We start from the raw sequence: 133,839 nt of genomic DNA on the forward strand, positions 1-133,839 counted from the left end.
TGTGCCCCCCCCCCACACACCCCTCGGGTTCTGCGCGTGTCCCAGACGCCTGGGTTCTCTCAGTCTCTATACGTGTGTGTGCGCGTGTGTGTATGGGGGGTGAGCACACGGCCCAGACGCCTGGGCTCCCCGCGTGGTGGGGGCCAGGGGAAGGGAAGTCACGCCAACGGCCGGCACTGGTTTCCTCCTGGTTGTTTTTTGCTAGGCCCGGAGGCCCGGGTCCTTCCCCTCCCCCCACCTAGCACCCAGGCGGGGGCAGGGCAGGAAGTGGTTTTGGGGTAAAAAGCCTCAAGAAATGCAAATCCTCGAAGGCCCAATACCGGGAACTGGGCCCCGCCCCCTGTGGGGCAGGGGTGAGGCCAGGGCTGCTTTAGCTGCCCCTAGGGCCCTACCCACCCTACCACTGCGGGAGGGGGGGCGGGGTGTGCGACACCTGGATTGTTTGTTTCTGCATCAAGGATGCCTGGGGAGGGGTCACTGACACCTGGGTTTTGTGTGTGCATCTGTCTTGGATGCCTGGGTCCTGGATGCCTTGTGCGTGTGTGTGTGTGTGTGCGTGCGCATATGAGTGTGCGTGCACCTTCGTTGTCATGTGCATGTGGGTGGGAGGGGTGTTTGTATGTATGTGTGTGTCCTGGATGCTGTGCATGTGTCAGACACCTGGGTTGTATGCGTGTCCATGTGTCCTGGATGCTGTGTGTGTGTGTGTGTGTCTTGGATGCCTGGGTTGTGTATGGGCGTGTCCCTGACACCTGGGTTTTAGGCCTGCTGTCCTGGATGCGTGTGTGTGTGTGTCCGAGGAGGTGGTGTGTGGGCAGCTGCACCTGCCCTTGAGGGTGGAGGGGGGGCTGTGGTTTCTGCTTCTGCTGCTGTGGCAGTTGCACAGCCCCGGGCAGTGGGGGCATGGTGTGGCAGTGGGGGTAGTGGTTAGCGCAGCAGGGCTGGGAGCCCGGACGCCTGGGTTCCAGGCTCTGCCCTTGTGCAATGCAGCGGCTCTTACCCAAGGCCGAGGGATTGCAACAGTCCTCCATTGCACAATCTGCTGGGTGTGTGGGTGCGGCCCGGATGTCTGGGCTCTGTGAGCTGGGGACAGAAGGAGGATGCTGCCTCCTGCTGGGACGTGTGTGCGTGCGTGTGTGTGTGCGCGTGTTGTGTGAACAGGCTTGAATGCAGCTACACAACATCAGCATGCAGTATGCATTGGCGGGGTGGGCCTGGATTGTGGGGTGTTGCTCTGAACTTTAAGAAAACAAAGCAAAAAAGCCCCCAAATTCAGGCCGTTTTGGGTATGTTCAATACCCACAATGCACCAGGCCAACGGCCCTTGCTTCCTTAGGCCTCTCGGCTTGTTAGAGGCGGCCGGGCTCCCCACTTCCCCCTGCCCAGAGCTGGGGTGACCCCAGGCATCTGGGCTCCCAGATCCCTTCAACATGCCCCCCAGGGCCCCACTTTTCATTCCCCCAGCACCCCCACAAAGCTGGAGGGAGCCCAGGTGTCCAGTCCCCTGCTCTTACCTCCCCCCCATGCTGGAGAACCCGGGGGGCCAGCTCCTGCTTTTACCCCCAGGACCCCCCCCCCCCCCCACTTCCTGGAGAGATCCCGGGCATCTGGCCCCTGCTGTTACCCCCCCCCCCCGACCCCTCCCATGCTGGACAGAAACAAGGGGTCCAGGCCTATACCTCCCTGAATACCACCCAACAGCCCTGCCTTCTGTGGGGGGGGGTGTCATTCGGACCCCTGGTGCACCCCCCACATCACCTGCTGGCTCCTCCCGAGGGTGCTTTTGGTGGGGGGGAGGAAGGCAGGAGCCTGGGTCCCCACCCCCATTTGAGGGAGCTACCTGCAGCTCCCCCCCCACGTTGTGTGGCCCCCTCTGGCGGCCCCTGCCAGGGGTGCAGGCCCCGTCATATCCTGCGGGGGGCGGCCCTGGGAGCCCAGCGGTCCCGTTGGAAGTGGGGGAGTCTGTGTGTCAGGGTTGCGGGGGAAGGCACCTGGGTCTTTACCAGGCATTGATGGGGGGGAGCAAGTTGTGTGTGCCTTCAGTGCTGGGCTTTAGGGAGGAGCAGGGGTAACTCTGGTACTCCCCCCTCCCCACCGAGAAAAAAATCCCCATCCCAAACTTGGAGAGACCCCAGGAGTCCTGCCCCCTATCCCCATACAAAGCAAGACTGAGACCTCCAAAGGCTTCTCAGTACAAGATTTTATTTGTTTTGAGGCTCCTCACCATGCTAATCCCCCCCCTCAAAGAGACCCTGGGTGTCCAGACCCCCGCCCCCACCCCCACCCCCTCTAACCCCCTACCCCCAAAGTAAAGCCAGATCCCAGGCCCCACCAGGAGAGACCCGAGGCGCCAGGGCTCAGAGCACTAGGTGCGCAATGCCCAGGGCCAACAGCAGGGGGCAGAAGGGGAGGCCAGGGGGGGCGCCACCAGCCTGGGGCCCCTTGGTGGGGGACTGCTGCTGCTTCCCAGGGTCCATGGGGTGTCGGGCAGGCCTGGTGGAGGGGAAGGGGTAGGTGCTGGTTTGGGTTACCCCCTTATGGGGGGGCCTGCCGTCCTCAGGCCTCTTGTAGAGGCCCTTGGAGTCGGTGGCACCCAGGGGTGCCAGGGTGACCCAGCCGGGGTTCCCTTTCCTGTCCCGCTCTTGGGTGACTGGGTGGAAGCCTGGGGTTGCCGTGGTGACCAAGCCGGGGTTCCCTTCCCCCACTTTGGGGGCTAAGCTGGCGCTGAACAAGGCGGGGGTGCCCTTAGGGCCCACGACTTCCTTGACGACGTGGGACTCGTTGCGCCTCTCCTGGGTCGCCATGGTCCCCGTGCAGAAGCTGCCATTGCAGCAGGCACCCTCCTGGGTGATGAGCAGGGGGCCGAGGTGGTGGCGGACAGGGGCCGCGGCGCAGGGCCAGGGCTGGCAGCTCCACACGAACAGGGGCACTGACAGCTCTCCTGTGGGGGGCATGAGATGGGGGACATCAGGGGTGTGGGGAGACAGCACACATCCCATAATGTGTCCAGTGGCTGGGTCCCCAGCATGTCCTGGATGCCTGATTTCCGTGTGTGTGTGTGTGTGTGTGTGTGTGTGTCCCACAAATGCCTGGACTGTTTGTGTGTGCGTGTGCATGTTCCCAGTGCCCGGGGTCTCTGCCGTGTGCGTCCTGGATGCCTGGTTCCATTTGTGCGCATGTCCGTTTGTGCATGTGTGTCCCGGACACCTGGGATCTGTGTTTGTGTGTGCACGCACACTAGATACCTGCTTCTTGTGCATGTGGGTCCCAGACATCTGGGTCCTGTCCGTCCCCCCCCAAGCCCTGAGGACCCCCCTCACCCTACTCACCTGCCACAATGGTGCCAGAGCTGTGGTAACACTGGGCCTCCCCGGGGCAGGTCACCCGCTCCAGGATCCCTGGCTCTGGCTTGGAGCTCAGGCCCGACAGGCACTGGGTGGCATCGTGGGGAGCTGGGCCTAGAAGAGGGGTTGTGGGGGGGCTCTGGTCAGACCTGGGCCCCCCCAAGCTGGTTGGTGCCCCCCAAATCCGACCCCCCATTTTACCTTCATTGGACCAGAGGGACATGGGGTCATCGAGAGGTACAGGGTCCTCGTAGAGGTCATGGTTGCAGAGGTCAGAGTGGCACAGTTGGACGTGGTGCTGGAGGGGGGTGGCCTCGGGGGGCAGCTTGGTCCTGGGGGGCAGCATGGTCCCGGTGACCCTCTCGCTGCACCCCCAGAAGGTCGCTGTCACCCACATGGCCCCTGGAGGGGGGAAGCAGGAGGAGGCATGGTGGAGTTGGAGTTGGGGGGCACAGCCACACCCTATGAGGCCAGCAACCCTGGGGCTGGGCCTTGGTGGGGGAGAGAAGCTGGGGGCTGGGGTACACACTTATGCACGCACGTACAGGTTAAAGGCATGGGGGACAGGTACAGAGTCCAGGCATTTAGGATGGACCCCTCCCCCCCCAGTATCCAGGTCTCTCTCTCACACACACACTAGGTGTCTGGGGCACACACACACTCACACCCTGTACCCCCCCCACTTACCCATCTACCCACACCCATATCCTGGCCCCACAGCCCCGCCCCACCCTCCTCCTTGTCCCCCACTTTCAGCCCTGCCCCCTGCCCAGGGTGGAGGGGTGGGCCAAACTAACCTGTGCGTAGCGTGGCACTGGTGGTGAGGCAGGCGGGGGTGTCTGGGGGGCAGCTCTGGTTGGTCTTGGGGGTCACGATGGCATCTAACACGTGGTCTCTGGGGCCGTAGAACAGCACCGAGCTGGCCCGGTGGCACATCAGCGCCCGGGAACCTGCGGACACAGGGAGTGTGGTAAGAATGTGTGTGTGGGTGTGTGTGTGTGCATGCACATACATGCGTGTGCGTGTTCTGGCCTGGATGCCTAGGTTCTGTGTGTGTGCCTGCGCGTGTGCATCTTTGTGTGTATGCGTCTCATCAGAACACCTAGGTTCTCTGTGTTGTGCCTGGCTCAGATGCTGTGTGTGTGTGTCCTAGATGCCTGAGTTCTGCGTGTGGACACACACACACACACAGAGACACAACCCAACGTCTGTATGCTGGGTGCCTTGAGTGAGTGACTCCAAAACCTTTGGCAGTCGTTGTGCGTCCCTCCTGAGAGACGGATCCCAGGTGTGCGGGCTCCCAGTCTCCCCACACAAACCCCCTTCCCATGGCCCCCCACCTGCCGCCCCCCGCTTACCAGGGCCTCACACCCCCATCCCACGGCCCCCCCCACCCGCCTGCCGCCTCCCAACCAGGACCTCACACCCCCTTCCCACAGGATCCAAGTCTCACCCCTCAGGCCTCACTCCCCTCCCAGAGAGCCCGGGCCCCTCCACTTCCTGCTGTGCCCACTACCCCCACCTCCTCCCAGGGAGCCCAGACATGGGGGTACCTGGGGCCAACATGGCCAGGGCCCCCAGCAGGGTGGCCATCCACGTCCCAGCGACCATCATGAGTGCGAGGCCCTGATGTTGCACGCGCGTGTGAGCGGCCAGGCACTATCGGGTTTTATACCCCTGCCCCCCCTCCTTTCCTGCCCCTACCCTCTTGCGCCAGGCACCAACTTCCTCTGGGCCAACGGGCCCGTTACACAATTGCCCCCCCCCCCCACACACACACACAACGGTCTGATGGGGGCAGGCCTGGGAACACACACACACACAACCCAGGTGTGCAGGACACACAGAACCCAGGTGTCTGAGGCGCACAGACACACAGGCGCACATACACACAGAACCAAGGGTTTGGGGACACACATACAAACACAACCCAGGTATGTGGGACACCCTCCCAGGCACCCAGGACACACACACAGACCCCAGGTATTTGGGGCACACAAATACCCTCTCCTCCAGGCATCCAGAACATACACACACACAACCTGGGTATTCAGGATAAACACACACCCAGCATCCGGGACCCCCCTCCACCCCACCTTGTGCAAGAAGGACTGGGACATCCCAGGAACTTCTTCCTAGTCCTGGCTTGGGGGGAGGTGGCAGGACACCTGGGTTCCCCCCAATCCATGCCTGTTTCCCCATCTGTATAATGGGCCATGGCCTGAGGGGGGCAGCTCCTGGGGTGCAGGAACCCCTCCATCCCCAGCCTGCTCCCGGGGGTCATCTACCAGTACGAGAGAGCCCAGATGTCCAGGTCACCCCCCCACCGCCACCACCCTTGTTTATGCCCACAGGCAGAAGGTGTTGCACCCTCCTTGCCTCACAGCCCCTTTCCCAACTGGGTGCTGCAATCTGGTGTCCCAACCATCCCCCCCCCCGGGGTGCAGAAAAAGCTTGGCCCCAACATGCCTTGGAGGGCAGCACTGGGCTGGATCTAACAGGGCCCCTGAGAGGTACCCAGCTCTGGGGTGGGAGTCACACCTGGGTATAATTGGGCCCTGAGATGCAGCTGGCTCTGGGGTGGGCATCTTGTCTAGGTAGAGCAAGGCCCTGCAATGTGCCCAGCTGTGGGATGGGTGTCATGGATGGGTAGAACCAGGCCCCAAAATGCACCCACATCTAGGGGTAGGTCATCATGGCTGGGTAGAAAGGGCCATGTGATTCACCCAGCTCTGAGATGAGCATCACGGCTGGGTGCAACAGGGCCCTGAGAGGCACCCACTTCCAGGATGGGGAATTAGAGCTGAGTAGAACGGGGCCCTGAGATGCAGCTGGCTCTGGGGTGGGCGCCATGGCTGTGTAGAATGGGCCCCCTGAGATGCGTCCAGCTCTGGGGTAGAGCAGGGAAAACCTTGCCCACAGGACCCAGAGGCCCTGTCCCCCCGGATTTGAGCAAGCCGCACAAAAAACAGAGATATTGTAAAATAAACCTTTATTTGCTCAAAATCCATGGGCTATAAATAAGACTAAAAATACAATAAACAAGGATAAGGAAGTGGGGTGGGTTGCCCCCCCCCAATCTGGGACAAAATGACAGAGTACTTAGTACCAGGGGGCAATAAATAGTGGGGGCCCAGGTCAGAGGTGGGGGGGCTCAGGTCCCCTCCCTGCCTGAGGAAGGCAGTGGGAAGCCAGGCATCCAGGCTCAAGCCCCAACACCCCTGTCCAAGCTGGGGGAGGAACCCAGGCGTCCGGAGGGGGTGTTCTCCCAGACTCTCGTGAAGGGCCCAGGTGTCCGGGCGGGGGCTATGGCAGCCAGATGAGGAGCAGGCCAAGGGGGGCCAGCAGCGCGGTGGCAGGGGGCCAGGGGGGGGCGGCCCCCCGGTTGCAGCGCTCACCGTGGCAGCAGTGTGCCCGGGCCCCCTGAAGCCGCTTGTAGATGGCCGTGTAGGGGCTGTCGCACCAGGCCGGCGAGGCACAGCCCCGCACCCTCCAGCCTGGGCCCTCGACCTCTGCAGGAAGAGGGGCAGTCAGCACCCCTGAGGCACCCCCCAGCCATGCCCTCCCCCCCAGCCCAGGCTTTGTCCTAGCCCTGCCTCCCCAACCCAGCCCCCCTGCCTGTCCAGGATCCCCCCACGCCCAGGCTTTAGCCTACCACAGCCCCCCCCGGTCTCCGCAACCCAGTCCCATGGCTTATCCATCATCCCCAGACCCAGGTTCAGCCTACTTGGGCCCTCCCATGCAGGCCCCCCAAAGCTCAGACTTGAGCCTAGCCTGCTCCCCCCCCCGGGCTTCTGCCTACCCGGCCCCCAGCCCCTCACCCTGACCAAGCCCCTCCAGACCCAGGGTTCAGTCCAGCGCCCCGGGACCCCCAACGCCGCGGCGCGGGCCTACCGTGGGTGCCCTCGGCCTCCAGGCAGCGTGTCATGGGCCCGCGGCAGCGCAGCTCGGCCAGCGCGTGCGGGGCGCAGCCGTGCGTGCGGTTCCCCTCGCAGCTGTAGCACGTCACGCTGTTGGGGGGCAGCAGGGCGACCTCCACGTCTGTGGGGGGGGCGGGGGTGGTCAGGCCCGCGGGGCCCCCGCTCTCCCGGCCCGCGGCCCCGCCCTCCCGGCCCCGCCCACCCACCGTGCGGGTCGTCGTTGCAGAGGCTGCGGTTGCAGCAGCGCAGCAGGAAGAGGCTCCGCGCGTTGTGGAAGCCCAGGGGCGCCCCGCACCCCCCGACCCGACCGCAGCCCTTCAGGCGCCGCTCGTCCGGCGCGTCTGCGGGGCGAAAGGGCGGGGTCAGCGCGAGCCACGCCCCCACACGCCCCACCCCTTCTTCCAAATAAAGCCCCGAGCCCTACCCTGGCTCCAGCAAGCCACGCCCCTCGTCCCTTTACCCCAGCCCCCTTTCTGCCTCTAACCCCACCCCTTCTCGCTTTACTCCCCGTCTGGCCCAGCCCCTTCATTCCGTTGGCTCCACCCGCTTCCGTCGCCTGGTCCCGCCCCTTCCTCCCATTAGCCCACCCCGCTGCCATTCTATCCCCGCCCCTTTCCCTTAGCTCCGCCCCGTCCCTACCGTGGGGCCCGCCGAGGGTCGCGATATCCACGCACTGGTCGCGGGGGTCGGCGCAAGGCAGCGGGGCCCGATCCCGGCCCGGGCACGAGCCCTCGGAGGCGGCGCAGGACACGCAGCGCAGGGGGGTGCCGCGGGGGTGCGGGAGGTCGGGGCCTGCGGGGGGGGCGGGTCAGTGCGGGGCCCGATCCGGATCGTGGAGGGCCCCCTGCCCCGTCCTGGGAGGGAAGGGCGAAGAGGGACCCGATCCTGCCCCCCTCAGTTACCCCCTGCCCGGGGAGGGGCTCAAGGGGCCCCGATCCTGAGCCCAACATCCGCCCCACCCCGGGAAGGCGGGCAGGATCCTCATCGTCCTCCCCAGCCCCCGCCCACACGGAGGGGCCCGATCCCGAGCCCAGCGTCCCCCGGCCCATGCCTCATGGAGGGGGCAGGGGGTTAAGAGGGGCCCCGATCCCGCCCGCCCCCCCCAGGTAGACGAGGCCGAAAGGTCCCGATCCGGGCTCTAGTCTGGGGTCGGCTCCTGCTGCTGACACTAGTGGGGGGGGCCCGGTCCTGGCCCCTCCTGACAGCGGCTGTAGCAGGCGCGGACCCGGGCACTGACCTCGGGGGTCCTCGCGGTTGCAGAGCTCGGAGGCGCAGAAGTGCTCGGAGAGGAAGAGGACGGAGCCGGCGGTGGAGGCAAAAGACAGGGAGTTGTTGGGCTTCCCGGCGACGTCGCAGCCGCGGCTGGTGCGGACCCACTGCGTCGTGCCTGGCGGGGGAGGCGGCGGGGCAGGGCGGGGTGAGGGGCTGGCGCGGGACACCACGCGGGTGGGGAAGGGCTGCGCGGCGGGAGCGGGGGGCCCGCGGGCCGGACTCACGGGTGACGGGCCAGAGGCTGGCCAGGGCCGTGGCCCGGCACCGGTCCTGCCCCGGGGCGCAGTCCAGCTGCGGGCACGCCGCCGCCTCCTCATCCTCGCACGAGTAGCAGCGCAGGGCGGTGGCTGGGGGCGGGGCGGGGTCAGGGCGGGGCCGGCACCCCGACGTGCGGCTCCCGGCCCCGCCCCGGACGGAGCGCACGTGTCCGAGCCCCCCCGCCCCGCCCCCACCCCCGCGCGGGTACTTCTGCTTCGTGGCAGCCGCGATCCGCACCCGCCGTGGGGAAGTGAGCTCACGGCCCCCGCGGGGCACCATCATATCCTGGCCTGACTCAGCCCCGGCACAGGTGGGGGCGGCCGGGCCCCCCCCCAGCCCTGACCCCCCCCCCCCCACGAGCTCCCAGGCGGCCGGGCCCCCCCCAGCCCTGACCCCGCCCCCCGAGCTCCCAGGCGGCCGGGCCCCCCCAGCCCTGACCCCCCCCCCGAGCTCCCAGGCGGCCGGGCCCCCCCCCAGCCCTGACCCCCCCCCCCGGAGCTCCCAGGCGGCCGGGCCCCCCCAGCCCTGACCCCCCCCCCCCGAGCTCCCAGGCGGCCGGGCCCCCCCCAGCCCTGACCCCCCCCCCGGAGCTCCCAGGCGGCCGGGCCCCCCCCAGCCCTGACCCCCCCCCCGAGCTCCCAGGCGGCCGGGCCCCCCCCAGCCCTGACCCCCCCAGAGCTCCCAGGCGGCCGGGCCCCCCCCAGCCCTGACCCCCCCCCCCCGGAGCTCCCAGGCGGCCGGGCCCCCCCAGCCCTGACCCCCCCCCCCCCCCGGAGCTCCCAGGCGGCCGGGCCCCCCCAGCCCTGACCCCCCCCCCCCCCGGAGCTCCCAGGCGGCCGGGCCCCCCCAGCCCTGACCCCCCCCCCCCGAGCTCCCAGGCGGCCGGGCCCCCCCCAGCCCTGACCCCCCCCCCGGAGCTCCCAGGCGGCCGGGCCCCCCCCAGCCCTGACCCCCCCCCGAGCTCCCAGGCGGCCGGGCCCCCCCCAGCCCTGACCCCCCCAGAGCTCCCAGGCGGCCGGGCCCCCCCCAGCCCTGACCCCCCCCCCCCCAGGGCGGCCGGAGCTCCCAGGCGGCCGGGCCCCTCCCAGCCCTGACCCCCCCCCCGAGCTCCCAGGCGGCCGGGCCCCCCCCAGCCCTGACCTCCCCCCCCCCCCCCAGAGCTCCCAGGTGGCCGGGCCCCCCCCCCCAGCCCTGACCCCCCCAGAGCTCCCAGGCGGCCGGGCCCCACCCAGCCCTGTCCCCCCCACCCAGCCCTGTCCCCCCCCAGGCGACCAGCCTCCCCCAAGCCCTAGTCCTGACCCCTCACCAGAGATGCCCCTCCCCCCAGCTCTGCCCCCAACCCAACCAGAGACCCCAGTGCCGGGGCCAAAGGACCCAGGCGTCCAAGCCGGTACCTGTCCCCAGGGCCACGAGCAGGAAGAGCCGGAGCCGGATCCAGAGGCCCCCCATGATGGGCACGATTTTGCCCCTCCGGCACTGGCCCTGCTCTGAGCCGCCCCGTCCCTGTGGTGCCTTTAAGAGCTCCCGCCCCTGCCCCCCCGCCCCTCCCTGCTGACTCAAGGCCGGGTCAAGCCGCCACAAATGAGGGAAGAACGCAGGAATCCAGGACCACCCAGCACTACACACACGCACACGCATGCAGGCGCACACACGACCCAGGTGTCCGGGACACATTTACAGGAGATGGCACCTGGGTGTCTATGCCCTGCCCCTTGGTTCCCGCCCCTGCCCCAAGCCCCCCCCCAGAACCCAGGCATCAGGGCCTCAGTCCAGTCTTCCAGGTGGGTAAACTGAGGCAGGGGAGGAGCAGGCAGAGAACCCAGGTGTGGCAGCCCCAGGCGGTGGCTCGGGGTTGCCCGCACGCCTGGGTACTCTCCAGCCGGGCAGGGGGCAGAGTGGCAGCCTGGGCTCTCTGGGCAGCCAGAGGAAGTTGTAGTGAGGAAATTGTCACCAGGCGCAGGTGATGTGGGAGGGGAGAGGGTGTGAGTGTGGGTGGCTGGGCGTGTCACGGTGCCAGGATCCTCTAGCAACCACTGCCCTGCCTGCCCCTCACGCACCCCTGGGGTGCCCAGGGCTGACACAGAGAATCCAGGACACAGGCACAGACCCCCCCCTCCCCCCACATGAACCAGGCAGGGCCACACTTCCAGGCTCTGTCTCTTTATTCTCCCCCCCGCCCAGCAAGAGGCGCTGCGCAACTGCCCCCTCCCACATCCCCCGGCTAACAAAGGGCAATAAATAACAAGGGGGAGGAAGATCTGCCCCGGTTGAGGATCCCAGACTCCTGGGTTCCCTCTGGGGGAGGCAGGAGGAGTGGGGACGGGGCAGGGGCTGATGGTGGGGTGGTGCCCAGATGCCTGGCCCCCAGGAGGGGCAGGGGAGTGGGGAAGGGGAGCAGGGGTTGACGGGCCCAGAAGCCTGGGTCCCCTCCAGCTCTAGGTGAGGGGTCAGGATGGGACGGTCCCGGGCACCTGGGTCCCCGGCGGGCTCAGAACAGCAGGGCCCCCAGCAGGGCAGCGATGCCCAGGAGGCAGAGGCGGGGGGTGGGGCCAGGCCCCCCGCTGGGCAGGGGGGGGTTGGGCTTGCCTAGGCCAGGCTCATGGGCCCAGGTCTCATTCCTGCCCCACTCCTGCAGGCCTGGCCGGGATTGGCCGGGGGAGCTGGTCGCTGCTGTGATGTTGCGGACGTTGACGGGAAACGTGTGGGTCGAAGAGGAGGCAGAGCCCTGGGCACCCCCAACCTCCCGGGCAACCATGGGACCCTCGCTTGGGGGGCGCCTGCGGCATGGACGCCGGGTGCCAGGCTTGACTGTAGCTCCGCCCCCTGCTCCAGAGGCTCCACCCTCCATCTGCCGTGGGAAGAGGTAGGGAACAGGCAAGATGGCTGCCAAGGGGTCCTGAGGCTGCACTGGGTGTGGGGAGGGCGATGCCGTGACCTCTGACCCCACGGGAGCCTGGACCCCTGCAGCCCGGGAGACGGACGCAGTGCCCTTAGCATCATCCGCACACTCCTGCTTTGCCACCATGGCTGGTGCAACGCTGCCTGATGCTTCCTGGTCTGGCTGGCCGTGTCCGACTGTCACCGTTACGGTATTGCTGCTGGAGTAGAAGCCACCAGCGTCCAACACCCGGTCCTGGGAGCCATCAGAGCCCTGGGGAGATGCGGTGATGTGGTTGCCTGACCCTTCCCAGCCCGGCTGGTTATGTTTGCCTGTCGCCGTTACAGTTTTGCCATCAGAGTCGACCCTGCTGGCATCCAACACCTGGTCCCGGGAGTTATCCGTGCCCTGGGGTGATGCAGTGATGTAGCTGTCCAACACCTCCCGCCCTGGCTGGTTGTGACTGCCTATAGCTGTCACAGTGTTGCCATCAGAGTAGAACCCACCAGCATTCAAGACCCGGTCCCGGGAGCCATCTGCGTCCTGGGATGACATAGTGACATAGTTGCCTGATGCCTCCCAGCCTGGCTGGTCATGTCCACCTGTTGCCATCATGGTGTTGCCATCAGAGTAGAAGTCACCAACATCCAACACCTGGTCCTGGGAGTTATCTGTACCCTGAGGAGATGTGGTGATGTGGTTGCCTGAAACCTCCTGGCCTGGCTGGCTGTGTCCACCTGTTGCTGTCACAGTGTTGCCATTGGAGTAGAAGCCACCAGCATCCAACACCCGGTCCCTGGAGTTATCTGTGCCTTGAGGAGATGCGGTGATGTGGTTGCCTGACACCTCCCGGCCTGGCTGGCCATGTCCGACTGTTGCCGTCATGGTGTTGCCACCAGAGTAGACCCCACCGGTATTCAATACCTGGTCCCAGGAGGGGTCTGCGCCCTGGGAAGTTGTAGTGATGTGGTTGCCTGATGCCTCCCAGCCCTGTCTGCTTGTAGCTATCATGGTGTTGTCATGAGAGTAGACCCCGCCAGCATTCAACACCCGATCCCAGGAGCTACCTGCACCCTGGAATGATGTGGTGACGTGATTGCCTGACACCTCCCAGCCTGGCTGATTCAGTCCACCTGTAGATGTCACAGTATTGCTGTTGGAGTAGAAGTCACCAGCATCCAACACCCAGTCCCGGGAGCTGCCTGTCCCTTGGGGTGCCACAGTAACATCGTTACCTGCAGCCTCCCAGGCCGGGTGCCCTTGTTCATCTGCCGTCCTCGCAGTACTGTCATCGGTGTAGAACCCGCCGGGCAGCAACATCCGGTCCCAGGAGGTCTCGGTGCCTGGAGGTGATGTGGCACCGTGTCCGCCCATCGTCGCAGCAATGCCTGGTCTGGGTCTGGTGTGGTCATTGTCCTCCAGGATGCAGTCGGGCTTGGGGATGGGGGACAGGGTGGGGGTGCATGGCACGGAACTGGGGACCCCCGTTGGCTGGGGGGCAGTGGGGGCAGCGGCAAGGACCCCCCCGGCCAGGTGGCGGTTGCAGAGGGAGCTGTTGCAGCACAGGACCTGGGTGTCATCCAGCTCCTGCACCAGTGCCAGCAGCGAGCTCTGGCACATGGCTGGGGTTGCGCAGCCCTTGAAGGTCACCAGGGTCCTGTCAGGGGTCCCTGCAGGCGGGTGGAGAAGTGGTAAGGATGAGGGAGGGGGTCCCAGATTGGGGCCCAATTCTTATGCCCCCCCCCAGGATCGGGGCCCAAACCTTATGTCCCCCTCCCCCCCCCCCAAGCAACATCAGGGCCCAACATTTATGCCCCCCATCAGGCCAGGATTGGGGCCCAGCCCCTTATGGCACTCCTCCCAGCCCAGGATTGGGGCCCATTCCTTATGCCTCCCCCTCCCTGGCCAGGATTGGGCCTTCGGGCTCACCACGGCGGATGCGACCCATGCCCTCCAGGCAGACGGTGTGGGCTCCAGTGCACTGGACAGTGGCGCCGGCGTCGGTCTCCGTGGGGCAGCCAGAGCCATCTTGATCCAGGCAGGACAGGCAGTGCAGCCCGTTGGGGGCCTCAGCCTCCAGATACAGGCCTAAGGGGCAGGGGGGAGGTATATCCCACGAGGCTCAGAGAGCCCCAGGATGGGGTCCTCCCCTCCCTCCCTGGCTGGGATCAGGTCCTTCTCTCCCAGGATCAGGGCCCCACAGACATATTACCTCCATCTTCCCTGCTCAGGACTGGGTCCTTCTCTCCCAGGATTGGGGCTGCACAGCCACCCCCCCACCCTCCCTTCCTTGCCCAGGATTGGGCCTTTCTATCCCAGGATTGGGACCTCACACACATAATCACAGCCCCCAGCTGCTGTTCCCTGCCCAAGATCGGGCCCTTTTATCCCAGAATACGGGCCCCACAGATGTAATATCCCCCACTTTCCTGCTCAGTAAAGGCCCTTTTCTCCCAGGGTCAGGGTGTCACAGACACAATCACCCCCCCCATTCCCCCTTCCCTGCGCAGGATCAGGACCTCTCCCAAGGATGCGAGCAGTTCCCCCAGATACCTGAGTCCTGGTGGTTGCAGAAGGGGGTGTCGCAGCACTGGGCCCGCAGCGCACCCGACCCTGAGTCGAAGCCGAGGGCACCGCGGTCACAGCCAGGCAAGAGGGCACAGCCCTTCAGCCGCATGTCCGAGAAGGAGCCTGGGGCGGGGACAGGGGAGTCAGGATAGGCCCCTCCTCTGCCCCTCACCCTGCCCCAGGTACCCTATACCCTGCCTACACATCCCATTCAGCGTGCAGCCCTACCCCCTGCACCCAGCTCCAGCCCACAGCCCCCAGTTCAGCGATCCTGTCCCTCCTTACTAGCCCCACCCCTACCCTATAGCCCCGCCCACTTCCCTAACCCTGCCCACAAGCCCTCATCCCAGCAACAAGCCCTGCCCCTAACCTTTAGCCCCACCCCAGCTCCAAAGCCCTGCCCCTTCCAAGGAATCGCCCCACCCTGCTCCCCCTTCCCCAGTCCTGCCTCTACCCTCTAGCCCCACCTCTATCTCCTAACCCTGCCCATTCCAACCAGTCGCCCTGCCCCCTTCTTCCCAGGCCCATCCCTTACTCTCTAGACCTGCCCCTCTGTCCTAAGACCCGCCCCCACCCAATCTTCCCACCCCCTATGCCCTCCTGGGACCACTTCACTGCCTGCCCCCTCTCTCAAGCCCCACTCCCACCCCTGCCCCACTCACCCAGGACACCACGCAGCGCCAGGTCGAAGCAGCGGTCCTGGGCGCCGGTGCAGCTGAGGTGGGCCCGGGCAGTCGGGGGGCACCATGGCCCGTGGATGCTGCACGAGTGACAGTGCAGCGCATTGGGGGCAGCTGGGGGCGCGGCTGTGGGCACAGGGGGCCGGGGTCAGTGGGGGTGGGGCTAAAAGGGGCTGGAGTGGGACTAGGATAGGGGAGGCGGGAACCCAAGAGTTAAAGGGCTGGAGGTGGTGGTGGCTGGGCTAAAGGGGGCAGGAGGCAGTCCTCGGGCAGGGGAGGTGGGATTAGGCTGTTGGGGAGAGGCTTGCTGGAGTGAATTAGGCTGGGGTGGGGCTAAATGGGCTGGGGGTGGGGCTCAGGCAGGGGAGGTGGGATTAGGTGCAGAGTGGCAGGGGTGGGGCTGTTGGGGAGGGGGTTAAAGGGGCTGGGGGAGCTGGGACCCCCTTGAAGTTGGTGTGGGAGGAGCTGAGGGGCTTGGGGCAGGGCCAGGTGTGGCCTGGGGGCAGGACTCACCCAGCAGGACCTCGTCATTGCAGTGGTTGTGGGCGCAGTGCCGGGTGCGGGTTGCCAGGGCAAAGAGGTGTCCACGCAGCTCCAGTGCCTCCTCAGGCCTGGCTCCACCCTGGGTGCAGCCCTTCGTCACCGTCTGGAATTGCATGAAGGCTGCAGGGGAGGAGCCAAGGAAAAGCGGGTGGACTCATGGCTTCATAGCCCTGCCCTCTGCTTTCCAAACCGGCCCAGGCCCTCCTTTGCCCCCAGCAGGCCCTGTGCCCACCTGCAGGCTCTGCCTCCTGCCTGTCACCTTAAGCCCCGCCCCTACCCAGCACACACCCCTCTTCCAGCTCCACCCATTTGACAAAATCCCACCCCCTATCCTGTCCCCCCATAGACCCCATTGCACTAGGCGACGCTCCTTTCCCTTCATAGACCCCACCCATGACCTTAGGCCCTACCTCCCACCCTCATTAGGCCCCACCCCATGAACAGCCCCTGTCCATCACTCTAGGCACTGCCCCTATCTACAGGCCCCTCACATGGCCCCTTCCCCTTAGCAGGCCCCACCAACCCCCCCAAGCTCCGCCCCCTCAGACTGAGCCTCCTCACTGGGCCCAAATTTAACCCTCCCCCGGCCCTTGTGTAAGGGACTCACACACGGCGGCCGTGCGCACAGCCGTGAGACACGCGTTCTCGCCGGGTCCGCACACCACCTCGCTCTCCGTGTCGCACCCAAACTCGCCGTGGCACTGCTTGCACGACAGGCTCCAGGCTGGGGCAGGGGGTCAAGGGTCAGAGGTCAAGGGACCCAGGCTTCTGGCCTCCTACTCTCACCCATCTCCCATGGAGCCCAGGCGTCCAGCCTAGGGGGGCTAGAAGCCTGTCATCCAGGCTCCTAATCCCACTTGTCCCCACCCCAATTGAACCTAGGCGTCCTGGCTCCCAGCCCTGCGCCGGCGCCCTCCCACACACTGAGAACCGAGGCGTCTGGGCCAGAGGCGGGGGTGAGGCTGCTTCTTGCCTCTCCCGGTTTCAAGGAGGGGGGGCAAGGCCCAGTGTTTTACTTGGGGTTGGGTAACACCTGCCCCCCCGCCCTGACTCCGCCCCGGACTCCTGGGTTCTCTGAAGGGGGAGAGGACACCTGGGTTTTCTCGCATTCCTGATGGGGAAACTGAGGCTCAGAGAATCCCCACCCCGCCTGTGAACCCTGTGCACAGTGGTGAGTTGGACCCAAGTGTCTGGGGTCCCCCGCTGTTCTCACCCCCCAGCCCCCACTCCCCTCCCAGAGAGCCCAGGCGTCCGGGGCCCCACCCCTCCATCCTAGAGAACTCATCCCCCCATCCCCCCCGTCCCAGGGAACCCAGGTGTCCAGGCTTCTGCCCCGAAAACCAAGGTGTCCCAGCCCCCACCTCCATTACATGCCATCCCACTGGCACAGGAGGGAGAGGGAGCCAAGGCGTCCGGGTTTCTAGGCCCCTTCTGCTCCCCCCCCAAGAACCCAGGTGTCCGGGCGCGCCCTACCTGGCACCATCAGGGCACCCAGCAGTGCCAGGCCTCGGATCAGGGCCCTCATGGTGCCCCCCATCTCGTCTCTGCCAAAGGCTGCCCGGGGCTGCCAGGACCTGGATAAATACCCCGGCTGGGGCCGCCCCACCCCAGCAGGAGGGGAGTGGGTGATGGGGGCAATTAGCCTGGCATGCAAATGGGGGCGGGAATGCAGCCAGGGGTGGGGAACCCAGGTGTCTGAGCCCCACCCAGCCCCGCACACCTGCTGCAAGCCCTGGACCCCGCTCTCCTCCCAGAGCCAAAAAGAGCCCAGGCATCTGGGATCCCCCTGACTCCCCCCTCAGAGAACCCAGGTGTCTGGGCTTCCCCTCCCCCCCTGGTCCTGATCTCCCAGACCCTTCCCCCCTGAACCCAGGTGTCTGGGCTCCCCCCCCACCCCAACCTCCCAGACCACCCCCCCTCCCAAACCCAGGTGTCTGGGCTCCCAGCTGCAAGTCTTGATGGGGAGCACTGGTATATGGTGCTTGGCCTGGATGCCTAGGTTCTTTGGGAGGGGAGGGGAGGGGGCAGGGGAGGTTTCTGTGGGGGGGGGTGAGCCCGGACTCCTGGGTTCTTTGGGGTGGGAGGCGGAGGTTGAGGGGGATGGACACCTGGGTTGTCTGCAGTGGGAGGGAGAGGTCTGGTGGGGGGGAGCTGGGAGTCCTAACGCCTGGGTGCTCCCAGCTCCTGGCTGGGAGGGAGGCTCGATACAGGGCAGGGTGGGGTGCCCATATGCCTGGGTTCCCCAGCTTTCCCAGGGCCTGACATGTGTGGGTGCGAGGTGTGCACTGGGCGTGTCCTGCCACACGCTCAAATACCCGGCTCTGTCACGTGGGCACCCACGGCCACCCGGACACCTGGGTTCCCTCCAGGTCATGGGTGAGAGTGGGGCAGCCCAGAGGCGTGGGTTCCCTGGGAGGGAACTGGGGTCTAGGGGAGTTAGGAGCCTGGGCACCTGGGGTCCCTCCAGCTTGGGGGGAGTGGGGGCGGGGGTGCTGGGCTCCCTCCCTGCTGGTGCAGGGGGAACAGGGTAGATAGGCCTGCCCATAAGGAAAAGAAAGGCCAATATTTGGATGGAAAAAGCTCATTTTTTTGCCCTAAAAAAGCACTGTTTTGGGTCAATGCAGCCAAAAATACCATGGCGGGGGCGGCTGTGCCAGCAAATACCCCCTCGGGTGTGGGGCAGGTAGGAAGGAAACAGGGGCAAATAAACAGCCAATTATTCATTTCCTGGCCCAGGCCCCAGAGGAAACAACAGCCATTAGCCTAATGAGGGAGCAGGGCATCCTGGGAAGGAGGAGGACCATGGAGGGGGGAACGGGAGGGGAAATGGGGGGGTTGTGTGGGGAAAAATCAGTTTTCTGATGGGAAAAATAAGCCAATGATGAGAACAAGAGTGAGATGTGGAGGGACAAAGCAGGTTCATGTTGGGAAAACTGGGTTTTTTGAGGGGAAAAATGGTGAAAACAAAGAGGTTTGGTGGGGAAGTGAGGGGAAATGGGAGTTTAGTGTTGGGAAAATTGAGTTTTTTGAGGGAAAAATAGGTGAATGATGGAAAGAAGTGAGATTTTGGTGGAGAGCGGAGGGAAAGTGGGATTTAGTGCTAGAAAAAGTTCAATTTTGGGAGGGAAATATAGGTGAACAATTGAGAAGGAAAAGTGAGATTTTTGGTGGAAAAATGCAAGATTTTGGTGGAAAAGAGAGGAAATGGGGTATGTTAGGAAAAGTGGAATTTTTGGAGGGGAAAATAGATGAATGATGGAAACAATGACATGTTGGTGGAAAACTGAGGGAAAATGGGGTTCAGTATTATGAAAAGTGGAATTTTTGAGGGGAAAAATAGGCAAATGGGGGAAAAGAGTGAGATTGATGGAAAATGGGGTTTACTGTGGGGGGGGTTCCCACTTGTGAAAAAAATGATCTGGAGACATGAAGAAAGGGAAAAATAGGAATTGTTTTTGAGAAAAATCCAGTATAAAAATCAGTTTTCAGTTATTTTAAAAGACCCTTTTTCACCAGGGGGGAAAAAAAGAAGGAATGTTATTTAAAAGTTTTCCTTTGACCTACATGGATGCCAGACACCAACACTGAAACATTAATTTTCAAGATGCCGCCTTGATTATTATAATTACATTGCTATAATTATTAAGGTCATTCCTGTGGACCGTCCCCATCAGCATAACACCAGCCAAACCCAGAGGCTTAGTTACACGTGAGACCAGAAAACAAATCATCCTTAAAAGCCTCTTCCTTTCAAGAGTTTTTCTCCCTGAAAAACAACAAATTTTTATTAAACCCCTGCAAAATCAATGTTGTAGTGGGAAGATATTGATAAAAATAGGAGGAAAAGGAAAAGAAAACTAATTTCTATCTATGACCCCCCCACCCCAAACTGATGTTCTTGTGGGGAATAAAATGATACAACCAGGAGGAGAAATAAAAATAATTTCTAGTAACCACCCCCAAACAATGTGCTTGCAGGAAAAATGGATAAAAAGAGGAGAAGGAAAGAAAAAGAATTTCTGTTAACCCCCAGCCCCCAGTTACGTTCTCATGGGGAAAATGGATAAAATCAGGAGAAGAAAGGGCTCCCCCCAAAAACAGTGTCCTCGTGAGAAAAAAATAGCTACAATGAGGAGGAAAAAGAAAAGCAAAAGAATTTCTATTTAACACCCCTCCCAATGTTTTTGCAGGGATAAAAAAGGTATAAAACCAGGAGGAGAAGGAAAAGAAAAATAATTTATATTAACCTCCCCCCACCCAATGTTATTCTTGTGGGGGAAATGGATAAAACTAGGAGGAGAAAGAAAAGAAAAAATAATTGTTGTTACCTCCCCCCAATGTTCTTGTGGGGAAAATAGATTTGAAAATGGGAGGAGAAAGAAAAGAAAAAGAATTTCTGTGACCCCCCTCTCCCACCCCCTATGGTGTTCTCATGGGGAAAATGGATAAAGACCGGAGGAAAAAGAAAAGAAAAAAATAATTGGTATTAAACCCCCCCCCAAAAACGATGATTTTATGGGAAAAGATAGATAAAAATAAGATGAGAAAGAAAAGAAAAATTACTTCTATTTAAAAACCCCCAAAACACTGTTCTCATGGGGAAAAATGGATAAAAACAGGAGGAGAAAAGATTATTTATATTTAAAAAAACCCAGAAAATGATGCTCTTGTGGGAAAAAAGGGATAAAAACACTGTTCTTTCACCTGTTTTTAGCCATTTCCCCACCCCCCTCCACACATGAACATCATTTCCTCTGTTTTTTTAAATAGAAATTCTCTTCCTTTTCTTTCTTCTTGTGTTTTTATCCATTTCTTTCCCACAAGAACATCACTTTCTGGGTTTTTTAATAGGAATTATTGTTCTTTTCTTTCTACCCTTGTTCTTAGCCATTTTCCCCACAAGAACATTGCTTTTGGGGGTGGGGAGGGGGTAGAAATTCTGCAATGTCTAGAATGTATATAACACATCCTTCAAAATGCTGTTCTTCTGGGGGCCCCCAGATAAAAACAGGTGTGGGTGGGTGGGTGTGGTGGGGGGGTGATAGAAATTCTGGAGGAAAAAGAAAAGAAAAAGAATTTATATTAAAAAAACTCTCCAAAAATGAAGTTTTCTTGGGACAAAAACAGGAGGAAAATGGGGGAAAAAAAGCCTACAATTCAATTTTCAACCAGGTTTTGAGACTCTTGACTGTAAAACTTTCATTTAGCAGTATGAAGGGGCGGGGTGGTGGAAATAACTAGCATGGGCCACCGGAAGTTAAAATAATTGGCATTGGGGGGCAGGAGAGGTTTTTTTACAAGAGTAAAAAGAGCGCTCCCAAGAGAAAAAGTTCTCTGTGGTTGAAGCTTCCTGAAGGAGGACATGAGGTCATTCTGTTGGATTCAGAAGGAAAATTTAGATGGTTGAGAGGATAATATGGATTATTCAGAGGTAAATATAGATCATTTAGATTATTCAAAGGGGAAAATGTAGATTATTCAGAGGGAAATACAGACAATTCCAATGGAAGTATCAATTATGTAGATAATTAAGAGGGATTATAGATTATATAGATGATTCAAAGGGAATTATAGACTATATAGCTGACTCAGAGGGTAATATAGATTATTCAGAAGAAAATATAGGTTATATGGATTATTCAGAGAGGAATATAGATTATATAGATCACTCAGAGGGGAATAGAGATGATTCAGATGGAAATATAGACTATATAGATAATTAAGAGGGAAAATGTAGATTATTCAGAGGGAAACACAGATTACATAAATTATCCAGAGGGAAAATATAGACTATTCAGTGGAGGGAAATATTGATTAATCAGACAGAAAATATAGAATATTCAGAGGAATTCCAGGTTATTCAGAGGAATAGCATAATTTATGCAGAAAGGGTTTGATTTAAATCAAACCAAAACCTGGGCTTATGAATGGAAATACTGCTTCATTAATGCCCCGGCCTCCATCCCACCCCCTCAAAACGTGATTTATGAATGAACCATGACCCGTCATTTATTGGTTGAACTAAAAATCCCAGGAAGACCCCAGTGCAACTGAGTTCAGAGCTGCACATCGATTCAACTAAACTCTTGCATTTAAAATCAAATTTAAAAAATCAAATTAAAAAAATCAAATCAAAGTGATGTGTACAAGCGCCCTAAGAGGTGAAATCGGGTGAAACAAAGCTGAAACATCAAGAAGTATATTTGGGGAAAATCAGCTCATTTCAGGCCAGGAAAATCACCCACTGGGTTTATAAAGAAGTCAGACCAAAGTGGCAGGGGGATGGAGGGGAGGTGGGGTGGGGTATAACTCCACATTTATTTAAAAAAATGCAGATTTCGGTCAAATAAAATCTGCCACGCTAGAAGGAAAAAAAAAATTATAATTACCTCTTCATGGGAACTCAGTGATCATTTTTTCCAGCCCATTTGCTTCATTCAGCACTTTTTTTTAGCTGCGTCAGGCCCACAGTCCACAAGTAAAAGCTGCTGATTTTAAGGGGAAACAGGGAAAAAAAAGGTCTATTTTGGAAAAAAGAGGTCAAAATTCAAATCCTCGGCAGAGTCGGGGGGTAGGGACCAAGTCAAGAAAAATAACCAGTGAAATAATCAGTGAAACCAGTGGAACAACTGGAAAAATAGTGAAAAATAGAGGCCCTGGGATTGTGGGGCAGGGGGACCACTGAATTGGTAGAAAAAAGTGGAGTTTTGGTAAGATAAGTGGAGTTTTTAGGCCTGCTTTGGGAAGGGAGCTCAGACACCTGGGTTCTCCCCCTGCTCTGGGCAGTGCCAGGGGATTCCTGGAAAAGTCGTTCCCCCCCCAACCCCGAGTAGGCTGAGACCTTGTACAACTCACGTCCACACCGGGCAGGAGGTCTGTGGAAGTGGCCCCGAACCATTACAGCAGATCCTCCCCACCAACCTCGGGGGCTGCTTTAGCTTCCTCCCCCAGGACTCAGGGGCTCTCTGGACCTGCCCCTCCGGAGCAGAGCCAGGACCGCCCCCCGCCCATCACCAAGGACTCCTGGGTTTCCTGTTCAGACAGAGGAGAGAACCCAGGTGTCCAAGCCCCCTGCTCTGATCTCTCTGACCCATTTCCCTTCCCAGAGTGGTTGGGGGTGGGGGCAGACCTTGCCCCCTGAGGCCTGCCACTGGTGGTCCTCACTCCCAACCTGCAGCCCCCTGCCCCTCCTCAGCCCGGTTGGTGCCCCTCCTGACTCTCAGCCTCCTGCCTCCTCTTGCCCAGTCAATGCCCCTCATTCCCAATCTGCAGCCCCTGCCCCACCCTGCCCCTCACTCCTGACCCGCAGCCCAGGGTGATCACAAGCTGGAGTCCCTTGAGTTCCAAGCTGGTGCTGCCCCAGAGGTAGGGGAGGGGCCGGGCAAAGAAAGATGCAAGGGCTTCTGTTTAAAGAACTTTAATGGCAACATCAGGAAAGACCAAGAGAGAAGAAGGGTTAATAGAACCAACCCTGCAGGAATAGATCCCAGGCGTCCGGGCTCCCAGCACCCCCTGCTTTCACACCCAAGACCCCACTCCCCTCCCACAACAAGAGAATCTAGGTGTCTGGGCTTCCAGTTGGCCCTGCTCTACCCAGAATTCAAGAGCCCCAGCTGTGGATGCCAGAAAGGGGCACACAGCAGTGATGTCAGGGAGCTGCCCCCCTTACCTCTACAGACCCAGGACCCCCAGCAGTGCCAGGATGGTACCAAGGGGCAGGGTGGGGGCAGGCAGGATTGCGTCACTGGGACCCTGGGCCTCAGGATTGTCCATGGGGGGTCTCTGTTCTGGTGCTGGGGCTCGAGGCCTGAGGGTTGGCCATGGGGTGCTCCATCCCAGCACGATTGCACAGGCTGTGGCCGCAGCAGGAGTCCACAGTGATTGTCATGGTGACATGGTTGTCACTCAGATCAAGGCGGTGACCACAGCTCAGGGCCTGGCAAGTGCTGATGGAGAAGGACTGGGAGTAGGACCCTGGTGGGTGGCGGAGAGAAACAGAGGTGGGCAGGGGTTGATGGCCTGACCGGTGCCCCAGCGCAGCCCTCTTTGCTTGCCATCATCCACCCATCCAAATACACACTTGACAGCCACCCACCCAATTACTTACACAGTCATCCATCCATCCATCCATAAATGGAAAATAGAGGGGTCCAGGCCACCCCATCTCCAACCCTGCACAAGCTGCCCCTACCAATGGCAGTGGTGACTGTCCCAGAGGAGCAATGGGTGTCATGGAGTCTGCACGTGGTGTCCTCAGCCCTGCCCAGGTAGCAGCTCTCAGGGGCTGGCCCGATGCAGCTGTAGCACTGCAGGGTCCCTGAGACGTTGGCTGGAGGGTCTGGGCAGGGGGGAAGAAAGGCAGGGGTAGGGAAGAGGTTGGGAAAATCATGGAGGTCCTGTTCTCAACTCTTAAGACCCCAAATGGGACAGGAAAATCTGCCTCATCCTATGCCCCAGGATTGGGACCAGGTCAAGTCTCTTTTTGTAGCTGGACAGCCATTTTCAAGGCCTGATAATGACTACACGTGTGACTGGTCTCAATTTATTGGGGTCAAGATGCTAAGGCTGCGGTTGAGGTAGTGCTGGTTGCAGAGCCGGGACTGACAGAACTGGACATCAGTGAAGGTACGAAGGACTCCTTGTACCAGGGACCCCTGGATCCATAACCCACTCCCTGTGGTAGAGCCAAGCCATACCAGCCAGGCTGGCCGCCCACCCACTGTTGACAGGATGATGAGAGGGAAGGATCCCAGATCAGACCCCAGGATCAGGGCCACTCTCCCTCACTTGGATTGGCTCCCCATAGCCCAGTGACCTCAGGATCGGAGCACCCCAGAATTGGGACTCTTCCCTGCTCCAGCTTGTATCCCCTGGATCAGAGCCCTTCCCTGCCCCATATTGCCTCCTTCTTGCCCTGGATCCTTCCCACTCCTCCCTTGACCCAGCTCCCCCAGGACCATATTCCTGGGCCCAGTGACCCCAGAATCAGGCCCCTCTGGCCCAGTGACTCAAGGATTGGGCCTCCTGAGGCCAGTAACCTCCAGGATTGGGTCCCTCCTGGGGTCCAGTGACTGCAGGATTGTCCCCCACCCTAAGGCTGAGTGACACCAAAATCAGGCCCTTCCAAAACCTGGGCCCCTTCCCAACCTAAGTTTGGGCCCCCCTGGGGCCTCTGGTCCAGCCCAGGATCCAGGACCAAGGGATCCTGTCTCTCTACTGACTTGCAGGGCCACTGTACTCTGGATGCAGAGAGTCTCCTCTGGATGACAGGGGACTGAGCCTGTGTCTCTCAGCTCTGCCTGCCCATACAAGGTCCCTTCAAAGCTGTAGCACTCCAGGCCAGTGGCTGCTGCCAGAGGATGAGAAGAGAACCCAGGTGTCTGGGCTCCCAGTCCCCCTCATGCTCACCCCCCAACCCCAACCTTTACTCTGCTCCCAGAGCAGGGTTAGAACCCATGCATTTGGGCTCCCAGCATCCCTCTTCCCCCACAGCTCTAACCCCTGCCCCAGACCCCCTTCCAGTCCCAGATTTAAGAAAAACCCAGGCGTCTGGGCTCCTCCTGCCCATACTGTGTAGCAGGACACAGAGCAGCACCCCAATCAGGGCCCTGCTGGGATACATTTTCCTAGGACAATGCAATTCCCTGGAGGAGAACAGTCATGAGTTGTTTCACCCCAGGGCAGATTGGGAACCCATGCATCTGGGCTCCCAGCTCCACTCCACCCTCCCCTTCTCCCCGGGGATGGGGCAGGAAGAAGGCAACATCGGGAAACAGGAAACTGGGCATGGGTTGGCACAGGCTTTGGCATGGGGTGAACGACTGGGTTGAGTGGGAACTGGGCACAGGGGCTCTGGCCATGTCCTGTGGGGGGAAGGGTGCAGGGGAGGGAAGGAAAGGGCGCATCAGGAGATGTGTGGATGGGTGGATAGAAGGCCCAGGACCCTTCCTTCTGACCCCACCCTCATTCCGACTGACCCCTGACCTCCTGACCCCAGCCTATGGGTGCCTTGAAGATCTGGGGCCCCCTGAACCCCAGTCTTCTCCCCTACTAGTAGCTCAAATAACCCATATCAGGACCCCTCACATCTCCCTGATGTGGAGACTGGAGAGGAAACCTCGCTTGTGTTGGACTCTGCTTGTCTCTCCTGATTGGCCAAGAGTGACACCATGCCAGACAGCCCAATCTGTCTGTAGTCCCTGCCCCATATTCAAATGCAATCTGGGTAGAAACCAGCTATAAAGTTGCTACACATTTTCAAGCACTGACTTTGTAGCTGGTTGGCTCTTTTTGTAGCTGGATGGCTATTTTGATGGCCTGACAATGACTCTACATGTGTGACTGAGCTCAATTTATTGCACTGTTGACCCATAAATTGCATGATAAATGTTACATGTGACAGAGGCCTGTGTGTCCCTCCTCCCACGCCACCCATGTCCTTGCCCCTCCGTTGCACCCAGATGGCAAGAACGGCTCCCACTCAACACTGTTGTTTGCCCAAGGTGGGGATGTGTTGTAATCAGGGTTGGTGTTTCCTGGTTTGCAGATGTGGGATTGGGCTCGGAAGAGGGTTTGGGACATAAGGGGTAGAGGGGACACACACAGTGGTTTGTGTTTAGGTACTTGGGCACTGGTGAGGGGTAGATGGATGGATGGATGGGGGATAGGTGGGCTGATTGATGGAGGAAGAGTGGGTGGGATGGATAGAAGCACATGGGGATGGATAGATGGATAGAGGGATCGAGGGGTGGGTGAAGGGAGCTACGGATGGGTGAAGGCTGTGGAGATGGATGGAGGGATGTATGGACAAAGGGATCTAGGGGTGGATGAAGGGATCTAGGGATGGAGGGATGGATGAGAGTTGTGAAGGTGGATGGATGGAGGGAGGGAGGGAGAAATGGGGAACATAGAGATGGATGGAGGAGTGTAGCTGGAGAGAGGTAACTTTGAACTGGGAAGATGAAGGGGAATGTGGAAGTGAGGGAAGGTGGGGTGGATTGATGGAGTTATTGGCTTCTGATGCCTCATGGTTACGGCCTGTTAGAGGCTGCTGGGGGTGGGTGACCTGTGGCCAGATCCAGCCCAGGCCCTATCAAGATCCCATCTAGAGGTGCTGAGAATTGGCCATGAATGCAGGCCCAGTGATGTCATGGTGTGTCATCACCACCTAGTGGGGAGCATTGATCACTGCAGCTGCCTATCCCCATTGAGCTGGTTGCCGCCAGGCCCTGGGGTGGTTTGTCATGGGGAATCACAGGGTGATGTGTGTCCTGGAGCCAGGGACAGGGGTGGGGCAGTGGGGCAGAAAGGAAGGGAAAGGAAAGGGGTCTTTAGCACAGAATCCAAGAGTCCTGAGCTGTATCTCAGCTGCTGCCCTAACCCACTAGACTCTACCCCTCACTCAGAGCTAGGGAGAGAACCCAGGTGTTCGGGTTCCCAGCCCTCCTTCCCCCGCTCCAACCTTCCCTCGCTGAGCTGGAGAGAACCCAGGCATCCGGGCTTCCAGCCCCCACACTTTTCCCCAAGCTAAGGGAGAACCCAAGAGTCTCCTGGTGGGTATGGCGGGCTAGAAGCTAGGGAGGTGGGTTGGGCAGCAGTTCCTAGGGTTGTTCAGAGGTAGTGCCTGCTCTTCTGTCTGTCCAGTCATCCGTCCATCTATCTACCCACCCAATCCATCCGCCAGTTAGTCTTTTGGTCCATCCATCCATCCATCCATGCTTTCATCCGTCCCTCTGTCTGACCGAGCTTCCATCCATCAGTCTATCTACCTCTCCAGCTCCCTGTCCACCCCCCTGCCCATCTCTGTCTGTCTCTCTGTCCTCCCATCTGTGCGTGTGTCTGTGTATTAATCTGTTCACCTATCCACAACCCCCATCTATCTATCTATCTATCTATCTATCGGGCTGTATTTCCATCCTGCCATCTGTCCATCTCCTGATGTGCCCTTCCCTCCCCCCATCCCATCCCCCACCGCCGCGGGGTCATGCCCGCAGCCCCCATACCCAGTTCCCACTCAGCCCAGCCACTCACCCCACGCCAAAGCCTTTGCCAACCCATTCCTGGCTTCCTGTTGCCCAATGCTGCCTCCTTCCTGCCCCAGCCCTGTGGAGAAGGGGAGGGCAGGGAGGAGCTGGAAGTCCAGATGCCTGGGTTCCTGATCTGCCCTGGGGTGAAACAACTCATGACTGTTCTCCTCCAGGGAATTGCATCGTCCTAAGAAAATGTGTCCTAGCAGGGCCCTGATGTGGGTGCTTCTCTGCTTCCTCTTACAAGGTATGAGGAGGAGGGAGCCGGGATGCCTGGGTTCTTCTCAAATCTGGGATTGGGGGGTAGAGCTGTGGGGAGCTGTGGGGAGGGATGCTGAAAGCCCAGCTGCCTGGGCTCTAACCTTGCTGTCGGAGGGGACTGGGGGCTGGGGGGGTGAGATTGAGAGGGACTGGGAACCTGGGTTCTCTCCTTATCCTCTCCTAGCAACCACTGGCCTGGAGTGCTACAGCTTTGAGGGGACCTTCTACATAGATGGGACCCCTAGGGCCCTGATTTTAGGCAGGGCCTGAGGCCCAATATTGCATTGGGAAGGGGCCACAATCCTGGGGTCACTGGGTTCTGGGGAGAGCCTGATCCTGGTATCACTCAGCCGGGGGGGTGGGGGGAGGCTCTGATGCTCTGGTGTCCCACTACCCCACCTCCCACGAGCTCCCAGATCAAGCCCGGATTGGGACGGGCTCCCCCTGGAAGGGGGAATGCCACCATGTCCTGACGTTGGCCTGTAGAGGCTGTGAACCCAGGCATCCAGGCTGCCCTGCCTTTGGCTCTAGGCGTGTCCATGGCAATGGTGTGAGAGGTGAAGTCTGGACAAGAAGCAGTAAAGTTAGGGCTCTGGGTCTGGGGGCGGTCCTGGCTGGGGTTGTTTGAGATTGGCCCCCAGAGCCCTGTGGGTTGTAGGGGGTCAGTGTAGGAGGATGGGGAAAAGCCGAATCCCCTCCCAGGGCTAGAGAGCACTCAGGCATCCAAGCTCCCAGCCCCATTTTACTTTCACCTCCCAGCCCCTTTCCCTCCCAGAGAACCTCCTTGAACTGGGAGACTGGGAGTCCCGGATGCCTGGGTTCCCTCCTTAGCTCTCAGATGGAAGTGGGTCACATGAGTAGGGGGAGGTTGGCTCAGGACTCCTGGGTTCTTGTTGATGCCCCACCTGCCCCCCCCCCGCAACTCTAGCTCCCACCCCAGCCCTGCAGTGGCCAACTGCAACCTCCAGAGGGTGATGGGAGACTGAGGCCAGGGAAGCTGGCACCTCCTGGGAACCTCCTGTACCCTTTGGGGGCACTGGGCCAAGGGGCTGGGACCCCCCGTAACCTCCCCAAGACTGGCTGCAATCCAGCAGCTGCCTCTTCCCACCCTTAGAGTCTCTTACACACACATACACACACACACACACACACACCATCCAGGCCTAAGGGGGATGGGAGGGTGACCCACGTGTCCGGGCTCCTTGATCTGCACCCCTCCCACAAATGCCAACTTGCCTCCCAGAGAACCCAGCAGTCCCAGCTCCCAGCCCTAATACTCTCACCCCCCACTCCCCTCCCAGGGCTGGAGGGAGCCCAGGCGTGCGGGCATCTCCCAACAATGGTCCCTACTCCCCTCCCAAAGCTGGGAGAGGACCCAGGCATCCTAGTCCCATGCCCCAGCCCCCTCGGGGAAAGAACCCAGGAGTCCTGGCCTTCCAGCTCTGTCCCTGAAGCCACCGCCCTCCCCTCCCAGAGCTGGAGAGAACCCAGGCATCCTTGTTCCCAGTTCTTCCCCCACAATTGTCTCCACTTCCCTCCCAGAGCTGGAAAAGGACCCAGTTCTTCCCCCACCCCTCTCCCCCCAATAGCTCCCAGCCCCACCTTACCCTTCCAGCACTGGAAAAAGACCCAGGCGTCAGGGCTGCTGTCATGGCTCCACCCCTGTGACCACACTTGTTGGTGGCATGGCCCTGGAGGCTGGGAGCCCGGATACCTGGGTTCTCTGTTGGGGCACAGGAAGCTGGTGAGAACCCAATCCTGGCCTATAGGGCAAAGCTGGGGGGAAGCCCTGCCCTGCCCCCCCACAAACCAGCCAGGCCGGTCCCGGGCGCGTCGGGGTGGGGCCCAGGACTGACTAATGCCCCCCCCCACAGCAAGTCTGGGGCGGGGGAGAGGTGGGGCTTACTCCAGTGCCCTACAAAGACCCAAACCAGGGCCCTGGCACCTCAGAGACCCCAGGACTGTCGCCATGGCAACTGCCCCATGCCTGGTGCTGCTGGGGGCAGCTCTGCTCCTACCAGGTAGGACCCCCCCTGGGGGGATAAGAAGCTGGTTGGGGGGCAAATCTACCCCTTTGGAGGGCAATGGGGCGGGGGGCTGGCAGGCAGTGTAGGGGGCAATTCTAGCCCCTCTATTGGATTGGGAGGAGACTTTGGGTATAATTTTACCCCCCTGGGTGGTAAATAGTGGGGAAGTGGAAGATAGGAGGGTACAAGGAGCAATTCTAACCCCCCCCGGGCAGAAAGGGGCTGAAGGGGATGACTGTGCCCCCTGACTGGGGCAGATGGGGGATGCAGAGAGCTATTCTGCCTCCCCTTCACAGCAGGAAGGGGCTGAGGGGTAATTCTACCCCCCTAGGGGCAATAGCAGAGGAGGCAGATTCTGGAGGGTGCAGGGGGGCAATTCTAGCCTCTCCTCTGGGGCAGGAAAGGGCTGGAAGGGGTAATTGTACCCCCTGGAGTAACAATAGTATGGAAGGGGATGGTTCTGCCCTCCCTAGGGCAGATAAGGAGTGCAGGGGGCAACTCTTGTTCCCCCCAGAGGCCCCCGGGGCAGAAGAGGCTGGGGGGGCTGAGCAGAGGGAGTCAGATCCTGTCTCTTTTGAGTGGGGCAGGGCACAATTTTCCCAGCCCCCAGGGTAGGAAGGGGCTGGGGGGAGCACTTCTACACCCCCTGGGGGGCATTAGAGTGGAGGGGAACTGATCCTGCCCCAAGGAAGCAGGGGTGGGGTTGGGCCTGGCAAATTTCACGCCCCCTAGTCATCCTTGCATGGTGGGGGTGGGGGGGTGCGTAAGTTGCTCATGTGAGGCAGGGGAGAAGGGCCATGCCAGCGCAGTCATTAAAGAAGCACGTGGAGAATGACATGGGAATAGTGAAAACTCCCTGCCAAAAAAGGCCCCGGGGGAGGGGGGGAGGAGTTGAAAAGCCAGGTGGATTATCACATGGGAATAGTGAAAAACCACATGGAGCCACGAAAGGTCATGGGGAGGCAGATATAGGAATCGTGAAAAACCCCACATGAAAAAGATCAAAGGGACAGTGAAAACCCACATGAATCATCGCACAGGGATAGTGAAAAACCAGGTGCAAACAGACAGGTTGTGAAAGTGTCATATGGAGACGTACACTGGAATCATGAAAAACCCTTGTGAAAAAATGCGCCCTGCCAAGGAAAGTGAAAGTCCAGGTGGATTTTCACACAGGAATAGTGACTAATCAAAATGAAAGAGGATGGGATTGTGGAAAAGATGGACAGTGATATAGGAATAGTGAAAAACTATGTGAAAAATGTCCCAGGGAGGGCGAAAAGCTACATGGGACCGTGAAAGGATCATGTGAAGCCTGATGTAGGAACAGTGAAAACCCATGTGAAAAGCAGCCCAGGGAGAGTGAAAAACCCATGTGAGAAAGGCCCCAGGTAGCGTGAAAAGCCACATGGATAATCACAAGGGACTAGTGAGAAATCAAGGTGAAAAAGGACATGGGACTATGCAAAAGTCAGGCAGAAAAGGCTCAGAACAGTGAAAACTCCATGTGAAAAAGGCCCCAGAGAGAGTAAAAATCCCTGTTGATGATCAGCCAGGGAGGGTGGAAAACGACCAAGAGAAATGTGGACATAGCAAGAGATGATGGCACAGGGACATGTGTGATCTCATGGGGGAGATGCCCAAGCTGCAAGGACACATGAGAATTCATGGTTATGAGGGGAGGGGAATCCCCCACTGGAAAAAAAAAAGTGAAAGGGAAGCAATTGTATTTGTGCAAATCAGGGAAGGTGAACCTGCCTCGGATGAGGAAGGTGTGAAGATTTGCACGAAGAGGGGTATTCAAGGGGGGTAGGGGGCAGGATTTGGGCCTCTTCCATGCAAAGTCACTCCACCCTAGAGGGAAATATAAGCACAGAGAAACGGGTGTGAGGCACTGGGCATGGGATCTGTGCGAGGGTGTGCAACAGGACCTGTGCATGAGACACTGGCTGCATGCAAAGAGGAAGGCAGAGGGACATGGGGAGAGGACTTGGGGTGGGAATGGGAGAGAGGAAGGGAAGGAGAGATGAGTCTCACTAGGGGCAGGGGCACAGCCATCGTGCGAGGAGGCCCTTGTGAGTTCACGAGGACACTCCCCTGTACCCTCAGGCGTGGCGGCGCTGCAGTGCCTGAGCTGTGTGGAACAGGGGGATGGCGGCTGCAGCCCTGAGCGGGTCCAGAACGTGACGTGTCCCAAGGGCACCAGCGTGTGCATGGAGGCCGCAGCCGGTGTGCAATGGAGTGAGTCACGAAGAGAACCTGGACCCCTGGGTTCTCTCTCCAGCTGTGGGAGGGGAGTGGGGGGCTGAAGCCTGGACGCCCGGGTCCTCACCTTGCCTCCCCACCCTGGTTCCTCACAGGCCATGGGCAGTTCGTGCTGGGAGAGCGTGGGTGCGGCGCAGGCATGGCAGGCACCAACGACAAGGGTGTGGATGTGCGAGGGATTGTGGCCTTCGGGCAGCTGCGCCAGTGCAACCACAGCCACTGCAACGGGCTCCTCCCTCTGGAGGATCTAGCCCTCAGGCCTCCTGGTGAGCCTACAGACACCTGGGTCCCACGGAGGGGGGAAGTGGGGGAGGCAGACACCTGGGTTTTCTCCCTAGACTGTGATGGGAATGGGGTCTGGGGGGGTCAGATGGGGGGGCTGAGACTCAGGTACCTGGGTTTTTTGCTCACTGTGTGGGCTATGGATCTGGGAGCCCAGATGCCTGGGGTCTACCCAGCTGTGGGAGGGAAGCGGGGTCTGGGCCAGGGCCCCCCACCAGTGTCTAACCCACTGTCCCCCCACCCCCAGTTAACGTGAGTGCCCAGGAGCCCAACGGGGTGGAGTGCTACGGCTGCCCAGATCAGGGCTCCTGCGATGAGGCCAATGCCAGCGCGGTGGTGCGGTGCTATGGTGGCTGGCACGGCTGCTTCCATGGCAATGTCACCATCAAAGTTGGTGAGTATGTGGAGGGGGGCAGGGGAACCCAGGCATCTGGCACACACAGACACAGACACACAGCACCCAGGTGTCTGACACACAGATGCACACACACACACAGAACTGAGGCACCTGGGCCACACATGCACGCACACATACACACGGAACCAAGGTGTGTGGGACATGTGCGCACACACATACCACCCAGGTGTCTCACACACACACATACACACACACACACACACACACAGAGAACCCAGGTTTGTGGAACATGTGCTCACACACACAGCACCCAGGAGTCTGACACACACACAGGGAACCCAGGCATCCGGGACACACACACACACACACACACAAAACCGGGGTGTGTGTGTGGAATGTGTGCGTACACACCCAGATGTCTTACACACACACACACACACACACACACAGAGGGAACCCAGGTGTCCAGGACACACACACACACAACCCAGGTGTGTGGGACGTGCACACATAGACATGGTACCCAGGTGTTCAACACACACACACACACATAGACACACGCACACATACACACAGAGGGAACCCAGATATCTGGAATACACACACGCACACACAACACAGGACTTTGGGACATGGACACACATACACAGAACCCAGGTGTGCGGGACATGTGCGCGCGCACACACACACACACACAGAGCACCCAGGTGTCCCACACACTCACACACAGGGAATCCAGATGTCCTGGACACACAGACACACACACACACACAGACACACACACACGCACACACACACACACACACACACACGGCACCCAGGAGTCTGACATACACTCAGGGAACCCAGGCATTCCACACACACACACACACACACACACTGCTGTCTGCTGTGAGCTCTCCTGCCTCCTGGGTTCCCAATGTGTGGGGTGCCAGGGCGCAGCCTGCCCCGACCTGCCCGGCTCTGGGGTGTGGGCCCAGGCAGGAAGCGTGGGTGGTCCCCAGGCGGTCCCGAGAAGCCGGGTGAGGCCTGGACGCCTGGGTCCCCACCCAGGGCTTCTGAGTCACTGCAGCAGCAGGGGTGGCACCCACCCAACACCCTTGTGCCTCCGGCGCCCTCTAGGGGGTGGGGGAAGGAGGGGGGCAGGTTCCCCAACCCCTGGGTTCTCTGGGCTCACAGCACCCATGGGGGGGTGGGGGGGTCCCGGGCTCCTGGGCTCTGGTGCCCCTTGTGGGTGTGGGGGTGGGGCAGGTTCTCTGAGTGCTTCAGGCCACTCCTGCCATGCCTCATGTCTACTCGCACATGTCCCCCGACCCGCAGGCAACATGTCCCTGTGGCGGACGGTGCGGGGCTGTGCCAAGGACGGCGACTGCACGCGGGAGGTCAAGGGCAGCCCCAACGTGGTCCTCCAGGGCTCCTGCTGCTCTGGGCACCTCTGCAACGGGGACCTGAGCAACAAGACCTTCTTCGCCCCCGACCTGCCCCGCCTGGAGATCCTGCCCCAGCCCCGGCCCACCACCACGGCCTCCCCCAACACCCTGCCGGCCTCCACCAGGGCGCCCACCACGGCTTCCACAGGGGCCCCCACCATGGCCTCCAAGGCCTCCCTGGCCCCCACGTCAACAGCACCTCTGCATCACGGCCCCCACCATGAGGAGAAGGAGGAGGAGGAGGTGGAGGAAGAGGAGAACGCAGACCCCCAGGACGGGGGGACAGTCAACAGCGAGGGCCGGAGCTACCCGGGGGCCAAGCAGCCGGGGGGTGGGAAAGGGGCCGCCGTGGGGCTGGGGGGCCCGGCTTGGCTGGCTTTGGGGATCATGGCCGCCCTGCTGCTCTGAGAAGGCAGGGGTTAAAAGGGTTGTTAAGGCCTTAATGACTGGGGCCTTAATGACTGGGGCCTCTTTTTACCCCATCCACCAATGAGCCCCCTCCATGAGGCAGGAGTGTTCGGCTCACAGGCAGGCTTCGGCCTAGTGGCGGTAGCTATCTTTTCCCCCTCCCGCACCCTGGTGTCTCCTGGTCCGAGACTCGACTGCTCAACTCCCAGGCAGGATTTGGCCTAGTCGTGGTGGCCCTCTTGGCCCCCCACCCCTGCTACCCTCCTGTCTCCCAGCTTGAGACCCAAGTGCTCAACTCCTAGGTAGGCTTCAGCCTACACGCAGCGGCCATCTCGTCCCTCATGTCTCCCGGCCCGAGTCCTAAATGCTTCATTCCCAGAAAGGCTTTGACCTAGCTGTGGTGACTATTTCCCCTGCCAGGCACCACTCCACCCTTGAGTCTTGCAGTCTGAGACCTGAGTTTCAGGTTGGCTTCATCCCCAGGCAGGCTTTGGCCTAGTCATGACACCCATCTTGTCCTCCCCAAACCCTTACATCTCCCAGCCCTGGTCCCCTCCACTCAACTCCCAGGCAGGCTTTGGCCTATACTTGATGGCCATCTTGTTCCCCTTCAACCTGAGACCCAACTCCTGGGTCCTCTTCCCCAACAACCCCAAGGGGCATGGCACCTCCTGGGTTGGACATGGCAATGGGAGGGTGTGGATGCCTTACCCCCTACCCTTCCACCTCTACACCTTGAGGTTTTGGGGGTCCCTGAGATCACATCTACCCCATGGAGCATCAAGCCGTCCCACTCCAGCTGTTGGGGCAGATGGATTCTCCTCTCTCCCCAGTGCCCCCCCTTGAGCCCAGCCTGCTCCCGCACAATGCCTTCAAGACACCCTACAATTGTTTTACACCCCCCTGGCGTAGGTAGTTGCTGGGGGTGGGAAAATAAAGCCCGCCAAGAGCAGGTGTTTCTCTGTACGTGAGGGTGTTTTATTGCCAATGGTGGATGCGTGGGTGAAGAGGGGTTCTGGACACCTGGGTTTCCTGTAGGCGGCTTGGTGTCTCCCAGTGGGCAGGGGCGGAGGGCGCCCCTGGACACCGGGGATCTCTTGTTCCACCTAGTACCCTCTCCACCCTGCTCCCTGTGCCCCAGCCCCAGAGGGGCTCCAGCCAGTGGCAAATCCACCTCAGCCTCAGGCAGGATGAGACCCAGCCCAGATGAGTCCAGCCCCCTGCTCCCCTCCCAGAGCTGGAGAGAGCCCAGGTGTCCAGGCTCCCAAACCCACTTGGCTGTAGCTCTTCTGTCTTGTGTCAGGAGGCGGTTGGAAGGCAGAGGTAGGAGGGGGGTGGGAGCCTGGGCACCGGAGCTCTGTACATTTTGGGGCATAGGGGATGGATCGGAGCAGGGGAAACTGGGAGTTTGGACACCTGAATTCTTCCACATGTTGGGGGGTGGTGAGGGCAAGGACCTCTGGACACCTGGGTTCTCTCCAGCTCTGGCAGGGCCCCCAACTGGCTCACCATCCCTTGGCCTCGTCTCACGGGTGCTGATACCGCTGTGGTTGTCAAGGGAGTAAGTTGTCCATGTCCCCACCAAGCCACTAGCCACGCCAAGTATGGGAACAGGCTTGGGGGTCATCTTCACCCAGGCAGTGTCCTGGGGGGCAGCCCTCTTAGGCCTTACAATGGCCGCCTTGGCCCAGGTGGCGACCATCATGGCCTGGGGGCCAAGCATTTTGGTCAAGGGGCTGCAGGTCAGGAGTGAGGTGCACTACTGGGGCTAGGAACGGGGTGCGGGCTGAGTGAGCAGGGAGTGAGTGGGGGGTGGCAGGAAGTGGAATAAACCGGACAAGACACAGTTCCCTGTTACCTCTGTAATAAATACCCAGGGCCCCCAGCAGGCCCTATGCCCAGGACAGAGGGACCTGCCCCCAACCAAATACACGGGAGCAGGGGACGATATACATGGCATATACAATTGGGAACTACTGTAGCACTGGGTGCCGCCCTGGCTCCTGGGGCAAAGCATCCCCGCCACTTGGAAAGAAGAAAAGTCCAGGTTGGTGCTGATTGGCAGAGTCTGTTCTTCCCTCTTCCCATTGGCCAGGAATCCCTCCACACTTTCTCTAATTGGGTAGGAAGAGTCCCAGAACCTGCCCTGCCATTAGTCAGTAAGGACAGGTTTCCTCCTTGGTCAAAGATAGCGGTGGGAAACTTCTGCCTGGTACATGGATTGATCCAACTCTTTCCACCTCTTCTGATTGGTCCAATCCATCCTCATTGGTACTCCACTCTGTTGGACCAATGGGAGGTGGGCTGGGTCCAATCAGGCTGAGAAGACACTTGACAACTCAGCTCCCCGTGTCCTCTCTGCCACTGGCAGTCAAGCAAGGGTGGGCCAGGTTCCTAGCCTCTCCCACCTCCCTTGGAGACGTGGGCAAGACTCCAACGAGCCTCGCCCTTGGAGGTGACATCAACACTCCAGCTTCCTCTGCCTCCCTTAGGGGGTGGAGCCAAGGCCAGGGTCCCCACATCTGGGGACGGGGCCATGGCCAGGGGTAAGGTCAGTAGCGGGCATTCTCCTCGGCAGCTGTGACGATGGCGTCCATCCAGATGCGCATGGCCTCGGCGCTGGGGGCCACCAGGCAGAAGAGGCGGTCGTAGGTCTTCACGCAGAAGGTGAGGGCCGGGTTGGGGCTCTGCAGGGGGCATGGGAGAGGTGGGGTCAGGAGCCAGTGGGGGTGAAGCCAGGATCAAGGAGGGAGTGGGGTCTCCCGGAGAAGTGGCATTGGAGGAACAGAGTTCCTGGCTGCAAGGGCCGTGTCACAAGATGGGGTCCCTGAGCTCGAGGGGCATGGGTCAGGTGACAGGGGAGGAGGCAGGAGGTTAGCGGGCAGAGGTAGGTACAGGGACACAGCCAAGACCTAAGGGACCTGGATCTCAGGGGTAAGGGAGCAGAGCCTGGTGCTGGGGGCGGGGGGTTCCAATCTCACGGGCGGACAATAGGGGCAGGTCCCCAGCCTTGGGGGCACAGTCAGGAGCTGTGCGGCGGGGGCAGGATATGACCCGGGGTACCCCCCTCACCTTCCAGGCGCTGCGAAGATGGTCGTAATAAACCTCCTCAATGGCTTGGAAGTAGATGACACCTTTCAGCTTTGTCTCCTCCTTATCTGGAGAAAACAAGGGAGTTAACAGGGCGGGGGGCTGCAGGTTGGGAGTGAGGGGCACCAGTTAGGCTAGGAGGCAGCAGGGGACAGTGGATTGGGAGTGGGGAGCACCGGATGGGCCAAGGTGGGGGACACTGGAGGGGACCCTCACCAGCGTAGTATGCCAGCAGGCGCTTGTGGCGGTCAAAGCAGAACCAGCGCCGGCGCCAGGTCTTCACGCGTCCACCCATCTTCACCAGGAAGCCCTTGCAGGCCCGGCCTGAGACCCGCACATCTCCGCACGTCTCCACGCTGTGCCCCGAGGCCTCCAGGTGGCGCCGCAGGTCCAGGGGTGCAACACCCTGCCCAGGCAGCCAGGGGGTTAATGAGACCTGGGACCCACTCCTTGCCTCCCCCACTGGGCAGGGAAGGGTGCATAGAAGAGGGAGCAGGACCTGTACCCTCCCCTGTTCGGCCAGATAGCAAGGGGTTAACTGGGGAAGGGGGTGGAGCCTCACCTTGGCAGGGGGCAGGAGCTCTGGGGGCTTTGGGGCCTGCTGGGCAGCTTTCTTGGCCTCCTGTGGGGGAAGAGGGTGAGGTCAAGGGTGGGGATCAGGCCCTGCCCTCATCCACTTGACCCTTCTATATAGCCCCTCCCTATCCACAAGACCCCCTCCCTATAGTCCGGCACCTGGAGTAGGCCCTGCCCTGCCCCCTCTGGGGCTTTTCTCCCATTTAAGCCATGTCCACCCTCTCAGACTTCGCCCCACCCCTCGCTTCCTTACAGGCTCCACCCCCCTCCACCATCACCATTGGAAAGTAATGGGTCAGAGAAGTGGGGCTGGGAGCTTGGACACCTGGGTTTTCTATCATGGGGGGGGCAGGGCTGGGGGGGCTGGGCCTGGTCAATATTCTCCCTTCTCCCCCCGACCCACGTCCTAGGAAAGCTCATTACCCCTCTATGGAAGGGGTAGGACATGAGAATTGGGGATAGGGCTGCACCAGCTGGGGTGTCAGTTGGGAGTAGAAGGAAATCACCCACCAAAAAAAATTTCAACCACTTCCTTTTAACTGACAACCAAGATTTTTATGATACTTTTTAATTAATTAATTAATTTATTCACTCCCCTCGAAAACCTTTTTTACCGCCCGACAACCAAGCTGCTTTCTGACCAACCAAAGTTTTTTACCCAGAATCTATTTTTTGTTTCAGACTTTTTTTCTACCCCACCATTTTTTTACCGACTTTTTTTGAACTGACATCTGCCCTTTTTCACTGACAAGTGAATTTTGTTTTTTTAAAACTGAGATCCAAACTTTTTACCCACATCCATTATTTTTACCGCCTATTTTTTTAACCAAAAACCAAACTTTAATTTTCTTTAAAGATAAAGTTTTTCTTACCATCAACCAACTTTTATTTTTAAATGAAAAACTTTTTTTTTCCCCCACTAACAGCCAATTTATTTCACCAACCATCAAACTTTTCTACCAACCAAAATAAACTGTTTTTTTGTTGTAGCTCCCTCATCCCTGAAGAAAACAAACAACTGGCCTTTATGAGCAAAGACCAACCACTGGCCTTTATTTTTACTTATTTCTTTTTCCTGACCAGCTTTTTTTTTTTTTTTTTTTTTTTTTTTACACTAACGAATACACTTACACATACACATACCCCCACACACAAACTATGATTGGTGTTGAACCCCTGAGTTTGACCCTGACGCTATCATTTAGAACCAGGCAAAAGGGTGATATTGATGGGATATAATATATGCATCTATAAAGACATGTCAGTAAACACATCAGCAAAATGTTAGTGAAAAATATTTTCTTTGCATGGCAACCCTAGGACTGAGATCGAGGAGGGCGGGGAGGAGGGGGTCATAAAGATGGGAAGGGGGTGCTTGGGCTCTCTTCTTGCTCTGAAAGAAGAGTGGGGGCTGGCACAGGACAGGGCCCGGACTCCTGGGTTCTTACCCGGGCCTGCAGCAGCCTCTCGCGCTCAGCCATGGCTTCCCGGACCCTTTGCTCCATCTTGGCCAACTGAGCCACGCACGATTCCAGACTGCTGGGGGGTCAAGAGGGTCAGCATTGGGGGGGAGGGAGGAGCGGGGGAGAAGGAGGGGGAGGGGCAGATCTCACCTGTAAGGGGCCAGGTCAGTCCTCGGGCTGCCCCTGTCATCAACTCCTCCCTCATTTTGCAAGACCTGGACACCTGAGTTCAACACTTCTGGTGGGGGGGAGGCAGGGGGGCAAGAAAAAATACAAGATGGGGGGGTTACAAAATTACCCGCCTCCCACAGGGAAATGGGGTGTCCAATCCCCTGCCCAAATACCATTGCCATGGAGAGAAAGGGGGCGCTGGGTGATGCGGGAGGATGGCCGCTCTCCACGGCGACGGGGGAGGCTCCCCGATCTCTGGAGTCCAATGGAGCCCTGGGGGTGGGGAGGAGGAAGGAGGGGGTTAGAAGGTGAGGTCTAGCTAAGCCCCACCTTCAGACAGAAAAGCCAGGCCCCCAAGGGGGGTGCTAGCTCTGCCCCAGGATAAACCTCACCCCCTGGACTAGATCCCTTCCCATGACGGACCTGGACGGAGCTGCGGACGGCGAACAGAGGCCCCGCACCAAGCACGATGAGACGCCGGTCCGTGCGTTGCGTGAACATGAGCTGTGGAGACACAGGCACACATGGGTGCCCGGGAGAGGGCAGAGGACTCGGGTGTCTGGGCTCTCGCCTCTACCCCCACCCCCCTATTTCCTTCCCAGAGCAGGGAAAGAACCCAGGTGGTCTGGGCACTCGGCCCCTCCTGGCTCTATCCCCAACCCCTTAGCCCTCATTTCCTTGCCAGGGGTGGGGGGAAGAAAACCCAGGCAGCCGGGCGCCCCCCACCCCCCACCTAATACCCAGGGCAAAGAACCCAGACGTCTGGGCAGATCTAAGCCAGTAAACCTACGACAGAGTGGGGAGGGAACCCAGGCACCTGTCCTCACCCTACCACCGGCACTGGGTGTCTGAACACCCAACACCCCAGGGGCGATCAATTATTTCGGGCGGAGGGCCGCTTAAGGAGTTTTGGTAAGCCATCGAAGGCCACATGACAGGCAGCCAGGGGCAAATAAATGTTAATTTTCTAAATTTTGGATACGATGGCCTGGGGGGCTGCATGTGGCCCGCAGGCTGCATTTTGCCCACCCTTGCCCCAGATAGTGCCAAACCCTACCCCCCACCTGCAGCAAACAGAGCGCCCAGACATCTGGGTGGACATTACCTTGGTGAGCTCCTGGGTGGTGTCCCCAGTCCCAATCCTGGGGGATTCCCCTGGGGGCAGCAGCTGGGTCTCCTCCTAGGGCAAAGCAGAGGAGGAGTCAAGGGGGCCCAGATGCCCATTTGGGGGCTGGGGGGGGGGGGGGACGGGACAGCAGAGGAGTCCCAGATGCTGGGGTTTTCTTCTAGTGGCTGGGGGCTCCTCACCATCCCATGTCCCTCGGGCTTTTCCTTCTGCTGCATCGTCCTCTGGAGGGAGAGGGAGAAGGAGAGGGATGAGGCACAGGTGTCCCCAGGTGGAGAAAACCCAGAGCTGGAGTCCTCCAGGCACTGGACTGGAGTCAGCCCGGTGCTCCCGGCCTCCCCCTGGAGCTGGACCCCAGGGAGACGGAGAAAACCCAGGGCTTGATCCCACCCCTCTGGAATGGGGTCATGGGGAAAACCCGGAGCCAGAGTCCCTGCAGGCACTGGACCAGAGCTGAGAGGCTAGGTCCTTGCCCTGGGGCCCAGGGAAGACCTAGGACTGGATCACAATAGCCCCTGGACCAGAGTCCCTGGGTCTCAGGGGAAGACCAGAGCTGGATCCCAGCAGCCCCCAGACCAGAGCCCTGGATCCTTGGCCCGGGAGAGGGGGGAAACCCTGGAGCTGGATCCTCTTGGTCCCTGGACTCCAGGTCCGAGCTTGGGAGAGGAAGACAGGGCTGGGCCCAGCTCACCGCGCGCTGGCCCAGGCTGCCCTGGAGCCGGGCGATCTCGCAGGCCAAGGCCGCACTGGCTGCCTCCCGCTCCTCCTCGTGCCGGCTCTCGTGCTCCAGCTGCTGGAACTCCAGGTCCTCAAAGCGCTTCAGCGCCGCCTCCAGCAGCTCCGAGGCCTGGAGGAAGGAAGGGCAGGGGTCAGCCCGGTCCATATAAGCCTGCTCTGCAGCTCATACAGAGCTGCCCTGGACCCCAGAACAGGCCATATAGCCCATCCCTTGTCTATACGGAGCTGCCCGTCTTGCCCATATCCCCTAGCCCTGGTCCATAGAGGGCTGCTCTAACCCCAGGTCCATATAATCCTTCTCTGGTCCATATGGAGCTGCCCCAGTCTGGTCTATACCCTCAAACCCTGGTCTATGCACCCCAACTCTGGTCCATATAGAGGTGCTCTAGCCTAGTTCATGTACCCCAGCCCCAGTCTATATAGGGTTACCCCAACCCCAGTCCATGCAAGGCTACCCCATCCTGGTCCATATCCCCAAACCCTGGTCTATACACCTTGGTTCTGGTCCATACAGAGCTGCTCCAGCCTTGTTCATATACCATAGCCCCAGTCCAAATAACCCTTCCTTATTCCATACACCCCACCTCCAGTTCATACAGACCTGCCCTAGTCTGGTCCATATAACCCTTTCCCAGTCCACACAAAGCTGCCTTAGCCTGGCTTATGTAACCCAGACCTGGTCCATACAAGGCTACCTCAACCCCAGTCCATATAACCCGTCTCTAGTCCATACAAAAGGTGCCCCAGCTTGGTCTATAGCTATGAACACAGGTCTATATACACCAGTTCCAGTCCATATAGACCTGGCCCACACTGGTCCATATACCAGTCCCGGTCTATACAGGGCAGCCTCAGTCCATATATTCCAGCCCCGATCCAAATAGAGCTGTCCTAAGCCCACTTCATATCCCCCAGACCTGGGACACACCCTGCAGACTCGGTTCATAAATAGCTGCCCCAGCCTGGTCTATGCCCCGCAGCTGGGCCGTACCTCCTGGACCTGGCTCTCCCCGCGCTCTCGCAGGCTCTCGGGTTCCTGCTCCAGGCGCGTTTGGGCCTCCTGCAGCCGCCGGCGCAGCTCCTCCACCTCCTGGCGCTCGGTCTCCAGGCGGGCTTGGTCCTACGGGGTGGGGGGTGTCAGAACTACCAGGTCCCCAAGATGCACAGACTCCCCCCACCTGCCCAGGCAGTCAGGAAGGATCCAAGATTTGTAGGAAAGCCCCCACCCCCTCCATGTGAAAGCAAAGATGGGGGAGGGAGTAAACGAAGAGCAAAGGGTACTGGGAAAAAACTATCAAATCACTGTGGGACGCTGGGAGGCAAAGGGGCTGACCTCCAAGTGCTGGGCCCAGCTCCGCTGCTCTGTCTCAGCCAGGACGTGCCGGAGGTGACGGAGATGATCCTGGTCCGGATGAAGACGCCCCTCCTGAGAGGGCCGGGTGGGGGGTGTCAGTACTCGTCCCCCGAGAACCAGGCTCCCTCCCTCCCTGCTCTCACCCCTCAGCCCCCAACCTCCCAAGGAGCCCCCCTGCCCGGGCCCCCAGCCCCCCGCATTATCACCTCCTATCCTAGAGAGGACCCAGGCATCTGGGCTCCCAGCCCCTCTGCCCCCACAACCCCCTGCAAGAGCTGGGGAAGGAACCCAGGCATCCAGGGAGCTCGCTCAGTGTGGTCCCCGCCCCCGGCTTCATCAGCCCCACCCTGCCTGGCTGGGCCAGCTCCTGTGGGACCGGTTTGGTGGGTCTTGGGAGGGGTGCAGGGGCGGGGGGGGGGAGGGGTGTCCCTGTGATTGTTGGCAGGGGCTTCCACCTCCAGGCTCATCCCTTGCGCCTGGTGCTGCAGGTCTGAGATCCGCAGGTCCAGCTCTGAGCTCTTGGCCTGGGGGCAGAGAAGGGGGGAGACCCAGCAGTGAGCCCCCCAAGCCAGCCACAGCAAGGAGCGGGGCCCGGCCTCCACCCACTGCTCTGACCTCTCCAAGCTGGGGAGAAGCCAGGTGTCAGGTCTCCCAGACCCCCTGCCCCCCCCCACAGAGAACCCAGGCATCCGGGCCCCTTGCCCCGACCTGGGGGCCATCGGTGCTGCTGGCCTCATCGGACAGGGACTCGCCCTTGGGCTGGGGCCGCAGTAGTGGGGCCATGGCAGTTGCCCTGTCCTTGCGGGGGAGCAGCTCCTGGGTAGAGCGGGGGCTGGGCTCGGGGTCCTGCAGCTTCATCGCTCCCAGCCTGTGGGAGATAGGACCTGTTATACCTGGCCATACACCTCCCCCACCCCCCAGAGCCAGCTGCATTTTGGGGGACTGTTACACCCAGCTCTGATGCCCACCCCAGAGCCAGCCATGATACCCCAGCTCAGAGACAGGTTACCTCTCATGACAGGCTGGGCACATCTCAGGGTCCCATTACCCCCAGCCCTGACACACACCCCAGAGCCAGCTGCATCTCAGGTCCTGTGATGACCACCCTAGAAGCCTTGTTATGCAGAGCCATGACACCCTGCCCCAGAACCAGCTGCATCTCAGGGGCCCCATTACACCCCGCCCCAGAAGCAGACGCATTTCCAAGCCCTGCCCATTTCATGGCCTTTACACCAGTGAAGCTCAACAGGAAGGAGTCTTGGGAGCCCAATCCTAATGTGACGCTGGCCCCTGGCCCAGCCCCCCCATTGCCAACCAGGCCCCAGGGCTGGGGGGGTTGTGAGCCCGGGGGGGAGGGGAAAAGCCCTGGGGTCAAGGCCGCTGCCCTGAGATGCAGCTGACTCTGGGGTGGGACATCACAGCCGGGTGTAACAGGGATTCCCCCCTCCCCCCACGCCGGGCCTAGGTTGGAGGGACTTTAACCCTTCAGGGGCTGGAGAAAAGAGCAGGGTGAGGTTCGGGGAATGAGAAGCCCCCCCACCCCACTCACCCGTCTGCGGGGCCCAGCGCCGTCCCAGCACCCCCCGGGCCGAGCCGGGCGGCGCCTTCCCGGAGCACCTGTGTCATCAGCGCCCCGGGGCCGCCTACGTCACGAGGAAGCCAGGTGTCCGGCCCCGCCCCTCCCCCTTGGCACGGCGGCCCGAAACCGCCCCCCCTTCACCGCAGCGCGGGAGCTCCTCGCGTCGAGCAGTCGCTGCCCGCCCCGGCCGGCGACACCCGAGCTGCAGCAAGCCCTGCCTCAGTTTCCCCGCTCCCACGGGCCCGGGCCCGGCCCGGCAGGTCCCGACACCGCCCGGGGGCGCCGGACCCCGCCCAGGGCGGGGAGATCCCACGCGTCCGCCCCCCCCCGCGGGACACACCCCGGGTCGTGCGGACAGGGCGGGGCCCAGCCCCGCCCCCGCCTCGGCGCCCCGCCCCACGCGAGGAGACTGGTGGGATGAACGCGTCTTTATTGATGCTGAGGCAGTCACGTGGGGGAGGCAGCTCCACCCCCCGGGGGGCAACTAGGGCCCCCAGGGCTCGGGGGGGGGCGGCTACTAGGGCTGCGCGGGCAGACGCGGGCCCGCTCCGCGGTTCCCCAGGTACCCGGAGCCTTTTTTATTTGCGGGGGGGGGCCATGCGTGGGGGGCCGGGCGCGAGACAGGCCCTAGTCCTCACAGTTCATAACGGCGGCGGGGGGAGCGGGTGGCGACCCCCGAGGGAGGCGGGGGGCGGGGGCAGCTGCCATGGGAGCTGGAGTGCGAGGCCGCGGCACGGCAGGGGTTAAAGCAGAAGCGACGGGGCGGGGCTAGGTCGGCGGGGGGTCCTGGATGCCGCACTTGAGGTTGGCGGGGACGGCGACGTCTGCGGGGAGGAGAGCGCGGAGGTTAGCGGGGGCCCCGGCTCCCGCCCCCCCCCCCGGGCCCCCCCGGGCCCCCGGCGCACCGATGTACTCGGGCTTGGGCAGGTTGAGGTTGCGCATCAGCTCCACGAAGGCGTCGAGCGGCAGCGTCAGGCGCGGGTTCAGGGTCCGCTCTTCCCCCACTGACGTCACCGAGTGGCCTGGGGGGCGGGGCTTAGGGCGGGGGGCCAGGTCCCGCGGGGGGCCCGCACCCCCCAGCCCAAGACAGCCCACTGCCCCCCAAATCCCTTAGGGACCCCCAGGCCCTCAACCCCCCCTGAAGTCCCTAAGGACCCTGCAGATCTTTGGGAGCCCCCCACTCCCTTAGGGACTTCCCAACTCACCCCAAGCCCCTAGAGGCCCCCATTAACCCCCCCCAGCCAGCACAAGTCCCAAAGGACACCCCAGCCCACTCCCAAACCCTCAGGGATGCTCCCCCAGCCCCCCAACCCTTTAAAGACCCCCTAGGGATTCCCCAGCCCTCTAGGGACCCTGCAGCAACCCCCAAGGCCACCAGGGACCCCCCAACCCTCTATGGAACCCCCCCAAATCCTGAGGGACCTTCTCTTGCCCCCCCTCCACAGTTCCCTAAGCCTCTAAGGACCCCCCAACCCCCTAGGGACCACCCTTCCCCCCCAAAGTCCTTGGGGACCCCGTAGCCCCTCCAGGTGTCTGTGGGAACGCTCTAGGGAACCCTCCCAGACCCCCTCAAAGTCCCCTAGGGACTCTACTGGTCCACCCAAAATCCTTAAGGACCCCCCAGGCCCAGCCAAGGCCCCCCACCATTGTAGTCGTGTGCCGGGTAGAGCAGGCAGTCTTCGGGGAGGGTGAAGATCTGCTCGTGCACAGAGCGGTACAGGGTGGCTGCGCAGCCTGCTGGGGCGAGGGGCGGCTGGTTGCCATGGAGAAAGTGCCCCGCAATCCCTATGGCAACCATCAGGCCCTCCACTCTGAGATGCCCTTGTTGCCACAGTGACAAGCAGGGGTACCCAGGGACCCCCCAACCCTGCTGTCTTCTATTGGTAGTGCTGGGCCTAGGAGTCCATCGCCATGGCAACCAGAGAGCCTGCCCTGGAGTTAAGCCCCTGGGGGAATCCCACACTGGCCCCATGACAACCTGGCCCAGGGACACCTAGAGGGATGCCCTAGCCGTTCCCATGGCAACTGAGGAGGAAAGGAGCCTGTGGCAACCCACAACTAAGGAGACCTGTTCCCACAGTAACTCCCCTATGCCTCCCTTCACCCACCCTGCAACATAACCCCCATAAACCCTCCGTAGGAGACACCCCAGGCAGCGGGGATCCCAGAGCCCCTTGCTCTCACCCCCAGTCCCGCCCCCTCCCCCGAGAGCCCAGGTGTCGGGGCGCGCACCCTGCTGGAAGTCGGTGCGGCCGCAGCCCCGCACGAGCAGCGCGTCCCCTGTGAAGGCCATGCTCCGGTCGTCCAGCACGAAGGTCAGGCACCCAGGGGTGTGCCCCGGCGTGGCCCTCGCCTCCAGCGTCTGGGGGGGGGGCAGTGGAACCAGGAATCTGTGCACCCCACTCACCCCCCACTGCCCCCCGGAGCTGGAGGGAGCCCAGGTGGCTGGGCTGCCACAGCCCTCCTCCTTCCCGCCTGCCCAAAAGCTGGGAATGAACCAGGCGCTGGAGCCCCACGCCTGGCCTGGACTCAGTTTCCCCGTTTGCCCTCCCGGAGGTGGGAAAAGAGCCCAGGAGCCTGAGCCCTGCCCCTCCGCGGGTGCAGAGGACCCAGGTGTGTGAGTCCCCGCTCCTCCCAAGAGATTGGGCCCAGGCATTGGGGCTCAGACCCCCCGAGAGGGGACCCAGGCGTCAGGGGCACTCACGAGGTCGCCAAGGTGCAGGGTGTCGCCGTGGCGCAGCAGCAGGTCGGCGGCGGCACCGCTGTCACGGGCGATGACGCTGCGGCAGGGCGGGAGCAGGCGGCGCAGGAGCCCCGAGCCCGTCACATGGTCGGCATGGCAGTGAGTGTTCACTGGGGGCGCGCAGAGCAGTCAGGATCAGGCCCGAGGGCCCAGCACCCCAACATGCAGTCCTCTGGGATTGGGGCCCCATACCCATGCCCCAGGACCCCCAGATCTCCACCTGCTGCCCCTGCCACCCCCAGTGGCAGGATGGGCCCCCCCGCCCTCAGGATCAGGCCCCCACACCCAGACCCCAGCACCATGCCCCCAGACTCCTGGATTCCGGCTCCTCCATCCCAGGACCCTCCTCCCCACCCCGCCGGACCAGGCCCAGGGGTTGGGATCCTCCCCAGGATTGTGCCCCCGGCCCTGTCACAAGATGGGGGCCCCCAGGGGCAGGTGCGGGAATCAGGGCTCCAGCCCCCAGGATTGTGCCCCTGCACCCTAGGGACCCGACAGCCCCCCCCCCAGGATTAGGTCAAGGGGTCCACTGGGGTCCCAGCTCCCAGGCCCCCCCGAGGATCGTGTTGCTGCCCCCCCAGGCCCAGGGATCGGGCCCCCGGCGCGCACCCGCGTAGCGCAGCTCCAGCCCCAGGTCGCGCACGAGGGCGGCGTCGCGCCGCGCGGTCTCGAGCACGGGGTCGAGCAGCAGCGCCTGGCGGGAGCGCGCGTCGCCCAGCAGGTAGGTGAAGGTGCAGGAGCGCGGCTCGAACAGCTGTGGGGGGTGGGGGGTCAGGGCCCCTGGGTGCGCCCCCCCCCCGCACTCATCCACGGCCGGGATCGGGCCCGGCGGCCAAGGTCCGATGCGGGCGCGGCCGCCGCCCCCGCAGGCTCCACCCCGTCCCGAACCAGGAAGGCAGCCCGCGCCCCGCCTTGCCCCCCCCAGACCCCGCACGGGGAGGCCAGGGCCGGGCCCGGCCCGGCCCCGCACCTGGCGGAAGATGACCCCGCGCCGCTGAGCCTGGCGGGCGCAGTAGGGCCGGCTCCGGATCGGGCCCAGCGCGGCCAGGATCGGGCCCAGGTGCTTGCGGATCGCCCACATGTTGCCGGGGTTGTTGCGAGACCTCGGAGCGCGGCCCCTTTAACTGCCCGGGGCACGGGGCGGGGCATGGGGCTGGGCGCCTCGCCTTAAAGGCGCAGCGCACCCTACAGGGCCAGGAAGACACGTCTAGGTTCTCTGCCCACGCGTCTCGGGTCCCGCCCCTGGGTTCCCACTGGGTGGGGGGAGGGGGGCAACACCTGGGAGCAAGGGCTGGAGAGTTGGGGGTGGGTGGGACAGGGAACCCACTCAGCATCCAGTCTATCCCTCAACCAAGGTGGGCTGGGAACCCAGGGGTCTGAGACCACCCCCAATCATTGAGAGGATGTGGTAGAACACGGCTCCTTTAAATCTGCAAACAACCGACACTCCCATGCTCCTGATTGGCTCTCAGTAAATAGGTGGGGCTGGGCTGCCTTAACCCTTAGGGGGACAGTGGAGGAAGTGGGTCCAGGGCTGTAGTAAGGGAGCGCTGACTGCTCGACCCCTGCCCCAACCCAGGCCCAGGCTACTGCAGGAGGGGGGAGAGGTGGGCACACCGAGATACCTGTGCGCTCCCAGCCAGGATTGCTAAACCTTAGAGGGAGCATTGCCCGCCCCGCCCAGGAACCCTGGTGCAGCTCAGAGCCGGTCCAGGGCACCCACATCCCACAGGGAGCCCAGCAAGGCAGGCCCTGCCTGCAGCCGGGAGCGTGAACCCATGTGTCCAGGCATGGGGCAAGCCGTGGACCCAGACACCTAGGCTCAGCAATGTTTGTCCTGTGCCAGCCACCATAGAGAGCTGCTGTTACGGCATGGGGTGGACTATTTGTGCAAGGGGGGGGCTCATGCTCCACCCCCCAACAGGGGCTTGGTCCCATCCAGGCCAAGCTGCAGCCACTGGGGTGTTGCCCCCCACTCCCCTTGACGACCTAGCTCTGCTCCTGTCTGGGGGAAGAGAACCCAGGCATCCTAGTGCCCTTCACTCCTGACCCACAGCCCCATCATGACACTGCTGCCAGGTTCACTACAACTGAATTTAATTTAGAAAAAAACAGTAACTGCCCCCCAAAGTGGGGGGTGAAGTGATCCCCCCCAAATCCATCCAGCCTTGGATCCTGGAGGCAGTGGGCACACGGGACCCGGGCATCGGGGACCCATGAGAAGCACCCCCCACCAAATCCCTTAGGCACAAAGCCACCACAGCCCGGCCTGTTCTAGCAAACCCAGACTTTGGAGGGGGAACAGCCAGACATCCTGTCAGGCATCCAGGACACTAAGAGATGCACGCAACCCAGGCATCCAGGTGGCAGCTGGCAGACCCCGGGGTCTGGGTACAAGACAAGCCAGAGAAGGGGGGGTAAACCCCCTCCTTGGGGATCAGATGGCCCCAACCCCACTAGGAGGGGTCATGGTTGACCTTAGCCCCAGCCCATCACTTAGGCGCAGGGCCCCACGGCGAATGGCTGGTGAGGGACCAAGCGGCGGCGCCGGCCGCAGGCGAAGATCCAGCGTGGGCGCACAAAGGCCAGGCCGGCATGGGCATGCAGCGCCTGGCAGGGTACACACACACGTTAGGGGCACAGGAGTCCAGGACAGCCCCTCCCCACTCCTGGAGCAGAAGGGAACCCAGCACCCACTCACCTCCTCGAAGGCCTGGTCCCAATCCTGCACAGTGACAACGTAGTTGACACGGTCATTCATGTAGTCCTCCAGCTCCCTGGGAGGGGGAGGGGAGCCTGAGTCCAACCCCCTGCAAGGGAGCCCAGGCCTCTGGGCTTCTCCCCGCCCCCCAACCATAGGAAACTCAGGTATCTGGGCCACTCACCCATTGAAGGCCGTGATGTAGCGCGTCAGCAGGCGGCGCTCACGGGCCGGGAACTCGCCGTAGAGGAAGAAGCCCTTGCCCACGAAGAAGTCTGGGGAGGGGGGGCAGTAGTGTCAGTGTGGGAGACAATAACCTCAGTGGGAGAACAGTAAACTCAGTTGGAGGATAATAATCTTGGTGTGGGGGGCAAATTAGGCCAGGGTGGGGGGCTGAATTGCCCCAGCCTAGCCAAAAAATGCCCCCTTAACCCAGGGCAGCTGACCCACCCCACAAAACAAAGCGGTGGGGTCAAACTAATTTGGATTAAAATCCCCTAATGCAGGGCATCCAGTATCTCTCTTAATCTGGATTAGCCCCCCACTGAAACGAGTGCCCCTCCCACTGAGATTAGTGCCCCCTAGGGGCACCCCAAACCCCACCCCTCAGCCTACCAGGCAGCTCCGGGATTGGCTGGTCACCCGGGCTCTGCCCCTCGTCCTCCGTGTTCTCGTCAGTGGAGCCACCATAGGGGTCATCATTGGGGTTGTCACCAGGGTCCCGACCCCCCTGCTGCTTCTTGCGGTGCTCCTCCTCCACCCTGGGGGAGTTAGAAATGGGGACAGAGAACCCAGGTACCGCCCCGCCCCGCCCCGCCCCAACGAAGAGAGAACCCAGGTACCGCCCCCCCCACAAATGAAGAGAGAACCCAGGTGTCCAGGATCACTGCTCCAGGCTCCTGTCCCCACCTGCGCAGCTCATCGTCTGTGTCCCCCGATTCGTCCTCGCTGCCATCACTCAAACCTGGGGTGGGGGGTGCAGAAACGAGGAGAAAAAAGCTGAACCTAATGCACTGCAAGGGCTCATGGCGGGAGAAAGAGGTCAGGGCAGGATGCCTGGGTTCCCTCCAGCTGGGGTCAGGGGGAGGTGAGCCTAGACGCCTGGGTTCTCTCCAGCTCTAGGAGGGGAGAGGGATCTATGGGATGAGAACAGGCAGTGGGGAGAGAGACGGGGGCAGACGCCTGGGTCCTGCACCCACCTAAGTGCCCGTCATGTTCTGGGCAGGTCTGAGAGGTGCTGGGCTCTGCTTCGTCCCCAGGTGGGTCCGGCCGCTGTAGGCGGGGGTCCTCAGCTCCCTGTGGGGCAGAGGCAGAGGGGAGCTAGAGGGGACCCAGGTATCTAGGCCCCCCCTCCCCCTCCCCGAGGAGCTGCAGAGAACCCAGGCATCCGGGCCTACCTGGCCAGGGGAGACCTCATCCTCACTCCCTTCCTCACTGCTGGATGATGCGTCCCTGTCCATCAGGTACCTGGGGGGGGAGGAAAACTAATTGCCCCCACTCCTATTAACCCTCTCCCCATTTAACCCCTTCTACACCAGGCCCCACCCCTCTCACCGCTTGATGGGCAGACGGCGCCGGGTGCGGTGGCAGTCCAGTACCCACTCCTTGCGCAGGATGGTGCCCCCCAGGCGCTTCACCTGGCTGTACTTGGGGGTGTTGGCAAAGGCACAGCTGAGGGGGCAAAAAGGGGTGTGGGGGCTCAGACACCTGGGTTCCTCCCCCATCTAAAGGAAGGGCAAGGGGTCCAGGTGCCTGGGTTCTCCCTTTTGAGGGGAGGCTGGGAGCCCTGACACCTGGGTTCTCCCGTGTATGTGGGTGTGTGTGGGTGGGGGGGGCAGGGGTTGGGAGCCCAAGGTACTTGGTTCTCCCTTGTGCAGTGAGCAGCGGGGTCCAGACACCTGGGTTTTCTGGGCAGTGCAAGGGCTGTGGGGTGAGCACAGGGGGAGTTGGACACCCAGGTCCATGGACCCCTACCAAGGACTTACATGAGGTGAGTGCTGTCGGGGGTCCAGTCGGGCCGGTACCGGGCACCCATGGCCAGCGCCTGGTCCCGCAGCTCGGCGCGGAAGGGGTTCTGGAACCCGCTCAGCACCAGCACCACATCCTGCAGCAGCCGCTCAAAGGCCTCTGGCCCCGTTCCCACCCTCTCCTTCTGTGGTTTCCGGGACGATGGTGTGGGGGGGGCCGCAGAAGCCAGGGAGACAGCTGGAGACGCACACAGAGAGGAAGGGGTTAACAAGGACTCTCAATTGCTGCTCCTGCAAGGAGCCAATTGCAGCCTCACAAGGATTCACAGGGCAAAGCCCCACCCCCTGGGAACACCCCCACCCCAGGAAGAACCCAAGCGTCTGGGTCCCACCCCAGGCTCACCCCTGGGTTTCTTGGGGGCCTTGGGCTCTGGTTTCTGGGTGGCACTGGGAGCCACTTTCTCCTTGCCCAGCTCGAACCTCCTCTTGGCAGGGGCTGGATCCTGTGGGAGGAGCAAGGGGGGCTGGGGGCAACTGGCTCTGGGGAGGGCCAGGCTGGATGCAACAGAGCTGGGGGCAGCTGGGCTGGTTTGGGGAAGGGGGAGGGCAGGCTGGGTGTAACAGTACTGGAGGCAGCTGGTGCTGGGGGGGCCAGGCTGGGTGTAATGTGCTAGTGTGAGGATTGGGCTGAGGGTAATGGCACTTGGGGTAGCTGGCTCTGGGAGGGGATGTAATCGTGCTGGGGGAGCTGGCCCTGGGGAGGGCCAAGCTGGGTGCAACTGCCCTGGAGGCAGCTGGCTCTAGGATAGCACAACTCAGCCTCAGGTGAGAGAAGCTTCCCGGGCTAGGATTGACCTGGATGCCTGGGTCCCTCCATACCTTGGGTGAGGCCTTGGTGCTGGGTTTCTCGGGAGAGGCGGCACTGGCCTGGAGCGTGGCTGTGGCATAGCTGGGTCCAGGGGCTTCAGCTGCGGGGGCTACGAGGAGAGAACCCAGGTGTCTGGAGCCCTCCTCTCTCACCCCACAGCCCCTGCGCCCCTCCTGAAGCTAGAGAGAACCCAGGCATCTGTGTTCCCAGACCCCCTCCCCTGATACCTACCGCTGGCAGGGGGCGGGGCCTTGGTGGCACGGCTGAAGAACAAGGCCCCTGGCCTCAGGGCCATGGAGCTGCCATCCTCGTCCTTCACCTTGAACTGGCCGAGTTTGGTCAGCTTCTGCGAGCGGTGTGGGTCGGGAGTGAGGGGCACCGGCAGGGCAGAGAGCTGTGAGTCAGGAGCGAGGGGCACTAGCAGGGCCAGGGTAGGGCCAAGAGGCTGTCACTCACCAGCGAGGCCACTTTCAATTGGCTGTCCTTGTCTGGTGGCGAGTGGAACCTCACAAAGGACAAGCCGTATGCCAGGGTCTGGGGTTGCGAGGGAGGGGGGCAGAGGGAGAAAACAAGCCATCAGGAAAGAAGCAGGCATCTGGGTCTGCAGGCACACCCCATTTCCTCCAGCAAAGATGGACCCAGGCGCACTGACAGAGCAGGTGGGGCCTATGGGTTGGGAGTGAGGGGCACTGGCAGGGCTGGGTCGGGGCAGGGGGCTGCAGGTCAGGAGTGAGGGGCACCAGCCGGGCTGGGGGATGGAGCCAATCAGTTGGAGCATGGCCCACCTTGCTGTAGGGCTGGCTGCAGATGATCTTGACCCGGTCCCAGCGCCGCTCGGCCGCTGCCCGCACAAGCTTGTCAGGCCCAAAGAGCCGCACGCGGTGCAGGTTGGACCCGCTGCGGCTCTCGCTCGGCGACATGAAGGATGAGGTGACCAGGAGCACCTGGGGGGAGTGGAGTCAGCCACAAGCCCTTCCCACCCAGCACCTAAGTGTGTGTGTGCGTGTCTGTGCGCACGTGTGGGGGAAGGGGGAGCAGCTTCCCCTTAGTCCTATTGAAACTGGTGGGGAAATGAAGCTCATGGGGATCAATCAGAACCCCTTCTTCTGGTCCAGTTCCTATAGGGTGAAAGGGCTTGGGGGGGACCAAGACAGGCTCCCCCTCTCCCCCCCACATTAGAAAACAAGGTGAACTGCAATCCCAGGGAGGACTACAACTCCCAGCCAGCCGCTGTTTCTTAGGTGCCCAGTGCCTGCCCGATTCCCTTTTCTCATATGGGGAGTGGGGGCTCTCACCTCATAGTCCTGCTCACTGGGGGAGGCTGAGCTGCCAGCCAGCACCTCCACGAAGGCCGATCCCTCATTCCCGATGTCAATGCCATGGATCTGCTCCTCCTTCTCAAACTGCCCAGTGGTGGGGGAGGGGAGACAGTTTGGACCTGGGACGGGGGTGAAGGCTGCCGCCACCCGCACGGTTCCCTTCCTGGAGAACCCAGGTGTCCGGGCTCCCAGCCCCCCCGCTTCAACCCCCTGGTCCCCGGTCCCCACCCAGAGCTTGAGGGAACGCAGGGCTGTGGGTCCTCACTTGCAGAATGACTGAGATCTGCTTCTCTCCCGGCTGTGCCGCCTTCCACTTGCGGTAGGTGTCGGGTCGGAGCAGGTTCTCAGCGCAGTGGGTCTGGGGCGTAAGTGGGGGGTAAGTATGGGGGGCACGACCCTTAAAGTCCCACCCCTGCATGTTACAGCTCAAAATGATATCCCACTCCATGTGCCTCAAGGATGACACCCCATGACTCCCACAATGGTTCCTCCCACTCTCTTCAAACACCCACTAGCATGGCTTCCTCCAAATTCTCTCAAAATGGCCTCTCCCAAGCTCCCCCTTCCCCCCAAAAGTATTTCCCCTCAGCATGGTTTCTTCCAGTGTCCTCCACTTCAAATGATCCCCTCCAGAAATACCTAAAATAGTCCCTGCCACCCCCCAATGGTCTTCTCCAGATCCCACTGCCCTAAAATGGTTTCATCCATGCCCACTACACGTCCCCTCCCCTAATATGGCTGCTTCCAATCCCCCCTCAATGGTCTCTCCTACCCCTCTTAGCCTCCCCCAGCTCCCATGTCATAATGGTCTCTTCCAATCCCCCCGAAGGTCCCTCCCAGAATGGTCTCTTCCAACTATCCCTGCCCCCCAACACTCCCCAATAGCCCTTCTAGAATGGTCCCTTCCATCCCCCCGCAAACGATCTCTCCCAATTCACCCCCCTCTGCAGCACCCCTGAACGGTCCCTTCCAGATTCCCCCCCTCACCAAGAATGGCCTCTCCTACCCCCCCTCAGCATGCAAAAATGGCCCCTCCCACCCCCACGCTCCCCTAGAATGGCCTCTTCCCCTCGAACTGCCCCTCTCCCCCGCACCGGGTCGGCGCTGCTGGCGGACACCACGTGCCGCACCGCGATCTCCGGCATCGTCCCGTCCAGTCGGCGCCTCCCGGCCCGGAACCAAAACTCTAGACCGGCCCGGAAGCCAACCCCGCTACGGGGCCGCTCTCGGGAACTCTATGGTTACCCGGGTTCTTCGTGGCGCTCTGCGCAGACGCGGCGGCGGATTCCGGGCTCGTGCGCATGAACAGAGCTCCGCCAGTTACTCCAGTAGTCTGTGGGCATGCGCAGAGCCTTTCCCGCGGGCGCCACTTGTCCCGCCTCGGCGCTGCGCATGCATCTTAACGGGTGCACCTACTGCACATGCACACTGCGGGGTGATGTCTTTAGGGAATGAAGTGTTGTCGCTGCTCCCCGCCGCCTCCCTAAAAGCTGCGCTCATCACCCCGCCTGGCTGTGACGTCACTTCGACACCCTGCCACGTCAGATCACGCCTTCACACGTCATAACCGGGGGGACGGGGGAGCGTGATGTCATCGTGCAGCCGACCTTGTAGTCCTAGCTTGAGTGTACAGATGTTCACAAGCACCAATGGCTCCCCCACCACAGCTGGACGGGACCCGGGACCCAGGCGTCGTGGATCCCCGACCCGCTGCTCTCCCCCCTTAGGCCTCACTCCACCCCTCCCCGTGAACTCAGGTCGGGCCCCTAACTCCCCTGGACCCCACCGCCCCCACGAACCCAGGCGTCCGTGCCCCTTACTTCCCTGGACCCCGCCGCCTCCGTGAACCCAGGGGTCCGGGCCCCTAACTCCCCCTGACCTTACCCCCCCTAGGACCCAGGCATCTGCGCCCCTAACTCCCCTCGACCCCGCCGCCCCCATGAACCCAGGCATCCGCGCCCCTAACTCCCCTGGAGCCCACCACCCCTATGAACCCAGATGTCTGCACCCCTAACTCCCCTGGACCCCACTGCCCCCATAAACCCAGGGGTCTGGGCCCCTAACTCCCCTGGACCCCACCACCCCTAGGAACCCAGGCATCCGCGCTCTTAACTCTCCTTGACCCCACCGCCCACCACAAACCCAGGATTTGTACTCCTAAGTCTACTTAACCTTACCCCCCCCCGAGGACCCAGGTTTCTGTGCTCCTTACCCCGCTGAGTACGCAGGCGTCTGCGCTCCTAACTCCTCTCAACCTTACCCCCCAAGAACCCAGGCATCCACGCTCCTAACTCCACTTACCCCCACTCCCCACCAAGAACCTAGGAGTCCATGCTCCTAACTCCCCTCGACCTCACTCCTCCTGCTGAGAACCCAGGCATTCACGCTCCGAACTCCCCTCGACGCCACTCCCCCCGAGTACCCAGGCATCTGCGCTCCTAACTCCCCTCGACCTCGCTCTCCCTGCTGAGAACGAGGTGTCTGGGCTCCGAACCCAGGAGACCCCGCACGCTTCCTCCTGTGCCCTTCCCAGCTTCACCTCTGGGTGCACCGGTGGATCCCCTGGCTTTCCCCCCTCCGCCCTCTCCCTGCTCTGGCGAGAACCCAAGTGTCTGGGCTCCCAGCCCACAACCCCCCAAGGCAGCCTAGGGGAGTGGGGCCGCCAGGGGTGCTGGCCCTGCCGTGGAGCAGGGATCCTGGGCGTCTGGGCTCTCTCCAGCGCTGGAGCCTGCAGATGGGGTGGGGGGAGCCAAGATCCTGGAGGCAAGGCTTCCTTCCTGCTCTTGGATGGGAGTGGGACGAGAGCGCAGGGGCTGGGATCTCGGTGCCTGGCTTCCTTCCAGCTCAGGAGCCCGGCAGGTGGGAGCGGGGGAGCAGGGATCCCGGATGCTGGGGTTCCTCCCAGCTCTTGAATGAGATGGGAGCTGGGGTCCCAGTAGCCTCCACCTCTGGGGTGGGGTGTGCATCAGGCAGGCAGCCAGGACACCTGGGCTCTCTCCTGAATAGCTGCACACATGGCCAAGCCTGGCAGGTGCGTGGGCCCCCAGCCAGCCCCCACCTCCCCGCTCGCCTGGACTGGGCAGAGAACCCGGGTGTCCGGGCTGCCAGCCTCTGCGCCTGGCTGGGCTCCAGGGGGCTGGGGGTGGGGGTTCATCAGCTCCTGCCCTGCACCCGGATGCTTCCCGGATCCACCCCCCTGCTCCAGGAGCTATAAGTGCCCCTGGGCGGCTCGGGGCCCCCAGTGCCGTCATGCTGTCCCCACTGGCACTCGGGCTGCTTGCTGCCCTGCTGCGTGCAGGTGAGACCTCCCCTCACTGTCTGGGAGGGAACCCAGGTGCCCGGGCTCCCAGGGACCCCGCTCCCCTGCTGCAGAACCAGGTGTCTGGGCGCTCTCAAAGCCCTGACTTTCCCCACCACCACTGCCCCCTGAGAGCTGGAGAGGGCCCAGGAACCCCTGCTCTCACCCCCAGGCCCCCACACCCCTCTCAGAGAACCCAGGCATCTGCCTCCCCCACCCCCCAAATGCCCCTTGAGAGCTGGAGAGGATCCAGGCATCCGGGCAGCCAGACCCCCCACTCTCACCCCCTCTCTCCTCTTGGAGAACCCAGGTGTCGGGGCCCCCCCTCCTCTCTCACCCCTAGTCCCCCCCAGAGAACCCAGGAGTCTGGGCTCCCAGCCCCCCACCCTCACCCCTTGCTGCCCCCTCAGGCTCCCCCCTGAGCTGCCATCGCTGCAACGGCACTGGCCTCACGTGCACGGGGCCCCTGGTGCCTTGCGCCCCCCCCCAGGATGCCTGCTTCACCCTGACCTCGGAGACCAACATTGGGGGTGAGTTGGGCCAGGATTGGGGCCCCACAGGCAGGGATCAGGGGTTGGGGGGCTGTCTGGACCCCCCCAAGCCAGGATCAGGGTGCTTTGTGCACTGTACAGACCCCCCAGGCAGAGATCAGGGAGGTCCAGGGGTCCCAGGGGGATCTGGGTGATGTCGATACCACCCCCTCCGGCCAGGATCGGGCTGCACCAGGCACTGTTTATATTCTCATGCCGGTTTTAATGCCATAATGCCTGGGTGCGGGGGTTTGGGGGCAGGGCAGTGCTGAGTCCCTCGTGTCTGTGCCCACCCAGGGACGCCGGGGAAGGTGGACACCTTCAAGGGCTGCACGGCGAGGACGCTCTGCCCCCCGCGCTCCTCCACGCTCAGCGCTGGTGCCAGCCTGCGCCTGCGGGGGGGCTCTGTGTGCTGCTCCCACGATGGCTGTAACCAGGGTGCCGTGAAATGTATGGACCCCCCCACCCCTTCCCCAGAGTCGGCGGGGAACTCAGGCGTCTGGGATCCAGCCCCTGAATCCCCCCAGACCTCAGGTGTTCAGGCTCCCAGACCCCCCATGCTCACCCCCCACCAGCCCCACTCCCATCCAGGAGCTGGAGGAAAGAAACCCAGATGTCTGGGATCCCAGCACCCCCTGCTTTCAGCCCCCCATGAAGAGGTGAGGAGGACCCAGGTGTCTGGGGTCCTTGTTACCACCCCACACTCTCACCCCACAACCCACATGCCGGCATTGATCCCCCCCACCCCACTCACCTCCCCGAGCTGGAGGAACCCAGGCGTCCCCAGCCCTGAGCCCTCCTTGGCTGCCCCCAGCCTGACCCAGTTTCTTCATCCGTTGCAGTGCCGCTGGCCCCCGGGGTCCTGACCGGGCGCTGGTGCCCGGGCTGTGCTGTTGAGGGCCCCGCGTGCAAGCCCAGGGAGAGGGTCCCATGCCGGGACCACGAGGACCAGTGCCTCTACGTGGCTGGTGCCATCCATGTCGGTGAGAACCCAGGAGTCCAGGCTCCCCCCGCCCCCCAGCTCTCCTCCCTAGGCCTCACTTCCCTCCCAGAGAACCCAGGTGTCCATCCCCCAACCCCCCCATCCTGTCTTGGGGGATGTGGGAGAGGTCCCCTCTTTTGGGGGGGATTTGGGGCCATTAACCCTTTGCTTGCCAATATGCTGCCTGTGGGGGTGGGCGGGGCAGGGGAGAAAGCAGAAGGGCTCTTCCAGGGCCCAATCCTGGGAGTGGGGATCCCTTGGCCCCCCCTTACCCCTCCTGTGTCTCCCTTCCAGGCAGCTACAACTACAGCTATGCCTTGGGGGGCTGTGCCACCCGTAGTGCCTGCATCAGCACTGTCGGAGTCTATGAGGTCAGCGGGGTCTTCACTGAGGTCATCAGCAGGGCGGAGTGCAGCCCTGCCCCCTCACTCCGCCTCAGCTCCACTCCCACCCCCACCCCTACCTCCACCCCCATTCCCATCCCCACAGTCCCTGGGGAGCAGTAACTGTGCAGAAGCTTCCCACGGCAACCAGCACTGTTCCCCTGGCTACCAGCACCCATCCCCCTGGCAACCAGCATCCATCCCCCTGCCAACCAGCATCTACTCCCCTAACAACCAGCTGCACCCCCCTTGCAACCAGCATCCACCACCCTGGCAACTAGCATCTGGTCCCCTAACAACCAGCTTCATTCCCTTGGCAACCAGCATTATCCCCCTGGCAATCATAGGTCCACGGTTGTGCCCCATGCCTTGGAACCAGTTGGCTGAATAAAGTCCCGCCCCCAGCACGGTGGGGCGGGGCAGGTCATGGAAACAAGCTTGTGCGAGTTTCTCGTTCCTATGCTGGGGGAGGGGGTGGGAGAACTGGCTGGTGTTGGGGGGGGCAGGGGTTAAGGGTAGGGTCAAGGTGTCTCCCAAGAGGGGCAGCAGGGGTCTCCCCTCCCAGGCATTGGCCAACATCAGTCCCATCACAATAGGACATGACTACCCCCCTCCCCCTACACACACCCAGCTGGGAGCTGAGGCTCCTGCCCTAGCCAGGCCAGGAAGGTGCAGGTTAAAATCCCCCCACCTCCCCTGCAGTTACACAGATAGGCAAAGGCACCCCCCCAAGCCCAGGCCTGATGGGAGCAGGGGGGATCTGGGTGCTGCCAGAGCCCTGGGATGGGAAGAAAGGGGCCCATGGAGGCCAGATATGGGTTGATCCAGTTGATGTTGTATCTCATGTACTCGAATACAAAACGACCCTGAATATAAGATGATCCTAAAATAAATCAAGACAACCCTAAAAACAAGATGGCCCCTAAATACAAGACAACCCCCAGAATGCAAGACGACCCCCAAATACAAGATGACCCTGAATACACGATGATTCTGAACATAAAACAACCCTGAAAACAAGACAACCCCCATACACAAGATGACCCTGAATACAAGATAACCTCCGAATACAAGATAAACCTGAAAACAAGATGCCCCCAAACACTTTGTTACCCTGAATACAAGACGACCCCCAAATATAGGTTAACCTGAAATACAAGATGACTCTGAATAGAAGAAGACCCCTGAATACAAGACGACCCCCGAAAACAAGATGAACCCCAAATGCAAGACGACCCTGAATATAAGATGATCTTGGAAACAAGGCAATTCCAATACAAGGTGACCCTGAATACAAGACGACCCCCAAATACAAGACAACCCTGAATACAAGAAGATCCCAGAATACAACATGACCTCCAAATACAAGACGGCCCTGAAAACAAGATTACCTTGAATATAAGATGACCCCAGAAATACAAGACGATCCTGAATATAAGATGACCTATAATACAAGAAGATCCCAGAATACAAGACGACCCCCAAATGCAAGATGGCCTCAAATAGAAGACAACCCCCCAGTAGTTAGCTCCTATACACGGACCATTGATACACATGTCTGAATTTCCCCAGGGATCAGATGTACTTGTCAGAGGTTTGCCTTGACTTTGTCCCCCTCCCGTTCCTACAGCAGGGAAAATAAATCTGGAGAGGGAAGAAGTCAGGGGCCTCTTTGCCCCTGCCTCAGCCCCCTCCCTCCGCAGCCCCTTCCCTCCACTGACCCTGGTACTCCCAGACCCTATCAGCACATTGAGCGAGGTGATTCTTCCCCTCTATTCAGCACTGGGGAGGCCACATCTGGAGTCCCTGTGTCCAGCTGTGGCCCTCCCCCCACTACAGAAAGGACTGGAGAGAGTTCAGAGGAGGGCAACAAAGGTGGTTGTGGGCTGAGGAGCAGGACAGATGAGGAGAAGCTGAGGGAGCTGGGCTGATTTAGCCTGGAGAAGATGGAGGTGGGATTTGAGAGCAGACTTCAACTTCCTGCAGGGTGGCTCTAAAGAGGATGGAGCTGGACTGTTCTCAGTGGAGGCAGACAACAGAAGGAGCAGTGGGCTCAAGCTGCAGAAAGGGAAGCTGAGGTTAGATATTAGGAAGACCTTTCTCATGAGGAGGGTAGCAAAGCATTGGAACAGGCTACCCAGAGATATGGTGGCATCTCCATCCTTGGAGGTAGTGAAGACCCAGCTGGAGAAAGCTTTGGCTGGGATGATGTAGTTGGGCTCCGCCGTGTGACACACGAGATGGGGGAAGATGGACCTAGGGTCTGACCCAGGACATGGCAGCTCTGATGGTCTCATGTTTGGATAGGGCTGGTGCTGCCTCATGGAAGGGTTGACCTAGATGTGACCTCTGGAGGTCCCTTCTAGCCTAACATCTCTAATTCTACGATTATGGACTTATATAGGATGGTTTGGACAGGGATGGTTTTGCCTCATGTAGGGGGTTGGCCTACTTGACCTCTGGAGGTCCCTTCTAGCCCAACGTCTCTATGACTGACTCTTTGAATATGGGTTTCTATAGAACAGTTTGTCATGTCTAGGGGGTGGCCTAAATGTGACCTCTCAAGGTCCCTTCCAGCCCAACATCTCTGTGATGCAATGACTTTGTTGGCCAGCCTATGGTTCAACTTCTGGCCTCCACCAATGATGCCCAACCTATTTCCGAACTCGCAGCCCCACAGGGAGCCCCGTAGGCTGGGAACTGGTCTGGGCTGCTGGGAGCAGAGGTGTCACTGGGCCCAGCCGGGTACAGGGCCCCATCATATATAGACCTGCTGGGCAGAGCCATGAGTGGGCATGGCCACCATCTTAAAGGGCCAGGCACCCAAGAAACAAGTTGAGGAGGAGGTGCCAAATGCCGAGGAGGACAACCCGAGTGCGGCGTGGGCGCGAGTGATGGGGAAGGGACCCTCCCCCCGCCAGCGGCGGGGACGCAACGCGATGGAAGTTCCCACGGGAAGCTCGGTGCCAGGGATTAGCGCTGGCGCCGGCCTCCGCCCCACTCCCTTCTGCCTCATGGCTCCCGGCCTATAAATCCCCACCGGCTCTGTACAGTTCCCAACACTGGCAGCTATGGGCGCCCTTCTCACTCCAGGCCTCCTGGCTGCTCTTGTGGCTTCAGGTGAGCTTCCCCCCTGCCATGGCTCCAGGCCAGGAGCTGGTAATTAGATCTGGGAGCTTGTTAATTAATTTTCTGGGAGAATCCTACAGGTGTCTGAGGCTTCTTATTGGCTGGAGGGGGGAGCATGGCAGAGGCAATGAAGCCTCGTCATGAAGGGGCTTTTCAAGGGGGGAGAAAGGAACAGCTGGGGATGGTTACAGCCTGGATGCCTAGGTTCTTTGGCAGGGTGTGGGATAGGGCCCCAAGCCCAGGTGCCTGGCTTCTCTGGGGTGGGGCTGGGGTCCTGTGGGATGCAGAATATCTGGGTCCCTGGGGGACTTTTCTGGCCAGCACTTGGGAGTCCAAGCAGGGGGCGCTAGACTGAGCTGTCCCACCCCAAGAACGGGGCTTGGAGCACATGGCTCGATGTCCCCCACCATGGCCACCTCTGTCTTGCGCAGCTCTGCCCCTGGAAGGGTTAATGTCCCGGGGCTGCCACAGATGGCTGTCACCCCCAGGGCTGGAATTCAGCCGAGACAGACAGGGCGGGAGCGGGCATCACGAAGGAGGGTGGGGGGATACAATGCCAGATCCCCCAGGGCCCGGAGACAATGATGGGCAGGGAAACCGGGAGGACGAGTGTGTTGGCCTGGAGGGAGTGTGTGTGTGTGTGTGTGTGTGTGTGTGTGTGTGTGTGTGTGTGTGTGTGTCCTGGATACCTGGGTTTTGTGTGGATGTGCTGGATACCTAGATTGTGCGTGTATGTGCGCACATCCTGGATTCCTGGATTCTGTGTGCACAAGCATATATGTATGTGTGTGTGTGTGTCCTGAATGCCTGGGTTCTGTGTGTGTGTCCCCACCAGACGCCTGGATTATATGAGTGTGTGAGCATGTGTGTCCTGGACACCTGGGTTCCATGTGTCTGTGTGTCCCAGACGCCTGTGTCTGTGTGTGCACACGTATCTCCCAGACACACACACACGTGTGTGTGAGAATGTCCCAAACACCTGGATTCTGTGTGTCTGCGTGTGTCTGTGTGTCCCAGAGGCATTGTGTGCATGTGTGTGTGTGTGAGAGAGACACACACCTGGGTTGTATGTGTTGGGGGGGTGTTTCCTGGATTCTAAGTGTGCGTGTGTGCCCCAGGTGCCTGGGTTGTGTGTGTGTGTATGTGTCTGCATGTGCATGCATTTGCGGAGGGAAAAAAGACCCTGGGCACAGATGGGGGAGAGAACCCAGCCCCCAGCCGACATTTCCCCACCCATCTCCCTCATGGTTTTGTGCGCCCCCCCCCAGCAGCTCCAGTGAAGCAGGGCGCAACACCAGAACAGAAGCAGGGAGGCCCGGGGCAGAAGACTGGAGGCAGGAGGGGGGGGCATCTCTAGCCACGCCTCCTCTGACCCGGCCTATCACCTGCCCCCCAGGCTCTGCCCTGCGCTGCCAGGAGTGCTTTGCTTTTGCCACTGCCTGCTCTGGCCCGGTGCTGCCCTGCGGCCCTGGGGAGGGGGCCTGTGTGAGCGGAGTGGGGCACTACACCCTGGGTGAGTACTGGGGGGAGTCCTGCAGGGGGTTGTGGGGGGAGGCCTCAGGGGTCACAGGTCACATATACTTCGCTCCCCCAGGAGAGGGACGGACCCTCTCGGTGGCCGTCAGGTCCTGCCTGGAGCCAAGCAGCTGCAGCCAGCGCCATTTCAGCCTCACCTTCCGGCCTGGCGTGGCCATGAGGATGAACTTCACCTGCTGCCACCAGGACGGCTGCAACACAGGGGTCGTGGAGCGTGAGTATGCAGGGCTGGGACCCCAGCGTCTGGACTCCCTGCCCCCCCATTGCTTTAACCACCCCCTAAATTGCACTCCCCTCCCAGAGCAGGGAATGAACCCAGGCATCCGGGCCCCAGTGGTAACCCCCCACACCCCACTGTCCTCCCAGAGCCAGAGAGGACCCAGGTGTCCAGGCTCCGGCCCCATTCACCTCTTGTGTCCCCAGTGCCGTCTGTGAGCTCCACCTTCAACGGCCGGTCCTGCCCATCATGCTCTGCAGAGGGGGCTGATCACTGTGATCACATGAAGCCACTGCCCTGCACTGGGGAGGAAGATCATTGCTTTGAGTTCACTGGGTAACGCTCATGCCAACCCCCCCTCTGCTGAACTAGAGAAAACCCATCCCAGACCCCACTACTCTCACCCCCGGAGCTGGAGAAAACTGGAATCCCAACCCCAGCTTTTCTTACCCCCCAGCCCCCATTCCCCTCCCAGAGCTGAAGGGAACCCAGGCTATGAGCTCCCAGACCCCCCTGCTCTTGACCACCAGGCTCCAGAACTGTAGAGACCCTGGGTGTCTGGGCTGGGCTCCCCTCCCCTTCCCACAACTTTCCCCATGTAAAAATCAGCCTTCCACACTCAAAGTGCCTGTTCCAAGCTGATTTTTCATCCCTGGAATAGAAGCAGGGAGACACTGGATTCAAAGGGCCACCAAGATGGCTGCCAGCAGCAGGGGTGGAGCGTAGCGTTAACCCTCTCTCAGCTGCTGAGCTGGCTTTTGGATCGTGAACTTCTGCCAGCAGCCTGGGGGTTCGGGATGGGGCTATCAGGAAGTTCCTGCTGCCTGCGTGCTGTCTCCTGGGACACCTCCACTGCCTGGATGGTCTGTCTTCCCAGGTGGCCTGACTCTATGCTGCACCATTGGCCAGGACTCTTTTTCTCCCCCCAGTTCTGCCTTCCAAACTGAGGTCTTGTCACGGGGGGGCGTGGTATGCTAGGAAATACGGTAGGCCTTCCTTCTCCTCCAGAGAGAACCCAAGTGTCCGGCCTCCAAACTCCAAGACACCCAATCGCCTATCCTGGGTGGGAGTTCAAGGGTGGTAGAAGTTACTGGATGTCTCCATGCTGGAGTGAACCCAGGCATCCTGGCACCCCCATCACCCTACTCATCTGTTAGAAGTGGGAGGGAACCCAGGTGTCCCGTTTCTCACTCGCGCTCCCTCTCACCTGGTAGATCCCTCTCCCCTCCCGGAGTTGGAGACAGAACCCGGGTGTCCTGGTTCCCAGCCCCCGCTGTAACCAACCGAACCCCTTTCTCCTTACAGACCGAGATAAAGAAGCCGGATGTCCGACTCCCTGCCCGTTCTGCTGCAATCCATATCTCAGAGCCCCCGAGGGAACCCAGGCGTCCGGGGTCCCAAACCTCCTTCTCTCTTCCCCTCCAGGCAACACCTCCCTGATCAAGTCTTTGGCGGGGTGCGTGGCCCCTGGCGCTTGCTGCAAGAGAGTCGGGGTCACCAAATACGCCCAGGGAGTCTTCGACACCCTCACCCGAGCTGTGTGCTACCCAGCACCCCGTGACAAGCTCTGAGTCCAGGGCCGGGCCTGCCCCTGGGCATGGGGGCACCCTCCTGTGGCTGCCACCCGCTGTTGCTGCTCTGGGGCTAGGGAATGTTTTTGGGAGACAGGGATGGTTTCTGCAAGGCCCAATAAAAACCTAGAGGAATCTTTGTCATCGTGAATCTGCCTCATTTCAAAGGGCGAAAGAGAGGGAAGGGAGGATGTCCAGGCTCCCAGCACCCTTTGCTCCAACCTGTCCAGCCACCGTGCCCCTCCCAGAGCTAGAGGACCCAGGCATCCAGGATCCCTGTTTTAACCCACCAGACCTCACTCCCTTTCGCAGGGCGGGGGGGATCCCTGGCGTCTGGGCGCCTAGCCCCCTTGCTCTAAGCCCCCAGGCCCCACTCCTCTCCCGGAGCTGGGGAGCCCAGGCATCCAGGTTCCTCCATGGTCTGACTGACGAGATCCCAGAACTATCCCAGAGCTGGGAAAAGATCCTGGCTCCTAATCACCTGTCCTGGGAGTTTTCCAATTGCTGAGCTCTGTGCTTTCCCATGAATCCTTGGAGATGCCCCCCACCCCAACACACCACTTGACCTCAGGGGACCCCCCCACCACATGCGGCACTCGCATCCCTTCTCCAACCAGTGAGGGCTTGGCTCGCTGTGAGCCCTTCACGGACAGCTTTGCATTGCCACGGGGGATTGGCTGGTGGGGAGGGAACAAGGTGGGGGCAGGACTCCTGGGTCCCTTCCCTCCCCATGACAGATGAAATCATAAGAACATAAGACCCAGCCTCATTAGTCTCTCCCCCACTCATCCTTGCTGCTCTTCTCTGGACTGTCTCCAGTTCTTCTATCTCCTTCAGGTGGTCTGGGGACCAGCAGTGGGTGCAGTTATTCAAAGTGTGGACACACCGTGGAGGCAGCGCTCGACCTTATGGGTCATTACAATCTACCTGATTCCTGCTTATCTCCTCATTGCACAGGCATTGACACCCCCTCCCTCCCATTTTTCAAATGGTCTTCAGCTTCCACCAGAGCTGTCCCTAGGGGACAGTGAATTGGGGTGACTGTCCTGGGTCCTGCGCTTTGGGGGGGGGGCCCGCAGAGCTAAGCAAAGCGGCTGTGGCCCCTCCTGCGTGCCCCACCTGGAGCTGGGGGTTCAGCCCTGCACTGTGGAAGAAGCATGGAGACTCCCTCCCCTCTTTGTGGGGGTACCACAGCCCCGCGCAGTGTTAAGGGGGCCCTGCACAGGCTGATTTCCCCCGGGCCCTGAACTACCCTACGGTCTGCTCTGTCTTCCACCATCAAGCCAACCCTCCCTTCAACAATTGGACTGTCTGCAAGATGTTCCTGGGAACGTGGCTCCCATTTCATGGCCCTGCAGATTGGTTTTATGTCTTTCTTTTTTTGAACGCTAGCTTAAAAAACATGCACACGGGCACAGTATTGACTTCTAAAAAAGGATGGGCTGCACCCTCCAGAGACTCCTAGAGCAGCGGGACTGGGAGGGAGCTCTGGAGGTCACATCTAGTCCAGCACCATGTTTGAGGCTGGATCAGCCCTGTCCAAACCATCCCACTACAGAAGAAGCACCCCCCCCCCGCCTCCCCAAATTGGTACCAATCTAAGCTGGGGATCCTGGTTTTCTCTGCTAAAAAAAATCCCAAATTTTCTGATTTAAAAAAGTAATACACACACATACACACACACATTTATGTAAGTGTGTGTGTGGATTTAGGGTTAACTTTTCTAAATTCAGAAAATTTGGGATTTTTCAAAATCTGGTTTCTTATTATTTTTTTAAACTAGCAGGCTAGCAGGGCACCCATGGCTATGAGATCTCTGGTGCAGGAATTGGCCCCAATAATGAGTCAGGCACCTTTGAGACTGGGCTGGTTTGCACCTTTGAGAATGACTTGGGCAGAGATCAGGGGGTTGGGAACACACAGCCAGAGGAGGTCTATTAAAATATGGTCACTAAACTGAGAGGGCTAAAGGAAGTGCAAGTAGCTCCCAGCCCCCTGGACGCAGTCAGGCCTGATGGGGAGCTGGGTAGCAGTCAACATTGGTGACGAGATCAAAGATGTTTTTGGTGTACTTGGTCACCCCAAATCTCTTATTGCAGATCCCGGGAGAGCCACAGCTGAATGCAGACTTGAGGAGTGTAACGTTACCTGGAGAGGAGGAGAGAAAGAGCCTTGAGGGCTTATAGTTTCATAGTTTCTAGGGTCGGAAGGGACCTGAGCAGATCATCAAGTCCGACCCCCTGCCACGGCAGAAAGGAGTACCGGGGTCAAACGACCCCAGCAAGGTGTATATCCAGCCTCTTCTTAAAGACCCCCAGGACATGCACCAGAATGATTTTCTCAAACAGCTTGCCCAGGATCGAGGTAAGACTAACTGGCCTATAGTTCCCAGGTCCTCCTTCCTCCCCTTTTTGAAGATGGGAACCACGTTGGCCCTCTTCCAGTCCTCTGGCACCGCACCAGAGCCCCACGAGTGCTCGTAGAGCCGTGCCAGGGGTCCCACAATGAGCGCAGCCAATTTCCGCAGCGCTCGGGGGTGGAGATCATCCGGACCTGCTGATCTGAACACGTCCAGCCCCTCCAGATGTGCCCTAACTAGCTCCTCCCTGACCCTTGGCCTGGGTGTGCCTCCCCTGGGGCCTGAGGGGGGCCCAGCGGGGGTGTGTGTGTGTGTGTGTGTGGCTGTTCCGGTCCCTGCTTAGGAAGATGGAGGGAAAGAAATCATTAAATATGTTGGCTTTGTTAGAAATCGAGTATTGTTATAATATTGTTAGAAATGGAGTGTTGTTAGAAATGCACAGTTTGCATCTCATACCTGATAAGCAAAAAACACTGCCAAGGACTTTTTTTCCTTGGCCAGCCTTGCTACAGTTTTTCTTAAATCACTCTCTCCCCCACACTCCCCCTGGTCCTTCTCATGCAGATTACAGAAGCTGGAATTCAACTGACTGTGTCCTTGAAAGGGGGTGGGGATTTAAACTCTTGGTGACCTAAAGAACTTTCTGAGCATGCGCAATTAGCTGATGCATATTTACTTTTCCACCCTGCATACTTAAGTAGTTAATTATAATATACATGCGATGGATGAAGCGACGTAGCCACATACATGTTTGTATGAAACGGAAATGAACTGTAAGAGTTCCTGTTTCTGTACACGTGCCCAGGAGGGAAAGGATAAAAACCAGCTGAAAAGTTCCTCAGGGGTTCGGAGTAATCTGAGTCTTTTGGCTCTGCTCTGACCCTATTTGCAAATACAGCTTTTGTGCTGCTAATAAGTGTGTGTGTCTGTGATTTTGGTGGCCTCCAGAGAAACGAACCGCTTTTTGCATCAGCTTTGTCGTCTGGTGTGACGACCAAATTTCCTAACGTGTCCTGCAAGGGTCCCACGTTACCCGGAACCTTCTTTTTACCCCCTGTGTATTTAAAGAAAGACTTTCTGTTGTCCTTGATCCGGGAAGCTAGTCCCAGTCCCATCTCTTGGAGATGTCTGGGCTTCTTCCCTCCCCGCTGAACCCCAAGCTTGGCATGTTGGCAAGGAGGTCGGGCCTAGTGGATCAGACCAGAGCGGGGCTGGGATCCAGGACACCTGGGTTCACCCCCAGGCCTGGGATGGGCATGGGTTGGGGCGGGCATTACCAGCTGCTAGAATCCCAGTGAACTCGATACACTGATCATCATTGCCGGTACAGGGTATCGTTTTGGTGCTTTTACACTTCTTCCCTCTCAAGTCTCTGCATGATGGACACATCCGGCCATTGGGCTCTGACCTCGAGACTGGCACTGGAGACAGAAGAATAAAGAAGGACAGCTCAGCTAGTGGGGGAGCAGGGGGGGATCTGGTGGGTTACAGGAAGAAGGGTAAGACCCTGGACACCTAGTTCTCTCCCAGCCCTGGAAAAGCAGTGAGGTCTGTTGGGCTGGTGCATGGGGGGGGGCGGGGATGCAGCTAAGAAGCATACAAAATGAGGGTTGAAGGGACCTCAGGAGGTTACATCTAGACTAACCCCCTTCTCCAAGCAGGTCCAGCCCCAACTAGCTCATCCCAGTCAAGGCTTTGTCTAGTCAGGTCTTCAAAACCTCCAAGGATGGAGATCCCACCACCTCTCTGGGGAGCCTGTTCCAGTGTTTTACTTCCCTTCTCATGAGAAAGCTCTTCTTAAGGTCCAGCTTCAACTTCCCTTGCCATATGGAAGCACCAGAGGAGCAGGGAGAGCTCAGATGCCTTGGTAAGAAAGTCCTGAGGAGAGGGGGAAGGAGCTGGGCATATTCAGCTGGTGGAAAAGGAGGGGACCTGAGGCCATCTGATGATACTCTGGTATAAAAAAGAGAGCTGTCTCTCATACTGCAGAGAGCAGGATGTGGACCAGTGCCTTGATGTTACAGCCAAGTAGGTTTAGATTAGAGATTAGGATAAAGTACTCCACTGTCAGAGCTACGAGGCAGTGGAGTAGATGCCCAGGGGAGTTATGGACTCTTCATCATGGAAGAGGTTCAAGGAGAGGTTGGACAGCCACTGGTGGGGGATGATTGGGGCATAGTAATGTCTATGTCCTACTAGGGGGATGTCCGAGGCTTCTGGGCTTTGCTGGTTGTCTCCCCTCTTCCTGCTCCATGTGTCAGGGGGTTATTAAGCCTCTTCCAGAGGCACTGGTGGTGGCTGTAGCCCAGGCTGGTGATGGGGACTGGGTTGTGCCAAAGCTCCTGCTGGGACCAACCCCAGAGGGTCCTGGCTAGAGGGCCTTGCCCCTCCACTCATGGTCAGACTCATGCTGCATTTTGGGTCAAGAAGGCATATTTCTCCAGGTCATATTGATATGCGCTGGGGGGGGCTTTGCTGTCTTTTTTAGAGGGAGGCATGGCCTTTATCTGGCATCTCTTGAGCATATATTAACAACCTTCTACAGAAGCAGGACCTGGGCCCCCTGCTTTCCCTGTGGCAGGTTGGGGTGTGATGTCTTGTGTCATGTCAGGGTTGATGGTCATCTTGGGTAGAGCTCAAATGATGGATTTATCTAGGCTGGTTTGAACAGGGCTGATCCTGCCCCAGGCAGGAGGCTGGATTAGATGGGACTTCTGAAGGTCCCTTCCAGCCCAAGTTCTCCATGACTTCATGACCATGACTGTATGGCAGGGAGGGCAAAATGTGGCCCGGGGGCTGAATGCAGCCCTCCAGGCCATTCTATCTGGCCCATGGGACCCCTAAAACATTTAGAAAATTAATATTCATGTGCCCTGGGCTGCCTGTCACGCAGCCCTTGATGGCTTGCCAAAACTCAGTAAGCGGCCCTCTGCCCAAAATAATTGCCCGCCCCTGGTCTTTGGCTATGACTCTGTGACCTCTGGAGGTCCCTTCCAGCTCAACTTCTCCATGGCTCCATGACCATAACTATGACTCTTTGACCTCTAAATATCCCTTCCTTCACTTCTCCATGACTATGAAATGCACCTTCAGGTACCCCGTGGTTACATCCATCCTCATTGCAGTAGGTGAAGTTAGTGCGGAGGCTGCTGTCTGGCTGGAAAGTTGCAACAGAGGGTCTTATCTGGCGACTTGTCTCCTCCAGGCAAGACTTTGCCTGTAAGGTCCCAGATTTTCCAACTGTGGAGGATACAGTCCAGCTCAGGTCCCGGCACCAGCCCCCCAACTTGGATCCAACCTGATGCTTCTAACATCTCCCATACAGCCTCTATCTCCAGCCTCAAGGTCCCACCCCCCCAGGTCCCCATCCTCCTTCGCTCCCCTGCAGTGCCCCTTGCTGGCCACCCCCTTCTTGTCCCATCTGAGATCAAAGCCTTGGAAGCCCAGGAGAGGAAGAGGGCTCCAGAGGCACTCACGTAACTTGAAGCTGGTTATAACATTCACGCATGCATCATCTGAAGGGCCACAGGTGGTCAGGGAGCCGTTGCAGGGCCCCAGAAGGGACAGGCACTCATAACACTGGAGGGAGTTCCCTGCACATGGAAGAGTTGTGTATCAATACAAAAACAGGCCACAGGGGCGGCTCTACTGGTCTTCCCCTGATGCCCAGAGAAGACCAGAAAAAATTTCTTTCTTGTTCAAGTCAAAAGAGCTCACAGATTCAGCGGCTGGGTGTCTGGGTAGACACTGATTGAATATATCATCTCCACAAGCACCCAAAAGCTTGCTTTGGGTCTGAAATGCAGCCACTGAGAGTCATTCCTAGGCTCCAGAAGATACAACCACTGACTGTCTACCCTAATGAGCCACCAAGCACTGAACACCAATAGCCAACCATTGACTGTCTACCACAACCAACCATCGAGCACCCAACACTGATAGCTAGCTACTGGCCATCTACCCCAACCAAACACCAATAGCTAACCACTGACCATCAACCCCAACCAACCACCAAGCACTGAACATCAACAACAAACCACCAGCCATCAACCCCAGCCAAACACCAAGCACCAAACACCAACAGCCAACCACTGACTGTCTACCCCAACCAGCCACCGAGCCAACCACAAAGACAAAACAACCAGGCAAACCCAGTTTCATTTCCCTGGAACTGACTCCTAGGAGACTCCCCACTTCAGGGTAATTGTAGCTCATGAACTGGGGCACCATACAGAGTTGACCCCGGATCTCCACTATCTTTGGGGATTCTCCAGGACAGCTTCTGTTTCCCTCTCACTCAAACTCCCTCCTTCCCCAGAGACCACTTCCTCCATCCAACCTCCCACAAAGAGTCTCAATCAACCGTCCAGGTTTTGCAAAGCAAACAGACATGAATTTCAAAGTCTTCCTCTGCTTCAAATACCCAGAAACCTAGCCCAGACATGGCCAATCAAGGGGGAGAGAAAGCATCATGGAAAGGATGGAGCTGAAACTTACCTGGAGCTAGGAGAGCAGACAGAAGACTGAAAAGGAGCAGAATATCCATGGCTGCAAGTTTCAGGGTACAGTTCTGTCTGGAGAGGAGTGGATATTTAAGGGCAGGGAATGGTGCTGATGGGATCTGAGTGTCCCTGGAAGATTATCCATGTTCCTGGTGTAATCCATGAGGGCATGCTAGGCAAGAGCTAGCAGCTCATCTTGCTACATTGTCTGGGGTTCTGCACATATGGAGCCCTCCTTGTCACACCTCCATCATATTCCAGCTAATTGTTATCATGGATGCCAGCTCCTTGCTTACCCAACTCTCTCACACACTGGGGATCTCCAGGATGGCGTCTGTTTCTCCTTAGCCAAGCTTCCTTCCTACTTCTTCCCCCATCCAAGCTTTCTCCCCCCAAATCTTTGTGCAACACCCCAGGAATTTTGCCAAATGGACAAAAAAAGCATTGTGCAATCCCATCCCACTCTAAATGCACGATGACTTGACCCAGAGCTGGCCAATATGGGCAGAGAAAGCATCACAGATGGGATGGGGGGGAAATTTATGTGCAACCAGGAGAATAGATAGGAAGCCAAGGACAAGCAAGACACTCATGACTGCTGGGTCTCAGGGGCACAGATGGGTCTGAGGGTGGAGGAGATTTATAGGCAGGGAGCAGTGTCAATGGATCTGAGTGTCCTGTGAAGGGTCCATCGATCGATTAGCTGGAGCCAATGGTAGAGCACCCTGACGACATGGGTAGCAGGTGCTATTGGCTTATCTCTTCCACCTTTCCACCCTCAGCTGCTGTTCAAGCCCACCTGGTCCTCAACCTTCCATGTTTGACTGACATTTTCCCTTCCCTCACATTGATGTCTCCCATTGGACATCCAGTCCAACTCTTTGGTGACACGATCTGCTAGATCCTTATCCTCTCTCATGGTCCATGGTTGGGTCTCACCAGCTTCCCAAGGCTGTGCACATTCTTGAGTACAGGGAGCCAGAGTCTTCTGCCCAAAGACTTAGCTAGATCTTCTGCCCCTTGGTCCTTGACCCCAGGGACAGAGCTCACATGGCTGCATTGACCCTTGGGTCAGAGGATACAAGATTGGGCTTTCCCAGAAGATGAAACCCAGGAATCCTGGCTCTCAGCCCCCACTGTATTCCACAGCTTGATCAACCCTGACTTTTACGTGCATCTGACTCAACATCAGCAGCTTGTGAAGCAAGTCTAGGAGAGCTAGAAAGGTGACAAGGGGTACTGCATCAATTAATGTAAACTCTGTCTACATGGATACCCAGTGTCATCAAGCCAAAACATCTATTTTAATTGTCAGTGTACATCCATGTGAGCTGTGTCCTAAACCAGATCAAGCTGGTACACAATGAGTAGAGAAAGCTTGAATGGATGCACCTTCCTCTTCCTTTCTGAACTCATCTCACTTCACAAGAACATAAGAACTGCTGTTCACTGGGTCAGACCACAGGTCTGTCTTGCCCAGTCTCGTGTTTCACACAGCAGAGTCTGGAAGGCAGAGTGACCTGGGTCCAACCGTGGTTTTTCCCACCATTCCTCTCCCACTTGCAGCCACCAGCATTGAAAGTCTGCAACATTTTTTTTCAGAGGCTATGCACCCCTCGTGTCCATACTCCGTATCTAGTGATGCCCCTTTCCTTCAAGAACAGGCCTGGCCTCTTTAGTCTCTTCTCCTGTGGAAGCCTCTCCATAACACTCGTCATGCCTGTTGCCGTTCTCTGGATCTTCTCAAGTTCTTCCATCTCCTTATGGAGTTGCAGAGACTGGAACTGGGCACAGTATTCAAAGGTGTGGATGCACCATGGATTTATAGAGGGGTATCATGACAGACCTCTGACATTCTCCCACCTGCTTTTTATTTTTTCCTCTTCCTCTCTCACCCAAACTCAAGCAGATGCAGGGAAATGCTAGATTACCTCACCACTGAGCAGAAGGCTCCAGTGGTTCTCAACCTTGTTGGACTCAAGGCTCCCCCACCTCATTAAACTCATTAGATGTGCGCCTGCCCTCATTTGGCTCAAAGTTCTCTGTTGGAAAATGCCAACTCTTGGCTTTCATTTGTTTCTTGACTCTGGAACAATCCTAGAGAGAGTCTTCTGATGCAAAGAACTCAACAGGGCCATGGAAAGGCAGGGTTTGGACACTGGATTCCTACTGGAAATTTTGGGGTTGATCTTGTGGAATTGTGTGTAGACACTTGCTCATTGAACTGAGCATGGCTCCCTTAAAAGGATCTCTTGGTATCCCAGTTGAGAACCACTGGCCTATAGGTAGGCAGTAGAGGCTTTTGAAATGACCACAGTAGGTCACCCACATCTCACATCTGTAGAGGAAATCAGGGATAGTGACTGCCTTGTAGACCTGGATCTTGAGGTCTTTTTGGAGATCATGGAGAGAAGCAATGGTGTCAAGCTGCAGCAAGGGAGATTTTGGTTGGATATTAGGAAAAACTGTCTCACTAGGAGAGTGGTGAAGCACTGGAAAGTTACCTAGAGAAGTGGTGGAATCTCCATCCTTGGACATTTCTAAGGTCCGGTTCAACAAAGCCCTGACTGAGATGATCTAGTTGGGGCTGATCCTGCTTTGAGCAGAGGATTGGACTAGATGTGACCTCCTGAGGGCCCTTTCAGCCCTCAATTGTCTATGATTCTAAGTCAAATTGGAAGGGACCTCCATTGGTCATCTAGTCCAACATCAATAAAAACAGGCTGAAGCCATTTCTTGAAGGAAGCACTTGCACACTGGATCTGCTAATCAACATTCACTCTCTGAGAGAGGTGGGTACTGACATAGGGGAAGTGCTAAACTACCTGCAAGATCTTTCCCTTAATGGTAATTGGGGGACAGGGGTCAGACTCACGGCCTGGGGTAGATAGGTCCTCTTGATGTTGAGAGACCTAAAGTTTGGTAGACTTCTTTGAAGAGGTCCAGCATGGTCTGGAGGTTTTCCTCAGTGTGTGCAAGGATGGTAGAGTGATCAGCATATTGAAGGTCAAGGGTGGTTATTTTGAGCACTTAATTAATAGCTAAAGGTTGTGCGTTCATCCCCTTCTCCCCAAACAAGCCCTACATTTGGGCCCAGCCCTTTTTCCCTAACATTCATGGAAAATCATTCCTACCCACACTTGGGGAAGAGGGAGGGGGAACAGGGGCCCAGTCCAGGCTCACAGCTCCATATGAGTTGGCATAGAGCAGGGCCCTGGGTAGCACGTGGTGATGGAGAAGACACCAAAGATGTCCTTGGCACGTTTTGTGAGCCCAACTGGTTTATCGCCAGTGCCAGGGTGAATGCATCTAGTCCTGGCCATGCTCAAAGACAAGTCACCTGAAAGGGAAGAGGGAAAGTTGCAGAAAGGGGACTGTCCTTGGGTCAAGAAACTCAAGAAGAGAATGGGGGTCTGCAGGATTAGAAAAGGGAGGCTGGGAGCCCGGACACCTGGGTTCTGTCCCAGCTCTGGGAGGGAAGTGGGATCTGGGGAAGTAGTAGAGCATAGAGTGGCTGGATCCCAGACACCTGGGCTCTTGACTACATCTGGGAAGGGAGCAGGGTCAGTCACACAGAACATCAGCAGGGCAAAACTAAGATTATTTCTTCATGCTTTTATTCAAAGGTGCAATTGTTGCCCCCCAGAAACAATTGCCAAGAGAAGCAGGAGCAGGCCGCAGCTGCAGAGAGGCACCCACAAACCTGGGGCATGGTGGGGGAGCCTGGTCCAGCCTCACCAACCAGGAGAAACCAGGACAGGGTATGTGGCCTTCACCCAGCCAAAGACACCAACCAACCATTCAACATCCTATCCAACTAACCACCAACACCCCTCCACTCAGCCAATGACCAAATACCCCAACCAACAAAATGAACACACCCACATTCAACCACCTTACCAGCCAAAGCAACACCCCACCTACACAGTCACCCACTAGCACTCCACCGATCCAGCCAACCATCCATCAAATACACCAACCAACACCCAGAACCCCACCCAACTACCTACCAACACTCTGCCGACGCATCCAGTGACCAAATATCCAAGCCAACAGCCTGACAACACCCACATTCAACCATCCTACCAGCCAGCACCCCACCCACCATCACCCACTAGCACCACACCCAGCCAACCAACCATCAAATACAGCAACCAACCACCCAGTACCCCACCCAACTACCCAACACCCAACCAACCAAATAACCCAGCCAACCACATCACAACACCACACTCAACATCCATCCAACAAAACACCCCAATCAAACACCTGTCTACACTTACCCCACTCAGCCAACCACCACCCACCCCAAGCACCCCACACCCTCCAATCACCCAACTGTTAAGTAGAGACAGTAACCACAGAGCACCATAGGGCCCGGACACATGGACATTTGGAGCTGGTTCAGAAGGGGAAGGGGAGACCAGGCACAGCAGAGGGTACGGTCTAACAGTGCTCAGTGCTTGTGGTTGCACTGGAGTGAAACAAATGTGGCTGAACTGGGCAAAGCTGTTAGAATTGGAGCCATTCAGCTACTTCTGTATTGTTCCCAGACTTCCACACTGAAGTCTTAGGGTGGTGTTATGTGAGCCCACAAATCAGGCACCTCATGGCATTGACCTTGTGTCTCCACCATCTTTGGGGTTTTCCAGGATGGTGCCTGTGTCCCTCCCGGCCAAACTACTCTCCTGCCCCAGAGAATCCCTTCCCTATCTGAGTGTCAACAGATCCAGCACCTTCCTCTTCCCCTGCCCTCAGAGAGCCCCACTGGATCCTCCAGATTCTCCAAAGCAAAGCAAAGAGTCCCTGGATGCCAAGCAATGAGGCCCAGACCCTGCCAAGTTGTGGGGAGAGATGGCATCACCGATGGGATGGGGGAAACCCTGCCTGAAGCCAGGAGAGCAGAGAGGAGATGGAAAACAAGAAAAACTTCCATGACTGCTGGATCTCAGCTGCACAGATCAGTCTGAGGAGGATGAGACTTCCTCCTAGGCAGGGAGGGAGTAGTGAAGCTGGAATCTGGGTACTGTAAGGAAGGGATCCGTGTGCTTTGTTTGATTAGCTTCGGCTAATGGCAAAGTACCCTGGGGGCATGAGAAGCATCCCAGGGCTGGGAGAGACCTCAGGTAATTAGACCCCTGGCCACCTCTGCTCTAAGCCAAGACCCCACTCTCCTCCCTGCGGTGGGATAGGATACCTCACTTCTGATGTAGATGGGCTCATCTCTCTCCCACTGTGGGAAAGGACCCAGGCATCTGGGCTCCCAGCCCGCCCACTCGAACCCACCAGACCCCACCCCCGGCCCAGACTTGAAGAACCAGGTGTGTGGGCTCCTAGGTCCCCCAGTTGAACCCACCAGGTTGCAGCCCTGTCCCAGAACAGAGAAAGAGCCCTGAGCTCCACTCCCCTGGGTCTTATCCCACTCCTCTCAACCAGGGCAAACCCCAGGCTTCCAGCCTCCCACAATCCTCCCGCCTTTGCAGTGATTTCTCTGCTCTTTGCCCTAATTTTGCAATGGTGCCAATGCTACCAGCAGTCCTTCAAGGACCTCCCACTTCTCCCTGGGGTAAGGAACGCTCCGTGAGTTTTATAGCTGCCAAACCCTCGGCTTTGCCCTGGATAAACGCTGTCACTCCTCCCCTGCCCAGAGCCACTGGGCATGGAATCTCCTTACCTCACTGTGGGTCCTGTCTCAGAGCAGCCAGGGAACATCTACACCGCAGGTTGAAGGCAAACAGGGTGGCACATTTTGGCAGACAGCTCATGCTGCTGGGAGGGAGAATTGGGCCAGATGCCTGGGTTCTCCACCTTGAGATTAGCCATGAGAGCACTTTGTTATAGCTGCAGGTTCTGGAGGAAACAAACTTTTGTACTTACCAACAAGACTCAACTAGTGTTGGGGTGTGCGAAAGGAAAAGGGAACACACAGGTGCACGTGCAACCTTTAGGGAAACATGGACAATGAAGTACCATAATTTCTCACATATAACATGCCCTGGAATACAGTACCCCCTTATTCTTGAAAAACAGAATGATAAAACCTGCCTCCCCCATTTTTCCTTGTATTAAAGTAACTCGTATTACTTGTATTTTCCTCACACAGCAAGGGGGCCGGGCCTGCTCTCTGTGGACCTCAGCATATTTTGCTTTTGGTTTTACCAAGAAAAGGGCAGAAATGGCTCCTACCATATTTCCCACACATAACTTGCACTGATTTCCAACAGCTGGGTTTTTCTTTGGGGAGAGAAACGTGCATTGTAGGTAAGAAAAGATACTAGCTGCTCATTCAAACTGAGGTGTAACGGCCTGTGCCAGAGACAGCCACCTGAGCCCTGTCCCCAAGCGGCACTTGGTAGAGAGTGGCCACTCTCCACCTCCTCCCTGGGATGACAGAGCAAGTTCCTGCTACAGTTAATTAATAGATGCTCATCCATTTGGAGCCAGTTCAAGATGGGAGCTGGTGTGTTATAGGCAAGAAATTATGGTATTTGGGGCCTTTTCCCAATGTGGGGTGGCAGGTTGGGACACCATTTAAAATGAAAGCAGAAACAACTAGAACTTCATCAGAACGAGCTACGGCCTGCCTGCCTGGCTGCGAAACAGGAGCTTTGTGATCAGGAGCAGTGAACAGACGATAAGACTGAAGAACAAAGGAGAGCTTGACTGGTGGACGTGAGCAGGGTTGAGGAAACATTAAGTGGTCAACAGGGATTTATTATTGTCCATCTCTCACCAGGTAAGAATGAGGGGTCATGACATGAAAGGAGCAGGGCCATCAGTTGAAAATGAGCACTGGAAAGTCCTTTTTCATCCAGTATGGGATGAACGGGGGAGCTCGTGGCCACCAGATGTGGAGGAAGCTGAGAGTTTGGCTCAGATCCCAAAAGGATTGGATCCATCCTTGGAGGAAAAGGGCACCAGGAACTACTGAGCATGGGACTAGTCGGACCGCCTCTGAATTAGAACATCTTGGACCTCCCCAGCTCCACAGAGAAAAGAGGGGGAGGAGTGCTGGTAGGCCAACAGCATTCACACTGGCATCATCCATGAGGCTGCAGGCGGTCAGGGGTGACAGCCAGAACGGGTGCCCCCAAGCCGGAGGCAGACCCAGTGCAGTTCACAGCTCTCTGTGGGGTGCCGGGTAGCACACAGCCCGGGTGAGGGTGTCGAAGATACCTCTGGCGTATTTGGTGACCCCAATGTGCTTCTGGCAGGCACCAGAGGTGCCACAGCCCGCAGCCGCCTTGGTCAGGGACATGTTACCTAGGAGAGGAGGAGGAATTCCTTCAGGGTGTTGGGAGCCGGGATGCCAGGGTTTGTTCCAGCTCTGAGAGGGCGATGGGGGTTGGTACAGGCATTACCAGCTGACAACGTCCCGGTGAACTCAACGCAGTGGTCCTCAGCCCCAGTGCAGGGTAGTGGCTCCATGTGCTTGCACTGGCTGGCCCCTTCCACGTAGCATGACGGGCAGAGCCGGCCACTGGGGACAGAGCTCACGGATGGCACTAGGGACACACGGGCACAAGAGGTGAGCGGGGCAGGGAGCCTGGACGCCTGGGTCCTTCCCAGGTCTGAGAGGGGAGTAGGGTAGGCAGGCCGGCAGCCCAGACACCTAGGTTCTCCCAAAGTCTAAGGTGGGAGTGGGGCTGGAGGACTGGAGCAAGGGGTATTAGGAGCCCAAACACCTGAGTCCCCCTGGGAGGGAGTGGGGTGAAGAGGGGTGTGGGTAGAGCAGGGTCAGGGGCTGGGATCCCAGACACCAGATGAGGTGAGCGGGAGCTGGGGATGAGAGCCAGGAGGGGAGCCTGGGAGCCCGGATGCCTGGGCTCCACCGACAGGGTTGCCCCCGATACTCACACTCCACGACCCCCGTGTTGCAGCCGTCCTCATGGCAGCAAGTGACATTCGCCCTCACGGTGATGCCGGGCCGGAAGGTGAGACTGAAATGCGTTGTCCTGCAGCTGCCTGGCTCCAGGCAGGACCTGAAGGCTATGAGCAGCGTCCTTCCCTCTAAAGGAGAGGGAGGAGCAGAGTTCGTGGAAGCTCTCAGGGAACCCCCAACCACCCCCACAGCCCTCCCCTCCCGCACTCACCCAGGGTGTAGTGCCCCATGCCGCTCACGCAGGCCTCCTCCCCCGGACCACAGGGCAGCACCGGGCCAGAGCAGGGTCCCCCCAGGCTGAAACACTCCTCGCAGCTCAGGCCGGAGCCTGGGGAGGCAGGAGATAGGCCGAGTCAGGGGAGGCACTGCTAGCAAAGCCCCTCCCCTGCTTCCCTCCTTGTGCCCCATGGCTCCCTGCTTCTATTCCGGTGCCTCTGCTCCATCAGGGAGTCCTCTGGGGGGTGGGGTTCGAGTTGGGGGGAGAGATGGGCCACATCGGGGGCGGGGGTTCTGTCTGGTGCTGGAGTTCACCCACCACCTCTTTTTGTCCTCCCTCGCCACATGCACAGGGAACCCAGGCATCCGGGCTCTGAGCCCTCCCCTCCTGCCCCCCTGCTGTAACCCACCAGACCCCCCACCCTGCCAGCCCCCTGCAGTGAGCCCAGCACAAGTGGGGTAGACCATCTGCTCTCCAGCCTGCACACCTGGCTTTTCTTGGGGGCACCTGGATAGGACAAGAGTCTGCCGGGTTGGAGCATGCGGGGCTGGGAGCCAGAAGCCTAGGTTGTCTGGGAAAGGAGAGGGCCTGGGGGGTTTGAGCAGGGGGCTTAGAGTGGATGCCTGGGTTTTCTGGGAGCAGAGAGGGGGGTGGGGCTCTCTGTGGAGGCTGTGGGGCCTGGTGGGTTGCAGCAGTAGGGAACTGGGATCCTAGACTCCTGGGTTTTTTTCTCCAGCTCTGAGTGAGGGAAACAAGGGACTGGTGGGGGCAGGACATGAGGGAGGGGGACACTGGGAGTTACTGGGTCTCCAAAGCCCACCCCACACCCCTCCTGCACGCATCAGCCTTTCCCTATCCAGTCCAGCCCCCTTGCCTCCCAAATCACATCACTGGATACCCCAGGAGGCCAGACCCCCCTGCCAGGTTCAGACCCCCGGAGCTATGGGGGGTACAGGGGCTCAGGGACCGGAAGGACCAGCAATACCTGGAGCCAGCAACGCAGCCAGGATGCCGAGGGTGAGTAGGATGCGCATGGTGCTGTATGTGGGCACCGGCGCCCAGCGGGTTTTATACGCTGGGGCCGGGTGGGGCGTGCAGCTCTCACCAAACCTAATCCCCTGGGATCAATTCCTGCCGCACCTGGCGCCGGCTCTCCTGGCCCCAGTGCAGCGTTTCTGGCAGGCCTCCCAGCCCCAGCCAAAACCCCATGGCCCTTCCAGAGCTCCCCCGCGGGCTCCCAGCCCCACCCTGCTCTCACCACCTGAGACCCCGCTCCCCTCCCCTCCCCTCCCAGAGCTGGAGACAATCCAAGTGTCCAAGTTTCCCTTGCCAGCAGATCTCATCCCCTCTCCTGCCAGGGCAGGTCCCAAGCAGAGTAGAAATCCAGGAACACCTGGTATTCATTACTTAATTAAGAGGCTCAGACCTCCCTGAGCTGGGGCTGGAGGCCTCTTGATCAAGGCAGAGGCAGCCTAAAGGAGGGGCTAACAGCCCAGCCGGATACCCGCCGGCACCGAAGCCAACTCTAAGGAGGTATGGGGCCCTTATCAAAGCCAGACCTATGGAGGCACGAGGCCCAGCCCAAGCCAGCCTGCTGCCCTACGGCAGCCAGTCCTAACGAGGTGTGGACAGCCCGAGCTAGCTCAGATTCTGAGGGCTGGGGTTTCCCCAAGGGGCTCATCTGCATCCTGCAGCTCATTATTTGAATCACTGACCAATTGTGTTCTGGAAGAGCTAGCCTAGGAAGCCTGAGGCTCCAGGTCGAAAGCACGCCAGACATACCGCGTGGCTGCAGCCTGGCCTCCTTCCCGAGCGGCGGCACGCGCCTGGCACCCGCCCCCAGAGCTGGGGGAGAACCGGGCTGGGTCTCACTAGGGCCCACAGATACTGAACGCAGGAAGTGGACAGGGGTCGCGGGGGAGGGGCTAAATCCAGAACCAATCAGGGACCCTGATGGGAAATTTGGGGTCCACCCTGAAATGACAGGAGCAGCTCTCAGCCCCAGGGCCACCAGGGACCCACTGACAAGCTGGACCCCCATCTCCCTTCTGGTCTAGCCCCCACCTGGGCGGAGCCACAAAGAGGTGTGGCCACCATCTTAAAGGCCCAGACACCCAAGATGAGGAGGGCGCCTGGGTTCTCCCCAGGGCTGGAGGGGGGGTGAGAGCAGGGGTGGGGCTGGGGCGCTCGGACCCCTGGGTTCTCTCTCCAGCTCTGGGAGGGGAAAGGAGGGGAGTCTGGGGCGTGGGTGTGGGGGGTAGTCTGGGGCGTGGCGGTAGGGGGAGGAGCCTGGGGCGTGGCGGCAGGGAGTCCCAGTGCCCAAGCTCTATTCCTGAGAGAGGCACAGGAATTGCTGCCAGGGGCCTGTTGTTCTTTAATGGCCTGAAATCCATGGCGGACCTAACTAACTGTGCAATTAGAGGGCGAGTGAGGCCCTGCTGCCCTCTGCTGGAGAGCCCAGAGCCTGGTTCTACCCAGCCCTGCCCCACAGCCCCCACCCCAGAGCCAGCCACCCCCAGTGCCAGTCTACCTGGAGCCAGCATGGGAACCCAGTCCCCCCACCACGTGCACCCAACACCTCACTCCCAACCCACAGCCCCCTGGCCCCAGGCCTTGCACTGCTCCAGTCGCCTCCCCAGGCTGGCACTTCTCCTCCCACAGACCCCAGGCATCTCAGGAGGGGGGATCCTGGCGTTATGGGGCACAGGAAGGAAGAGTGGCTGGACAGACAAGTGGAAGGAAAGAGGGGTGGGCAGGCAGACAGATGGATAGATGGATGGATGGGTGGACAGATGGATAGAGAGTTAGACAGACAACAGGCAGGTGCAAACCCCTAGGGCCCCAAAGCCTCCCGCAGAGCTGGAGAGAACCCAGGCATCTGAGGTGGCGCCCAGGGAGGCCAGCCCTGACTGCGACACCACCCCTCCCCAAACAGGGAAGGGACACAGGTGCCTGGGCTCCCGGTTGCCCTGCTCTCAACCCCAGACCCTACTGCCCCCCCAGAGAACCGAGGCATCCTGGATGATGGGCTTCCTTTGACGGTGCAGCCCCGGTGCCCCTCACTCCCGACTCGCTGCCCCCCGGTCCTGCAAATGCTCCTCACTCCCAACCCGCAGCCCCGAACCCCGGCACGTTCCTTGGGCAAAGTCCGGCTGGGGCGGGGTAGGGAGCGGAGCCACACACTCAAATATTGACCCTTGTGGGGCCTCGCCTTGCTCCCACCCCAAACACACACACAGGGCCCAGGGAGAGAACTCAGGCGTCCAGACTCCCAGCCCCCCCGCTCCCACACCCCAGGGCTGATAGAGTCTGTGAGCCTCCACCCCCTGCATCCAGGCACAAGGGACTGGACCAGGACCAGCGCAGGAGCCAAGGACTCAGGTGGTGGTGGGGAGTGCCGATGCCCCTCATGCCCAACCCGCAGCCCCCTACCCTCCAACCCTGCCAGTGCCCCTCACTCCTGACCCACAGGCCCTTTCCCCGCCCCAGCCCTGCTGGTGCCCCTCACTTCCAACCCCTAGCCTGCTGCTCCCCCCCAGCCCTGCTGGCGCCCCTCACTCCCGATCCCGACCCGCAGCTCCCTGCCTCACCAATACCTAGCTGGGGGGGTTAGGGGTCTCTCCTCTAACCTCCCCTCCACCCCCCCAGACCACCATGTCCTACCAGACGGAGATGATTGTAGACTCACAGCCGGGGCCAGTGGGCCCCGGGGCCATTTTCAGCGTGGGGGCACCGCCGGGGGGGGCCTGGAGCTCCGAGCTCTGCGACTGCTGCTCTGACGTGGGCACCTGTGAGTAGGGGGGGTGGCTCTGGGGGGTGGTGGGGGTCTCAGGTGCCCTAGGGGAATGGGGTCCCCTGTGGCATCTCTGGGGGGGGCGGTCTCTGGGTTGGATCTCCACGGGGGGGTTCCCAGAGCTGTGTGCCCCACCCCCAGGTCTGTGTGGTGCCCTGGTGCCCTGCATCTTGGCCTCCCGGGTCTCGGAGCGCTTTGGCCAGACCTGCCTGCTGCCCTGCTTGCCCGGGGCCCTCGTGGCCCTACGTACCGGCATCCGTGAGCGCTACCACATCGAGGTGGGTGGAGGGTGGGGGGCTGCGGGTGGGGAGTGAGAGGCACCGGGGGGAATTGGTGGGGGTGTGGGTCAGGAGTGAAGACACTGTGGGGGGAGGGGTTGGGGGGCTGTAGCACAGGAATGAGGGGCACTGGGGGAGGGGATTGGGGGGCACCAGAGGGAGCGGAAGGGGCTGCGGGTCAGGAGTGCGGGGCACCGGGGGTGTGTGGGGGGAGGGCTGCGGGTCAGGAGTGCGGGGCGCCGGGGGTGTGGGGGGGGGCTGCGGGTCAGGAGTGAGAGATATCAGCTTTCCTGCCCCCCCAGGGCTCTGTGTGCAACGACTGGGTGGTGATGGTTTGCTGCCTGCCCTGCGGCCTGTGCCAGCTTTCCCGGGAGCAAGACGCCCGGCAGTGACTGGGGACGGTCATTTGCATAGATCTGCATGCACGCAAATGAACTCATACAAACGCCCCTACTACCCCCCCGCGGACACTCCAATAAAAAGCTGAGCGGAGCCGCGCTGTGCTCGGAGCCTTATTTCTCCCCACTTCAGAGTTATATCTATTTGCATAGATGCAAATCAGTCTCTTAAAGGAGCCCCCGCCCCATAACAGAGAGAGAGAGAGGGAGAGTGTGAGATTGCAGGAAGGGGGGGAGGGGCACTGGATGAGCCGGACTCCATTTCCCAGCATGCTTCGCGCCCCCCGCCTCCGGCTCCCGGCATGCTCCGCGCCAGCCCCCCTCCCCCCCAGCGTCGGTTACCCGTTGCCACGCCGACAGCAGCGCTCCGGCTCGGGACGCAGGTGAGGGGAGGGTAGGGGACGGGCGGCGGGGACCCGTTGCCATGGCGACCCGGGATGCAGGGGCCACGCATCCCCGCTGGGGGGAGGGAACACCAGGATCGGGGCCGGCCCCGCCCTGCACGGGCACGGATCGGGCCCTGCCCCGGGCACTCCGGTTCGGGCCCTGGCCCCCGGACCCAGCCCGCCTCAGGGCCCTATAGGCGAACCCGCCCCGTGCCCCCAGGCACCGCTCACGGGTCGGGCCCGCATCGGGCCCCGGAAGCTCTAAAAGGGGCAGAATCCCCGCGGGAGCTGCGCCCCGCTCCCCTCCGACCGGATCCGGCCCCCCGGGCCTTTTAAAGGGGCGCAGCCTCGCCCGCATCGGGCTCCCCCCGCCCCCGAGCTCCCAGCCCCGCCGCTCTCCCGCCCAGGCCCAGGCGCCGGCCCCGGCCCCGGCTCGCGCCCCGCCGCCATGGCCGGGAAGGGCCCCGCCAGCCCGGAGCAGCTCTTCCACCCGGGCAGCGACAGCGACAGCGACCCGCCCGCGCCCGGGCCCAGGTGCGGGGACCCGTGGGGGCGGATGCGGGAGTCCCGGAAGCGGGGTGCGGAGAGCCAGGGGAGGGTGCGGGGCCGGGAAAGGGGGCTGAAACGGGGGGGTGCGGGTGCCCGGGAGGGGGTACGGGGCTGCGGGGCCGGTGTGTGTGGAGTGGGTGGCTGCGGGGGCCCGGGGCGGGACCCGGGAGGGGAGTGCGGGGAGGGTTCAAGAGGACGGTGCGGAAGGACGGGTGCGGGACACCGGGAGGGCGGCGGGAGACGGGGGGCGCGGGATCCCGGAGGAGGGGAGGTGCGGGGGATGGGGGGCGGGACTCCGGAGGGGGGGAGGTTCGGGGGGCGGGACCGCGGAGAGGGGGGGTGGGGTACCGGGTCCCCAGCAGGGTCTCACGCCTCTCCCTCGCAGGTCCCCGCCGCCGCCCGGGCCGGGCGCGGCACTGGGCGCGGGGCTGGCACGGGCGCGGAGCTGGCTGGGCCGGTGCGGGGGAGTCCGGCCGTGGCCACGGCTCCTGGACCCGCGCCGCTTCGCCAAACCGCGGGACGTGGCGGAGCTAGGCCGGCGCGTCACCCGCAACGCGCAGCGTTTCCACGGCAACTACGCGTGCGTGGCTGCCGCCCTGGCGCTCTACTGCCTGTGAGTGGGCGGGGCCGGGAGGCGGGCGGTTCTATTCTGGGGGGCGGGGTCTGATCGCGGGGCTCGATCCTGGTGGGTTCAGGGCCCCACCCTGCAGGCACCGGGGCCCCGATGCTGCGGGGAGGGGTCCTAATGGTGGCACTGGGGCCTGATCCGGCTTTCCAATTCTTGGGGGGACAGCCCAGACCCTGGTGGATGGAGTTGGATCCTGGGCCCTGAGCCTGCCCCCAGGGGCGGGAGCTGTCAGAGCCTGGATCCCTTATGAGCACTGGGATGTGGGGTGGTCTGGGGGCGTGGAGCCAGCCCACCCATGAGCTTTGGCCCCCCCACTTTGGGAGGCATACACCCAATGGCAGGGAGGTGCCATCCCCAGGGAGGAGTACACTGCGGCTGCTCAGGGTGCAGGGGGGGTCAGGAAGGCCGAGGCGGAGATGGCACTGGGACCAGTGACACGGATCAAGGACAACAAGAAGTCCTTTTTTAAATACACGGGGCAAAAAGAAGGTATCAGGTAACATGGGGCCCTTGCAGGACACACTAGGAAATTTGGTTGTCACAACACGACAAAGCTAACATATTTAACGATTTCTCTGCCTCCATTTTCCTGAGCAGGGACCAGATCAGCCCCCACCAGGCCCCCCTTAAGCCCCAGGGGAGGCGCACCCAGGCCAAGGGTCAGGGAGGATCTAGTCAGGGCACGTCTGGAGGGACTGGGCGTACTTAAATCAGCCGGTCCAGATGATCTCCACCCCCCAAGTGCTGAGGGAATTGGCTGCGGTCATTGTGGGACCCCTGGCACAGCTGTACGAGCACTCGTGGGGCTCTGGTGTGGGGCCAGAGGACTGGAAGAGGGCCAATGTGGTTCCCATTTTCAAAAAGGGGAGGAAGGAGGACCCAGGAACTATAGGCCAGTTAGTCTTACCTTGATCCTGGGTAAGCTTTTTGAGAGAGTTATCCTGGCGCATGTCCACGAGGGGCCAGGGGGGAGATTATGCTTAGGGGCAACCAACACGGGTTCATTAGCGGCAGGTCCTGTTACACCAACCTGGTGGCCTTCTACGGCCAGGTCACCAAATCCCCGGATGCAGGGGTAGCAGTGGACATAGTCTTCCTGGACTTTCGGAAGGCCTTTGACACTGTCTCTCACCCCGCTCTCATTAAGAAACTGGGGGCTGTGGTGTCGACACCCACACAGTCAGATGTGTCCCAACTGGCTGGAGGGCCGCACACAGAGAGCGGTGGTGACGGGGCATGTTCGACCTGGAGGGAGGTGGGCAGTGGGGTCCCCCAGGGCTCGATCCTCAGGCCCGCACTGTTCAACATCTTCATCAGTGACTTGGATGAGGGGGTAAAAAGCACCTGTTCAAATTTGCTGATGATACTAAGATGTGGGGGGATGTGGGCACACTAGACGGGAGGAATAGGCTGCAATCAGCCCTAGACAGGTTACAGGGGTGGGCGGATGGGAACAGGATGGGATTCAACACCGACAAGTGCAAGGTGATGCACCTGGGGAGGAACAACCGGCACCATACCTACAGGCTGGGGAACTCCCTTCTCGTCAGGGCAGAGGCAGAAAAGGATCTTGGAGTCATCACTGATGCCAAGATGAACATGGGCCGGCAGTGTGGGGATGCAGTCAGGAAGGCCAACCACACCTTGTCCTGCATTCACAGATGCATCTCGAGCAGGTACAAGGGGGTGATCCTCCCCCTCTGTGCGGCCCTGGTCAGGCCGCAGCTGGAGTGCTGCATCCAGTTCTGGGTGCCGCACTTCAGGAGGGATGTGGACAACATGAGAGGGTCCAGAGGAGGCCACTCACATGGTCAGGGGGCAGCAGGGCAGGTCCTATGAGGAGAGGTGATGGGACCTGAACCTGTTCAGCCTCCACAAGAGAAGGCTGAGGGGGGATCCAGTGGCCTGTTACAAACTAGTCAGGGGGGATCAGCAGGCACTGGGGGAGTCCCTGTTCCCCCGAGCACTGCCAGGAGTGACTAGAAACAACAGCCACAAGCTGGCAGAGGGGAGATTTAGGCTAGACATCAGGAGGCGCCACTTCACGGTCAGGGCGGCTAGGGTCTGGAACCAACTTCCAAGAGAAGTGGTGCAGGCTCCTACCCTGGGGGGCTTTAAGAGGAGGCTGGGTGAACACCTGGCCAGGGTTGTTTGTTCCCAGTACCCTTTCCTTCCAGGGGGTCAGACTTGATCTGCTCAGGTCCCCTCTGACCCAACCAACTATGAAACTTAATTTTGTGTGCCCCCCAGCATCACGTCCCCGCTGCTGGTGGTGGCTCTCATCGTCTTCCTCGGCGCCTGCTACGTCCTGCATGTCCGAGCCCAGCAGGGGCCACTCGTGGTCCTGGGTGAGGGGGCCCGATCCAGATCTGATCCTGGGGAGGGGAGGGGAGAATGGGGCAGGGCTTGTCCCTTCTGGGGGACTCTGGCTGCAGGGGAGAGGGGGCATTGAGCTGCCTGGGGAGTGTGGCAGTTGGGTCTTTCCCATGGGGCCCTGATCTGGGCCCAATCCTTGGGCATGCTGGGCTGCCTCTGGCACTGGGCTGGTCTGGGGTTATGGTGGTTCTGGGTACCTCTGACCCTCCTATTTCTCCCCCCCTTCCCAGGCCGTGAGCTGAGCGCTGGGCAGCAGTATGCCGTGGCTGGAGGTGTTTCCTTCCCCCTCTTCTGGGTCGCGGGGGCTGGATCCGCTGTCTTCTGGGTTCTGGGTGAGTGAGGGAGTCTCCCCCGCTCCTACTTGCAGGGTAGGCGCGGGGCTGCGGGTTGGGAGTGAGGAGCCCCAACTCAGGACTGTAGCGGGGTGGGAGACTTCGGGTTGGGAGTGAGAGGCAGCTACAGGGCTGGGATGAGCAAGGGCTGTGGGTTGGGAGTGGGGGGCACCAGCTGGGCAGGGAGGGCGGGGCACTTAAGGCTCCCTCCTCTTCCTCCTCCTCCTCCTGTCTCCCCCCTGCCTGTCCCTGACTCCCCACAGGTGCGACCCTGGTGGTCATTGGCTCTCACGCTGCCTTCTATGAGACCGAGATGGCCGAGGGCGAAGAGCTGCAGATGGAGCCTGTGTGAATTCCACTCCTAGCTCCCAGTGGCCCCTTCTGCCCCCCATGTTGGCCTCTGCCCTGTCCCCCCAGCTCCTAGGAGCCCCCTTCACTGCAGTTCTGCCCCCACTCTCCCAGTAGAAGAACCCAGGCATCCGGGCCTCCCCACTCCATGGGAGGCCTCTTGATGGTAATAAAGCCCTTTTGAGTGTGAGCTCGTGTCCTGTATGGAAGGGATGGGGCAGTGTTGGAGCGCACACGCCTTGTGCACACAGCAGTCCCCGCTCACCTCCCAGCACCATGTGTCTATGATGTGTGTGGAGTTGGAGCAGGGGCTGGGAGCCTGGACACCTGGGTCCTTCTCCAATTCTGCTCCCAGAAACAGATCTGGGATCTGAGAACTGGATACCTGTGTTCTCTCCAGCTATGGGAAGGGACTGGGGGCTGGGGGGTGAGCAACAGGGGCTGGGAGCCCAGACGCCTGAGTTCTCTCCAGCTATGGGAGGGGGCTGGGGGGATGACTTGGAGTAGGTGGGAGCTAGAAGCTAAGATACCTGGGTTCTCTCCAGCTAGGGAAGGGTATGGGGGGCCTGGTGGGGATTGCTTAGGGCAGGTGGGGGCTGGGATCTTGGACACCTGGGTTCTCCCCTGCTCGGCTCTAGGGGATTAGGGTAGAAGGATCAAGTTCCCCAATATTTTTTCTGGGGGATGATTTCTTTCCAGTGGGAAAACATCCCCCACCCTGACCCCACTGGCCAGCTTGGCCTCATGACCATGAGCTCTCTTCTCTGGTTTCAGTGTGTTACAGTGCCTGACACATGGAAGGGGACTCTGTGCTAAGCCCCTCCTCCAGCTTTGATTCTGGTTCCAACCAACTTTTCAACCAAGCGCAGCCATGGCATTTCTATCCAGGCAGCCCCAAGAGGCTATTGCTTATGATCATCTACCGCATTCCTGCTCGTCTCTTCATTCCATAGGTGTTAAACCCCCCTCTTTGCTGCTGAATGGTTCTACTCCTTCCACCAGTCAAGGCAAGCCCTCCTTTCTCTGGCCGTGCAGCCCCACCATCTGTGCTAGCCCCCCTGCCAGCTTTTCAGTATCCTAGATCTTTTGTTGTTGGGAATTTTGTGGGGGGGGGTGGGGGGAGGTATTGCCCCTATGTGATGCCCGGAGGCACCGAGCTACCAGGCCAGGTGGGTGCTAGGAGCTCACTGCCTGTGGATTTTGGTCACCAGCTCAGACGTTCCTCTGGGGCATCTGCTCCTGTGAAGATCCATGGGGGCAGGGGTGGGGGATGCCACGGGCTATAGGTGAATGGGACCTGCCCGTGTCTATCCCCATGTCCTGGAGTCACAGCTCCCAGCTTGCCCCCAGTTTGGTTTCAGGGTGCAGTGTGGCTACAATGCGGTCCCCAGACACCTGGGTTTTTTACCTGTGCAGCCAGATGGGGGCTCTCTTGCTCCATGAAGAAACTTGGAGACCTGGGGAGGGAGGATAGAGATGGGGGACTGGATGTGGCCATCCAGACAGAAGAGGGTGTGAAATAGGCCCCGCTCTGCCCCCCAGGCCAGTGCTCAGACCCCTCAGGCCCACCTGGGTAGCTACCAGCCCCCACTCTCCTCCCAGAGCTGGAGAGAACCCAGGCATCCGGGCTCCCAGCACGCCCTGCTCTCCCCCCAGACCTCATATTCCCACTGGAGAACTCAGGTGCCTAGGCTTGTAGCACCCCCCTGCTTTCACCCCCCCCCCCCCGACCTCACTCCTCTCCTACAGAACCCAGGCGTCTGGGCTCCCGACCCCCATTTTCTAATCTCCCCCCAGACACCACTTTCCTTCTAGAGAACCCAGATATCCAGGCTCCCACCTCTCCCATTGTAATCACCCCCAGATCTGGAGATAGGACCCCTAAGTCCATCCCCCACCCCCCGGCCTCCTACTCCACCAGACCCCCCCACACCCCTTCCCAAAGTCAGGTTGGGACCTAGGAGTTTCGGGTCCCAGCCACCCCCAGTTTTCCCCTACTCCCTCTCCAAAGCTGGGGCGAGACCCTGGGGTCCTCCCCCCAGCCCCTTTTGACCTAACCCACTAGACCCCACACCTCTCCCTAAGCTGGGGAGAACCCAGGTGTTTGGGCACCTTCCCAGAGCTGGGGGAGAACCCAGACACCTGAGCAACCCTCCCCCCTTGCAACCAGGAGACCCTTCCCAGAGCTGGGCATAGACACCAGACATCTGGCCTCCTAGTGGTACCAATTATATCCCTGCCACTCCCACCATGACACCCACTAGGCTGGACTCCTGTTGCCTTCCCCATGCTGGAGCCAAGGACCCAGACTTTGGATCCGCTGGGAGAAATACATCAGCAAACATTCGCCCTTTGCAGAAATGAGAACTTCAGTGTGATGAAAGGAAGTTGGGGGTCGAGGATTGGGACAGTGGCTGGAGGGGGCCATAAAACTTCTGTGTGGGCCAAGACTGTGGCCAAGCCCCGTGGCCCACCTGACAAGCTACCAGACCCTATGCACCTTCCAGAGCTGGGAAGGAACCCAGGCATCCTAGTGTCTAACCAACCCCCATGCACCCCTCCTCCTAGACCTAGGATGCAACCCAGGTGTCTGGGCTTCCAACCTGCCCCCATGGATTATTCCCAGCACTGGGATGCAGCCTAGTCATCCTGGCTTCACCTTCCCCCATGGACCCCTCCCAGAGCAGGGATCGAACCCAGGTGTCCTGCCCCATTGTGGTTTCACACCCCCTGCTTTATCCCATTGGGCTCAATGCAGGACATCTCTCTCTCTCCCCTCCCCCACCTCCACCCCTGCCCTTTTTGCTCTGGCTGCATCCCCAGGAAGTCACTTTGCCAGCTCCGTGCTGGGTGGAGAAAGACACCAATTGTCTGTAAATACTCCGAATCCATAAATAGCTCCATGTTGCCCGCATGCCTCATGCCCAGGCATGGGGGAGCGGAGGCTGGCAAGGCAGGTCTCCCTGCTCATGTTTACAGTGGGAGTGGGGACCCAGGGCTGGGTCCCAATGGCTGGCGGGGTGTCGGGGGGAGTTGCAGATATTCCATGGGGCACCTCAGGGGCTTGCCAAAACTCAGTAAGCGGCCTTCTGCCCAAAATAATTGCCTGCCCTGGTATAGACGGACAGATGGGTATGCACGGGTGGCTGGATAGGGTCTGTGGGTTTGGACAGGCAGACATTCCCGGGAGTGGCTGGAAGGAGGGCTGGCATACATGAACATATGGACACATGGATAGGGAGGCTGTGGGGGTGTAGACAGGCAGACAGGAAGGTGCACATGAGAACCCATGAAGAGGCGGGTATACAGGGACGAATCCTTGGATAGACAGACAGATGGACCAATGGGCATGGGGCTGGACTGGTGGGTTACCTCCATACCTGCCACTGGTCAAGGCTAGGCCCCTGGGGACCTGGAACACCCTCCCCCCCAGTGGGGGGAAGGGGAGCTCTAGTAGGGACCATCTTGCTCTCCCCCTCCCTCACCTGGAATTTCCTGTGTCCTGGCCAATGGCGGGTCATAAAAGGAGGAAGCTGTGAATGATTAGCCAACCCCGGGGAGCCACAGGCCGCAGCAGGTGATAAGCTGGGGACGGCAGGCAGGGGTTAGTGGAAAATTTCTTGTGCCCTCTGCGTTGTCACCATCCTTCTGCCCTGTCCCTGCCACAGCCCCAGCCCAGACACCCTCACCCACCGGCTCACCCATACCTATGCACCAGCCAGGACGTCACCCTCCCACCCCTACACGCGTGGGTGACACACCCACCCACCCATTTGCCCTTCGGTCTGTGGGTCTAGCCATCCATGCACAGGCACAGAGAGCATCTGCCGGTCTACTGATTCCCACACACCCCTTCTGCTCCTCCAGCCATCCATTCAGCCATCCCTGCACCACTCTCCTTTGTCCATACAGCCAGCCACGCACCCACACACCCACCCATCCAATGCTTGCCTGGCCAGCTGTCCTGCACTGTCCCTCCAGCCCTTGGAGCTGCTTCTGGAGGGGCTGGGCCACCACCATGGAGGACCACATCTCAGCCCTCCCCTGGATCTCGTCCATCTGTCTCCTCCCACACCTCAATACCCAGGGTTCAAACCTCCCTCCCTTTGCCCCTGGATGACTGGGGAGAGGGGGTTCTCCATGGGTTGGGCTACCCCCATATGCCCCAGGGAGCCTGTGGGAGGAGTGGAGACACTGTACTGGTTTTCCCTGGTACCCTGGACCCCAGCCTGGTGGCATCTGTCCACAAGCCCAAGCTTACCCAGCATGAGGGGGAATCTGTGTTCTTCTCCATTACTTGTCTGCACACCTCCATCTTGCGGTCTTGGATGCATTCGTCCCTCCTGCCAAAGATGCCAAGGCATTGATCCACACCCCCTCCCCGCCGCCTGCCTCTGCCCTGCTCTTGGGTTTAGTCAGCTCCATTCATCTCGCTCTCCAGAGTTCACCTCGACCATCCAACCCCCCAGGGCATTCACGTGTCTTCAGGGGTCTTCTGCCTACTCTCCGGTATTTTTTCCCATCCTCAAGTCACAGCTGGGCTTGGAGATGCATCCCAGCAAGTGGTTGCATCTCCTGGCTGGCTCTCTCCAAGGGAATCCAGAACAATTTTGGGGGGAGAGGGTTCCTGTGATTCTTAGGGTTTCCCCTGGCCCCAGAAATGCGTCCCTTGGTGATACACCCATGGAACCACAAGTAACTTTCAGGCATCATTCAGCTGATGACTGCAGCAGTGAAGGTCTGTTGTTGCCGGGCAGGTGCATTGACTGATATCAGGGCTACTCTTGTCCCAGCTGAGATTGGGGCCCTGCCAGAGGCTGTACAGGCCCCCTCAGCCCCGCTCAGGATGAGATTGCCAGTACCCGTGCTTCCCAGGCCAAGCTTGGGCCTCAAGGAGCTTCCAGGCTAAACAGCCAAAGAGACGGCAACTCTCCCATTTCACAGATGGGGACACTGAGGGAGAGAAGGACGTGGCCTGCTCCGGGGCCCATAATGGGACTGGGAATAAAATCCAGAAATGCAGGCTCCCAGCTCCAACCCCTGCAGCCCACAAGACCTCACTGGTGGCCGGACCCCTGGGTTCTCTCCCAGCTCTAGGAAGGCGGCAAGTCCCAGCCCTGGGAGAGACCCCAGGCACCCCGGTTCCCAGCCCCACTGCTCTCACTTCCCAGCTCCCACCCCCTTCCCAGAGCCGGGAGACAGTCCAGGTGTCCGGGCTTCCAGCTCCCCACTGCTCTAACCCCCCCGGCCACAATCCAAGAACGGCTTGACCTACCCCAGCTATGGTTCCTCAATTTATTTTTATTGCTGTTTTACCTTTGCTGGTTTATTATTATTATTATTGCACCAGGGATGGGTGAAAAACATCATAACATCCAGTGCGGAGAACAAACAGCTCTCTCATGGGCCACTCTAGCTCTGGGGCGGGGTGGGGTGGGGTAGGTAACAACTCAGGGAACCACCACAAGGGTTAGACAGCACGCGGTCTCCATACCTTGGGAGACCCTCGGCTGGGAGATTTTCCAGCCAACTCCCGGAGAATGGCAAGGGTGGGAAGGGGCTGCCCAATGAGGTGCCTTTCTCAGGCTGGGAGGAAATTTCAGGTCTGGACCTGAGAGGCATAAAGATGCCTCTGTAGACCCCCGGGTTCCCCTCCACCAGCAGCACCAGGTCTTGAATCGGTGTCTTCCATGTTACAAGGGAGACTTGGCCCCAGCAAGTTGTTGGGCATTTATGGGAGGGTTCTTCCCTCCCACTTGTCTGTCCCTTCTTTCCTTCATTTTGTTCACTTGATCCATAGCTGCTTTCTTTCATTCCTTCCTCTGTTCCCCTAATTCATTTCTTTTGTCTGGCTGGCTGGCTGGCTGTCACTCTCATTTATTTCCAACCTTCCTCTCTTTTCTTCATTGGTTCCTTCATCTTCTTTCCCTCACTCCCTCATTGCTTTTTTCATTCATTCTTTTGCTCCTTTGTTTCTCCCTTTCATCGGTTCTTCCTTCTTTCTCTTTCTCTCTTTGGTGATGCTTGGTCAAAGCTCTTGACCTTGTCTTCCCTACTGAACTATCCATCCCTTCATCCACCCACCCTGGTGGAAACCTGTGGCCATTTTTTTCAAACTAGAAATCTCCCCAAAGATTTTAGGGAGAGAAGTGGTCTCTGTCCTGGTTTTCCCCAGGTAGGGTGAGAAACAAGGCAGCCCGGCCCTTTGGCATGGGCAGGAGTACTGACATATTGGCCCGCGCAGTGCAGGAATAAAGTAAAATCACCAATCAGTCGCTGACGGCAGATGCAACATCACAAAATCCAGCCTTAGATTCTCACAAGCACGTTCAACTATGTCACCCCCCCACAACAACAACAACACAACAAGTAGATCGGATGCGACGCCGGCCATCCATCTCCAGCCAGTTTTTCCCCTCTAAGTTTTGGGATAACAGGCCATGGGCTGATGGGTTTCTCTAACAGGTGATTTCACCTTGTGAAGAGGCTGAGATCTGGCAATAGCGGTGGGGGAGGGCAGGTGGTTGCTACGGGTTCGTCCCACCTAAGTCAACAAGAAGAGAGAATCCAAACAAGCTGGCTCAAGCACAGCTTGCACTTTGCCCCCTGGTCGTGCCAGTTGCCAGATGGCTGGGACGGCTCATTTAACCCCCTTCTCTGTGTGCTGGTAACAAGGTCCCTTAGGCTTCCTTCATCTTGGTTGTTGTGAGTCCACCAGTGCCGAGTGGGGCATAGAGAGGTGTTCACAGCATCCATATACCAAATACTGGGGTTTCCTCTAGAAATGTGTTGCAGCTACCAGCAGGGTTGTGGACAAAGAGGGTCAGAAACTAAGCCTGAGTTCCCATCACACCAGACCCCACGCATGGGCTGGGATTGGGGTCCCACTTCGCCAAGACCCCACCAACTGCAGTCCTTGATTGGCAAAGACCTGAGATGACCCTGGGGGCTCTGTCTTGGCAGGAGCTGCCTAGATCCCAACGGAAATCAGGGTCCTGTCGTGTCAGACCTCAACTGCTCAGAGATCGGGACCCCCGTCCAGCCCGGCACGAGGACACAGCCCCTTGAAATCTCACACACTAAAACAGACAAAGGACTGAGAGAGAAAAAAAACAGGTCACAGCCAAGTTAGGCGGGAGGTTGGCAGCAGAACAGACGGGTGAGACCAGGCCTCCTCTCCAGGAAAATGTTCCATTATTACCTTTTCCTGCTCTCTCTTTTCATGGCACATACCTACTGAGGAACTTGCTTCCCACAGGGCTCTTTCAGGAGGGTGAGCCCAGTCATCACTGCGTCACATGAATCGGGTTTTTCCTGACAAAACCTCATCGTTGACCTTGGATGAGGGAACACTCCCTTAGGCTGGAATGGGAGGGCCAAGTGCTTTGCTGATGTCAGAACAACTACAGGCATACCTCGGAGATATTGCGGGTTTGGTTCCAGACCACCTCAAAAAAGCAAATATCGCAATAAAGCGAGTCACACGAATTTTTTGGTTTCCCAGTGCATATAAAAGTTATGTTTACACTATACTGTAGTCTATTAAGTGTGCAATAGCATTATGTCTAAAAAAACAATGTACATACCTTAATTAAAAATACTTTATTGCTAAAAAATGCGAAGTGAGCAAATGCTGTTGGAAAAATGGCGCTGATAGACTTGCTTGCCGCAGGGTTGCCACAAACCTTCAATTTGTAAAAAACGCAATATCTGCGAAGCGCAATAAAGCGAAGCGCAATAAAATGAGGTATGCCTGTATAGTAAAAGCATATCGTCCGTCTGTCCATCCATCCCCATTCAGTCTGCTTGTCTTCTGTGTATACCCATCCATCTATACACCCACCCACCCATCCCAGCGCAGCCCCTCCTCCTGTTCCTTACACCATTCCATTCATTTTTACTGCCTTTTTCAATACTCTGATTATGGGAAGAGCCAGTGGCCGGGGCCCTGCTGACAGGTTCACTGAAGACATGTCCTGTCCTGGATAACTGTGACGCAGGTCTGTTTGGGGTGGGCAGAGGAGAGGGGGGATGTTGCTAGCAGCTGGGATATTTCCGTGCAGTCTTTCCCTCTCAAAGGATGGCCTGCTACTGAATCACAACTTGCCCTTGGAACCACTGGAGAATAAGCAAAGATCTTTTGCCGAGGTGGGTTGCCTGAATGCTGTTCATGACCCCCTGGATTGCACAGCAGAACAGTGACGTGCTAGAAAAGAAAATCAAAAAACACAACACAACACAACCCCCTTCTCCCAGACTCCTGAACCTGCATCAGTGACTCTCCCCACCATTCAAGACTGGCTTACAAGCCTTCAGGTCTGCTACCATACTGCTACCGTACTGGCTTACAAGCCTTCAGTAGCTACCTACTGGTGTAAGTAGTGGGATACTGACATGAAATATGAGTACATGGGGCCCCTCCATGGAGTCTAGCCATAATACATTTCTCCCTCCTTTCTTCCTCTCTTTCTTTTTTCCACCCCAAGTCCCTGATATACTTTATTTATTCACATACTACACACATTTTCTCTGAAAACCAGCAATTGAAAATTGGGCTTTGACTCTTAAATGAGGGAACTATTCACAAGAGGTTGATTAAAAGGAAAAAAAATCTGTTCCATCTCCTCCCCTCCTTCATTTTGCCGTCTCAAAACAAAGTGATGGTCTTATTTGGAGGTGTCTTATATGTGAATCAATATAGGACCTTGTTTGTGCCTAAAGGGGGTTCAGAATGGGCCTGCCACTATGTATATTGCACTAAGTTAGAACATGGCCATTTCCCAGGGAAACAAGATTATCCTTATAAGGAATTATTTGTGGAAACTCCCTGTACCCGCTCAATGGAACTGCCACCAGCACAAAGTCTGCACAAGTGAGTTCTGGGTTAATTCAATAGATTTCATTGATTTCATAAACATTAGGGCTGGAAGGGACCTCAGAAGATCATTGAGTCCAGCCCCCCGCCTGAAGAGCAGGAAGTCAGCTGGGGTCATAGGATCCCAGCAAGATAAGCATCCAATTTGCTCTTGAAGGTGTTCAATGTAGGTGCTTGAACCACCTCCACTGGCAGACTGTTCCAGACCTTGGGGGCTCGGACAGTAAATAAGTTCTTTCTTATGTCCAGCCTGAAACGGTCTTGCAGGAGTTTATGACCGTTCGACCTCATCATCCCCTGGGGCGCTCTGGTGAACAAATGTTCTCCCAGATCCTGGTGGTCACCTCTGATAAACTTATAGGTGGCCACCAGATCACCCCTGAGCCTGCGCTATTCCAGGCTAAAGAGCCCCATGGCTCTCAGCCTGTCATTGTAAGGTCTATTTTCCTGACCTCTAATTATGCATGTGGCTCTTCTCTGGACTCTCTCAAGCTTCTCCACATCCTTTTTGAATTGTGGACCCCAAAACTGGACACAGTACTCCAGCTGCGGCCTCACCAAGGCCGAGTACAAGGGGAGAATGACGTCCCGGGACTTGCTTGAGAAGCACTTATGGATGCAAGCCAGGGTTTTGCTTGCTTTACTAGCCACAGCATTGCACTGAAGGCTCACGTTCATCTTGTGGTCAATCATGACCTCCAAGTCCATTTCATCTGTAGTACTAGCCAGCGTAACACTACCGAGCCTACAAGGATGCTGCAGGTTTTTCCTCCCAAGGTGGAGAACCTTGCATTTTTTGGTGTTAAACACTATCAGGTTCTCATCTGCCCATTTCCTGAGCCTGTCAAGGCCAGCCTGGATTGCCCTCCTGTCCTTAGATGTGGATGCTTTACCCCAGAGCTTGGTATCATTGGCAAACTTGGCCAGTCCGCTTCTGACTCCAATGTCCACATCATTAATGAAGATGTTGAACAATACAGGTCCAAAGACAGAGCCTTGGGGGACCCCACTGGTCACAGTGCACCATGATGAGTGATAGCCATCAACCACCAACCTCTGGGTCCGACCACGGAGCCAGTTCCCCAGCCAGCAGATCATGGTGGACCTGAGGCTAGAGTTGGCCAATTTTGCCAAGAGGTGATTATGGGATACCAAATCAAAGGCTTTTTTGAAGTCTAGATATACAACATCAATCTCCTCTCCCTTGTCCAAGTGATAGGTCACTTGGCCATAGAAGGAAATGAGCTTGGTCAAGCAAGACCTACCTGCAACAAACCTGTGCTGGCTATCCCTCAGGTTGTTGTCATCGGCCAGTCCATTAAGAACGGCCTTGTGGCAGGAAGCCACCTTTGTTTCTTCCCAAAATCTCTGCTCTGTGACAATTTGGTTAGGATGGGCCCAGCAGAGGAGACACACCTTTACCTTCTCTCTTTAGGTAACCTGAGATGGATTCATTCCTGAGGGAGGGGGGAAACCTGCTCCCTCTGCCTCGTGACTGGTAGCACCTACCTGGGTGTGGGGCACCTACCTGGTGGGCTGGAGTCTGCCTGGCAACTAGTGATGTATTTCAAATTGGTTGGTCAAAGCCAACAGGTGCTGGCCTCCATTGGACCAGGTGAACGAGGTCACAGGGGCTATATAAGTTAAGACTACCTGGGGGGGGAGTGGACAGCAGCCATGCAGGGGACTCAGACTTAGAGAGGAGCTTTACCATCAGAAACTGGCTCTCTCCCCCGCAACTCATGAGCGAGGAACGGCCTGCCTCCAGCGGGGATCTCCAGCAGCCTTGGGATGATGCTTGTGAGTAAGCTACTCGAGATCTGGTTAGATATCTAGCTGGCAGTAACTCAGATGCATGATCAAAAGGCTACCTCAGCCAGACTGTTTTGCTCAATAGGATTTCTATGATATTGCTCTATCTTGTACCCTACTTTCACCCTATCCCTGTAATCAAGAAAGTTCTCCTTTGTGACCGGTGTAGGAGACTTATTGAGGGGTGGGTCTAAATTATGCCTAAGAAGCCCCTTGGGTCTGCAGACTAAGGGAGACTTTCCTTTTTGGCCCCCAACGTGGGGAAGTGCCCCAAGTGCCTGTACTGGGTCAAGTACCCATAGGACTATTAGGTCAGTGTTTCCCTGAGGACACAGGGCTAAGACAGTCCCTTCTCGGGGTGGTGGCAGCACACGTTACCCCCAGGCTAGCGAGTGAGCTCCAGGAAGGGGGACAGCCGGACGTGAGGCACCCCTGGGGAGGCACTCGGAGCCCAGAAGGTGGTCAGGAGCAGGGAGGTGAGTGGCTCAATGAAGGAGCGCCCCCTACTGGTCAGCTACAGGTCTCTTTGATGATTTTTTCTAAGACCTTCCCTGGGATACAGGTCAGGCTGATGGGCCTGTAGTTTGCAGGATCCATTTTCCTCCCTTTCTTGAAAATCGGCACGTTGGCCCTCTTCCAATCTTCGGGCACTTCACCAGAGCACCAGGAGTTCTTGAAGACCCATGCCAGGGGCTGAGCTATGATGCTCACCAACTCCCTGAGTACCCTGGGGTGTAAACTGTCAGGGCTGGTTGACTTGAAGGTGTCTAGCCTCTCAAGGTGTTCCTTTACAAGGTCAGCATTAATAGAGGGCAAGGAATCTCCGTCACCTGGACCTCCCTGTCCTGTAATGTGCAGGGGTGTCCCATGGGACTGATGAAAGACCAACGCAAAATACCCATTTGGTATGTTGGCTTTTTCTGGGCATCGGTTGGCAGCTGTCCCATCTGGTTTAACAGGAGTCCAATGTTGCCCTTGCTTTTCCTCTGGCTCCCCACATATTTAAAAAAGGACTTTTTATTGCCGTTGATACTTGCAGCTAGTTGGAGTTCAGTCGCAGCCTTGGCTTTCCTGGTTTGCTCCCTGCAGGTCCAAACCATTGTGGAATATTTATTGGCTTCATCAATATTTCCATCTCCTCCTGCCCTGTCCCATTGCAAAATCTCACCTCCTCATTAGACTTTCCACCCCTCATCATCTTGATAGGGGGAAAGGAGAAATTGTGACACCCATGCTGATTTCCATGCTGCTTGACACTAAATCCTGCCCCTCCCCAGAATAGAAACTAATACTATCTCCACAATGCAAAGTTCATGGCCTCCTGAAGTTTAATTCGATTTTCTTGGTGGTTATGAAGTGGAAGACAAAGCAGGCATTGAAGATTTTGGTGTATGGTCACCTGAACCATAATGGAGTGTGACAAATCACCACTGAAGATAGGGTGAAGATTTAGGTTGTCCTCGCACCTTGCGTTAGAGGGACAGAGCCAGGTCTATGGGCCACTCGCTGAGGTGTGTGTGTGTGGGGGGGTAAGGGAATCCAGACCCTTGGGTTCTTAATTAGTTCTGGGAGGGCAATTGGGTCTGATGGGTTACAGCTGGAAGGGCTGGGAACAAAGACTCCTAACTAGACCCCAGGGCGATCTGGGAATTGAACCCCAATCTTCCATCCCCTTGGCGGTGCCTCAATATACTAGTGGGTCAAGACTTTTAGAAAGCATACCAGTGACACCAGCTCCTTAGGTGGAGGCCTATTCCAAAGCCCACTGACGGCTGAGAGGGGAGTGGGACCAAGAGACTTCCCCTTGGCATGGGAGGATGAAGGCCATCAGGTCCAGACGGGCTGGGGATGGGGAAGAGGGGCATAATGCATGGAAAGCTAGAGGAACGGTGATTAAAGGGGCTCTGCCCATCTCAAGGAACGATGGGCATTAGGGCTGTGAGAAATTTCCCCAGCTGTTTTGTTTCAATGCTGTTTCAACCTGTATTGCGCTCAAAACAGTGAAATCAAAACAAAACAAATGGTTTCGAAACGGCCTTGAAAGGACATGAGGGCAGGTGAAACATCTCGAAAGTTTCACAGCGTTGTGAGTTTGGAAGCTGCAGCAGGGAACTAGAAAGTACGGAGGGGCGGGGGAAGAGGGGGAAGGACTGCTCTCATATTGGCGGTGACTGTTCGTCTGCCTGAGATGCTGCTGATGCTACCGTGCGGCTTACTAAGTTGCTACCTGTTGTCACATAAAGTGGTGGACTGGAGTGAGGCTGTAGGGGAGGAGAAGACCTCCTTGGGGCACGCTACCGTGTCACGTAGAGGCCCCAGCGCCAGTGAGGGCCTGCCTTAACACACACACTGTCAGACGTCACAAGTTTTGCTTGTCAGCAGCCTGAGGTGCAGTTTCCCAGAAACCCCTGCAATTATCTCTTTCAAACCTGGCAGGCTTCATGGCCTCAGCAGGGACCAGCATGCCTGCACTTTTCGCCCCCCTGTGCCTTAGCACACGCACGTGACATGAGTTTTGCTTTCAAGACTTTGAGGTGCAGTTTCCCAGAAACCCCTACACCTATCTCCTTGAAACGTGGCAGGCTTTATGACCTCAGCAGGGGCTATTATATCTGCAGTTTTCATCCAAATCTGCCCCAAAATGACACTGACTGTTATAGGCAGTTTTGTGCTTCCCCATTATAGCCTATGGGCAAAATGGTGAAACAGCATTGAAATAGTGAAACAGTTTTGACGAAACAAAATGGAACAGTGCTTTCAAAATTAAATTAAGTGAAACCTGAAACAAAACACTGTGTCATGGAAACAGAGAAACAAAGAAGTCAAAATGAAACAGTGCTGTTTCACACAGCCCTAACGAGCATAGTATTTAACTATGGCCAACTATCCACTACCTTCTAGCATGGCCTTAGACAACTCTAGTATATTAGGGAGGCATGATTTTTTTTTTACAAAAGCCATGTGAACTCTTCCCAGAGAAATCAGAGGATGCCAAACTGGGAGGGACTGAAAACTCTTTGGAGGATAGGAGCCGAATCCAGATGGATCTTGATAGGTGGGAGAGCTGAGCCAGAGACAACAGGGTGAAGTCCAGCAGGGACCAATGCAATAGGTTATGCATAGGGAAGAAGAATCAAAAGCACAAATGCAGAATGGGAGATGATTGGCTGGATGGTAGATCTCTGAGAAGGATCTGGTAGATCCCAGGCTCAACATGAATCCCCGTGGTCAATCGCGCTGACCAGGGGGGTTGTCTGCATCTAGTCACACTCACCTAGCAGCGGCCGCTTCATCTGGTGCTCCCACTCCCCAGCTGGTGCTTTGCAGGGAGAGCACCGGTGCTCCTGCCTGCTCCCCTGCCCCTTACCTCAGAGAGTGTGGTCTGAAAGGAGGTGCACCAGCACCCTCAGGGGGTGCATGTGCACCCCTGTGCACCCCCTACGCATTGCCCCTGATCTGCAGTGTGACGCTGTGCAGCTTCAGGATGCAGGTAAAAGAGAATCATAGAAAATGAGGGTTGGGAGGGACCTCAGGAAGTCACATCTAGGCCAACCCCTTCCTTAAATCAGGACCAGCCTCAACTACATCATCCCAGCCAAGGCTCTGTCTAGCAGGGTCTTCAAAACCTCCAAGGATGGTGATTCAACCACCTCTCTGTGAAGCCTGTTCCAGTGCTTCACTACCCTCCTTGTGAGAAAGTTTTTCCTAATATCCAACCTCAACTTCCCTTGCTGCAACTTGCACCCATTGCTCCTTGTGCTGCCATCTGCCACCACTGAGAACAGCCCAGCTCCATCCTCTTGGCAACCCCCTGCCGGGAGCATCATAGAAAGTTAGGGTTGGAAGGGGCCTCAGGAGGTCACCTAGTCCAACCCCCATAGAGCTGAAGGCTTTTATTAAATCCCCCTCAGTCTTCTCTTCTCCAAACTAAATCAGCCCTGTTTCCCCAGCCTCCCCTCACAAGTCTTGTGACCTCAGCCCCCGAACCAATTTTGTTGCCCCCTGGTGGACTCTCTCCAATGTGTCCACATCCTTTCTGTAGGGGGAGGCCCAAAACTGGACACAGGACTCCAGATGTGGCCTCCCCAGGGTCAAATAGAGGGGAAAATCACTGCCCTCGATCTGCTGACAATGCACCTACCAATGCAGCCCAGGGTGCCGTTAGCTTTCTGCACAACAAGGGCACCCTGCTGGCTTCTGTTCAGCTTCTTGTGCCCCAGGGCCTTTTCTATCTAGGATGGGAGGGGGATCTGGGGGGTTCGAGTTGGGAGGGCTGGGATCTTTGACACCTGGGTTTTTGCACAAACCAACAATGACATGAATAGAGCCAGTGAGGCTCACCCTGACTTAGATCACCTGGAGACTTGGATCATTTCCTCCATTCCTTCAGCCCTTTTCACCTTGCTCTTATGGGCATATACACCAGATCAAAACCTGTCCTGCAAGGCCATCACCGCATTCCACATCCAATTTGGGCTTGTTGAAGTGTCTACCCATGGATCAATGAACAGGAAAGACTGAGCATTATTATTCCCTGCCTCAAGATGAAGGGCAGACTGTTTTCTTGCTTTCACTGACAAGTGATCTTTGCCATATAACACATTCAGCAACACAACACCTTGCCTCATTGCTTTTAATTACTCTATGAGCACACAGCTCTGAAACAAAGTGGTATATTTTATGACCAGAAAGAGGTGAGCTCTGTACCTGCCCCAACTGAATCATGGCTAAATAATGAATAGGACCTTTTCCCCATACCAGAGTCTATTAATGTTCACCCTGTGAGAACGCCATTGGATCAATTTCCGTTTCGCAAGCTCTTTTGAAATGATGGTGGGGTTGAGTCAGGCTCAAATCAGAAAAAGAAAAGGTAGAGAACTTCCTTTCTGATGAAAGTGAAATTTTTTCCCTCCTTATTTCCACAGAATCCTAGGAAAGCTGGATGTGATGTTTAGTCCAACCCCCTGCTCAAAGAGGGATCATAGAGTCACAGAGAGTGAGGGCTGGATGGGAGCTCAGGAGGTCACATCTAGTCCAACCCCCTGCTCCATGCAGGACCAGCCCCAAGTAGATCATCCCAGTCAAGGCCTTGCCCACCTCGGTCTTCAAAACCTCAACTTAAAAACTGATCTGACCTGGGGGCAGAAAGGATCACCCCTGACCAAATCAGCCTAGCCAAGGGTTTATCTAATCTGCCACTCAAAACATCCAATGATTGGGATAGCACCAAAGGGTCAAACAAAATCTGACTGTTGGGGGTCACAGGCAGAATTCATTTAGGCTGGACGATGTATATTTGCCAGCCTCTTTTTGGGACCTCTTTCATATTCCACCACCCCAGAGCTCCTGATGAGAAACAAACCCTACCATATTCCAGAGGCAGAAGGCAGGGCAAGGTGGACCCTTGGACACTAACTGGAGACGTCTTTCCACAAGGGAGATTTGGGCAGTGCCCATGCCTTTGCACAGGGAAGGCAGCAGATCCATGAAGTTAAAATCTCCTTGGATTATTCCAGAAAGGATGACAGAGGTGGGTGAAGAGCTCCAATGGTCTTTAGCCATCTGACCCGAAGGCAAAATTGCCATCTAATGTTTCACAAGTTTAAATTCTTTTTGTGCCTTGATTCATAGATTCATAGAGTTGGAAGGGACCTCAGTGGGCCATCTAGTCTGAACCCCTACCCTTGGCAGGCAAAAAAAGAGTCACCAACCCTGGGGTCATGTGATCCCAGCCAGGTGCCTGTCCAGTCTCCTCCTGAAGACCCCCAAGGATGGGGTGAGCACCACCTCCCTTGGGAGCCCAGTCCAGATTCTGGCAACCCTGATGGTGAATGTCCAGCCTAAACCTTCTCTGTAGTAGCGTATGGCCATTGTTCCTTGTCATTCCAGGGAGTGCCCTGGTGAACAGATCATCACCTACTTTGTGTTGCTCCCCCCTTATGAATTTGTACGCCGCCACAAGGTCCCCTCTCAGCCTTCTCCTGGAGAAGCTGACGAGGTTGAGGTCCCTTAGACTTTCCTTGTAGGGCCTTCCCTGCTGGCCTCTAATCAGGCGAGTGGCTCTTCTTTGGACCCCCTCCAGGTTGTAGACATCCTGCTTGAAGTGTGGCGTCCAGAACTGGATGCAGTACTCCAGCTGTGGTCTGACCAGTCATGCACAGAGAGGGAGAATCACTTCCCTGGACCTGTGAAGCACCTACAGATGCATGACAAGGTGCGATTGGCTCTGCCAACTGCTTCATCACACTGGCGACTCATGTTCATCCTGGAGTCAACAGTGACTCCAAGATCTTTTTCTGCCTCAGTGGAGCTGAGAAGGTCGCCCCCCAGCCTGTAGGTATGATGGCAGTTCTTTCTCCCTAGATGCAGCACCTTGCACTTGTCCTTATTGAATTGCATCCTGTTGTTCTCTGCCCACTTCCCCAGCCTGTCTAGGTTGGCCTGGATCTGGGTCCTCCTCTCCAGGGTGTTAGCTGCACCCCATAATTTTGTGTCATCCATTAATTTGGACAGGGTGATTCTCACCCCCTCATCCAGATCACTGATGAAGATGTCAAACAGCCCTGGCCCCAGAACTGATCCCTGAGGGACTCCACCGCCCACATCTTTCCAGGTTGACACCGACCCATCCACCACCACCCTCTGAGAGCGACCCTTGAGCCAATTTGCTACCCATTCCACTGTGTAATCATCCAAGGCAAATCTCCTTAGTTTATTTATAAGGATGGTATGGGATACTGTGTCAAAGGCCTTCTTGAAGTCCAGATAGATAACGTCTGCCTCGACTTATGCGTCTAAACATTTGGTGGCCTTGTCTTAAAAGGAAACTAAGTTAGTCAGGCAGGACCTGCCTGCTAAAAACCCATGTTGGTTACCCCTCTGCATCACATTAGCCAGCGGGCTCCCACAGATGTGCTCCTTGATAATTTTATCTAGGATTTTCCCAGGGATAGAGGTAAGGCTGCATGGTCTATGGTTCCCCGGGTCCTCCTTCCTCCCCTTCTTAAAGATTGGGATGATGTTAGCTCTCTTCCAATCCTAAGGGACCTGACCCAAGCACCATGAGTGCTCATATATCCTTGCCAGTGATCCAGCTATGACCCCCGCTAATTCCTTCATTACCTGTGGGTGGAGTCCCTCCAGCCCTGGTGATCTGACTACGTCCAGTCCCTCCAAGTGTCTTTTTACCATGTCAGCCCTGACTGTTGGTCAGCTGATGTTCCCTTTGCTGGTGTCTGTGATGTATGTTTAGGGTTTGTCTAGATTCCCATTTAAGAAGACACAGGCAAAAAACTCACTGAAGAGCTCTGCCTTGTCCCTGCTATCCATCACTAAGCCCTCCTGCCTGTCCTGTATGGGTGTTATGCTACCCCACACCCTCTTTTTGCCCCCAATGTACCTAAAAAAGGGCTTTTTGTTGTCCTTAATCCCTGACGCTAGCCTGAGCTCTAGAGTTGCCTCGGCCTTCCTGACCGACTCCCTGCAGGTGTGGGCCAAGGAAGTGTACTCCTCTCTGCTAGCTCCTCCCTGCTTCCACTTCCTGTACGCCTCTTTTTTTGCCCTTAAGGTATCTTGGATGCCCCTGGTTAGCCAAAGGGGCTTCCTGGCCCCCTTGCCCCCTTTCCTTTGCCATGGGATTGACTCACTCTGAGCTCAAAGGATGGTTTCCTTGAGGAATGTCCACCCATCCTGGACCCTCAACGCATCCAAGTTCTTAGCTCCTAGCACCCTGATAACCAATCCCCTGAGTGTATTAAAGTCAGCTTTTTTAAAGTTCAGCACCCATGCCCTGCTGGGTATAATGCCCGCCCTTCACTGAATAGTGAATGTAATGTTTTGGTGATCCCTGTTCCCTAAGTTGCCTTGAATCCGCAGGTCCCTCATCAGGTCATCCCCTGTGGCCAACACCAAATCGAGCAAGGCATTGCCCTTGGTGGGACACCTTACCTCCTGTGGTAGGTGGAGGTCCTGAATGCGAGTTAAGAACCTGTGAGAGCGGTTAGATCTAGCTGACTGCTCCTCCCAGCATATGTCTGGGTGGTTAAGGTCCCCCATGACTACCACATCTCTGGACCTCACAGCCTCTTCGAGCTGCTTGGAAAATTCCTGGTCTAGCTTGTCGTCCTGATGCAGCAGCCTATAATAGACCCCCCCCACCAGATGCCTTTCACCCTGAGCCCCTTGGATCCTAACCCACAGAGTCTCTGCTTGACAACCATCTGACCCTAATTTGATTAGGGATGATGTGTACTGTTCTTTGACATAGAGAGGAACTCCTTTACCTTTTTTCCCTACTCTATCTCTCCTGTACAACCTATAGCCCCCTATTCCCACCACCCAGCTGTGAGAAGAGTCCCACTAGGTCAAAGTTGTTGCTTGCTAGCAAGGGCTCTAGATCCTCCTGCTTGTTTCCCATGCTTCTGGCATTTGTGTATATACACCTAATTACCCTGGTGGCTGTCCCTAGTCCCCCTTAAACTGCTGTTTAATAGGATCTTTGCTACATATCTGGGCTGGTCTTGTGGGTGTCTCTTCGTTTGGTGCTCCATGGCTCCCTCTGTACTCGTCCTCCCCTTCCCCCAAAGAACCTAGTTTAAATCAGTGGCTGAACTGATTCTGTGTTTAAATCAGTGGCTGAACTGGGTCCTGGGCAGACATTCACATACCCTGCGTAATTCCCAAGGGTCCATAGGCCAGCAGCCTGTTCCTGTCTTGCTGGTTCAGCACAGCTTCATCCAAGCCATCCATCCATCCACCCATCCACCCACCTATCCATCCATCCATCCCTCCCTCCCTCCATCCATCCATTCATGACTGGCATGACATTGCCCCCAACCTCAATCAATATCTTGGCCAGTACCTGATCCAATGGAGACCACAGTCTCAGTCTGAGGAGGGTCCATCTAGTGCCTGCTTTGAGGGGGTCCATGATCTCAGCATGTGGGATTGATCTCAGCATGTGAGAGCAGTACCCGGAATATCAGCCAGAACCTTTGACACTAACCCTACAATATTTCTATGCCACTTTTCTTTGGAGACCTCTAGGCCTCTCCTCATGAGAGCAGGACTGAGATGTAGCCATTTCTGGCACAGTGATAAGATTATAACTGGGTGCTACTGAGTGATATGGCCTTTGGAGACAGGAATTGTGGCATTAAAACCACAGCAACAATTTAATGCAGTAGCAGTCTTGAGATATCAATTGCCAGCTGTAAAAAGGACCAAGGTCCAATGGGTTCCTACTGGTATATCAGTGAGCAGAGAGCTAATTGATAACAGCCTGAAATTAGGTTATCTACAATTTGCTGTCATTCCTCCTGTAGTGAGAAATCCACCCTCTGTAGTTTCCTGGTATGATACATGTCAAAATGCGTGTATAAAAGACGTTCGATTTTATGACAGCCAGCTACAGGGATTTGAAGCACAAGGTAAGAACTCTTTCCTCCCCTCCCTCTGCCTTAAAATTACTCTCCATTCTTCAGTAGGTAGCAAATGCCAGCCAATGCATAAATATGGTCTTAAATTGGTATCTTGGGTCACATCCACTCAAAACAGTTGAGAAGTATTGAGTTCTTTTTGCCTCATCCTTATTAGCACTTTTTACTCTCAGCTGGGTCGTTCTTTGGATGTTCTGATGGAAATCATTCTTCTTCTTCTTCTTTTTTTTTTTGCTTACAACTTGGATAAATCACCTTTTGCCAAGATCAATTTTTCTGGAAAACTTCAATTTTTTCCCCTGTAAAAAATAGTCTAGGTGCAGGAAGAAGCTCAGCTAAAAGTCTGTTGATTTATCTATCCATGTAGCCATCCTCATCCTTCTCTAGGTCTACCTTGCCACCCGTCCCGTCTATCTATCTATCTATCTATCTATCTATCTATCCAGGCATATATACATCTTCTTTGCCCATCTGTTCCAAAACCATCTTTATCTATGACATTTCTCTCTGAAAAAGAAAATGTTTATTGTCAACTTTGCATTGGGAAATGGAGTGAGGAAATCTGCTTTAAAAATCCACAATAAAAATGCCAGGGAAGAGATTCTTAAAGGTGAAAGAGAAACCCCCCAAACTGAAAACAAAAAAAACCCTTTAAGAAAAGATTTTCATAGAATCATAGAAGTCGGGTCGAAGGGACCTTATAGATCTTAAAGTCTGACCCCCTGCCAGGGCAGGAGAAAAAATTGTGCTCAAATGATCCCAGCTAGGTAGGCATCAAGCCTCCTCTTAAAGCCCCCAGGGTAGGAGCCAGCACCACTTCGCTTGGAAGTTGGTTCCAGATCCTAGCCGCCCTGACCGTGAGGTAGTTCTTATGGATGTCATTTTGGAAAAAATGAGAGAAGAAAAAAAAGGTGTGATTGTCCCTTTCCATTTTGTCTTGATCAACTCTGTATAAATTGCAAATAGAAGTCAGGGTCTATGCCAGCACCTGCTCTTGATCTGGGAAGTGACCATCTCAACCACAACCCCCAAATTTCAGTAGGAAAGTTTAACTGTTTCTATTAATTTGAAATTTTTCCTATTATTTCATAGAATCATAGAACCACAGAAAACGAGGGTTGGCAGATGCCAGGTTGGGTAGTAGATCACTGAGAAGGATCTGGTGGGCTTGGTGACTCCCAGGCTCAGCATGAGTCTGCAGTGTGACGCAGTGCAGTTTTGGGCTGCAGGCAAAGAGAAATCGTAGAATCATATAAAAGGAGGATTGGAAGGGAGCTCAGGAGGTCACATTTAGTTCAATGCCCTGCTCCAAGCAGTACCAGCCCCAACTAGATCATCCCAGCCAAGGCTTTGTCTAGCCGGGTCTTCAAAACCTCCAAGGATGGAAATCCCACCACCTCTTTGGGGAACCTGTTCCAGTGCTTCACTAACCTCTTTGTGAAAAAGGTTTTTCCTGATATCCAGCCTCAACTTCCCTTGCTGCAACTGGACCCCATTGCTCCTTGTTCTGTCATCTGCCCCCATGCAGAACAGTCCATCTTCATCCTCTTTTGGGCCACCCTTCAAGGAGTTAAAAGTTGCTGTTCAATCCCCAGCCCACCAGTCTTCTCTTCTCCAGACTAAATCAGCCCAGTTCCCGCATCCTCTCCTCGTAAGTCATATGCCCCAGCCCCCAAACTATTTTTGTTGTTCTCTGCTGGACTTTTGGAAGGTATTTCCCTCATACCTTTGTGGAGCATCCTCAGAACAGGGATGTATTGCTCAATTGACCTTTTGAAAGAGGAGATCACATAAATGCCTTTCTTTTTTTTAGCATTTTCCAATGTCAAATTTCCATATTGCCTGAAAATGTCATCCTGATTTTTTTTTAATAGAAGAGTCCTGGGAAATAATTCCAAGGCACATAATCATTTCTGGGCCAACTGGGAAGGAAACTCAAAAAATCAAAATGGCCAACATGGCTTGCAAAATGGAGCTTGTGACCTTTCGACATGCTGCAGCAGAAAATAGTTTGAGTCTAAAAGGGACAGGGGGAGGGCTATGCAAATTGATAGGGGGTTATGCAAATTGATGAGATTCAATTAGAGCAGGGGTTCTTAACCTTTTTTGTGCCACGGACCCCTTCTCAGAATAATGAGCATCTGTAGACAGGAAGACTGCGATCATGTGCGATCTAGCGGCGGGTCTAATAACTACCGTAATTTCGAAGTAGTGATGAGCGTAAACGATATTTCAAGATATCTGCAACAACTGTAATGTGATATGAAAATATCTGTGATTTCTATTGGTGACAAAGTCACAGGTACAGCTAATACTACTGTGGTTTGTTGCCTACATTCATAATTGAAGGAAATGCTAAATTTCAGTTAGAGGTCAGTGAAAATAAAGATGTAATTTTTTTCCCATCCAAGTTCATGGACCCTGTGAAATCTATCCACAGACCCCTTGAGGGCCCGTGGACCCCAGGTGAAGAACCCCTGAATTAGAGGGATGATTAAAAAAAAGTGGCCTCGAAAATTCATGGCAGGTCTGTTAGACTGTCTCTACTACAGACCTGACTGTGGATGATCGGGGCGAAAACTCATTTGAGGCCCAGGAGTATGGACTCTGGTACATGGGAAGCTTTTTTAAAGGATTGCTGAATTTTGGGAGCATCCAACAGTTCTTCTGTTTTACTTGTTATGCCTGGAACAAGACAAATGTAGCAAAATGGCTGTTATCCCTGGAAGAAGCCATGTTGCGGTTCGAAGCAAGTTTACTGTGTTTGTCATGTCCACACCTAACAATGTAATAGCTGCTGATCCTTAGAAACACCCACCTTCCAGAAAGACTGCAGCTGAAGCTCTCCACACCCATGGATGACCACGCTATTGTATTTTCTCACATATCATAGGCACCTTTCCCCCAACAATTAGCCATCCAGAATTGACTGGGTGTTTTAAATTGGCTGTGCTGGGTGTTGGCTCTCCCCAGGCTGAATGCCCCAATGGTATGGAGCAGCAGCACAGGAAAACCTGTCACTGCTACAGAGGCAGCGGTGACAGGTTTAAACCTCTTAGAGCCACTGCCAAATTCAGCCTGGTGGGGTGAGTGTCAAGCCTGGATGAGTTGGTGCTGCAGCATGGCAGACTCTGGAAAAATCATTTCCCCTTACTCTGCCTTCCCGTAACAGGGTGCACATTTTATGGTATGCAGCTAAATACGGTATTACATTTTCCTCTGTTTTACCTGGGGTGGCACAGATGCTGAGATGGGATTTGGAGCCAGGCAGCTAGGAGGGCTGATTAATGGGTAAACTTAAGGTGAAAGGTGCCTTGGTGACTTAGGAGCAAAGACCTGGAATGTGAAAAAAGACATATGCTGCCAACAAAAACATATTGTGGGGCTAAAAGTGCTAACAAAAGACCTATTTTTAGAGCGTCTCTCATGCATGCTACCAAAAGGTCACATTTCCTCTTTTCCCTAGAGACCAGTAGCTGGATAGCGCACTTGAGAAACAGGAGACTGGGGTTCAATTCCTCTCCCAAATGTAGGTGAGGGGATGATTCAAACCAGTATCTTTTGCCCTCAAGAAAATTCCCCAACCACCAGACTTCTTTTGAATCTGAAGGATGGGAGATGTACAGGGGCCAGGAAGAGTGGATTGGGTGCTCAACTAGGGAAGAGGGAGTGCAGGGTTTTGGACCCAATGGGTGTAATATTCAAGCTGGGACTTTGCCAGGGATAAGGCAGAGGCTGTCAAAAAGGCCATGCCACAGTCATGATTTTCTTTCCCAGCTTCCCAGTACCAGACAATACTGCAAAACATCCCAGAGGAAGAGGCCAATCCCGCTTGGTACTGTACCCAACATCATGCAGAGTATCTGGGCCCTCCTGCTCCTGTCTGCACTCTTTGCTCTGGCTACAGGCCAAGGTAAGTTTCTATTATCAGTATTGTTTAATGAAGGTGTTGCTTTTGGGTGCTCAGTCCCTTGGGGTCTGACCTAGATGGCCTCCCAAGGTCCCTTCCAGCCCTACATCTCTGATTCTACAAGTCAATTCCATTAGTTTAGTGGGATCACTTCTGACTTACCCTAGTAACACCCATTGGCTTACCTGGTGTCACTCCCAAGTGTTTTACCCCAACAGCACCCAGTTGGCCCAGCAAAATGCACACACATTACCACTCCCCAACCCTGTTCAAAGGGTCCTCAGAAGAGCTTGGAGAGCACAAGCCCTTGGACTGAGTCCTTAGCATACAGCACGACTGGTATGTGTTGCACAGACAGCAAAATGTGTAGAGACATGGGCAGAGAGGTAGAAGGGGGTAGAATAGGTCTCCATTCTGGCTCCTAAGCCCCCTCCTCTAACCTACTGGACCCCACTGCCTGCTCAGGCCTGGGGAGAGGACCAAGGTGTCCTTCATTTCAGGTCAGTGTCAGGGAGCCTGTGGGTGTTCGTGTGGTTCAAGCATGTGATGGCCCCACTGCATCTGTCCCCGGCCACCAGGGGCAGATCCTGGGGGACGGTGGTGGGAGGGAAGTTTCACTCCACTTGAATTCCTGGTCCACCCAACTTTTAAAATCAGCTGCCTGAGAGAGACGCTGCCATTGCTCTTCAGGCAGCACCGAGGGAGACACTTGATTTCATGGCTTATTATCATCTATTTGATTCCTTCTAAACTCTTCATTCCAGAGGTGTTAATGGTCCTCTTTTCCTTTTTTAATGGTCTTTAATGGTTGCAAGACTCAAGGCATCTTTACTTTTGCAAAGGCTGCTGTCTGGTAGCCGTTCCCTAGTAAAGGAGCTCCTGTTTCACAGAAATATTAACACAGGTGGGGAAATGTTAACTCCAGTGAGTGTTAGTTCAATTTTCCATGAAGCATTGGATGTCCTGTCAAGAGGTGCAAGAAGGCTTGATATTGGTTCATGAATCTGAAAGAGAGATGTACATTGAACCACAGTGACTGCAGGATGAATGAAACAACATCTCTGGGTTATTTTTTGCCTAGTGCATTGTGATTTTATATGTAATATGTGATACAGAAAGTTAGCGTATATTCTGGCTTTGGCAGGTCTTAAATCATGTAGCTGTATGCCAAAGCATGGGAATTGTGTGTCTGAAAATCAGACCTGTGACACAACGGACAAGTTCTGCATTGCTGTGGCATCAGGTAAGTGAGAGGCAGCTTGGGCTGAACTTTCCTATGGCCTGAGGCGTGGATGGGGGGTCCTGGGCAAGGAAGTTGGAGGAAGGTGGTATCTCATGACCATAAAACATATCCCCTGTCCATCCCAATATGCTATTTACACCTGCTCTATCCATCCATACAGGAACCAATCCTCCTTCCTGCCCTCTGTCCACCCTCATTCCCTTCCTCACTCCTCTCTTTCTACCCCACTATCTAGCCATACCCCACCAGGTCTCCTTCAATCCATTCATATCCATAGACTCTGTCCACCTACCCACCCATCCACTCACCCACCTGCTATCTTTTATCAATTCAAGGGAGTTGTGGGGTGCCACATCTCTCCAGGCACCTCTCAACACTGGTAAGACTCACTCTAAGAAGCTTCTGTCACTGGCTCAGAGCTCCTCAGCTCTAGTCCAGAACCCTAATCTATCTTCCTTCTGGTCCTCCCAAGCACCTTACAGGGACTCCACGGCCTGAGGTGATCCTTAGGGTGGTTTTCTGGACTTCCTGTGGGAAAATGGAATGGTTCCTAGGACTCACTGCCTCAAGGCTACCCTGGGGCATGCTAGGACGTGGTATTCCCAGGTCTCTTCCTGACCCTTCTGATCCTGCCCAGGACTCACCCCTTATCCCCACCTGGGTGGGATCAAAAGGTTTCCAAGAATGGTGGTAGGACCTTGTCAGTCACCCAGAGGCAAGAACTGGGGAGGGAGATGGGTTAGGAAGAGCCCTGACAGTTTTGGGGGGAAATGGCTCTTCTTAGTGCCTCCTTCTCTCACAGGTGGCAGCATAAATTATAAGGCCTGCAGCACAAACTGTACAAACAAGGTTGTGATGATGACCATGGGGAACCAAAATCACCTTCAAGTGACCAACTTCTGCTGCAATGAAACAGAGTGCAACAAATACACAGTACCTTTGCCTGGTAAGTGTCTTCTCTCATTGTGCCCATTTCTCAGACTCTGTTTCCACATCTGAGGAGGTGCCCTGGTTCCTGCCACCTCCAAGAGAAAAGGACTGGTGCTCAATCTTCCCACCCCATGGGCTGAATGAGTGTCATGGGGCTCATCTATGCACTCCAATATGGCCTTGGAGAGACCTTGTGCCTGACCACGCTGACAGATTTCTGGACCTGTAGGGAACCTGGTGGGTTGGATGGGACTTTCAGGCTGGAGGCAGAGCATGCCTGCACTAGACAAATGCACTGGTGATAGATCCATTCATATCTATTATAAAAAACAGTTGGGGATGTACCTCTAACCACTGGTGGTGGACATCTTGTACCCACTGACATTCCAGAAGGGTCTGACATGGGATTGATTATGCTAGATCATCTTCTGTACATATTCTCTTTCTTAAAAACATCCACTTCTGCCACCGTCAGAGACAGGATGCAGGGAAAGATGGACTATTAGTCCAACCTGGTGTGGCTCTGACATTAGCCTACCCCATCCTCAGAATTTCCACACACAGAGCTACGGGGGTTTCACTGGAGACCATGCAAACTCTGAATCAGGGACGGGGGCTGCCTCTCTCAACCTCTGTCTTTGTCTTCTTGGGCACACAGACATGCCTATCAGCAACTTGAAGAATGGCATCCTATGCAATGCCTGCCAAAACCTGACAAATGAGAACTGCAGCACTGAAGTCATTGAATGTGTGGGCAATGAGGACCGATGCTTCAAAGCAAGAGGAACTGAAAAAAATAAAAGTGGGTTGTACCGGCCACACATGGGAGCAGCCTTCTCGGAGGGGCGGTTTGAGGAAGGTGTTGGTTAGCGGGTGAAATCCAGGTTCTTCAGACCTGAGCTGGGACCCTCGATATAGATGAGTCCCAGAGCTGGGTTGAACCCAGGGGTCTTGGTTCCCATCTCTAAACTGCGAGGTCCCCTTCCCATTCCAGAGTTGGGGTTTGAACCCAGGTATCCAGGCTCCCAGTCCCACTGTCTAACCCACTAAATGTCACTTACCTCCCAGAACTGGGCAAGAACCCAGGTGTCCTGACTCCCATCTGTCCTCTTCTTTTTCAGCTACAGCATTTGTCCTAATGGGCTGTGCCACATCTAACATAATCCAGTTTGCAGTGAAGGATGTCATCCCCATTGATGGCAAGCTCTATGAGCTCAGTGATATTATTACCACCACCCCTGCTACTTCCATCTCCCCGAACACCAGTGGGGCCAGCCAGCTGCCTGGGAAGGGATCCTTTACACTTCTGCTCTCCAGTGTACCTGCCTTCCTGCTGCTGTTTCAGCTCCTGTCCTGAGTCCCCTGAGGTGACCAGCTCTGCTGGGAGAGCTAACAGTACATACCTAGAGTGCTGGGTACTGTTTTTGGGGGCTACTTTCCTAGAAAATAAATGGGGAGCTCCTTTAGTTCAGTGCCTGCTGATATGTGTGTGGGGGGGGGCGGGTGTGGGGGAGAGAAGGGATGGCAGCCCCGTACAGGAACTTGGGCAGGGACCCATGCAATGTGTGAAGGGGTTAAATAAAATGTAATCAATAAGTAACATTAAATAAAACATGATCGAATGAGGGGTGCCTTTTAAAGGTGCCACAATATCAGCATGATTTGGGATACAAGCATCCACACACACATCCTAAGATCAAACCTAGGATTTCAAGTAAGAATGCAGAAGGTACAAACCGTCCTGATCGGCTGTGGGCTAGTCAAGTCCTTCATAATGCAACAACTACATCATATGCCTTTTGTCATCAAGAAATGAGCAGAAGCAAAGAGTCAGCATTTTCTAAAGGGGGCCTCGAGCCTAGCGAGGGGGCCCTTGAGTCTAATGAGGGGGGCACCGAGTCTAACGAGAGGGGGCCTTGAGATGGAGGTTGAGAGCCACTGATCCAGCCTTTCCACCCAGTTGTGACCACAGAAACAAGACCATTTCCATATACCCAGAGGGGCCCTTCCAAAAATTCCCAGTTGTGCCACTTGGAGTTTCGACCTCTGAACTTGCAGAAAATAAATTCCCTCTGTGGAAGACCTCCAACAGGAAAATCTCCCCCCAGCCACACACTCGCAAATGCTTATCTGTCTCCTCCCCACAGATGCTGCCAGTTGGCAGCCTAGGAAGTCCTAATGTAGAGTTTGTACCCTGAATACTCCTCCTTCACACCAATGGACCTGTCCTCCATGAATTTGTCCTGCTCATCCTGGAACATGGTTAAATTGTCAGTGTCTGTGCACTGCTTGGGGCTGGGCATGTCAGAAGTGAATTCCATGCCCTGTGGAAACAGAACTTCCTTTCATTGGTCTTAAACCTGCTTCCAAATCATATCATTGCCTGTTCCTTGTTTCTGGCCAGGGGAGAGATCATAGAATCAATAAATGATAGAAAGTTAGGGTTCAAAACAACCTCAAGAGATCATCTAGTCCTACCCTTGGTCATCTAATCCAACCCCCTGCTCTAAGCAAGACTATCTCCAAATATATCATCCCAGCCAAGGCTTTGTATAGCTGGGTCTTCAAAAGCTCTAAGGACAGAGATTCCACCACCTCTCTGAGACGCCAAAGAGTAAATCCATATTTCCTTTCTCCATGCCAGTGGTTTTCAACCTGTGGTCTATGGACCCCTTGGTGACAGTTAGCAATCAAAAGTACGTGAATACCCACACTTATAATTCAAAGGGGTCTGTGCCTCCATTTGAAAATCTTTAGGGCTCCTCAAATGAAAAAAAAATGTTGAAAAGGCACTGCTCTATCTCGTTGGCTGTCAATCATTTCGCACTCAAGACACCTCCTGTTCTTACCGGTGACAGATGACAGAACAAGTTCAAAAGTTCTCAGGTTTCAGCAAAGGAGATTTAGGTTGCATATTAGGAAAAACATTTCTCACGAGGAGGGTGGTGAAGCACTGGAAGGGGTTACCCAGAGAGGTGGTGGAGTCTCCATCCTTGGAGGTTTTTTAGACCTGCCTAGACAACGCCTTGTCTGGGATGATGTAGTTGGGGCTGGTCCTGCTTTGAGCAGGGGGGTGGACTAGATGTGACCTCCTGAGGTCCCTTCCCACCTCATTGTCTATGATTCTATAAATCGGGGTAGAAGGTGAACACAGAGGAATGGTCAAGCCAACCATACATAAATCAGCTGGACCTCTCAGGAAGAATTTCTGACCTCCATCTTCAGACCTCCTGGAGATGTTATTAATGGTTAATGAGGCAGCATATCCCAGAAATAGCCATTCCCTTCCTCACCTCCCAGCCCAACTCATTGTTTTCTGTCCGAGGTAGCTGGAATCGAGAATGAGGGTCATGAAGCGGCGAGGGGCTCTGGGTGCTTGGGCACCTTTTCCAACCGATGGGGTAACAGCCAAGTAGGGCTCCCTCCACTCAGACGTGACTGTGTGAACCTCTTGATGCCATCCCAGCGCTGTCCACCACCATGATGCTCCTCCATTTCTCGATCTCTAGGACACAAAATACCATAGTTGCTTATTGTAACAGGGTTCTCCTTGGGACCCTGTTGTTAAGGAAAAGGGGGCAGCTGGAAATAATAAGACCATGAGGAGGGCAGGCCCCGGCCCTCAGGTGCCAATGGCAGCTAAACCCCGAGGATACAAAAGAGAGGAAGATGAGGAAAGAGAGAGAGAGGAGCTGCGAGAGGGACCCTGGCACCGGGTTGGAGGGATCTCAGGATCCAGATCTCATCGGACCTTACCCTGAGTCCACGGGAGCGATGGTGAGCATCGGGAGAAGCGGAGCCGGGCCACGGGTGGGAAGACCCCGCCCCGGTCCCTGAAGACCCTGGGGGACTTCAGGAACTCCAGGAAAAAGGGACACTAAGGGCTGAGAGAGCAAGCCCCAGCAGCGGGAGAGCCGCGGAGCCTGTTCACTGAAGCCGCACGATAAAAGCAGACAGGCTGCTCAAGAGAACAACCAGAAACTTTTCTTTTTTCTCTGTCAGTTGCAGGGAGGGGAGCGGGCTAAGACTCAGGCACGACTGAGAAGCCCGGAGACTCCTTTTTGCAGGGCTGGGGGTGGAGATCCTGGGCCGAATACAGAGGGTCACCCAGCAGAGACCCCGGGGTTAACCCTTAGGACAGTGATTCCCCTCTCCTCTAAGAGGGGATTTCCCTGTAAAACCGGCAAACCACTGAATAAAAGCAGAACAAAACAAAACCAAGTTATTTCAGCGTGGTACTTCTAGCAGATACTTCCTTTGGTAATAATCACTTTCTCCCAATTTAATTTCTTTAAGATCTAAGAGGATAGAGGAGGTATTCCACACGCGCTGACACTTATGTACAACAAACCCTCAGAATATCACACACCTTCATTCTGAAAGGCAAAATAATGGAGAAAAGATCTTTCTTTGTTATAAGGAACTTTCTTTGCCTCTATTTTCCTGAGCAGAGACCAGATCAGCCCCCACCAGGCCCCCCTCAGGCCCCAGGGGAGGCGCACCCAGGCCAAGGCTCAGGGAGGATCTAGTCAGGGCACGACTGGAGGGACTGGATGTATTTAAATCAGCCAGTCCAGACACTCTCCACCCCCGAGTGCTGAGGGAATTGGCTGCGGTCATTGCGGGACCCCCAGCACGGCTGTATGAGCACTCGTGGGGCTCTGGTGCGGTGCCAGAGGACTGGAAGAGGCCAATGTGGTTCCCATCTTCAAAAAGGGGAGGAAGGAGGACCCGGGGAACTATAGGCCAGTTAGTCTTACCTTGGTCCTGGGTAATTCTTTTTGAGAGAGTTATCCTGGCACATGTCCACGAGGGGCCAGGGGGGAGATCATGCTTAGGGGCAACCAACACGGGTTCATCAGCGGCTGGTCCTGTCAGACCAACCTGGTGGCCTTCTACGGCCAGGTCACCAAATCCCTGGACGCAGGGGTAGCAGTGGACATCGTCTTCCTGGACTTTCGGAAGGCCTCGACACTGTCTCTCACCCCGTTCTCATTAAGAAACTGGGGGCTGTGATGTTGACACCCGCACAGTCAGATGTGTCCCAACTGGCTGGAGGGCCGCACACAGAGAGTGGGGGTGGACGGGTCATATTCACCTGGAGGGACGTGGGCAGTGGGGTCCCCCAGGGCTCGGTCCTCAGGCCCGCACTGTTCAACATCTTCATCAGTGATTTGGACGAGGGGGTAAAAAGCACCTGTGCAAATTTGCTGATGATACTAAGATGTGGGGGGATGTGGGCACGCTAGACAGGAGCAATAGGCTGAAATCGGACCTAGACAGGTTGCAGGGATGGGTGGATGAGAATAGGATGGGATTCAACACCAACAAGTGCAAAGTGATGCACCTGGGGAGGAACAACCGGCACCATACCTACAGGCTGGGGAACTCCCTTCTCGTCAGGGCAGAGGCGGAAAAGGATCCTGGAGTCATCGGTGATGCCAAGATGAACATGGGCCGGCAATGTGGGGACGCAGTCAGGAAGGCCAACCACACCTTGTCCTGCATCCACAGATGCATCTTGAGCAGGTCCAGGGAGGCGATCCTCCCCCTCTACGCGAGCAGGTCCAGAGGAGGCCACTCGCATGATCAGGGGGCAGCAGGGCAGGCCCTACGAGGAGAGGCTACGGGACCTGAACCTGTTCAGCCTCCACAAGAGAAGGCTGAGGGGGGATCTAGTGGCCTGTTATAAACTAGTCAGGGGGGATCAGCGGGCATTGGGGGAGTCCCTGTTCCCCCGAGCACTGCCAGGAGTGACCAGGAATAATTGTCACAAGCTGGCGGAGGGCAGGTTTAGGTTAGATATCAGGAGGCGCGACTTCATGGTCAAGGCGGCTAGGGTCTGGAACCAACTTCCAAGAGAAGTGGTGCTGGCTCCTACCCTGGGGGGCTTTAAAAGGAGGTTAGATGAACACCTTGCTGGGGTCGTTTGACCCCAGTACTCCTTCCTGCCATGGCAGGGGTTCAGACTTGATGATCTGCTCAGGTCCCTTCCGACCCAACCAAATATGAAAGTATTAGTAATGGCAGCAAGGAATACAGGCCTGCTTATTACTTTCTCCCTGTGGATCACTCCGGGTTTTCTTTTTGCTTTTGCACAGTAAGAAGTAGAAGTGGCTCTTACCATATTTGTCACATATAATATGCACTTGAATTTCCTGCAGCTGTATCTTTTGGGGCAAGTGAGGCTATACAGCATCCTCATCAATAGAATAGTGCTCTCAGCTACCTATGCAAGATCCTGTGGTAAAGGGTTCCATAGGTTAACTACACCAGTATTTATCCATCCTTGATTATGGTGTTGACTATGGTTTCCCTTGGGTAAATTAGAGGTACTTCTTTTGTTCTTTCCTTGTTCAACAAGGCAAATCATGTTTCACAGCCCCCAGAATCCTAATTCACTGGAGTTTTAATCCAAATATCTAAAAAATATTTCATATCACCCATGCAAATAATATGCAAATGAGGTGTGGTCCACATAAGCCTTTCTCTTAGCTCAGAGATACATGGTCTCCCTGAGGTTCCCCCAGAAGTCAAGGGGTCAGTACCTGGATCTCAAGGATCCAGGCCATAGGAGCTAGTCAGGACCGGAATTCCTTGCTGCACGGAAGAGGCTGGGATAGCACAGTGATGAGAGAATGAACATTGCCTAGGGCCCTTGCATGAGGTCATAGGATCCAGTCAGAAGGCAACTTCCTCTTATAGGTTCCTTGTGAATCACTGAGCCTGTAAATAAACCAGTTAGTGTCCTAGTACCTGTTTTTATGTGAGGGTCACACCCTGCCTTGTCTAATTTATGACCTGCCATATTTATTTCACAACATTGGGCCATCTGATATGCCTTACAGGTTCCCAGGATGTGTCAAATGGGAAATGAATCTCTTGGCTGCTCTTGGAAAGCACTTGTAGAGGACAAGCTGATGGGTGAAGCAAAGCATATGACAGTTCTGGTGACATCCAGGCTCCTAATCCCACTACTCTAGGCCATCAGACCCTACTCCTCTCACAGGGCAGGAGATAGGTTTCTGGGGTCTTAACTCCCTCACCAACCTACAAGACCCCGCTCCCCCAAAGACAGAAGTTTTATTGGCTAATGCTCTGATTGTTGACCAGTCACGTCCAAGCCTATCCAACCTCCAGCATGACTAAATCCATATCATCATAAAAAGGGGCTAGTTTCCTTCCTCTCATCAGTGCCCAGTTTATCAGGACCCGAATAATCTAGGGAGTCTGGGCATGATGGGGACCCACTGTCGTTAGTGCCACACTAATAAAACTAACAATAATTAATGATACCTACTTATCAAAAAGCCAATTCCAGGCCACTTCCCCTTTTCTAGACAATCACATGACTGTCCAAAGTAGATGACCCAGTGCGAGGAGAGATTGGGCATTCAGCTGCTGGAACAGAATTCAGACGGACGCTCACTTACTGGGTTGAACCGTAAGAGCTTGGTGCGTGGGAGAGGAGGGTCACTTTGCCAGTTAAATTGTCCTTTGTGCTATTTCAGGAGTAGCAACTGATGCTAGAAAAGCAGAAGGGGGTTGGGTCCAACTTTTTCAGTTGCCTGATATTTTAGCTGTGTTTTAGCTGTTGAGTGTGTACAAGAGGGGGGAGGGGAGGGAGAAATAGGGGTTGGACTAGTTGACTTCCTGAGGTCCCTTCCAACCCTCATTTTCTGTGAAAGTTGGGGACTCAGCCTCTAGGACTCCAACCATAGCACAGCTGGTCTGAACAGGCCCTTAAAGGGGTCACCTCCAGTCCAAGCCCTAGTTCCAAGCTGGATCAACCCTGCCAGAACCAGCTCAGACAAGGGTTTATCCAACCTGTTCATACCCTCCTTACATGGCTTCCAGGCTCCATAGCTAACACCTCACACCTGGCATCTTCCACAGGAGCAGCTGAGGGCCCAGGGCTCTTCCCCAGGTCCATCTCTTTGAGAGCAGGAAGGTGTGGGTTCAAATCCCCACTAGAGACCCCTGAAAAGGCCATGCCTCCCACTGCAGAGGAAAGAGGACCCCCCCCTCCAGTCCATGCTGATTTGAGTGTGGTTTCAGATTCCTTCCTGATCCCAAATGCAGCACTGGGGCTGACCCTGAGAAGAGGGGAAAGAAATTCTTGTCAGGTCCCATCACAGCCCAGCTCCCAACACTGGCTGCAGCCAACACCCAATGCTGTTGAGCAAGGCAAGAAAGCAACCCTGACCCCGCAGAGCACCAGGAAGGGGCAAAATTCCTTCTCAGCCCCAGGGTCACTCCTGATTGCCACCAAGCTGAGTGAAAGGGAGTGATTTGGGACTGAATCCCGTCATAGCCCTGATGGAAAGGAGGAGGAAATGTACTGGGGGGAATGGGACTGTTGGAGGTTCTGCTGTTCCCTCTGTTCACAGGTCATGAACCCAGAGATCCAGCCCCGTGCCTGGATGACTCTGCTCCAGTTCACCTTCCTGTCTACTCTCATCATAGCTTGTGGCCAAGGTGGGTCTCAAGTCTCTGGGCTGGGAGGCCTCTTTTGTCTTCCCCAGTTGTAGGGTTATAGCGGAGGTAACAGCCCCCATCCCAAGGTAAGCATTCATGAGAGAGGACAAGACAATTGGTGAAGCAGCCATATAAATGTTATGGAAACTGAATCCAGCCTCTGCTCTTCTAACTCACGAGATCCCAGTCCCCTCCCAGAGCAGGGGATAGAACCCAGGAGTCCTACCCCCACCTCCTCTCCTACCCCCATGACCCCAATCCTCTCTCAGAGCTGGGAGAGGACCCAGGCATCCTATCCCCCAACACCCCACCCCCCCCAGGCTCCACACCCCTCTCAGAAATGTCACCCTTGGGTTTCAGCCTGGGCTTAAAATAAATAGGACATTTTTTTATTGCTCCTCCACCCAAGTGCCATAAACGAAGGTAGATGTTTTACATTAAATAATCTGGCACATGCAAAACAGCTCAAGATGCAGTTTACATGCCAGAAAGTCCCACATGATGTGACTAGCCAAGTGGCTGCAGAGGTCAAAGGAAGCCCTCCAAGGATGGTCTTGCTAGTCCAGACTCTCCTTGTCTCCATCCCATGGTGACATAGGAAGTCCAAGGGAGTTTTGTCAGCTGTAGGTCAAGGGGTGGCTGTTATTGTCTTATCCCTTATATCAATTAAATAACTGATTGATTGATTGATTAACTAACTGATTGATTGAATGAAAGATTGGTGAACCGAGGCACTAGGTGGAGCTCCTGTGAAGCTGGTCCAAGCCATACAGCATGGGAGTACCTGGGGTAGACCCCAGGCATCTGGGCTCCTAGCCTTTCCTTGTTTTAACCCATTAGACCACCCTCCTCTCCCAGAGATGGGCACAGAACCCAGGCATACCACTCCCCATCCCCCTACAAAGTCCTGGGGATCCAATTCATCTTCACATAGAGCCCACTGGCTCCCAGAGCCTAAAATATATATCTTCCCCTTGCCTTCTTGCCCTAGGGGCTACTCAGTGTGAGATGTGTCTACCCAGCACTGCGTCCTGCTCTTCCACAAACTGCTCGTCTGCAGCAGAGAGCACCTGCATCACTGTTAATGAAACAAACACACTTGGTAAGTGGAAACCTGTCTATGAAGTCCTGACCAGCTGCCTGGTTCTTTCCTGGTCCCACCGGCAGCTTCCAACACTGGTCGGGAGGTGTTCATAGGGACTCTGGAGCTAGCTAGGCCCTTGTAGGGAGAGGGGAGGGTCACAACTAATCCAAACCCCTCCAGCCCAACTTACAACCAGTCCAAACCCCTCCTTCACGCAGGATCAGCCCTGCTTGAACAAGTGCAGACAAGGGTTCAACCTACTCAACAACCACCACACACAGCCACCAGGCCCAATAGCTGACACAACCAAGGCACTCCCAGATCAAGAAGGGCACCCTCAACTGCAGAGGAAGGTGACCCACCCTCTTCCCCCAGATCAGTCCATGACATCTGAGCAGTGGGTCAAATCCCTTCCTGATCTCACTGCAGCAATTGCGCTAACCATGACCCAAGGAGCCAGATGCTCTAGAGAGGAGCCACTGGATTTATTTTTAAAAGTTCACTGAATATAGGAAAAATAGCCCCTGTCCAGGACACCTGGGTTCTCTGCTCACCATTAGAAAGGAAGGCTCAGAGACCAGCCAACATCAGAAAACAGCTTCCTTGGAGAAATACCATATTATTTTGCATGCAACACCCTCCCCTTCTCCCCCCCCCCCACTCCCCAAACCAGCATTATACATAAGAAATATGGTAAAAGCTGTTTCTTCTTACATGGCTTCTGGGGAGAGGCTAGAGAAGAGAAGACGAGCGGGGTGGGGATTTGATAGCAGCCTCCAGCTCCCTGAAGGGTGCTTCCAGAGAGGATGGAGCTGGACTGTTCTCAGTGGTGGTGGATGACTGAACAAGGGCCCATGCCCTGAGCAAGGACAAGGGCTTTAGCTGCAGCAAGGGAAGTTGAGGTTAGATATTAGGAAGAAACTTTCTCATGAGGAGGGTAGTGAAGCACTGGACTAGGTTACCCAGAGAGGTAGTGGGATCTCCATCCTCGGTGGCTGTTAAGACCTGATTAAACAAACCTTGGCTGGGGTGATATAGTTGGGGCGGTCCTGCTTTGAGCAGGGGTTGGACTAGATGTGACCTCCTGAGGTCCCTTCCAACCCAAATTTTCTACGACTCTAAAATCTGCACACATAGAGAATAGAACAATAAGCAGGTTCATGAAATTAAAGACTGGGAAACTGAGGCCTCAGAAGAAGCTCCTATGAAGTTGGTCTAAGCCATGCAACAAGAGTAAGGACCCCAGGTGGCTGCCCTTCAGTCACAACCAGGAAAGAGTTTTTTCCCCTCATTTGGCCTTCAAAAGCAAGGTGGGCATTTTCTTACTGGTGTGAGGAAATACTGTACAAGATAGCCTGGTTTTCCACAGGAGGTAAGACCCCAACCACCGCCATCTACAAGGACTGTGTGGGGATCTGCCGTCCCACCATCGTGACAGTGACAACCAGCTTGGGGCGACAAGTCCGGAGCCACTCAGCTTGCTGCCATACTAGCGATTGCAACAAGGGAATGGTCCTCAGTGGTGGGTACCATGGGCTCATTTCACCTCTGAAGAGAGTGGGGAGGGTGGGGGGAGCTCACCTGTATGCTGAGGGCAGGGTCTAGGAGCCAGGATCTGGGTTGGTGAAGTGGAGTCAGGACCCAGAATCAGGGCACTGGTGGAGCTGAAAGCAGAAGCAAAGGTCAAGGTTATTTTGGAGTTCCAAGCAGGCCTGGGGCATGGCATGGTGGTCTGTTGTCCAGACAGTTTGCTGCTGTCTTCTCCGGGTTCATAAAGGCCTCTACAGGCAGGACCCACTTCCTGTAGCCCCTAGGGATGACTCAGCCTACCCCCAGATGTCTTCCAGCTGGGCCAAAGCTCATTCTAGCCTCATCTTGCTGCAGATGAGTGTGCAGGGATGGGTGGCAACTGGCTGTCAAGCATCAAAGATGAAGATCTACCAAGAGCCCCAATCAATGGAGTTCAGGCTCAAAAAAGCTAGTACAATAACTATCTGGTCTAGTTAGTCTATAAGATGCAACTCTACCCAGCCTTCAGGAGGTAAGACCATAACGGGTAGTTGCTAGGTCTGGGCAGAAGATGTTATGCCAATCACTGTTGCATACCTGCTAGTTCTTAAGTATGCCAGAGTGATGTCTCTTGGAGGGTCGTAGGGTCTGGGGGGTTAGGGGGTAGTAGACCTGGGTGGAATCATGTAGGTAGAACAGGATGGGGAGGCAGGTTGGGACTCCTGGAGTCTATCCCCAGATCTGGGAGGGGAGTGGGGTCTGGTGGGTTAGAAGAGTATGAGCTGGGTTCCTACATGCCTGGTTCAATTCCCATAATTTTCAGGTGGCCCATTCCACCAATCAGCTTGTCCTCTCCCATGGATGGGTTCTGACTCTATTTCACCAACCTGGCCTTTGAGAAGTGGCGGTGGGACAGGGGCTGTTACCTCAGCTTTAGCCCTCCAACTGGGTGAGGCAAAAAAGAGCCCTCCCAGCCCAGAGACTTGAGCCCCACCTTGGGCACAGGAAGGTACAAAGTCTGGGTCTTTCTGCCCAGCTCGGCACCCCTTTCCAGTCCCTTCTCTCTCCCCCAGTGCCCCCAGCAAGCACCTCCCCAAATGGAGTGGAGTGCCCAGCTTGTGAGGGCTTCAACAGCACCCCGTGTGTGGGTGCCCACATCATTGGCTGCACAGGGCTGGAAGACCAATGCGTCATGATCGCCGCAACACCCAGTGGTAACTCAAGGATCTCCTTGGGGAAAAGGGAGGTGTGGGATAGGGTGATGGATGGGCACACAGTGCCTCTGGTATGAGGTGCAAAGGGTAGGTGGCCACCAAAAATGTTGACCAAACCTGAGAGCAAGCTTGAACTCTGGGTTTAGCTAGTTTTTTCCCATGGAAAAAAAAACTTTTCAGGGGAAAAAAAATGCACTTTCAATGCCAAAATGCTCTAACCATGTCCTGCTGAGAGCTGAATCTTTCATGGAGATGCCAGGTTGGTGATGGTCAAATTACAAAATAGTGGGGGGCTCCTATTGGCTATTTCTTTGTCTCCCCCTTTGCAGATGGTGCCGGAAACTTCAGCCTCAGAGGCTGTGCCACCAATAGCGTTTGCCAGCTAACCAGAAATGACATCTTGAGCTTCGGTGGAAAAATATACAGGCTAAGTGAAGATGCCCAATGCAAGAATAATGGGATTCCCAAAGCAAACCCAGCTCTCCCCAGCTTCCTTCTTTATCTGGTCTGGTTGGTTCTCTTAATTTTTTTCTTCTGAGCCACAATGGATCCATGTCATGGCGAAATGCAGTGGCCAACACCTCCATGTGGTTCAGAGGGTCTAGCTACAATTTCCTATTGGCCCATAAATCCTGATTCAATAAAACTGAAGGTTCAATTCCACACCCCGCTCCTCAAGTCTTGTTTGTTTGCTGGGAGGGGATGGGACATCCAATCAATCTCCAAGCACTTTCACATCATCACATTCAGGAGCTCAATGCATTTCCTGTGGCTGATCCTGCCTCTTCTTGGTCACTCCTAATGGTTCGTGGCAAGTTGGGAAATGAGTCTCCGGTCATGTGGCTGGTGGAGGTTGGGAAAGCAACAGAGTTGGAAAGGACCTCAAGAGTCATCTAAGTCCAGTCCTCTGCACAGATGTAGGATTCTCTGTTTTTAAACTATCCCAGAGAGATTACTCTTCTTGGAAACCTCCTGAGAAGTCCTTGTAGCCAAAGGTACCGGAGAAAGTGGACTTCCTTGGGTTTCTGGGCTGCTGTCAGGTCACCAAGAAGATGGATGAGGAGCTGGGTGGGTGAGAGAGAGAGAGAGTTGGAAACCAGGCAGGCTCATACACACAGTCTGAATTGTCATTCTTTATTGGAAAACTTCCTATCAGAGCATTTCTAATGGCTTTGCTCTCTGTGGGTGCATCCAGACGTGCATGGCCATTTGGTTCCCCAGGGACAAGTAGCACCACAGCTACTTGTTCCTGGGGAATGCAAGTGTCATGCGTCTTGGCTCATGGCAAGTTACCCTGGGGGCAGTAGGGGAGGCTGGGGCCAGCACTGTGATTTCTCCAGCAGCCTTACCTGGGGTCCTGGGGGCCTCCTAGGGCTGCAGCTGCACTGATCCTGCTGCACGGATCCTGGCCAGGAGCTGCAGCACAGCTCTGCTTTTTAGCAGTGCACACTGACTGAGTGTGTGCTGCTCCTTTTTTTTCCCCCCATGGTTTTTTTTGATCCCTGGATATCCAGGGGCAAAAAAAAACCCAGAGGAAAAAAAATGGAGCAGCACACACATAGGCAGCACACCTTTGCAGTGCAGAGAACACCAAACTGGTGTTCTGGTATCCCATGATCACCTCTTGGCCAAACTGCCCAGTTGTGGCCTTGGCTCCACCACGATCCGCTGGCTGGGAAATTGGCTTCGTGGTCGGACCCAGAGGGTTGTGATTGATGGCAGTCACTCATCACGGTGCCCTGTGACCAGTGGGGTCCCTCAAGGCTCTGTCCTGGGACCCATACTGTTCAACATCTTCATTAACGATGTGGACACTGGAGTCAGGAGTGGACTGGCCAAGTTCGCCGATGACACCAAACTTTGGGGCAAAGCATCCACGCCAGAAGATAGGCGGCTGATCCAGGCTGACCTGGACAAGCTCAGCAAATGGGCAGATGAGAACCTGATGGTGTTTAACACCGATAAATGCAAGGTTCTCCACCTTGGGAGGAAAAACCTGCAGCACCCTTATAGGCTCGGCAGTGCTACGTTGGTTAGCATTACAGAAGAAAGAGACTTGGGGGTCATCATTGACCACAAGATGAACATGAGCCTGCAATGCGATGCTGCGGCTAGTAAAGCGACCAAAATGCTGGCGTGCATCCATAGATGCTTCTCGAGCAAATCCCTGGACGTCATTCTCCCCTTGTCCTTGGCCTTGGTGAGGCCGCAGCTGGAGTACTGCCTCCAGTTTTGGGCTCCACAATTCAAAAAGGATGTGGAGAAGCTTGAGAGAGTCCAGAGAAGAGCCACGCGCATGATCAGAGGTCAGGAAAACAGATCTTACGATGACAGGCGAGAGCCATGGGACTCTTTAGCCTGGAAAAGCGCAGGCTCAGGGGTGATCTGATGGCCACCTATAAGTTTATCTGGGGTGACCACCAGGATCTGGGGGAACGTCTGTTCACCAGAGCGCCCCAAGGGATGACGAGGTCGAATGGTCACAAACTCCTGCAAGACCGTTTCAGGCTGGACATAAGGAAGAATTTCTTTACTGTCCGAGCCCCCAAGGTCTGGAGCAGTCTGCCAGCGGAGGTGGTTCAAGCACCTACCTTGAACACCTTCAAGAGTAAATTGGATGCTTATCTTGCTGGGATCCTATGAACCCAGCTGACTTCCTGCCCTTTGGGAAGGGGGCTGGACTCGATAATCTCTCGAGGTCCCTTCCAGCCCTGATGTCTATGAAATCTATGAAACTGTGTGGTATGTGGTGCTGCAAACGTGTTTGTGGCACTACAGTGTATCTACCTGTCTCCATAAGCAGCCAGCCAACCATCCATCCACCCATCCATCCCCATACTCCTCATTTTAGCTACCTAGTAGCTATCTATCCAAATATTTAGATATTGATCCATCTTTCTTTCCTCCCTTCATATACATATACCTTTTGCTATCTGTCTGTCCTACTGTCTATCCATCCATCCCCAAACACACCTCTTTATCTAGCAGTCTACCTACCCATCCATCCCTATCCAGCCAGCCAGTCCCATACACACCCCTCTTGTTCAGCTATCTGCTTATCCAACTTTCCTTGCCTCCCTCCAACTATCCACACACCATTGGCACCGGATTAATGACCCAGTTAAATTGTTCCAGGTGGACCTGAACCCTCAGACCAACCATGATTTCTCTATTCAATAATGGGCACATTTTGTTGATATACAGCGATAGAAGATAAGAATAACGCAGGCAAGGTAAACAAAATATGCGCCCCTCCAATTCCAGATCCATCAGACAGATTATTCCCGCTGTCACAGAGGGAAGGTATGTTTGGCTAGTGTGCAAGCTCATCCTGTGGCTCTTTCTTGAATATCAGATGTCAGCAGCCTGGAGGTTGAGGGCTGAGGCCTCCCGCTCCAGTAGGGTGGGTGAGATGGGCTGGTGGTGTGCCCTCTGTCCATGGTGGCCTTGGGTTCCCCTTTTAGGGATCCTTTGCTGCTCTGAAATCCCTCCTTTTGTATGCTTTTCCACCTCTGATGACTCTTCATTCCCAGACATTATTAATTGTTCTTCCTGTTGTCATCATACTGTCTGCATTCTGCCCTGTCAGCATATTCCTTTGTTTCTCAAACCCATCACATGCACACATCTTAATTTGTGCATTTACCAGTGTCTTCATTTGGCCTGTCCACTAAAACTGAAATCCAAAGGGCTCTGCAGCTGGTCACTGTGACCTGGCCAATGTGGCAGTGTGCCTTATCGTGTCTTATGGAACAGTGTGGTATCTGACTTCAGTTTCCCAGCCAGTGCACCCACTTGATCCAGACACAGGGGCCTTGAAGGAAACATTGTCACAAACAGGCTTTTTTAAATGAATTAAACCTAGCCATTCCCTTGGATCATTATTCTACTGCAATATCTACTTTACCTATAAGCCAATTCTGAACAGCAAACTCCTAAATATCATTTTCTAGCCATCACCCAGCATTTCCTCCTTCCCTCACTCTCCACCTATTCCTCCCTCCTTTCCCGTACATAGAGTCAGAATAAAGGAAAATGGGTTTGGAAGGGACCTCAGGAGGTCACATCTAGTTCATCAAAGCAGGACCAGCCCCAACTACATCATCCCAGTCATGGCTTTGTCTAGCTGGGTCACCAAAACCTCCAAGGATGGAGCATCCATCACTTCTCTGGGTAATCTGTTCCAGTGGTTTACTACCCTCCTCGTGAGAAAGTTTTGCCTAACATCCAACATCAACTTCCCTTGATGCAAGTGGAGACAATTGGTCCTTGTTCTGCCGTCTGCCACCACTGAGAACAGTCCAGCTTCATCCTCTTTGCAACCACTGTACAAGGAGTTGAAGGCTGCTATTAAATCCTGCCTCAGTCTTCTCTTCTCCAGACTCAATAAGCCCAGTTCCCTCAGGCTCTTCTTACAAGTCAAGTGCCCCAGCCCGTAAACCATTTTCATTGTCCTTTGCCACCCATCCATCCATCCTTCCAGCTAGTCAGCCACTTTGTATCTACTATTAATTACATTTACTCTTCATCACCCATCTAAGACCCCAACCCCTCTGTCCACAACACTAGTCCAAGAGGGTAGTAATTGATGGAAGGCAATCGTCATGGTGCGCTGTGCACAGAGGGGTCCCCCAAGGCTCAGTCCTTGGAACCCATATTGTTCAACATCTTCATTAATGATGTGGATACTGGTGTCAGGAGCGGACTGGCCAAGTTTGTACATGACACCAAACTTTGGGGCAAAGCATCCACACCTGAGGACAGGAGGGTGATCCAGGCTGACCTGGACAAGCTCAGCAAATGGGCGGATGAGAACCTGATGGTGTTTAACACCGAAAAATGCAAGGGTCTCCACCTTGGGAGGAAAAACCTGAAGCATCCTTATAGGCTCGGCAGTGCTATGCTGGCTAGTGCTATGGAAGAAAGAGACTTGGGGGTCATGGTTGACCAGGACATGAACATGAGCTTGCAGTGCAATGCTATGGCTAGTAAAGCAAGCAAAACGCTGGCTTGCATCCATAGATGCTTCTCGAGCAGATCCCGGGACGTCTTTCTCCCCTTGTCCTCAGCCTTGGTGAGGCCGCAGCTGGAGTACTGTGTCCAGTTTTGGGGTCCACAATTCAAAAAGGACGTGGAGAAGCTTGAGAGAGTCCAGAGAAGAGCCACGCGCATGATCAGAGGTCAGGAAAACAGACCTTACAACAACAGGCTGAGAGCGATGGGGCTCTTTAGCCTGGAAAAGCACAGGCTCAGGGGCGATCTGATGGCCACCTACAAGTTTATCGGGTGACCACCAGGATCTGGGGGAACGTCTGTTCACCAGAGCGCCCCAAGGGATGACGAGGTCGAATGGTCACAAACTCCTGCAAGACCGTTTCAGGCTGGACATAAGGAAGAATTTCTTTACTGTCCGAGCCCCCAAGGTCTGGACCAGCCTG

At 56.9% G+C, this 133,839-nt stretch overlaps 11 protein-coding genes across 25 annotated transcripts; 6 read left to right on the forward strand and 5 right to left on the reverse strand.

Annotated features, from left to right (window-relative positions):
• Window positions 1-2,287: 2,287 nt before the first annotated feature.
• LOC149861670 (uncharacterized) lies at window positions 2,288-10,477 on the reverse strand. 4 transcript variants are annotated; one of them, XM_090050782.1, is made up of 11 exons: window positions 10,189-10,473; window positions 8,761-8,883; window positions 8,502-8,651; window positions 7,904-8,056; window positions 7,471-7,605; window positions 7,239-7,385; window positions 6,743-6,856; window positions 4,142-4,294; window positions 3,546-3,746; window positions 3,330-3,458; window positions 2,288-2,941 (listed from the first exon to the last, which is right to left on the reverse strand). In XM_090050782.1, the coding sequence occupies exons 1-11, from the start codon at window positions 10,466-10,468 to the stop codon at window positions 2,358-2,360; spliced, it is 2,169 nt and encodes a 722-aa protein (XP_089906908.1). In that variant the 5' UTR covers window positions 10,469-10,473; the 3' UTR covers window positions 2,288-2,357. The 4 variants fall into 4 exon arrangements, with proteins under 4 accessions (XP_089906908.1, XP_089906909.1, XP_089906910.1 ...); XM_090050783.1 differs by lacking the exon at window positions 6,743-6,856 and having other exon boundaries at window positions 10,189-10,477; XM_090050784.1 differs by lacking the exons at window positions 8,761-8,883; window positions 10,189-10,473 and having other exon boundaries at window positions 3,546-3,676; window positions 7,904-8,644.
• An 805-nt stretch (window positions 10,478-11,282) lies between these two features.
• Window positions 11,283-26,114, reverse strand: LOC149861671 (uncharacterized). Its single transcript, XM_090053793.1, has 7 exons — window positions 16,937-26,114; window positions 16,071-16,187; window positions 15,434-15,583; window positions 14,903-15,046; window positions 14,226-14,363; window positions 13,602-13,760; window positions 11,283-13,342 (listed from the first exon to the last, which is right to left on the reverse strand). Exons 1-7 carry the CDS (start codon window positions 16,998-17,000, stop codon window positions 11,283-11,285), a joined length of 2,832 nt encoding a protein of 943 aa, XP_089909919.1. The 5' UTR covers window positions 17,001-26,114.
• A 1,852-nt stretch (window positions 26,115-27,966) lies between these two features.
• Window positions 27,967-35,439, forward strand: LOC149861672 (ly6/PLAUR domain-containing protein 3-like). The gene is made up of 5 exons (XM_090050787.1): window positions 27,967-29,771; window positions 31,887-32,018; window positions 32,138-32,308; window positions 32,572-32,718; window positions 34,003-35,439. Exons 1-5 carry the CDS (start codon window positions 29,609-29,611, stop codon window positions 34,518-34,520), a joined length of 1,131 nt encoding a protein of 376 aa, XP_089906913.1. The 5' UTR covers window positions 27,967-29,608; the 3' UTR covers window positions 34,521-35,439.
• Window positions 35,440-36,367: 928 nt separating this feature from the next.
• On the reverse strand, window positions 36,368-45,372 carry PHLDB3 (pleckstrin homology like domain family B member 3). Of its 5 annotated transcripts, none has more exons than XM_090051440.1 (17): window positions 45,256-45,372; window positions 44,588-44,681; window positions 43,747-43,906; window positions 43,494-43,562; window positions 43,018-43,110; window positions 42,676-42,804; window positions 41,638-41,793; window positions 41,129-41,170; window positions 40,926-41,000; window positions 40,244-40,324; window positions 39,994-40,093; window positions 39,800-39,884; window positions 39,635-39,722; window positions 38,173-38,232; window positions 37,827-38,016; window positions 37,593-37,678; window positions 36,368-37,207 (listed from the first exon to the last, which is right to left on the reverse strand). In XM_090051440.1, exons 1-17 carry the CDS (start codon window positions 45,323-45,325, stop codon window positions 37,073-37,075), a joined length of 1,713 nt encoding a protein of 570 aa, XP_089907566.1. In that variant the 5' UTR covers window positions 45,326-45,372; the 3' UTR covers window positions 36,368-37,072. The 5 variants fall into 5 exon arrangements, with proteins under 5 accessions (XP_089907566.1, XP_089907565.1, XP_089907564.1 ...); XM_090051439.1 differs by having other exon boundaries at window positions 39,635-39,725; XM_090051438.1 differs by having other exon boundaries at window positions 39,800-39,887.
• On the reverse strand, window positions 45,031-48,646 carry ETHE1 (ETHE1 persulfide dioxygenase). Of its 3 annotated transcripts, XM_090051442.1 has the most exons (7): window positions 48,331-48,622; window positions 47,970-48,114; window positions 47,322-47,470; window positions 46,850-46,979; window positions 46,262-46,351; window positions 45,523-45,639; window positions 45,031-45,441 (listed from the first exon to the last, which is right to left on the reverse strand). In XM_090051442.1, exons 1-7 carry the CDS (start codon window positions 48,439-48,441, stop codon window positions 45,386-45,388), a joined length of 798 nt encoding a protein of 265 aa, XP_089907568.1. In that variant the 5' UTR covers window positions 48,442-48,622; the 3' UTR covers window positions 45,031-45,385. The 3 variants fall into 3 exon arrangements, with proteins under 3 accessions (XP_089907568.1, XP_089907569.1, XP_089907570.1); XM_090051443.1 differs by lacking the exon at window positions 46,262-46,351 and having other exon boundaries at window positions 48,331-48,646; XM_090051444.1 differs by lacking the exon at window positions 45,523-45,639 and having other exon boundaries at window positions 48,331-48,636.
• A 128-nt stretch (window positions 48,647-48,774) lies between these two features.
• On the reverse strand, window positions 48,775-55,486 carry XRCC1 (X-ray repair cross complementing 1). Of its 3 annotated transcripts, none has more exons than XM_090051433.1 (17): window positions 55,310-55,476; window positions 54,481-54,573; window positions 54,192-54,299; window positions 53,682-53,840; window positions 53,353-53,430; window positions 53,128-53,242; window positions 52,908-53,005; window positions 52,432-52,531; window positions 52,047-52,266; window positions 51,616-51,732; window positions 51,459-51,528; window positions 51,261-51,381; window positions 50,971-51,025; window positions 50,677-50,822; window positions 50,246-50,336; window positions 50,062-50,137; window positions 48,775-49,970 (listed from the first exon to the last, which is right to left on the reverse strand). In XM_090051433.1, exons 1-17 carry the CDS (start codon window positions 55,358-55,360, stop codon window positions 49,857-49,859), a joined length of 1,812 nt encoding a protein of 603 aa, XP_089907559.1. In that variant the 5' UTR covers window positions 55,361-55,476; the 3' UTR covers window positions 48,775-49,856. The 3 variants fall into 3 exon arrangements, with proteins under 3 accessions (XP_089907559.1, XP_089907561.1, XP_089907560.1); XM_090051434.1 differs by having other exon boundaries at window positions 48,813-49,970; window positions 51,261-51,357; window positions 55,310-55,469; XM_090051435.1 differs by lacking the exon at window positions 53,353-53,430 and having other exon boundaries at window positions 53,128-53,290; window positions 55,310-55,486.
• A 167-nt stretch (window positions 55,487-55,653) lies between these two features.
• LOC149861676 (uncharacterized) lies at window positions 55,654-59,844 on the forward strand. The gene is made up of 7 exons (XM_090053794.1): window positions 55,654-55,755; window positions 55,973-56,069; window positions 56,586-57,074; window positions 57,924-58,043; window positions 58,341-58,493; window positions 58,886-59,026; window positions 59,320-59,844. The coding sequence occupies exons 1-7, from the start codon at window positions 55,654-55,656 to the stop codon at window positions 59,529-59,531; spliced, it is 1,314 nt and encodes a 437-aa protein (XP_089909920.1). The 3' UTR covers window positions 59,532-59,844.
• Window positions 59,845-62,203: 2,359 nt separating this feature from the next.
• On the forward strand, window positions 62,204-65,950 carry LOC149861677 (phospholipase A2 inhibitor and Ly6/PLAUR domain-containing protein-like). Its single transcript, XM_090053795.1, has 5 exons — window positions 62,204-62,282; window positions 63,934-64,050; window positions 64,132-64,287; window positions 64,497-64,626; window positions 65,596-65,950. The coding sequence occupies exons 1-5, from the start codon at window positions 62,204-62,206 to the stop codon at window positions 65,603-65,605; spliced, it is 492 nt and encodes a 163-aa protein (XP_089909921.1). The 3' UTR covers window positions 65,606-65,950.
• Window positions 65,951-80,533: 14,583 nt separating this feature from the next.
• On the forward strand, window positions 80,534-85,332 carry LOC149861678 (cornifelin homolog). Of its 2 annotated transcripts, none has more exons than XM_090053135.1 (4): window positions 80,534-80,656; window positions 84,470-84,611; window positions 84,756-84,892; window positions 85,195-85,332. In XM_090053135.1, the coding sequence occupies exons 1-4, from the start codon at window positions 80,540-80,542 to the stop codon at window positions 85,282-85,284; spliced, it is 486 nt and encodes a 161-aa protein (XP_089909261.1). In that variant the 5' UTR covers window positions 80,534-80,539; the 3' UTR covers window positions 85,285-85,332. The 2 variants fall into 2 exon arrangements, with proteins under 2 accessions (XP_089909261.1, XP_089909260.1); XM_090053134.1 differs by lacking the exon at window positions 80,534-80,656 and adding an exon at window positions 80,822-81,838.
• Window positions 85,333-85,571: 239 nt separating this feature from the next.
• RABAC1 (Rab acceptor 1) lies at window positions 85,572-90,099 on the forward strand. Of its 3 annotated transcripts, none has more exons than XM_090053131.1 (7): window positions 85,572-85,673; window positions 86,084-86,210; window positions 86,611-86,838; window positions 88,380-88,529; window positions 89,104-89,201; window positions 89,460-89,561; window positions 89,825-90,099. In XM_090053131.1, exons 2-7 carry the CDS (start codon window positions 86,125-86,127, stop codon window positions 89,911-89,913), a joined length of 753 nt encoding a protein of 250 aa, XP_089909257.1. In that variant the 5' UTR covers window positions 85,572-85,673; window positions 86,084-86,124; the 3' UTR covers window positions 89,914-90,099. The 3 variants fall into 3 exon arrangements, with proteins under 3 accessions (XP_089909257.1, XP_089909258.1, XP_089909259.1); XM_090053132.1 differs by having other exon boundaries at window positions 88,404-88,529; XM_090053133.1 differs by lacking the exon at window positions 88,380-88,529.
• A 10,372-nt stretch (window positions 90,100-100,471) lies between these two features.
• On the forward strand, window positions 100,472-117,562 carry LOC149861680 (phospholipase A2 inhibitor and Ly6/PLAUR domain-containing protein-like). Its single transcript, XM_090050601.1, has 6 exons — window positions 100,472-100,584; window positions 113,811-113,946; window positions 115,088-115,186; window positions 115,989-116,132; window positions 116,775-116,918; window positions 117,238-117,562. The coding sequence occupies exons 1-6, from the start codon at window positions 100,576-100,578 to the stop codon at window positions 117,471-117,473; spliced, it is 768 nt and encodes a 255-aa protein (XP_089906727.1). The 5' UTR covers window positions 100,472-100,575; the 3' UTR covers window positions 117,474-117,562.
• The last annotated feature ends 16,277 nt before the right edge of the window (window positions 117,563-133,839 follow it).

This window comes from Crocodylus siamensis, chromosome 6 (genome assembly GCF_052110815.1).
Source record: "Crocodylus siamensis isolate JL-2025a chromosome 6, ASM5211081v1, whole genome shotgun sequence".
Lineage (NCBI taxonomy): Eukaryota > Metazoa > Chordata > Crocodylia > Crocodylidae > Crocodylus > Crocodylus siamensis.

What these genes read in the sequence shown, in the direction of transcription:
- RABAC1 (XM_090053131.1), top strand. Translation starts at nt 86,125, where the DNA reads ATGGCCGGGAAGGGCCCCGCCAGCCCGGAGCAGCTCTTCCACCCGGGC. An exon ending in CCGCCCGCGCCCGGGCCCAG is followed by an intron (nt 86,211 to 86,610) that starts GTGCGGGGACCC and finishes TCTCCCTCGCAG; the next exon opens with GTCCCCGCCGCCGCCCGGGC. An exon ending in GCCCTGGCGCTCTACTGCCT is followed by an intron (nt 86,839 to 88,379) that starts GTGAGTGGGCGG and finishes CCATACCTACAG; the next exon opens with GCTGGGGAACTCCCTTCTCG.
- LOC149861670 (XM_090050782.1), bottom strand. Translation starts at nt 10,468, where the DNA reads ATGTGTCCCGGACACCTGGGTCGTGTGTGCGCCTGCATGCGTGTGCGT. An exon ending in GGAGGCCGAGGGCACCCACG is followed by an intron (nt 6,857 to 7,238) that starts GTAGGCCCGCGC and finishes CTCTTCCTGCAG; the next exon opens with AGGTCGAGGGCCCAGGCTGG. An exon ending in CTCTGGCACCATTGTGGCAG is followed by an intron (nt 2,942 to 3,329) that starts GTGAGTAGGGTG and finishes TGCCCCCCACAG; the next exon opens with GAGAGCTGTCAGTGCCCCTG.
- ETHE1 (XM_090051442.1), bottom strand. Translation starts at nt 48,441, where the DNA reads ATGTGGGCGATCCGCAAGCACCTGGGCCCGATCCTGGCCGCGCTGGGC. An exon ending in CCCTGCACCTTGGCGACCTC is followed by an intron (nt 46,980 to 47,321) that starts GTGAGTGCCCCT and finishes CCCCCCCCCCAG; the next exon opens with ACGCTGGAGGCGAGGGCCAC. An exon ending in CCCGGCACACGACTACAATG is followed by an intron (nt 45,640 to 46,261) that starts GTGGGGGGCCTT and finishes CCCGCCCCCCAG; the next exon opens with GCCACTCGGTGACGTCAGTG.
- LOC149861676 (XM_090053794.1), top strand. Translation starts at nt 55,654, where the DNA reads ATGTCTTTAGGGAATGAAGTGTTGTCGCTGCTCCCCGCCGCCTCCCTA. An exon ending in CCAGCTCAGGAGCCCGGCAG is followed by an intron (nt 57,075 to 57,923) that starts GTGGGAGCGGGG and finishes CTGCCCCCTCAG; the next exon opens with GCTCCCCCCTGAGCTGCCAT. An exon ending in TAACCAGGGTGCCGTGAAAT is followed by an intron (nt 58,494 to 58,885) that starts GTATGGACCCCC and finishes CATCCGTTGCAG; the next exon opens with TGCCGCTGGCCCCCGGGGTC.
- LOC149861680 (XM_090050601.1), top strand. An exon ending in CTGCATTGCTGTGGCATCAG is followed by an intron (nt 115,187 to 115,988) that starts GTAAGTGAGAGG and finishes CTTCTCTCACAG; the next exon opens with GTGGCAGCATAAATTATAAG. An exon ending in AGGAACTGAAAAAAATAAAA is followed by an intron (nt 116,919 to 117,237) that starts GTGGGTTGTACC and finishes CTTCTTTTTCAG; the next exon opens with CTACAGCATTTGTCCTAATG.
- LOC149861677 (XM_090053795.1), top strand. Translation starts at nt 62,204, where the DNA reads ATGGCCACCATCTTAAAGGGCCAGGCACCCAAGAAACAAGTTGAGGAG. An exon ending in TGCCGAGGAGGACAACCCGA is followed by an intron (nt 62,283 to 63,933) that starts GTGCGGCGTGGG and finishes CCTGCCCCCCAG; the next exon opens with GCTCTGCCCTGCGCTGCCAG. An exon ending in CAACACAGGGGTCGTGGAGC is followed by an intron (nt 64,288 to 64,496) that starts GTGAGTATGCAG and finishes TTGTGTCCCCAG; the next exon opens with TGCCGTCTGTGAGCTCCACC.
- LOC149861671 (XM_090053793.1), bottom strand. Translation starts at nt 17,000, where the DNA reads ATGGGGGGCACCATGAGGGCCCTGATCCGAGGCCTGGCACTGCTGGGT. An exon ending in GGGTGCCCTGATGGTGCCAG is followed by an intron (nt 16,188 to 16,936) that starts GTAGGGCGCGCC and finishes CCCCTGCCCCAG; the next exon opens with CCTGGAGCCTGTCGTGCAAG. An exon ending in CATGGGTCGCATCCGCCGTG is followed by an intron (nt 13,343 to 13,601) that starts GTGAGCCCGAAG and finishes ACCCGCCTGCAG; the next exon opens with GGACCCCTGACAGGACCCTG.
- PHLDB3 (XM_090051436.1), bottom strand. Translation starts at nt 45,325, where the DNA reads ATGGCAGCTGCCCCCGCCCCCCGCCTCCCTCGGGGGTCGCCACCCGCT. An exon ending in CGCAAGGGATGAGCCTGGAG is followed by an intron (nt 43,111 to 43,493) that starts GTGGAAGCCCCT and finishes CGGCCCTCTCAG; the next exon opens with GAGGGGCGTCTTCATCCGGA. An exon ending in AGCTCCTGCCCCCTGCCAAG is followed by an intron (nt 38,017 to 38,172) that starts GTGAGGCTCCAC and finishes CTGCCTGGGCAG; the next exon opens with GGTGTTGCACCCCTGGACCT.
- LOC149861678 (XM_090053135.1), top strand. Translation starts at nt 80,540, where the DNA reads ATGCCTGGGCTCCACCGACAGGGTTGCCCCCGATACTCACACTCCACG. An exon ending in CGGTGATGCCGGGCCGGAAG is followed by an intron (nt 80,657 to 84,469) that starts GTGAGACTGAAA and finishes CCACCCCCCCAG; the next exon opens with ACCACCATGTCCTACCAGAC. An exon ending in CTGCTCTGACGTGGGCACCT is followed by an intron (nt 84,612 to 84,755) that starts GTGAGTAGGGGG and finishes CCCCACCCCCAG; the next exon opens with GTCTGTGTGGTGCCCTGGTG.
- LOC149861672 (XM_090050787.1), top strand. Translation starts at nt 29,609, where the DNA reads ATGCCCCCCCCCACAGCAAGTCTGGGGCGGGGGAGAGGTGGGGCTTAC. An exon ending in CGCAGCCGGTGTGCAATGGA is followed by an intron (nt 32,019 to 32,137) that starts GTGAGTCACGAA and finishes GGTTCCTCACAG; the next exon opens with GCCATGGGCAGTTCGTGCTG. An exon ending in TCTAGCCCTCAGGCCTCCTG is followed by an intron (nt 32,309 to 32,571) that starts GTGAGCCTACAG and finishes CCCCACCCCCAG; the next exon opens with TTAACGTGAGTGCCCAGGAG.
- XRCC1 (XM_090051433.1), bottom strand. Translation starts at nt 55,360, where the DNA reads ATGCCGGAGATCGCGGTGCGGCACGTGGTGTCCGCCAGCAGCGCCGAC. An exon ending in AGATCTCAGTCATTCTGCAA is followed by an intron (nt 54,300 to 54,480) that starts GTGAGGACCCAC and finishes ACCACTGGGCAG; the next exon opens with TTTGAGAAGGAGGAGCAGAT. An exon ending in GCACCAAGGCCTCACCCAAG is followed by an intron (nt 52,532 to 52,907) that starts GTATGGAGGGAC and finishes CTCCTCCCACAG; the next exon opens with GATCCAGCCCCTGCCAAGAG.